This window comes from Phytophthora sojae (assembly GCF_000149755.1).
Source record: "Phytophthora sojae unplaced genomic scaffold PHYSOscaffold_2, whole genome shotgun sequence".
In the NCBI taxonomy this organism is placed as follows: Eukaryota; Oomycota; class Peronosporomycetes; order Peronosporales; family Peronosporaceae; genus Phytophthora; species Phytophthora sojae.
Window position 1 is genome coordinate 758,341 of NW_009258116.1, and position 125,177 is coordinate 883,517.

The window sequence follows — 125,177 nt, forward strand, 5'->3', positions numbered from 1 at the left end:
TCCCACGAGCTAAATGTTTCTTCGTTGATTGCTCCGGGACCGAGAATCGCTAGCATCGCCAGTAGTAGCGTTTCATTTGTGAGAAATAGCCGGTTGCCGGTGTCAGGTTCGACGAGGACATGATCATCGACCCATTCGTAGGCAAAAAATGGGTCGTGGCCGCGAGAGGTTTTGTCCATGGAGGCGGGGCTTTCGCGACTAACTAACCACGTGATGGCACCACCAAATGCGCCATAAAAGGCGGGAGAACTTGTCCATCAGAATGGAGCGGATATATCCACGATCAGTACACCAAGTTCAGGGATTGTGGCCGCCATCCAGCGAACATGGCCGCTAGCCAGCATTAGGTGGCGGAACGCTCCTTTCACGTCGCCCTTCATGATCATTATAGCGGCTCCCTTGTATCGAGCGTGGCATGCTTCAATTCGTTTCGCGATCGCAGCCACGTGTTTATACTCGACGTCAGGACAATCTTCTGTTCTTGATGCATCGTTTGTCGAGTGACCGCGGGGGAATGAGAGGTCATGAATTAGCCTTACTTCGTCTTCAGGAGAACAATCCTTGTTCGGGACTGCGCCGAGGGGGCTGATCTGAATATTTTCCCAATGCCGAAGCACTTCAGCATCGAGAACGAGGTACAGCCCCGCATCTTGGCCCTTGCGAATGGCCCTGATGACAGCGTTGAGGTGTCGAGATGCCGATCGGTGGTTTTTAATCGGCTTCGTTCGAGAGGGGTCTTGCTGCTTCCAAGTTGGTTGAATACCAGTACGGGCTATCTGCACCAAGAGGTCCTTGTGTCGGTAGCCATCTAGCAGTCGAGTGAAACGAGACGGATACATTGTCTTGTTCGGGCGAAAATCACCTCGCTCCTGGTCTCGTACCAGTTCAACAATGTCTTGGAGGCGCATCTTGTGTTCACATGCCATCGCCGTAGTAACACGCTGCAGTTCCGTGTTATGTTGCCAGTGACCGTTGCTCTGGCGGAGAGGGACGTCTCGTGGGGGATCTACGCCGAGCCGCGTGCAGAATGCGTTGAAAGCTTGCACTTGGCTAGCTGCACGTGCTGCCGCCCGCTCACTCAGTATCCGTTGGACGTGACTTGCCATCGACTTCGGCTCTTGTAAGGGGACCGTGAGGGAGTTCAGCGTTTGTCGCGGTAGCTTCGTTGCGTATAGACATAGTTCTGGGTGCCCTTCACGTTGTAGCTGGGGTGCTGGCGTAGAGGTGGGACCAGCATGCGCGCGAGCTACTGGTACCTGGCGCATTGTACCGACGCGCAGCTGAGCCGTTTTGTTGCTGGATGTGTTTTTGCGCGGGTCGAGCTTGCTAAGTATGGGCAACTCCGCACCGCTGTTCTGGTAACCACCATTTATTCTTGGGTTTTGCCGGCGCCACTGGTACGAACAAGATGCCGAGTTGATGTCCTGCTGAGCCGTGGCAGGTACACCAGGCTGTGTTGCCTGACGGGGGCCGTGAAATTGAGACTTCAGTGGCTCGAGCTGAGCCGTGCCGAGCGAACTGCTACGACCTGAAGCACGAGACCGGTGATGTCGGATGCACGGAAAATCGAACTGAGTCAAACCACGCGAGCTGCATCGATTGCAATCCTGAGACCGGGGGATTACGCGCCGCTGGGACTCGAGCTGGGATATCCGGGCCAGCGTGGCGTTGTAGGCGGGTTGTGAGCTGATGTGAGCTAGTTCCGCGTTGTGTTCGTTGGCGAGGGCAGCGGGATGCTCTGCTCCTGACAAGGTAACTGGGGGTACGTACTGAGAAGCCGAGTCTATTGAGGCGTCTAATACGTGATGGTCCACACTACTCTGTCCAAGGTCGCAAGGACCATCGCTTCCTGGACGTCTTCATGTGGAGGTATACTTGCTATTGATGCCACCGAATCTGTTGCGGATGTAGCCTTTGAGCTTCTCTGTCAGCGCTGCTGGGAAGAAGTGCACTCTGCTGGCGTAGTCGCACACATTCGGGTCGCTTGATGGGCAGCCGCGCTTCGACAGGAACTTCAAGCAGACTTCCTTCCCATCCTGACGTGGATTTGGGATGCCCTCAGGTACTTTCCTCCCTTTGTTGCTACCGTGCCGCTGGGGCGTGGTGGCCGTGGTTGCTCATCGGAGCGAGTGGTGTTGCAGGGAGCCGACCGCGTCATTGCCTCCATCTTTTCTCGCTGAGCGGTTAGCATAAGCCCGTGTAGCTCGAGGTTGTCTGGAGTAAATCGTGACGAAATCAGGTTTCTTGTTGTTGTCCCATTTACACCGTCGACCGCCACCGCATTCCTGTCCTGCTCGAGTTGTGAGTCGATCCACAGTACTAGCGTGAGAAGCATGTCCTGGGGCCACATGTTTCGACTCATGAGAGCACCGATGAAGTTGTAGAGTGTCGTGGCGAGTTGTTGGGTCACCACGTCACACATCACTGCACAGTATTGCTGAAAACCGATCGCACCTGCCAGGATGTCGTCCCACGACGAGGGGTCCGAGGCTGGTAGAAACTTGGCAAAGACGGAGAAATCACTTATGTTCACGAAGCTTTCCCGCTGACGCTTGAGCCGAACCAAATGATCCACAGGCGTAAAGTGTAGAAACGAAAGTCCACGACTTCCAAACTGGAGGTCATACGCGCGCGTTGCGACACCGGGGTAGGCCCACAACAGGAACTCGGCGTTGGCACCATTGAATCCATACAAGAGGCGGGAGACTTACCTTTGTAAGCATCCAAGGTGACGATGCCATGAACTTGGCGTTGCTCGGGCGTTGGTGCAAAGCTGAATTTACTCCGTTTGGCTGTCCCTCTGTCTTCCGCTTCTTCCGCTGGGCGTTTAGCTCCAGTGGCGGGCACTCGGCGAGACTCCATGAGGTGGGGTAGGAGGTGCGGTTTGTGCATCCGCACTAGATCCAGAATTTCAACGTCAGCTGAAGTCTCGGTATTCATTCGCTCTGCTACCACCGGTACAGCCGAGCACGGTACGTGCCCGCTTTGGCCCTGTTGCTCCGGGGCAGGCCCCGCGGGACTTGGCTGAGTATGTTGCGAGCGATTGATGGGCACCAGGCGCCCTTCATTTGCAGCGCCGTTGGTGCCGTTCGATAATAAAGCTTGCGCGAGCACGGCTTCGTCTGCAGCGGTTTCTGCATCGTCGTCCACGGCAGTCATGTCGAAGAATGCGGTGGTGTCGGGAGCTGCAGTAGCCGTTCCTTCATCGTTCCGACTTCGTGTAGACGAACCCACGCTCGTTCCAACGGGTTGGGTTGGGTTCAGGTCGCAGAAAGAGGAATCAAAGGAGGATTCCATGTCCACGGGAGAATTTTTCCCACCGTCGATGTAATATACGTAGTTGATTACATGCTGAAGCGAGACTCGGGCGCGCTTTCCTGTGCAGGGGTCGATCCAGGTGTACATTCGGTCGTATGCGGGTGACACTTCGGGTAGCAGTCCATGCATGAGTTGGGCTACTGAGATTGTCGCCGTCGTAGAAGCTGGATTTAACAGGTGATCCATGATGGCACCATGAAGTTCGTCTAGTTGGTCGTAACTCCAGCTGTCAAGCGGGAACCCATGACACCCCATGACCATTGCTACCACGGGATACACCGAGTCGCAGATATCGGCCTTGTTGGGCTCCACCGGACCTGACTTCGTGCTGATGATGAGTTCCGACTCGGAGTATCCCGTGACTTGACCGTAGCAGAAGTAGCCGTCGATCTTGGCACACACAGCTTGTCGGACCCAGGCACCCAGTTTCTCGCCTTCGGCATCCCTGCTGTCGACGTTTCTTGCCAGAGCAGTAGCTCTTGGCAGCTTCACCGTAGGTCCCCACTCGTCGCCATCCGCGTCGAGCAGCGCCGTCACCGCCGTGCCTCTGTCGTTCGAGATCTTCGCGTAGACCGGGGAGGCGATGGACCCGTTCAGGTCTTCCGGGAAGACGAGGAGGTAGGAACCGCGAGAGAGCGAGGATGCAGCCATCTTCGACGTAGATTATCTGCGGACGGTTTGTGCACTGCGAATTCGCGTTAACGGTTGCTTTCCTTGGAAGCTTGTCAGCTTCTAGCGCGTTCAAAGTTGGAAAATGACTGCATCTACACTACGCCGACGTGCCGGCCTTGAACGTGGAGGGTGAGATGGTCTATTCCGCGCGTACTCGCCTTCTTATCTCCGAAAAATAGCCTTCCCTCGAATTAACTCAGGAAACCATCCATGGACCATACCGGCTTATCGTGTGCTATAATACCTCATCTACGCGGTCTGAGGCCATGCAATTGCATCTCTTAGTCACCATAGCTACTGGGTGATACTAAGACTCCTACCACATGGCCGCGTGAGCAGCGAGTTGCCGGATTACGAGAACCGGACGACAGGAACTGCGTAGCAGGCAGCACGTCCTCGATAGCTGACTTGAAGGATGAAGCTATGAAGCGGAACTTGAACAAAGTAGGAGTGTGTCAGCAGGAACACCTGTGTGATGTATCGAGCGCTGGAGAAGTTACCCAGTGTGGATTTTACAGCGTGCTTGAGACTGACCGAGGTGAAAGTCGGTCGATACAGTCAACGCAAAGTGAGATGCATTTTTTGTTAGGCAGTACGCCCGGCCAGGGCTAGAATTCGAGACTCCAGCGTTTTTTCTACCGTGAATGTACAGGTGCGTATCGTTTGGTACAACTACAGTGTGACACCCACCGGTTGAAAATGTAGCCTCGAAGAAGTGCGGGAGCGCACGTCTACTTCAGAACGCACCTCCACACCAAAAGGCAAACCCAGAGAATCAGATCCCCTGAAAGCCAGAATATCACGAATTCAGGGTCCAGGATTTCAGTCAACTCTGGGACTTGGAACTCAGAAGACACCTTACCCCAATGCCCTTCTAGCTCGATAAAACCAACAAATACAGAGTATACAAACACTACAACTAGCCGTCATTTATTCTTTTGGACCCTTGGATGGTGGGTCACACACACACTAGGCTCACTCGAGTCTGAAATTCAGGGGCCTAGCTCCCCTGAGACTCACACAAACGCACACCACCTCCAATAAAGGAGGAAAATACAATCACTATCAGTTACCTTCCCTTCACACAAGCAGTCAATACAAAATCCTGGAGGCGACTACCTAGCACCCCAGAATACCCTCTGGAATAATATGAAATGGGCTACCACGAGCACAGCAAGTGACCCAACTAGGATATGGAATAGATGGATCACACCAGGAAGCTCAAGGCCGTCGCTGGTCACCACCTAACTGGACTTGAGTTTGATGGAGCCCACACAGACGGCTGTCCTTCGCCGTTGATGTTCCCTTAGCGTCCCGCGGTCGTAGTCTCGGGTCCTCCGGATTTCCGTCGGCAGGTTTGGCCGAAGTCACTTGGGCAGTACAGGGAAATTTGAACTCTGTTTGGTTTTTATCAGCTACTTCTCTCTCTCTCTTCTTCGGGCAAATATCTTCTGTTCACTATGCTTGGGGTCAAATGTCTTGTCTTGAGTATACCTTGGGTTCAGCGGTCCAAACTTGCGATCGGCTTGCGAATCCATTGTCGCACGGCGTCGAAAATGCCAATTGTGGGTCCTTTGACTTGGTTTAGTATGGTGCAGGACTTCCTCTCAACTCCTTGAAAGTATCCAGTCTGCGCATCCACAACAGTTCTTCAAGGTCACGCATCACTTTGATTGCAGACTGGCTTCGAACTGACTCGAGTCCCTGAAAAATAGGTGATACTCAGGGTCATCTTCTGAAATCCTGGGAATTCTGAGGAATCTTGGGGAACGGTGGGGATTCTTGGGTGTTGGCTCGGGAAACACTTAAGTTCAGTATAGAGAGTCTGGATTTGTGGTCCAAACCCAGAGAATCATCTCTGGAACTCTGGGTCACCTGCACTCAGGGAGGTGAACTCTGGGTCATCGTGCGGCACTCTGGGTAACAAGTCTGCTGCATTGCAGGCTCGCGTGTATCTCCACAAAACCACACTTTTAGCGGGTTTAGCGGCCTCCTGCGCATGATCATGGTGGTAGTGGGTTGATTCTCAGGGTAATTTGATCCTCTGGAGCACTCTGAGCCACAGTAAGATGAGGTATACTCTGGGATACATTCTCCAGAGACACTTTCCGCCAGACTTTAGGCACTTATCGTAAGGGAAAGTCCGCGGCTGGACTGAGTGTTCTCTGAAATCCTGGGCGTGCACTCCCAGGATTCACACTTCCAGCCAGTTGGGCCCATCTGCGGTCAGGCGCTGGATTCATCCCGAGAAATCACTTCTCTCCCACAGTCGCCATCCATGTCACGCGGGTACAGCCGCGCCGTATCCAAGTCATCCACCAATCAGCATCCGATACAAACTCCAAGTCACAGAGGTGACGGCACATCGTCGGTAATTTTCTGGGGACCGCCTCGTGTCACATCCGACATCGCAATCGGATGTGCATTGATGCAGCACGATCACGAGGGTCGCGATCGTGTGATCTACTACCAATCGCGTCAGATGAAGCCAGCTGAGCGCAACTACCCGGTGCATGACAAGGAACTCCTTGCCATGAAGTACGTACTCGGAAGCAAACCGTTCGTGGTCTATACGGACCACCCGTCGCTGCGGACAGCTGTGAAGTCGCCGCACATTTCGCAACGGATGGCGAGATGGCTCTCATTCTTCGCAGAGTATAAGCCGGGTTGAGTACAAACCCGGAAGACTCAATGTGGTGGCCGACGCGCTCTCGCGTCGACCTGACTACGCCATGACTGATGCCGACGTCAATGCCATTGACGCCATGCGATCGAGCACCCCAACGTCGTCGCTGTTAGACGACGTGAAGGTCCCGTACGCGCACGACTCGGACGCGGACGCGGACGCGAAGCTCTTGCTCGCCTATGGCTCAGCACCTTCTGACAAAGCTCGTCAGAAGCTGCCGAAGCATCTTCGTGCTCGTGCACACCGTTACCGGGTGCACGACGGGTTTTACTCTACAGTGCAGTTGACGACAACGCGGACCGCGTTGTCGTGCCCAATGACCATGACCTTCGACTCAGGATCATGTATGAGTATCACGATGCACCGACTGCGGGGTATCCGGACCGTGAGAAGACATATCTTCTTCTCACGCGGGACTTCTACTGGGCCCACCAGTATAAATGGGTGCGCAAGTACGTCCGTGCTTGCGAGGTTTGTCAACGAGTGAAGCCTGCGCCTTTCGCGCAGGCTCATTTGCATCACTGCCGACTCCGTCGGAGTGTTGGCAGTCCATGTCTTTGGACTTCGTGTTCGGTCTTCCCCCGAACAGCCAGGGGAACACGGGCGTTGTGGTCTTTGTTGACCGCTTTAGCAAGATGGTACATCTTGCGGCGGTACCCGCTGAAGTGACTGCGAAGCAGACGGCGCGTCTGTTCGTTGACATGGTGTTCAAACACCATGACATGCCGATCGACATTGTGTCGGATCGAGACCCGCGCTTCACTGCACACCTTTGGCAAGAAGTGTTTACCCTTCTTGGGAGTCAACTTTCGATGTCGGCTGCGGACCATCCGCAGACGGACGAGCAGGGCAGACCGAGCGCGTGAACCGCGTACTCGTAGACGTGCTTAAGAGCTACGCTCACTGGAGCGAGTGCCTGCCGATGGCAGCGTTCGCCATCAACAACTCGGTACATGTCTCGATCGAGCATACACCGTTTTGCGTGAATGCCATCAGGCACCCACGCCCCCCCGAGTCTACGCGGGATGGTGGCTCCTTCCTTAAATGGGGGGGGGGATCTCCGACTGCAACGCAGCAGCCGAAGACTGCCGCTGACACTTGCACAGTGTCAGTCGCGACCACGCGCAAGAAGAACAAGAAACACGGATCTGTGCAGGGCACAGACACCGCCAACATGGACGCAGTGGCCGGGCCTACTGCTGGCAACGAGCTGAACTTGTTCAGCTCGGACGCAATCAACTTCGTGCAGCGCAGACAAACCGTCGTTCGGTTTTTCCAAGACGCTATTGCAGCTTCTGTCGGTCGACAGAAGCTGAACGCAGACAACGTTGGCAGGGGTAACACAGATGAATTCAAGAAGGGTTCATTGGTTTTGTTAGCTACTCAAAACCTGCCTAAACATGCCGTTTACAACTTCGGGGCAAGCAAGCTCGCTCCGCGCTTCATCGGGCCGTTCACTGTGCTGCCACGGCACGGCAACGCCTACACACTGGACATACCGTCTCGTATGCGCCTCCATTCGACGTTTTACGTCAGACGGCTGAAGCCATACGGTATGGCTCCAGAGGTTAAGATAACGCAAAGTATTGTATTACTCAGTAATACAATTTCGGTATTAATACAGATTGTATTAATACTTATACTCGCTTTTTGGGCGAATGTATAAGGATAATTGAAGTAATACTACTCCTCGGAATTGGTAATACCAGTAATATTTTACGGTTATACTTCCAGAAGCCCATCCGAACCCACGCAGGCGCTATTTCAGTGCATGCTCGCGCATTTCCACTCTCTATACGCCCTCCGCGGGGCTATTCGATACCCATCGTACCACGGGACCAACGCGAGTGCCCGTGCCAACGTCTACCACGACCTTAACAGAAACTTCTATCTAAATGCAAAGGGGAATTTTGCGTTCGATCACTAAACCAAGCTACCGTCATACTTCCCAACTACCCACAAAAATATTTCCCTGGCTGTGTTATATAAGACCAGTGCCGCGGGACTACCACTTCATAGCCACATCTTTAGGTCGCGCTACCCTTGTCTTGGCTGCCTCTGTAACATAAGGACCGTCGTATGAATACTATGAAGTAGGTCTTCAATGTCATTCGGATCGTCGAGGTGATAGGAACGCTTCAGCGTTGAACTGTTCTTTGGGCTCAGTATAGACTCGCCACTGGCGAAGCCGAGCTAATGTGGGCCACATAAATTTGTGCTAGCATGAAGTATTACCCAAATTATTAATACAATATGTATTAATACTGATACTTGTTTTCTATACGAAAGTATTGTATAACCGATATTTATACCAGACCTCCAGTAGGGTCAGTAATACTAATACCAAGATTTGGTCGATTATCTTAACCTCTAGCCATACCTGCAGCACGAGCTACTTAGCTCGGCTGAACCGAAGCAGAAGACTCGGCGGAAGCCGTCATCCTCTCCAGCGCGCAGCGCTCTGGAACTACTCCACGACCAGAACTGGAGACGCGAGATCAGGGTCAACACCAAGTTGACCACACACGGGGCGTGTTTCCACCACTACCGCCGCCATTCGTGACGCACACGGCTCAACTCGATGGATAGTTGAGCGGATTGTTGGTCACAGTATCCCGAGAACGAACAGGCAACCGGTTCGTTTTCGTATCCGTTGGAGAGGATTCCCTCCCAACCAAGATACATGGGAACGTCTTGCTCGAAGGCGTCCCGGACATGGTGAGGGCGTACAAAGCCCACCATGCGCTACACGCTGAAAAGTAATACGAGCGCTGTTGTTAACAACAGCACCCGAATGCACTTCAAGGGCAGGCTGTGGGTCCCGCCCCCGTGGCAGCGACGCGCTTCGCACGTTGCCGCGCATTATACGCCGCAGCAGAGATGTCCTCCGCTGCTGCGTCAGGGGTCTTCAACTTCGACGTGCTCGTTAAGGAGCGTTCTAAACTACAAGTCTGCCAACGGCTGGTTGGCAGGATTCCGCGAACATGCAAGTCGCTCATTGGCTAAAAGATGCTGCTTTCAGCCAATTGGAATCGTAAATGTGTATGAACCACGCGTCGTGGTGGTCCCAAATGTATGCAGCCATTGGTGTACCTTACACCAAGGTCGAGAAAGTCTTTCGAACCTCTAACAGATGTCGTGTCTGTTAGAGTTACAAGTGGCTGTAGCCACTTGTGCGTGTAACGCCGTTACACCATCCCCCCGTCAAGGTTAGACGTGCCGGTCTCGGCAGGTCGACCACCATTGACCGTTTGGTCAATGCGTGACGTTTGAAGAGAGCGTGCTCGTTACAATTAGGGGAAGTCAAAGCATAAATTACAAATAACAGTTCTCATCTTTTACCAAAACCCGCTACTAGTCTTTATATTCTTTAAAGTTGTGGATCTCGAGTATACTTAACTCAAGTAAAAGAAACCTACGCTTCCTCATCCTCGTGCGCATACGTGTAAGCCGTAGTAGTGAGCCAAGGTAGGCCCATTACACGGATGGGGCGATCCCAACTGGGAGTGTTGATCCCAATTGGAGATTCCCAGACGGAGACCCGAACTGCCTGGATGTGAATGTGTGAACTACGGAAAATTGATTGTGAGTTTGTATGGAGTGGGCCTACGACGGAGAGTAAGCTGAACGAGATTGGAGTTTCTGATGACGAGTGTATGAAGTTGACTATGCTGCCCTGAAGGAGGAGCCAAAGCCATAAGAGAGGAACAAGACTGCGCCCAAGGTCGAACTGACCTGGGTAATCTGACCGAAGAAGGAAACGATGAAGACAGCAAAGACATTAACGGTGGTGGTGGAATTAGAGTGCTACGCTACGGGTATGCAACTACATCCAGGACTGCCGTGGATGCTGGATGGGGATGGCTTCACTGGAACTTGGTCGAGACCCAGTTGCTGACGCGCTCATGTTCCTTGAGCAGCAGCTTGTCGAGGATCTTGGCCGGGGCATGTGGCAGACGCTCGTCCTCCGTACAGGTTGTCCACTGAGTTCGGCCGGGGTCTTCATGTTCAGACATCGCGATCTGGTCGGCCAGAGTGTAGCGCGTGCCATCTTCTTTCTTGGTTGACTCGTCGACCAGGTACAGGTAACAGATCTTACACGGTACAACCAGAACCCAGGCTCCGGACCATGGTCTTGGGCATACCGGCCTTGATCAGACGCTTGATGCGGGCCCCGAAGGTGCGCGCAACCCCGTCGTGGAACGCTTGGCGTTTCCGGTGAAGGTCCTGAGCCCGTTCGTAGATCGTGAGGTCGTCACAGTTCTCGTCATCTTCGGGTTTAGTCTTCATCATGAACCAGTGCAGGATGTGCCAGAAGGCCGGAAGGTGGTCCTTCATGTACTAGACGTGCTGATCCAGTATGCGGATCACGGTCCAGGATAGCTGACCCCGGCGATGGAAATACAGGACCTTGACCCGGTTGTTGAACATCTCCAGCCAGGGTTCCGTCTCGACCAAGGCCGCGTACTCATCTTCGACTGCTGGCCAACGTCTAGCCAGGAACTTGGTTTCGGGCTGATGGAGTGCGTAATTCGGGAAACGGGGTGTCTGACCCTCAATACCACATTTCTTCGGATAGAACTGAGTACCAACACCACGACGGCGCCACGAAACGATATCTCGAGATGATCGCCAACTCTTCGGCAGTCAGTTTTTCGTAAGACTTCTAAACCAAGGCTGATTTGCCGCCCTCTCGCTGGGACTTCGACGTCCGACTGCGCTTCTTGGATTTCTTCCTGGAAGAAGGCGATCGGGTTTGTCCTGCAGCGGGAACTTGGACCGGGTAGACTGGGGTTCTGTGTGAGACGACTGCCGGGGAGATGGACGCTTGGACGAAGAAGCCTGTTGGGGTTCGTCCTCGGACGAGCTATTGGACGAAGATTCAACGCGGTTCCGCTTGGGCTTGCGCTTGGTCGGCTGCTCCTAATCGGTGTCGCTATCTGACGAGCTGCTTTCTTCGATGGATTCCGCCTTGCATAGCCCATCCGCGCTCTTCCCGGACGAAGATGTCTTAGCCATGTCCTCGTAGTCGGAGTCGTCAGAGTCGCTGCTCTCACTGGAGTCGTCAACTTCGACGATCTCCATCTCAGCAACAGCATCTTCGGCCTGGTTGCGCAGTGGCGGAAATTCCTCTGGATACATGCCCGGCCGAAGATGACGCTGGGGCTAGCCGACCGACCAGCTCCACGCAGCTCATAGCTTCGTTGGGCGCCTACCTCAATCTGAATTAGAAAGGCAACCCGCCCTCCGAAAATAACGATTATGGGAACGGCCTAACTTTTGAGGAAGCGAGGCTGGCGTCTGAGGAACGGCAACTCTGGGAGAAAAAGTGAGTATAGTCCTTCAGTTTATATGAAATTGCATAATGTATGGTGGCACAGATTTCCGAGGAAGACTATCTTATCTCAAGCTTGTTCTGCTACACTGGTGCTGCTTCATCAACAAACCATGCGCTAGGAGGTCAAGTGTGTACACTACGCAGCTTCTACTTGTCCGTACCTTTGTCTGACATCTACGTGTTGTACTTTGATAGTTGTACGGTAACTGGTAGTGTCTCCAGAGTAATTAGAATATACAAACCCTATTTTTGTAGTGCCAGCTACATAGCGAGCACAACCGCTAGTCGGTGTGCGCTCGGGCAGCTAAACGATGACCATACACATGCACCGTCATCGCACTTGCCTCTTGTTGCTCGTCATTCTAGCCTCTATAAAGCACGCTCTTGAAACAGAGACAGCCACAGGAGTCCCGTTGGTCCTCATAACTATCCTACCTACTACCTTGCGAGACTCCGCTCGAGGATCACTACGGAGGCCCGCATGAAGTGAATCTAGGTTTCTTAGATTACGTACAGTATGGACACCACCTTGGTATTTCCTCAGAAGCTAGGTGGTGTAGAAACTAGGCTGAGGGTATACGCAGAAGTTAGTGTTTTCCACAGAAGTTAGGCATGGGAAGGCCTTCCTCAGAAGTTAGAAAATTTTCCTAAAAAAAGAGTTGCACCCACGATTATGTAGCTTTTCGGATCACATAAAAGAGCTCACTCTGAAGCTAAACCTCAACTTTAACGTGATTCTGAAAGTCCTCTATTAGTCAGCTGTACAAGAAGTCTAACTGCAAGAAATCGGCTCGAGTAGTGTCACTTGATTCATGCATGTGCCAAAGCGCCACCTGCTGCATATAGTTTATGAGGCAATTTCAAGAGGAATCTCTTCACATCAAGCAAATTAAGTGAAAACACAATATCCTCGCATCACAAGATAGGCTTCCTTTTTGCTATACAGTGAAACAGAAAAGATAAACTGGTAAGCTACACCGTCCACCTAGGTTCACATTTTGTTTTTGCCGAAGACTTTGTTGGGTGTTCAATCCACAAAGACTTATCCGAAAGAGTATAAATTTTACGAGCCTTTTCCGTTTCGTAGAGAACCGGTTCATAGAGCTGAAAACGACTATGCAGGCTGACTGTGACTGTGAAGTGTGACTGTGAAGCAAATCGATCACAAGACAGGTTATAGGGTATGGTTCATAAGGTATGACCCATAACCTATAAATTGTTATGAGTCATAACTTTTAAGTTTTTGAATTCATAGCGATATTGACCAAACCGTCATCTATCTTATTGTTATTACGGTAGTGGTGGGTCCAGCGGCGAGCCCCAATGCGATCTGCCATGCATCGTGAAGCCTAGTATAGCCCTTGTAGTGATAGAGACCGAGGATTCCTTCGTTGTTGCAGCATACTTCTCTGGTCCACGATATTATGCGCGCATCGCTCTTTCTACCATAGCTGTGCCAATTCTACTGGTAGCTAAACAAGCAAGGTAGCAACGAAAAGCTGAGAACGAGCTGAAGCACATGATATTTTTTATTAGCAGCTTCTGCGAGGCTTTGGCTGTAAAACAATCGACTGCATGAGCTCATCTATCGATGCAATAAGTTTTTTTTTCGTAAAACATAAGCGGCAATAGCGATATTAGATCCAAGAATTGCCTCGGGTTATGCTTGATACAAGCTCTCTTATGATCTCCGATTTAGAGGCATCAGCGTTATTTTGTGAGAGTTAGAGCCTCGAATAAAAAACGAGGTTTTTCCTGCTTGCACGGCTGGGATTCGCATTCAGCAATGTAGTTTTGCCCAATCAGGACACATCTCATATTTATGCTACGTTTAGGATGGCGTTTTAAGAAAAAGTTATGCGGAGAGTTATCTATAATACATGTGAATCATTCTGAAGTCTCACCCCTATAATACAAATTAGATACAAAATTTGTTGTGTATATTTTTTTCCTACGTGAGAAGGCTAGGCTTGTGTTATTGGCTTGTGTAACACAAGAACACAAGTTGTGTTCTTTCGTCAGGGTAGGCTTTAGGCGACTCGTAACACAGCTTTCAGGTGGCGCATTAGTGTTGCGCGGGGTATGCCCGTAGCGGCTACTGGGCAACGCAGTGTTTGCCGTTCGTCATAGGGACGTCCTGGATGAGCCCAGCTACATCCTCTACTAAGAGTTTAGTCTGACCGCGGGCTCGCGCCTTTCGCGGAACCACTAGCGCGGAGAGGTCGGTGCGCTGGCTCCAGATCTCAGGGACCTCCGTCTCGAGATCTTTTAAATGCCCCCCCCCCCCCCGCCGCCGCGGTGTGCTCTCCCCTCTCTCACGGGCACGTCCTTGGCCCCTGGCGTGAGCATTGTTCGGGAATTGTTGGCTGGAATTAACAATGTCACAGAAGGATTTCGCCATTACTCGATGGTGACGGAAATTCATAATTTTAGCCAATAAAACATGTTGTGTAAAATACATAAAACCTTACGCGTATATTATCCTAGACCAGGGAAGTACCAATTATCATCACACTGTCCCCCACTGTTGCGATTGGACACTTCGCAGTCTAGTTGTGCGACTCCGTATCGAGGCACGTGCGGCTGTGGAGTTGTTGCCAAGGCGTACGGTTGTACTGTATGCTACAATGTGATTGGCTGGTTCCCCGGATTTGGTGATTCTGATTGGCTGAGAGAAGGTCATGTTGAAGTTGTCATTTGCATGGGATCTGCAACCACAATCGACATTTAGTTTTCGCAGCCTCGACAAAACATGTTGGAGTTAGAAGCTAGGACTTCGTGTACTCGTTGGTAAGACACGGTAGGACAGACTCCTAGAAGCAGTTTTGCTTAACTAATTCTAATTCACTTTCGGATTTCCTTCCTAACCAACACTCCACTACCAAGCCTTGCCCGCATGGTTATGAGTCCAAGTTACGCAGACACCGTGAAGCTCGTGGAAGACAACTCCTTCCACATGAAGTTGTCGCGCAAGGGACGGCTGGCCCACATCGTCAAGCCAGAGTTCGACCAGCTGAGTGACCGCTCCACGGTGCAATGGAAGACTGACGATCTGAAGGCCCTTGGTGTGATCGCTGGGGATGTGAGTCTCACATACCAAATCTACATCCGTGGAGCGACAACCGCTGCTGAATCGTGGCGCCTGCTTGAGGAGCAATTCAACCGGAACACTCTCAAGAATCGGCTCGTCGTGACCAAGAAATTGCACAACTTCAAGATGGAGCCCGGGACGCGGTTCGCGGCGCATGTGGACCGGTTCAAGGAGCTGGTGCTGCAGATGGAGACTATTGGTGAAGCTCTGGACGAGACTCGCCAACTCGTGCTGCTGCTGGGCAGTTTGACGGGCGAGTACCGGATGATCAGTACCGTACTCGAGAACACGCCGAACATGACGTTGGCGTACGCGATCCAAGCTCTGTCTGGTGTTGAAGTCTCGGAGGATTCAACATCGACGCGGGAGAAGGCATTCACAACGAAGAAGGAGTTCCGCAAGCGCGGGTTCTCCGGTAAGTGCATCTACTGCAAGAAGCTCGGGCACAAGGAACAAGAGAGCCACAAGATGAAGGCCGATGAGGGACGTGGCCAAGTCGCGCAGAAAGCGTCAAACTTCACGTTCACGGCTACGGGTGCAATGGCGAAGTCGGAGTAGCTTGTGGACTCCGGTGCCAGCTCGCACATGGCCAGCGTCCGGGACACGTTCGTGTCCATGAAGGAGTTGGAGACGCCGGTCCGCATCACGATCGCGGACGGCACGAAGATCGACTCAGTCGCAAAGGGCACCGTCGGATTGAAGCTGATGGACGGGACGTCCGTCACATTGTCGGATGTTCTGTACATCCCGGAAGTTGATGGGAGCCTCATCTCGGTGTCGAAGCTGGACGTCGACGCGCAATTCAGCAAGGACAAATGTGTCTTTTGCTTTGGTCGCGTGACGGTGATGGATGCCAAGCACTGTGGAAATGTATACAAGCTAAAGACAGTGGGGGACGAGGTGTGTCGTGCGGCGACGACATCTCGTAAGGAGCCATGGGCCGTCGTGCACGCCGGTCTCGGCCACGTCCCGTACAAGCGCTACGAACAGCTGTTGAGCATGGCCGATGGGGTACAATGCATCGCAGGCGACGTGGCGACGGATAATGTGTGCGCTGGATGTTGCATGGGGAAAATGCGCGCTGACGACTTCCCATGTCAGCCTGGCAACTTGGTCAAGAGTGCCGGTGTGCTGGATTTGGTGCACACGGACGTCATGGGTCCGATGCAGACCAATACACCTGGAGGCTGCACGTACGCAGTGACCTTCATCGATGACTACTCAAGACACGTGACGGTGTACTTCATGAGGGCGAAATCGGATCTTCAAGGCAGCAATGGAGAACGCAACGGGCAAGACGATCAAGCGCCTGCGTTCGGACAATGGCGGTGAGCACACAGGCAAGAAGTTCAAAGCCTACCTCGGCCGCATCGGCATCAAGCATGAGAAGATGATGCCGTACACGCCTCAGCACAATGGATTGGCTGAGCGCATGAACAGAAGTTTGGTAGAGATGGCACGCTGCATGCTCTACCATGAGGGAATCGACAAGAAGTGGTGGGCTGAATCTGGCAACACAGCTGCGTGATTCATGAACCATATCCCGAATTCGGTGACCGTGAAGACACCCCACGAGATTGTGCACCGATCCAAGCCTCAGCTCAAGAACATGAAAGTATTTGGCGCACTTGGCTACGCCCACATCGCCGACGAGAAGCGTCGGAAGCTGGATGCGAAGGCGTTCAAGTGTCGATTCCTGGGGTACGAGGATGGTGTGAAGGGATACCGCGTTCTCAACGTGGCGACGGGAAATGTGCAAATCGTACGCACTGTGAAGTTCATGAAGACGACGGAACCCGATCACCTGATGATGCGCCTGGAGATTGACGACGATGAAGATTTGACTCCAGTGACACCAAACTCGGGCGGCGTAGCTGCACTGGTGCCTGTTCGCGACGTTTCGACTGAAGTTGAAGTTGGCGGCCCGACTATGTCACCAAATGACGTGACGACAGGTGGAGCAATCGTTCCGTACACTACCCATCCGATGATTACTCGGTCGCGAGCTCGTCACATTGAAGAGACCAGCGATCCTGAGGAACCCGGAGGTCGCAAGAAGCAAGTCGTTGCGCCATCCGAGATCAGGACAAAGCGTCAGAAGATGGACCAAGGTCGCGCCAAGTCGGACGAGAACCAACTCACTATCCACGGTGGGATGCTGATGGCTGCAACGGGGGAGGTGCCAAGGTCGTATCAAGAGGCGATTACGAGTGAGGATCGTGCCCAATGGAAGGCAGCGATTGCAAGTGAGTTCAAGTCGCTGATGATGAATAAGACGTGGGAGTTGGTGCCCAAGCCCAAACACCAGCGTGCGATTGGCTGTCGCTGGGTTTTCGCGTTAAAGCGCGATGAGACGGGGAGAATCGTTCGGTAAAAGGCTCGTCTCGTGGCCAAGGGGTACTCGCAGCGTCATGGAATCGACTACGAGGAGATCTACTCGCCGGTGGTGTACCTGAACTCCATTCGTGCGAAACTCGCGAAGTGCTGCGCCGACGGAATGGAGATTGACCAGTGTGCCATCGACACTGCGTTTTTGTATGGAAAGCTCGAAGAGGAGATCTACATGGTGTCGCCTGAAGGACTTCGAGAACTCCTGGATTTGGCTGAAGCTCAAAGTGAAGATGACGTCGTCTGCCTGCTACTGCAGAGGTGCTGGCGACGACGAGTGCGTGGTGTGTCTCTACGTCGATGACATGCTGATTGCATCTCGCCAGCGGGCCATCATTGATTCGGTGAAGGCAGGCATCGCGGACAAGTTTCGCATTAAGGACCTCGGATGCGCTCGATTCATCCTTGGCATCGAGATCGACTACAATATGGAGGCCTAGACGCTGGGCATCTACCAGCGGGCGTACACCGCGTCAATCATCACGAAGTTCCGCCAGGAGAATGCGAAGGCGTGTCTGACTCCACTCGACCCAAGTGTGCAGTTGACCAAGGCGGACGAACCCCAAACCGAGGAGGACATGGCCAAGATGAAGTCGAAGCCGTATCGCTCTCTCGTGGGAAGTCTGATGTACCTGGTGTGTGGAACTCGACCGGACATTTCAGCTGCAGTGGCCAAGCTGAGTCGTTTCCTGGAGAACCCCGGTGAGAAGCACTGTGATGCTGGTATCCGTGTGGTACGGTACCTATTGAAGACCAAGAATCTCGGAATCGTCTACGATGGATTGCTTGGCACGGAGCTCGTCGCGAATTCGGACGCCGACTGGGCTGGTAACCGCGACGACAGACGCTCTGTCAGCGGAATGATGCTGACGATGTGTGGTGCTCCCGTGGTTTGGCGCTCGACTTTTCAGAAGACGGTCGCGCTGAGTTCGACTGAGGCGGAGTACATGGCTCTCAGCGAATGTGTGAAGGAGGTGGTGTGGATGCGACTTCTGCTCAAGGATTTGGGTGCGGAGCAGGATGGATCTACGGTGATCTACGAGGACAACCAAGGTGCCATGGCGTTGGCGAAGGATGTCGGCTACCAGTCTCGCATCAAGCACATCGACATCAGATACCACTTCATCCGCGAGAAGGTTGCGACTGGTGAAGTTGAACTGGAGTACGTCGACTCCAAGAACCAGCTCGCTTACTTCCTGACGAAGGGGTTATCTACGAAGACTCTTCGCTACCTGCTCCAGAGAAGTAACGTCATTGACTTACTCGGGTAGACTGCGAATTGAGTGGGGGTGTTGCGATTGGACACTTCGCAGTCTAGTTGTGCGACTCCGTATCGAGGCACGTGCGGCTGTGGAGTTGTTGCCAAGGCGTACGGTTGTACTGTATGCTACAATGTGATTGGCTGGTTCCCCGGATTTGGTGATTCTGATTGGCTGGGAGAAGGTCATGTTGAAGTTGTCATTTGCATGGGATCTGCAACCACAATCGACATTTAGTTTTCGCAGCCTCGACAAAACATGTTGGAGTTAGAAGCTAGGACTTCGTGTACTCGTTGGTAAGACACGGTAGGACAGACTCCTAGAAGCAGTTTTGCTTAACTAATTCTAATTCACTTTCGGATTTCCTTCCTAACCAACACTCCACTACCAGGCCTTGCCCGCATAATCTCAAGTCCCACTACATGCACATTACAAAGCTTCAGGTGCTCATCCCGCCGTTGGCCCATGATAAGTCCAACAAATTCAGCACGATTGTTCGCCGTTCAGCTAACGACATACCGCTGGCTCATATCTCTTCTTGCGCATTTGTGTCAGGATCAATACGCACAGCAACTGCCCCACTACCACCAGGGCCTGGGCTACCCCGTGATCCATCGTCGAAGAGAAGAAGATACCGAGAGCTTAGCATCCGCGGAACCTGCTGCTGGTACTCCGGCTGCGTCTCCATCATCTCCATAATGGTTCTTCCTATCAGACATTTGGGTTCGGCTTTAGCAGCACAACGATAGCTGTTTGTGATCGCAATGCACCCCCGCCGCAGTTGTGCGCTCAATATCTGGTGGTTACGGATTTCAGTGGCATCAACTTGAGCACCTCCAGATAAGGCGAAACACTGAGCGGCTAAGTTGATGGCAAAAACAAGCACTGCAACCATCTACGATACCCACAGCACAGGAGCTTTGATCTCCAACTCTCGGACAAGGAAAACGATTGCAGACTCCACACCCCAGCTGCAAAAGCAACAACAACACTCAAAGACGGTCGACATACAGGCACGTCTCACTACATATCAGGTTTCTATAGGTCAGTTAATTAAGCTCAAATAGACGGCCACTTAAACACACACACAAAAATAAGGCGTAACACTGGGGGCCTTAAGAAATTCACGCAAATCGCAAATTCGAAAACGCAAATCCTGTAGCAAAAATGCGCGGATGCGCTCGAAAAATCAGCGGAGACGATTTTGGAGTCTCTGCAAATTGCGAGTTGTTTTGCGAATGCTATTTGATGCACTTACCATCGTTCTTCTACGTTGTAGTGCATATCGCTCGATAGCTCGTTATCTCTACTGAGTTATCCGCGAAGTCTTGGAGTTGCAATCCTCTCTGTTGGCTATTGACCGCCGCCTAAACTTGCCTACTCCGTGGCTGCATTTTGCTGGTGATTTTGGCGCTCACAATCCCAACGCAAATCTAGGTGTAGGTGAACGCAAATTTGCTCTCAAATTGCGACGAAGTGTGATTTGCGCAGCGCCGAAGTACGCGGCCCAGTTCGTGCCGTCGAACGCGATGCGGCCGTGGTGAGCGTACCACCAGATCATGTAGACATCCGGGTCGGTGGCCGACGTCGAGTAAGGGGGCAGCGAAGCGCTGGAGGACGTCAGCTTTGTGGTCCACTTCTCGCTCGCGCCATCGTAGCGTACCATGTACATGCCGTAGCAAGGCACAGCCGGGTCGGGAGCCGTGCCACACAGGTTGCTCGGTTACCGCAGTTCAGGGTGCCTCCACCCTCAGCGTCCCTCGTGCCGACGATGACGAAGCCGTCCTTGTCGGCGTAGATGTCACCGAAGTCGTGCAGCGGCACCTTGACGGCGAGGCTGCTGCTCACCAGCTTGTCGTTGGCGTCCAGCTCGCGCACGATAACGTTGTCACCGCTCTGGAAGGCAATGCGAGAGCCGCCTGATGGAAGAGCAGCGATGGCAATGACCTTAAGGGCGGCCTCGTCCTCGTCGTTCTCGACAGTGGCGCCCACGTCGACCCCCGTGACGACAACGCGCGGCTTAGCGCACAGCTTCGAGTTGTCCTTCAGAGGGGAGGCAGGAGCAGGCGTGGTGGAGTTGCCGGCAGCGATAGCAGAGCTCGAGCTCGAGGCGACCGTGGGGGCCTGAGTGGTGGCGGTAGGCGCTTCCGTCACGTCCACCGAGGGGTCAGCCTCACCGGCAACGTCAGAGGAAGCAGCGACATCAGTCTTCTGTGGGGCTTCGTCGGTCGACGGAGTGGTCGGAGCGGGAGTCGTGAGACCCTGCTTACCCGGTGTGCTAGGGGGAATGCCCTCGTTGAAGCTGGACGGAGCCGTGTCCTGGCTAGCGGCGACATCCAGGCCGGGGGTCGGGGCAGGCGTGGCGAGGCCCTGCTTGGCGGGGGAAACTCCCGAGCCCGAGTTCATCGTCTCCTGGCTGGCACCGACGCCAGTGGTGGCGCTGGGCGATGAACCCGAGTCCGAGGGTGTGGCGGGGACAACGACACCTTGCTGGGTGTCGTCGTCACTGAAAGGAGCCCCCGAGCCAGAAGCAACGTTCGAGTCCTGCTGCACAGGGTACTTCGACGGGGCGGAGCCCTGGCTGGCACCAACGTCCGAGTTGGCCGTCGAGTCCTGGCTCACTGCTGCAGATTTACTGGATGTCCCGTACGAGCCGGCAGGGACTATGTCACAGTCAGCGCGACCGGCGGAGACGTTGCTGGCCAGCAGGGCGGTAGCAGTGACGAGCCGTGACGAGCAGAGCGTGGTACAGACGCATGGTAACTTGTGCGCTTTCTGGTGGTTGTCGTTGTTGAAGGCAAATTGGAAAATGAAGTCGTCGGGAGTCAACGCATTTTCGTCTCGTTCGAACCGCGCAGCGAAGGGATCATTTGGAGCCTCGTGCTGGTGAACTCGTGCAATGAAGGAAATTCATGAAGTCCAGCTGAACGACTTCTGATGGGCGCCGAACGTCCTGCCTGTCACTGCACCATGCGGCGCTTGTTCCTTTTCAACATCTGCTAAGCTTTTAGCTCACGGGAAGTGACAATTTGTCACTGACAAACAGACTGGAACATGACGCTCCAATGGTGCAAGATGAGAAGGAGACAACAAGGCGTTCTGCTTAGGAATAGCTGTACAGAGTACCGATAAGCTGCCATTTCCAAGTCGACATCGATGTTAGCGTCGCTAGAAAGTCTCAGGATGCATGGCCGAAGATACATACGACCCATATAGCTCTAAACCTTACGAAGCGCCACGAAGCGCTGAGATCTGTACCCAGCAAGTTGCTCACGTCATTTAAGTTGTTCGGTTGTACGTTCAATCCTCTTGAGACGGCGCGCACACACCTTGCAGAGCGTAAGGCACATTCACAAGCATCCCTCCTAGCCTTCTTTAGGAAATACAGATGCGGAGATTGTGAAGCGTAGTGGACTGTGGATGCAAGCGTGGCCTCTTCCTTGTGCGCCTTCACTGGAGGCTTCGGGACGGGGAGGGGGGGCGAGAGCTGAGAACCCCCAAGCTGCATCCCTGTCAGACGTGTCAATGAACGAGTCCATAGGCGCGTTTACTATAGGCTACAGTGGGGCCGTCGTAAGTCGGCGTGTCAGGATTTGATATTGGGCCGACCAATTTTTGCAGATTAGGTAGTGGATTTGATTTGGAGTTTTAATAGTGACCGACCAATTTTTGATTTGTAGGAATGTATCCGACCAAATTGCAAATCACAGAACTCAAGTTTCTCGACGACGCCGCAAGGACCCTCGCTCCTCCCTCCAGGCTGGGGCGTAACTAGGCCCTAACGTTTGCCTCCATGCCCCCCTTAGAAAAAGGCTCTGGTTATGTCCCTGCCTCCAGCCTTACGCGCACTGTAGATCTCGTGCCCAAGCGGGCCCACCGGCGTTTAACCGGACGTCGCAGACTACATGTACGCATGCAGCTTCTCTAGAGACTGACACGCTCCATTAATTAACGGCGGAGGGCGTCACATGTAGCCAAGTTGTTGGCGGCCATGCTGAGGCGGTGAACTGGGCATTCGGTGGTGGACAGCCCAGTTACCTAAAAGTAAGCTGCTCGTGCTGGGTGTCCTCATACCGGTAATGCTGTCGACACAAGGCAAGAGGCATACCGGTCAAGCTTGAAGTCGCCGCAGTTGTTTTGTGGTGGCTTCACTCTTCGCGCTTGGCTTGCAGCGACTCCTACTTGGTTCGTGCGTATTTTCGCTTGCATGAGGAAGGATCGTGGGCTGGAGCTGTGGATGTCAAGCACCGGGAAATGCCTTGTGTACCGGTTGCGCGTGTATCGATTTGACTGTTGTCTGGTGGGGAACACGTCGGGCTGTCGCAGAATGGGCATGTGGACTGACACGGTGGTCGAGGAGGAAATGGCAGAGCGTATCAGCAACAAGGACATCACTGTGGGCACAAGCTGATTGATGTTCATGAGTCTTCGGGAGCGCCGCCAATAGATGCACATGGACAAGGAGAACGTGTGGACACATCCGCCGATGACTCGGAGGATCCGACGGCGACGGGAGAGCCGGCGGCAGCCGGGCTCTGGATATACCAATGGCTGGTCAGGGAGACCCAAGTATACTGAGATCAAGTCAATCGGAACCCGGGAGTAATCCGTCTGATGAGAGGCACCAACGAGCACAAGGAGAACAAGAAGGAAAGCAGGAGGGGAAGACTAGATAGTAGTTTGAGAGACGATAACATTTAATCTCACTTCGGAATTTGCCCCCTCAACCACAAGCTAAAACCCAACAGGTTAACAGCCGCAACAAGCTCAAGCCCTCCCCGACGACCGACATGACGACGTCCAGCAAGAAGGCCGAAGTCATCCTGGGAAGCGACAATTACTTCCACTGGGAGTTCGCGTTGCGTATGACGCTCGCGAGGAAGGGGCTGCTGGCGCACGTCCAAGTGGTGAAGGACCCGACGGAGATGACGGAGGCCTGGATGCTCAACGACATGAAGGCGCTCGGTCTGATCGCTCAAGGCGTGCTGTGGAACACCACATGAAGATTCGGTCGGCGACGTCGGCTATCCAAGCCTGGAATATTCTACGCGAGTTCTACAACCGGACGACGATGCATAATCGGGTCACGATGACTCGTCGGCTCCATGAGTTCAAGATGGAGGACGATGCGACGATGGCGAAGCACCTGGACAAGTTCGACGAGCTCATCGTGGGCCTTCAGACGCTTGGAGGGCCGCTCGATGACTCCCGACAACTCGTCATCCTGCTGAGCAGCTTGCCGGCGGAGTACGAGTTGATCGCATCCATCGTCGAGAACTCAAAGGACGTGACCCTCATCGAGGTGAAGGAGAAGCTGCTCAAGGAGTACGAGCGGCAGGAGAAGAAGGAGACCACGGAGCGCGCGTTGAAGACTACCTCGTTCGGAGGTAGGGGCCAGAACGGGAAGTTCGGCAAGGGCGGCAAGGGCGGCAAGGCATTCGGCCGCAAGCGCAACGGCGGACGAAAGGTCCGTGGCTTCAAGGGCAAGTGCTTCAACTGTGACCAATTGGGCCACATGAAGCGGGACTGCCCGGAAAAAGCAAATGGAGACACCGCCGAAGACTCGGTGTTCGCTGTGGCGGAGAATCCATCAGCGGGTTGGCTGATCGATAGTGGGGCGACGGCTCACATGACGCCTCACCGCGATGACTTGTTCGAGTACAACGAGTCGTCGGCGGACATGTATGTGACAATCGCGGACGGGAAGAAGATCCGCGTGGCTGGGAAAGGGTCGGTGCGCCTAACGGGCATCGACGGCAAGCGCATCAAGATGGTGGAGGTGCTCCACATCCCCGGACTCGACCGGCGACTACTCTCGGTTGGGAGGTTGGCTGAACGCGGCATCAGTGTCGAGTTCCAGCGGAAGTCGTGCGTCATCTGGGACAAGACGAAGGCGATCGCTTCGGGGAAGAAGGTCGGCAAGGCGTACTTGCTGGACTGCCAGCAGGACATGGCGTACTACACCGAGTACTCGGGAGTCGACGGAAAGTGGGAGCCATGGCACGCTCGTATGGGACACTTGAACGGAGACGCTATGGCGAAGACCCGCGAGGCGACGGACGGGATCCCGACGACTCAACAGCAGACGAAGACCCTGTGCGGAGGATGCATGAAGGGCAAGCAGACGGTCGCACATTTCCCGTCGCGGTCGACGTCGGCGACGACTCGACCGCTGGAACTGGTTCATACGGACGTAATGTGTCCTATGAAGACGAAGTCCAAGGGCGGAGCGAGGTATGTGCTCACCTTTGTCGACGACTACTCGCGACACGTCGTGGCGTACTTCTTGACCAAGAAGAGCGAGGTCGTGACCAAGTTCAAGTCGTTCATGAAGCTGTACGAGAACCAGTGGGGGCAGCGCATTAAATGCCTGCGCTCGGACAACGGCACTCAGTTCGTGAACACGCCGATGACTGAGATCTGCCGGGTGAATGGGATTATGCATCAGAAGACGGTCCCGTATAGCCCCCAGCAGAATGGCGTGGCGGAGCGGATGAACCGCACGATCATGGAGAAGGCTCGAAGCATGCTACACTATAAGGGCGTGGCTTCGATATGGTGGGCAGAGGCGGTCAGCACTGCTGTCTACCTGATCAACCGGTCGACGAACAGCATGCACCCGACCAAGACTCCGTACGAGTTGACGTTCAAGTCGAAGCCTCGGCTGGACCATCTTCGAGTCTTCGGGTCGATTGGTTACGCCCATGTCGACAAGTCGCGACGCACCAAGTTGGAGCCGAAGAGCTTCAAATGTATGTTTCTTGGGTACGCCGACGACTCAAAAAGCTACCGAGTGTACGACTTGGAGTCGAACAAAGTGAAGGTGTCCAGGTCGGTGAAGCTGGACGAGCGCGAGGTGAACGACATCTACGACACGTCGCCCAGCGAGAACTCGCCGATCATTCAGTCGACGGAAGATGTCGACGATGAAGTGGCGCTGCACGAGGAGATTTAACGACGTGCCGCCGACGAGCCGATGGAATCGGTGGAAGAGACCGTCGAGGACGCAGAAATGCATGAGGCGGAAACGCCGGAGCCATCCATGCAGGAGCTGGCAACGTACCGACGACTCGCGAGACCGGTATTTAATAATGACATGGTCTTCCATCCGGAGCCGGAACGGACCCGGCGTGCCCGAGAACTGGTACTACTACTTGGAGATAGTTCCGCAGACGGTGAGGTGTCGAAAGAAGATGGCCCCGATGACTCGGACAACGATGATCACTTCTGGCCACCGTCTCCGAAGCGACCCAGGGTGGACGAAGACAGCCTATTGGCTGAGGCGGTGCTGGCCTACGCCGCAGACGTCGGCGATGCCAATGACGCACCCACCACGTATCAGCAGGCCATGCAGAGCGACGAGTCGTCGGAGTGGGTGAAGGCAATGAATGCGGAGCTCAAGGCACACGCGGACAACGGATCATGGACGCTGGTCCGTCGGACACCGAGTGCTCGACCGATCGGTTGTCGCTGGGTGTTCGCAAAGAAACGCGACGAGCACGGCCGAGTCATCAGGTATAAGGCCCGCCTGATGGCGAAAGGGTTTAAGCCGAAGTATGGTGTGGACTTCTTTGAGACGTACTCGCCCGTGGCCAACATGAACTCGATCCGAGTGGTGTTGTCGGTTGTGGTGGCCGAGGCGTACATAACCGAGCAGCTGGATGCGGACACCGCCTTTCTCAACAGCGGGCTGGTGGAGCGCGTCTACATGGAGGTGCCCTACGGAACCATCAACGCGAAGAACATGATGTGTCGGCTGCAGAAGGCGATCTATGGTCTGAAGCAGGCGGCGAATGCCTGGCATAAGACCATCCACCGAGTCTTGGTGGGCATCGGATTTCGGAGCTGCGGTGGCGACCAGTGCGTATACGTCAAGGGCGAGAAGGGCAGGTTCGTATATGTCTGCCTGTACGTGGGCGACATGATCATCGCGGCCAAGACGAGCAACGAGATCCAGGAAGTCAAGGTGGCGCTCAAGAATGCGTTTAAGATGAAGGAGTTGGGCGAAGCCAAGTTTATACTTGGTATGGAGATCGACCATGACTCATCGGCGAAGACTCTCATGATCAAGCAGACTCGATACATTGATGATGTGGTGAAGCGGTTCAACCAGCAGGACGCCAAGGTTGTGGTGAACCCGTGCGAGTCGGGCATGAAGTTGTCGAAGACTCAGTCGCCGACGACTCAGAAGGAACGCGAGGAAATGCAGGCGAAGCCCTACCGAGCACTCATTGGCTGTTTGTTGTACATTACAACGTGCACCAGACCTGATGTGGCGTACATCGTGACCCAGTTGTCGCGCTTCCTCGAGAACCCTGGGCAGCAGCACTGGAAGGCTGCCATCCGCGTGCTTAGGTACCTGAAGAGCACCCGAGACATCGGCATCGCCTACAATGGGAACGCGAAGAAGGTCGAGGTGACGGCGTACACCGACGCCGACTGGGGCAGCAATCTCGACGACCGACGCTCGGTGTCAGGCATCATGGTGATGATTAGCGGGGAGCCGGTGGTCTTCAAGTCGAAGTACCAGCGCACGGTGGCGCTCAGCTCGGCAGAGGCCGAGTACATGGCGCTGAGCCTGTGCACGCAGGAGGTGCTGTGGACCCGCGCCATGCTCAAGGACATGGGTCACGAGCAAGTGGGAGCTACCCAAGTATGGGAGGACAACCAGGGCGCAATCGCCCTCGCAAGCAACGCTGGGTACAACGCGAGGACCAAGCACGTGGACATCAAGCATCACTTCATCCGCGAGAATGTGTCCCGAGGACTCATCGTCGTCAACTACGTGCCGACGGAGGACCAGCTCGCGGACATGCTTACCAAGGCGTTGGGGACGAAGATGCTCAAGTACCTGATCAGCGCAAGCGGAATCGTCGGGACGGTCGTGCAGCATTAGCGGCGAGTGGGAGTGTTCATGAGTCTTCGGGAGCGCCGCCAATAGATGCACATGGACGAGGAGAACGTGTGGACACATCCGCCGATGACTCGGAGGATCCGACGGCGACGGGAGAGCCGGCGGCAGTCGGGCTCTGGATATACCAATGGCTGGTCAGGGAGACCCAAGTATACTGAGATCAAGTCAATCGGAACCCGGGAGTAATCCGTCTGATGAGAGGCACCAACGAGCACAAGGAGAACAAGAAGGAAAGCAGGAGGGGAAGACTAGATAGTAGTTTGAGAGACGATAACATTTAATCTCACTTCGGAATTTGCCCCCTCAACCACAAGCTAAAAACCAACAATTGACGAACGCGCAAACGGATGTGCTGTCAAGCTTCGTCGGCGTCCAGGTGTCTGATGTTTCCGGCCTTGAGCGACGTCCAAGACGGCAGCAACGACCCGGGTTGTGGCTGCGAAGACATGTTGGGACCGGTGAGTAACCAGGAAAGCAGCGAAGCGTATCAGCCCCCTTGCAAGACTAATGCTTCAAGTCTGCGAACAGAGCTGGCAGTCTTGGAGCAAAGTTCTACAATCCAAATCAGCAAGGGTGGATGCATCGATCATACTCACACCAACAGATAGTTGAGGTTTATACCGAGTTTTTGGTGTGTTTCGTTGAAACTAATTGGCTTAAACGTGGGAGCTCATTCTAGATTCCCGCAGGTGGGCCCTCAGTACGCCTCTGGATGGCGAGAAGCATGTTCAACAGTCTCCTAGAACGGAAACGCTTTCCACTTAGAAGATAACACCTCGTGCTCGTTGAATTGCATTTTTAAGCGCGAGAAATGCCTGTGAAATTGTTGTGTGGCCCATTGGCAGGTTGGCACATCACATACCTACCATTTGGTGCAGAAATCCCGACATTGCGGTCTCAATGTCGAAGTGTGCGGACAACCGAACTCGCGTTTCATCCATTCAGAACATATATCCCCAACTGAAAAGCGTAGTTGGCCTCACCAACGTACTGAAACATTTCAATTTTCCACACCGTCCAATGTTCATATAATGTTGCTCGAACGATGTTAGCTACAGTTGTAAATCTTGCTTATGTAAGCAGGAACAGGATGGTGGCTTGTAGGTATTCTGTTCCATTCCCGTTCGTCATAGATATTGGTAGGAGCGATTCAAATCACGTTTAACTTGCTCACATACATTTGTCTAAGTTTCCTATCGTGTTTCCCCTTTTTTTTTCAGCGTCGCGCGGGGGTGCAAATTGCACCGTGCAATAGTAATCTATTTGAGTTTATGCCAAGTAGACAACTGGAATACTGTACAGCAATTCAGCGCACGTTTGGCCGATATGTTTGTCATGTAGGGATGCGATACAATATCTCAGTATAAAGCGGGGTTTACGGAGTTTCTATCATCACCCTCGGAAATACACTCTACAGCTTCGTTGACAAGTCCCCCCTGCAGAAGTTGGCAGCCACCCGATCGACCGTCCTTAGCGAAACGCGTTGCAGGAGAACAACGTTATGGTGACTGTCAGCTGTCCTCCGTTGTGTTGACTTTGTTACACTACAAGTCTGTCGCTGTCGACTTTATCGCAAAATTCCAGATGAAAAGGGTCGTAGCAAAAGAGCATACTTTCTTCAAGTGACATGATCTATCTGTGCGCGACGCTCCGACTTTTTGTGCGTCTCCATCAACAATCTGTTTTGCTCCGCGGCTCAGGGTGGACGAACGGAGACCCTAAGACGTGGTGACGGACGGGACCCCATGAGGACCTCCGTGCACGTCTCGAGCTGCCGCTTCCTGCGTCTCGGCTGTCGGAACGACGAGCACGAGCTCTTCGCGCCGTCCTACGCCAGGTGCGTCCTCCATCTTGGCCGGTCGGACGTCAGCACACAAAGCCGGTCGGCCTCCTTTCTGTGACGTCCGCGTGTAGCTAACTCGAACGCTCTGTCGCGCGCGCACGTATCGTGTCAATATGCATCGCCATGATATGACCCGGTAGGAGCAACAAAAAGCGCAGCTCGAAGGTACAGCAAGACCCATGCCATGGATGATAGGAACCAGTCGAGATATTTTTCCGTCTCATGTATTTGTACTGTATTATACTATACCTACCGTGTGAATCTAACGTGGCGCTTTGATGCATGCCTTCGTGGTTGTCCTTCACTACTGTACTATCAAAGCTGCTGCGCTGCTTCCCGCATTGCTGTCCAGACCACGTCACGCGCAGCTACTGCGGGTGCTCACTGCATTTGCTCGTCACGTTCGCGTCCGCCGATGAAACAGCCGCAGCCGAGCGGAACGAGGATTTGATTGTGTGCGCACGGTTTGAGACCGCCGTCACGGTGGCTGTGTCGGGCGCGGGGGAGGTTGTCACGGCGTTGCCCACCGACTCCATCGTGGCGCTGCCTGGGAGTGCCATACAGCAATCCGAGTCTGAGAACGACTGGCTGCGCGCTGAGAAAGCCAACGACGTGTACCAGCAGCAACTGCCAGTGGTGCGTACCAACTGCAGTACATGTATTTGGCATGAGAGCTCGTACTATCATTGCTGTCACCGACGGCGCTGGGTCGTATTGTTTCGCCTGCTGATCTGTTTGGTTGCCTGTCGCGCAGAATACCATTTTGTATGTGCTCAACAACCACCGCAATCCGCAGTGGTACTACGGGTACGAGAGCGGGTCTACGAAGGCCCAGCGCGAGATGAAACACGTGCTGGCTGCGTACGTGTTCCTACTTCACCCACCGCCTGAGCGTAGTCGGCCTCAGAAAGACAGTCGAGGTGCAAGTGCGGCTTTACCAGTCGCGCGCCTAGCCACTGTGGTTTCTCGTCTGGCGTCGCCAGCGTTCACGATGATCTCGTACCGCCGGCAGAATACTGCGCACCGAACTGCACGCGTCCAAGCATCCGAAAAGGAAAGCACGGCTGGGAGCCTGCTTTCGGACGATGGAGAAGGCGTCGCAGAGATCGACGCAATGGCGATATCTGAAGCTGCCAAAGTGTCGTGGGAATCAGTAGGATCTCCTGCCACGCTGGCTGTAGACTCCGGCGCACTTCAAACTGCCACAGTCAAGCGCATCCAGTTGGCAGCTCTCCAGGACGATGAAGCAACTTCAACCTCGGTTCAAACTGGCGAGGCAGAGGAAGGCGCTGATGCGCAGCAAGATGAGGAATGGGGATCAAGTCGTTATTCGCCACAAGTGCCGCCGCTGGGTCTAAAGTCGAGCCTCACTTGTCCTGTTTGTCGTGAGCCACTCTCCCTTCGGTCTCATACTCTACAACGCGGTACTATCGAAATGCTGCAGCCGTTGCTCCTGCTTCATCTCCTCCTGCGCTCTGTACCGTTGAGAACATTCACTTTCTACTTCAGTCAGATGGATTTCCGCATCCAGCGCCGATGGCTGGCGAAGATCCCGCCCGTGAATCGGACTGAGCAACTCGGCGCAACTGCTGACACCACCGCGCACACGTTGGTGGCGGAGATCGCCTCGGTCTTCGCCCTGTCGACCTTTGTGCGTGGATGTTCAGTGGCCGAGAGCGTGGCGGCAAATAATCCGCTGCGTGAGCAAGTCGTCCTGCGGTCTTGCGCCGACTTGGTTCTGGACGCGTTCTCGTCACTGCGGGTGCAGCAAATACTGTCGGCGGCCACTCAAGCGGACAGCGAGGCCGCTACGAGCACCCCATTGCCCGAGTCGTGCGCACGATTTGACCGGTTGGTCGGCGATATATTTGAAGAATTCACGCAGCTACTAGCAGCCAGAAGCAGCAACAACTCGTACTTCGGCGAGCAATCACACTCTGGTCACGTTTCACTTTCAGCGCTTGTGGACGACATTCTGTCCCTGGTGTACGCGGAGCCGAAGTACTCTTTTCTTCGCAGCACTGCGTCTGCGCTGTTGCTTCGGAAGGACGAGTCGTTGGAAAGAGCTTCGCACGAGTTGTTTCGGGCGTTCTTACAGCAGCTAGAACAAGGCCGTGGTAAGTTATGGTCGCACGACCAGTTCAAGGAGGTCCCGGAGAGTACCGCCAGCGCAAACGCCCCCGCCTTAGCATTGAGCTCCACCACAGAGGTCCAGATGATACCACCGCAGGCAGCTCACTTGATCGATCCCAGATACCAACATGAAGTGGCTGCCCCAATCCCAGTGAAACAATCGACCAACGAGTGGGGGAGGCGCTGGTTTCTCGCCCCATCATCGATCTCCATCGTCCCTCTGGACATCACACCGGGCGACGAAAGCAACAACGCCGATCTCCTCGCTTCGTTGCCCAACGCCAGCACTTCTTCCGACTTCTCTGTGCTGACGGTGATCGCACTCGTCCGGACGCTGGCAAGTGTGGATGTGGCGCTGGAAGGAACGCGTCTCAGTATTGGGTCCGCCTCGTGCGATAGTGTCCAAGAACCTGAGACGATACCAAACACCGTGCTGGAGTTGGACGGCCAGGTACACGAGTTCGAGACGTTCCCCAACGGCTGGTGCGTCGCGGCTGGCTCCGTCGTGTTAGGCGACGCCTGCAGCTTCAGTCTGTACGAAGGCCGCGTCGCAGACGATGGCGCATCTCTGGAGCTGTTGCTGTTTTCCCTCCCGACGTCCTCGATACAGTGCTGGCTCTCGAGTCGCAGCGACGAGATTCCAGAGGGGATGGCTCGTCGAGTACGAGCGCGACTGGTTCTGGGTAGAGGGCGGAGGGAGGAGGAGAGATGCGTGTCTGTATTTGCAGAGGTTTGCAGTGCTGCGCCTTCTCACTGGCAGTTGCAGGCTCCCCAGCAGCCATCACCGGGGTCGCGGACGAGCGTGGACGCGGAGGATTACCTGGACGAAATGTCGGCATTGGGTTGGTCTCCGACCGTTGAGGTGCACGCGACGTATGTGGGCGTGGCGGCCCTACCATAGCAGCGGTCGACGGTACCGGTTGGTTGATGTAGGTAGAGCGGTGGGCGTGCATTTGGAAGGTGGCGATGCTGGTCTTGCCTTCGTTGAGCAGCATGTTGTCTCGCTTCACGTCGTCCGCCGGGCATTATGAAGACGACGACACAGCGTCTTCCGTTTCGTTTTTAGTGGCTGATCAAATTTTGATTGTAGAAAAGTGTCCGACCAAATCGTAAGTTGCAATTCGCAAATCGCAGCTATCAAATTGGATTTGCTAGTGGTGGACAATACGTGTCCAAGACGACGCTCTGCCACTTGCCTGGACTTGCCTAAACAGTGTTGGCTACATGTTTTGCAGTGTCTAAGCTGCGCACTACGTGGCCGCACGAGCTAGTCTTGCATCCGACACAAAAACTTCATGGTTGGTGTCGAAGGGTAGGATCCGGTAGGACGACGAGGTCATCCTACAACCACGCATCCAGCTCAGTGACAAATGGCCACCGCGGGCTTATGCCTCTGTTGGTTCTGAAGTGGCGGCAACTCGAGACGCTGTAGCACACTCCGTTCAGTCGAGTCCGTTCATGCAAGTGGCAGAGCGTCGTCTTGGACACGTATTGTCCACCACTAGCAAATCCAATTTGATAGCTGCGATTTGCGAATTGCAACTTACGATTTGGTCGGACACTTTTCTACAATCAAAATTTGATCAGCCACTAAAAACGAAACGGAAGACGCTGTGTCGTCGTCTTCATAATGCCCGGCGGACGACGTGAAGCGAGACAACATGCTGCTCAACGAAGGCAAGACCAGCATCGCCACCTTCCAAATGCACGCCCACCGCTCTACCTACATCAACCAACCGGTACCGTCGACCGCTGCTATGGTAGGGCCGCCACGCCCACATACGTCGCGTGCACCTCAACGGTCGGAGACCAACCCAATGCCGACATTTCGTCCAGGTAATCCTCCGCGTCCACGCTCGTCCGCGACCCCGGTGATGGCTGCTGGGGAGCCTGCAACTGCCAGTGAGAAGGCGCAGCACTGCAAACCTCTGCAAATACAGACACGCATCTCTCCTCCTCCCTCCGCCCTCTACCCAGAACCAGTCGCGCTCGTACTCGACGAGCCATCCCCTCTGGAATCTCGTCGCTGCGACTCGAGAGCCAGCACTGTATCGAGGACGTCGGGAGGGAAAACAGCAACAGCTCCAGAGATGCGCCATCGTCTGCGACGCGGCCTTCGTACAGACTGAAGCTGCAGGCGTCGCCTAACACGACGGAGCCAGCCGCGACGCACCAGCCGTTGGGGAACGTCTCGAACTCGTGTACCTGGCCGTCCAACTCCAGCACGGTGTTTGGTATCGTCTCAGGTTCTTGGACACTATCGCACGAGGCGGACCCAATACTGAGACGCGTTCCTTCCAGCGCCACATCCACACTTGCCAGCGTCCGGACGAGTGCGATCACCGTCAGCACAGAGAAGTCGGAAGAAGTGCTGGCGTTGGGCAACGAAGCGAGGAGATCGGCGTTGTTGCTTTCGTCGCCCGGTGTGATGTCCAGAGGGACGATGGAGATCGATGATGGGGCGAGAAACCAGCGCCTCCCCCACTCGTTGGTCGATTGTTTCACTGGGATTGGGGCAGCCACTTCATGTTGGTATCTGGGATCGATCAAGTGAGCTGCCTGCGGTGGTATCATCTGGACCTCTGTGGTGGAGCTCAATGCTAAGGCGGGGGCGTTTGCGCTGGCGGTACTCTCCGGGACCTCCTTGAACTGGTCGTGCGACCATAACTTACCACGGCCTTGTTCTAGCTGCTGTAAGAACGCCCGAAACAACTCGTGCGAAGCTCTTTCCAACGACTCGTCCTTCCGAAGCAACAGCGCAGACGCAGTGCTGCGAAGAAAAGAGTACTTCGGCTCCGCGTACACCAGGGACAGAATGTCGTCCACAAGCGCTGAAAGTGAAACGTGACCAGAGTGTGATTGCTCGCCGAAGTACGAGTTGTTGCTGCTTCTGGCTGCTAGTAGCTGCGTGAATTCTTCAAATATATCGCCGACCAACCGGTCAAATCGTGCGCACGACTCGGGCAATGGGGTGCTCGTAGCGGCCTCGCTGTCCGCTTGAGTGGCCGCCGACAGTATTTGCTGCACCCGCAGTGACGAGAACGCGTCCAGAACCAAGTCGGCGCAAGACCGCAGGACGACTTGCTCACGCAGCGGATTATTTGCCGCCACGCTCTCGGCCACTGAACATCCACGCACAAAGGTCGACAGGGCGAAGACCGAGGCGATCTCCGCCACCAACGTGTGCGCGGTGGTGTCAGCAGTTGCGCCGAGTTGCTCAGTCCGATTCACGGGCGGGATCTTCGCCAGCCATCGGCGCTGGATGCGGAAATCCATCTGACTGAAGTAGAAAGTGAATGTTCTCAACGGTACAGAGCGCAGGAGGAGATGAAGCAGGAGCAACGGCTGCAGCATTTCGATAGTACCGCGTTGTAGAGTATGAGACCGAAGGGAGAGTGGCTCACGACAAACAGGACAAGTGAGGCTCGACTTTAGACCCAGCGGCGGCACTTGTGGCGAATAACGACTTGATCCCCATTCCTCATCTTGCTGCGCATCAGCGCCTTCCTCTGCCTCGCCAGTTTGAACCGAGGTTGAAGTTGCTTCATCGTCCTGGAGAGCTGCCAACTGGATGCGCTTGACTGTGGCAGTTTGAAGTGCGCCGGAGTCTACAGCCAGCGTGGCAGGAGATCCTACTGATTCCCACGACACTTTGGCAGCTTCAGATATCGCCATTGCGTCGATCTCTGCGACGCCTTCTCCATCGTCCGAAAGCAGGCTCCCAGCCGTGCTTTCCTTTTCGGATGCTTGGACGCGTGCAGTTCGGTGCGCAGTATTCTGCCGGCGGTACGAGATCATCGTGAACGCTGGCGACGCCAGACGAGAAACCACAGTGGCTAGGCGCGCGACTGGTAAAGCCGCACTTGCACCTCGACTGTCTTTCTGAGGCCGACTACGCTCAGGCGGTGGGTGAAGTAGGAACACGTACGCAGCCAGCACGTGTTTCATCTCGCGCTGGGCCTTCGTAGACCCGCTCTCGTACCCGTAGTACCACTGCGGATTGCGGTGGTTGTTGAGCACATACAAAATGGTATTCTGCGCGACAGGCAACCAAACAGATCAGCAGGCGAAACAATACGACCCAGCGCCGTCGGTGACAGCAATGATAGTACGAGCTCTCATGCCAAATACATGTACTGCAGTTGGTACGCACCACTGGCAGTTGCTGCTGGTACACGTCGTTGGCTTTCTCAGCGCGCAGCCAGTCGTTCTCAGACTCGGATTGCTGTATGGCACTCCCAGGCAGCGCCACGATGGAGTCGGTGGGCAACGCCGTGACAACCTCCCCCGCGCCCGACACAGCCACCGTGACGGCGGTCTCAAACCGTGCGCACACAATCAAATCCTCGTTCCGCTCGGCTGCGGCTGTTTCATCGGCGGACGCGAACGTGACGAGCAAATGCAGTGAGCACCCGCAGTAGCTGCGCGTGACGTGGTCTGGACAGCAATGCGGGAAGCAGCGCAGCAGCTTTGATAGTACAGTAGTGAAGGACAACCACGAAGGCATGCATCAAAGCGCCACGTTAGATTCACACGGTAGGTATAGTATAATACAGTACAAATACATGAGACGGAAAAATATCTCGACTGGTTCCTATCATCCATGGCATGGGTCTTGCTGTACCTTCGAGCTGCGCTTTTTGTTGCTCCTACCGGGTCATATCATGGCGATGCATATTGACACGATACGTGCGCGCGCGACAGAGCGTTCGAGTTAGCTACACGCGGACGTCACAGAAAGGAGGCCGACCGGCTTTGTGTGCTGACGTCCGACCGGCCAAGATGGAGGACGCACCTGGCGTAGGACGGCGCGAAGAGCTCGTGCTCGTCGTTCCGACAGCCGAGACGCAGGAAGCGGCAGCTCGAGACGTGCACGGAGGTCCTCATGGGGTCCCGTCCGTCACCACGTCTTAGGGTCTCCGTTCGTCCACCCTGAGCCGCGGAGCAAAACAGATTGTTGATGGAGACGCACAAAAAGTCGGAGCGTCGCGCACAGATAGATCATGTCACTTGAAGAAAGTATGCTCTTTTGCTACGACCCTTTTCATCTGGAATTTTGCGATAAAGTCGACAGCGACAGACTTGTAGTGTAACAAAGTCAACACAACGGAGGACAGCTGACAGTCACCATAACGTTGTTCTCCTGCAACGCGTTTCGCTAAGGACGGTCGATCGGGTGGCTGCCAACTTCTGCAGGGGGGACTTGTCAACGAAGCTGTAGAGTGTATTTCCGAGGGTGATGATAGAAACTCCGTAAACCCCGCTTTATACTGAGATATTGTATCGCATCCCTACATGACAAACATATCGGCCAAACGTGCGCTGAATTGCTGTACAGTATTCCAGTTGTCTACTTGGCATAAACTCAAATAGATTACTATTGCACGGTGCAATTTGCACCCCCGCGCGACGCTGAAAAAAAAAGGGGAAACACGATAGGAAACTTAGACAAATGTATGTGAGCAAGTTAAACGTGATTTGAATCGCTCCTACCAATATCTATGACGAACGGGAATGGAACAGAATACCTACAAGCCACCATCCTGTTCCTGCTTACATAAGCAAGATTTACAACTGTAGCTAACATCGTTCGAGCAACATTATATGAACATTGGACGGTGTGGAAAATTGAAATGTTTCAGTACGTTGGTGAGGCCAACTACGCTTTTCAGTTGGGGATATATGTTCTGAATGGATGAAACGCGAGTTCGGTTGTCCGCACACTTCGACATTGAGACCGCAATGTCGGGATTTCTGCACCAAATGGTAGGTATGTGATGTGCCAACCTGCCAATGGGCCACACAACAATTTCACAGGCATTTCTCGCGCTTAAAAATGCAATTCAACGAGCACGAGGTGTTATCTTCTAAGTGGAAAGCGTTTCCGTTCTAGGAGACTGTTGAACATGCTTCTCGCCATCCAGAGGCGTACTGAGGGCCCACCTGCGGGAATCTAGAATGAGCTCCCACGTTTAAGCCAATTAGTTTCAACGAAACACACCAAAAACTCGGTATAAACCTCAACTATCTGTTGGTGTGAGTATGATCGATGCATCCACCCTTGCTGATTTGGATTGTAGAACTTTGCTCCAAGACTGCCAGCTCTGTTCGCAGACTTGAAGCATTAGTCTTGCAAGGGGCTGATACGCTTCGCTGCTTTCCTGGTTACTCACCGGTCCCAACATGTCTTCGCAGCCACAACCCGGGTCGTTGCTGCCGTCTTGGACGTCGCTCAAGGCCGGAAACATCAGACACCTGGACGCCGCCGAAGCTTAACAGCACCTCCGTTTGCGCGTTCGTCAATCAGCTTGTGCCCACAGTGATGTCCTTGTTGCTGATACGCTCTGCCATTTCCTCCTCGACCACCGTGTCAGTCCACATGCCCATTCTGCGACAGCCCGACGTGTTCCCCACCAGACAACAGTCAAATCGATACACGCGCAACCGGTACACAAGGCATTTCCCGGTGCTTGACATCCACAGCTCCAGCCCACGATCCTTCCTCATGCAAGCGAAAATACGCACGAACCAAGTAGGAGTCGCTGCAAGCCAAGCGCGAAGAGTGAAGCCACCACAAAACAACTGCGGCGACTTCAAGCTCGACCGGTATGCCTCTTGCCTTGTGTCGACAGCATTACCGGTATGAGGACACCCAGCACGAGCAGCTTACTTTTAGGTAACTGGGCTGTCCACCACCGAATGCCCAGTTCACCGCCTCAGCATGGCCGCCAACAACTTGGCTACATGTGACGCCCTCCGCCGTTAATTAATGGAGCGTGTCAGTCTCTAGAGAAGCTGCATGCGTACATGTAGTCTGCGACGTCCGGTTAAACGCCGGTGGGCCCGCTTGGGCACGAGATCTACAGTGCGCGTAAGGCTGGAGGCAGGGACATAACCAGAGCCTTTTTCTAAGGGGGGCATGGAGGCAAACGTTAGGGCCTAGTTACGCCCCAGCCTGGAGGGAGGAGCGAGGGTCCTTGCGGCGTCGTCGAGAAACTTGAGTTCTGTGATTTGCAATTTGGTCGGATACATTCCTACAAATCAAAAATTGGTCGGTCACTATTAAAACTCCAAATCAAATCCACTACCTAATCTGCAAAAATTGGTCGGCCCAATATCAAATCCTGACACGCCGACCTACGACGGCTCCACTGTAGCCTATAGTAAACGCGCCTATGGACTCGTTCATTGACACGCGTGATTCAAGGGCGTGGCCCCTGTGGGGCCACTCCCATGAATATCGCGCGTGCCGCAGTTCACTTTCTGAAGCTGGTGCATGGGTCTGTTGACGTGCATTTCCTGCCTCAGTCTGTCTTGCTGAAAGTTGCCGTTGAACCTGCTCGGTCGACATCCTCTGGCTGATGTAGCACGAAGGTTGCGCCAGGTTACGCTTACGCGTCCAATTAATCCGTTGGGAGCTGTCCACCCCCTCATTCTTCGGGTGTTCACAGTATAAATCGTAATTTGAGTATGGGGGATACCATGGATTGGTGTCGGATTTCTGCGTCGTTGTCTGTACCGGTAATGTGTTCGAACGACGTTGTCTGGATAAACACGACTGGAGTGATTCCCGCAGCCATTTCCTAGATCATATCCTAAGGGCCTAGTTCTAACCGCGTGCCATTCGTGCCATGCCATGTCCATTTTCATTGGCCAAGAGCTCCTAAGGTTTAGGTCACTGGTGCCATGAAAGTGCCGTGCATGGCACGCTTTGGTGCCATGGCAATTGGTCGTGCCCTGTGTCATAATGGAGAAATTGTTTGCGACGTGCATCAAAACTTCGCTATGCTGGCATATACTGGTTCATACATCCATTAGAAACCCATATAACTCGCTTTCGGTCGACTGGGTGCTAAATTGTGCGTGTATATCACCAATTCATCTTGCCAAGGCCAGTGATTCCTAATAATATACGGTGGTTTCAATAATTGCCATAACTCCCCTCATAATAATTGGGGACGAAGTCCCCCCTAGTCTCTTATATACACTCCTCTTTACTTTTTACATTATTTCTGCGAATGGGTTAGGGTCACAATTTAGAATCGCTCACACGGGGACCAAAAAATGAAAAAATACCTCGGTTAAACAACATTTGGATGCTTATCGGAAGGTGGTATCGGCACGGATTTTTCTGAGCTGAACCGACGTCACTATCTTTAGATGCCATAAAACCAGAGGGTCGAAGTTATGAAACAGCAAATTCGACTGTTAGTATGGAGGACATCAGAAATAGACTTAAACGTGACATTTTACCCTTATTTGGACCCGCTTAGGACCCTTTATTAAGCCTATTTGCCTTTCAAACCTTATGCTGTCGTAAGAAGGATCGCTCTGCGGCCGTTGGTAAGAAGTCTGCGGCCCTTCGGGATCGCTTGACCAGCGCACAGCAGAGAGCCCAAGCATCAACAAGCAGAGCCTCAAGGAAGCGCCAACGCTACGCCAAGTAGCAAGCAGCTTTGCATGCTGAGGACCGGGTACTGTCAAGCAGCAACTTCTCTAAATTACATTGAAGGCTATGCGCGGATGACGAGCTGGACGATGAGCTGGGGCGTACGAGCCGGAGTCCGTGTCGGTGCTTCTTGGTAGCAACAATGGCTCTCTTCTGGCCCGTTCGAGCTCGCCTGCTACTTCGCTATAAAGAAATCAGACAGCTCCAAGTCCTTCCTGCACGCAAAAGGCACCGATTATTTGCTCCTTTCTAGTCTGCGTTAATTCACGCATTCATTGCGTTGCTCATGAAAAGATGTTCGACTAAGCAAATGCATTAGTCCACTCAATTACAGTTCTGTTGGGCCGATCTCGGGCGTCACAGCTCTGCTTTGATACCCTACATGCATGTGTGATGGTACGATATCGGGCTCAACTGCATTATTTTGAGCTAGTTTTCGTTCATTATATATGTTTCCTTATTGCGCTCAACGTGCATGAGGTTATCTACCTACGCGTGCAGACTAACAACTTTGAACAGCCGTGCATGTCATAGTCGCGGCAGCAACATTGGCCATTGCGGCTGGGTGTAGATGACATCTGGAGGAAGAATTTCAACATGGATCGCGAAAGATTACTGGAATAAGTCGCTCGTATTTTCACTCTGAAAATGAACACACCACGAAATTGAAACATCGAAAGTTAACCCCTTATTCCCTTTTCGTTGTGCCAGTGTGCACATTCTGCTATTACACTTACCTAAGTAAGTAAAATACAAGTGTTCTGGCATTCGAACCACAGGTCAGGTGTACAGACAACGACGGAAAAACCCAGGATCACTGAATGCCATAGCCCATAGTAAAATGCAATGAAATCCCCGTCCGTTTCCACTGTAAAAACACTTTTGACCGACATAAAATACACAACAATGTTCATAAAACACACAACAATCCATATAAAGTACACGAAAACATGTGCTATACAAAGACCAAGTCTACTGGTCAAATCTGATTCGCTGACACGACGCTGTTGTACACTGCACGACTTTGCCCTCCGGATTTTAGTGTCGCCCGGATTTATCCGTCGTTGTCTGTATCAGTCTACCGTTAATAACAACGTATGAATGGTACTTATGTTGTTTGCAAAATAGCCAGCAAATCGGGGAGCGTGAAAGGGGAAATAAAGCGCTAGAATTTGCAAGCGGATTTGTACTTGTTCATGAGTCTTCGGGAGCGCCGCCAATAGATGCACATGGACGAGGAGAACGTGTGGACACATCCGCCGATGACTCGGAGGATCCGACGGCGACGGGAGAGCCGGCGGCAGTCGGGCTCTGGATATACCAATGGCTGGTCAGGGAGACTCAAGTATACTGAGATCAAGTCAATCGGAACCCGCGAGTAATCCGTCTGATGAGAGGCACCAACGAGCACAAGGAGAACAAGAAGGAAAGCAGGAGGGGAAGACTAGATAGTAGTTTGAGAGACGATAACATTTAATCTCACTTCGGAATTTGCCCCCTCAACCACAAGCTAAAAACCAACAGGTTAACAGCCGCAACAAGCTCAAGCCCTCCCCGACGACCGACATGACGACGTCCAGCAAGAAGGCCGAAGTCATCCTGGGAAGCGACAATTACTTCCACTGGGAGTTCACGATGCGTATGACGCTCGCGAGGAAGGGGCTGCTGGCGCACGTCCAAGTGGTGAAGGACCCTACGGAGATGACGGAGGCCTGGATGCTCAACGACATGAAGGCGCTCGGTCTGATCGCTCAAGGCGTGGCTGTGGAACACCACACGAAGATTCGGTCGGCGACGTCGGCTATCCAAGCCTGGAATATTCTACGCGAGTTCTACAACCGGACCACGATGCATAATCGGGTCACGATGACTCGTCGGCTCCATGAGTTCAAGATGGAGGACGGTGCGACGATGGCGAAGCACCTGGACAAGTTCGACGAGCTCATCGTGGGCCTCCAGACGCTTGGAGAGCCGCTCGATGACTCCCGACAACTCGTCATCCTGCTGAGCAGCTTGCCGGTGGAGTACGAGTTGATCGCATCCATCGTCGAGAACTCGAAGGACGTGACCCTCATCGAGGTGAAGGAGAAGCTGCTCAAGGAGTACGAGCGGCAGGAGAAGAAGGAGACCTCGGAGCGCGCGTTGAAGGCTACCTCGTTCGGAGGTAGGGGCCAGAACGGGAAGTTCGGCAAGGGCGGCAAGGGCGGCAAGGCATTCGGCCGCAAGCGCAACGGCGGACGAAAGGTCCGTGGCTTCAAGGGCAAGTGCTTCAACTGTGACCAATTGGGCCACATGAAGCGGGACTGCCCGGAAAAAGCAAATGGAGACACCGCCGAAGACTCGGTGTTCGCTGTGGCGGAGAATCCATCAGCGGGTTGGCTGATCGATAGTGGGGCGACGGCTCACATGACGCCTCACCGCGATGACTTGTTCGAGTACGACGAGTCGTCGGCGGACATGTATGCGACAATCGCGGACGGGAAGAAGATCCGCGTGGCTGGGAAAGGGTCGGTGCGCCTAACGGGCATCGACGGCAAGCGCATCAAGATGGTGGAGGTGCTCCACATCCCCGGACTCGACCGGCGACTACTCTCGGTTGGGAGGTTGGCTGAACGCGGCATCAGTGTCGAGTTCCAGCGGAAGTCGTGCGTCATCTGGGACAAGACGAAGGCGATCGCTTCGGGGAAGAAGGTCGGCAAGGCGTACTTGCTGGACTGCCAGCAGGACATGGCGTACTACACCGAGTACTCGGGAGTCGACGGAAAGTGGGAGCCATGGCACGCTCGTATGGGACACTTGAACGGAGACGCTATGGCGAAGACCCGCGAGGCGACGGACGGGATCCCGACGACTCAACAGCAGACGAAGACCCTGTGCGGAGGATGCATGAAGGGCAAGCAGACGGTCGCACATTTCCCGTCGCGGTCGACGTCGGCGACGACTCGACCGCTGGAACTGGTTCATACGGACGTAATGTGTCCTATGAAGACGAAGCCCAAGGGCGGAGCGAGGTATGTGCTCACCTTTGTCGACGACTACTCGCGACACGTCGTGGCGTACTTCTTGACCAAGAAGAGCGAGGTCGTGACCAAGTTCAAGTCGTTCATGAAGCTGTACGAGAACCAGTGGGGGCAGCGCATTAAATGCCTGCGCTCGAAAAATAGCACTGAGTTCGTGAACACGCCGATGACTGAGATCTGCCGGGTGAACGGGATTATGCATCAGAAGACGGTCCCGTATAGCCCCCAGCAGAATGGCGTGGCGGAGCGGATGAACCGCACGATCATGGAGAAGGCTCGAAGCATACTACACTACAAAGGCGTGGCTTCGATATGGTGGGCAGAGGCGGTCAGCACTGGTGTCTACCTGATCAACCGGTCGACGGACAGCATGCACCTGGCCAAGACTCCGTACGAGTTGACGTTCAGAGGAAATGCAGGCGAAGCCCTACCGAGCCCTCATTGGCTGTTTGTTGTACATTACAACGTGCACCAGACCTGATGTGGCGTACATCGTGACCCAGTTGTCGCGCTTCCTCGAGAACCCCGGGCAGCAGCACTGGAAGGCTGCCATCCGCGTGCTTAGGTACCTGAAGAGCACCCGAGACATCGGCATCGCCTACAATGGGAACGCGAAGAAGGTCGAGGTGACGGCGTACACCGACGCCGACTAGGGCAGCAATCTCGACGACCGACGCTCGGTGTCGGGCATCTTGGTGATGATTAGCGGGGCGCAGGTGGTCTTCAAGTCGAAGTACCAACGCACGGTGGCGCTCAGCTCGGCGGAGGCCGAGTACATGGCGCTGAGCCTGTGCACGCAGGAGGTGCTGTGGACCCGCGCCATGCTCAAGGACATGGGTCACAAGCAAGTTGGAGCTACCCAAGTTCTTCGGAAGATTGAGCGTGTACGCAAGGCCTTTCTTGGCCACAAACTTGAAAGGTCCGATGAAGCGCGGGCGCAACTTCATCTTGAAGACGGCTGACACTGCATGTGTAGGTAGGTTCTTAACGTTAAGCAGCACCAGGTCCCCGACCTCATAACTTTCAACATTGCCTCTGCCTCTGGCATCTGCATGTTCCTTTTGCTTGTCTTGGCTTTCAGCCATTGCGTCACGCGCATGTCGTAAGACACTCAGACGCGTCGTAAGAAAGCGTCAACCTGTTTACGAACAGTAGCCGGGCTGACATCGGCTAGCCGATCAGCTAAGTCGGCTTCTCCTCCCCCACCAAGCCCGAGCCCACCACGTGGTGGCGTCAGCGGGACGCGGGGATGAGACAAGCTGTTCACGTAGAACGGCGCGTAGCCTGTCGAGGCGTGCACGGCGTTGTTCAACGCAAACTCAACGAGTGGCAGCATGGCGCTCCAGCGCTTCGGCGTCTCAGCGCAAATGCTGCGGAGCACGTCCTCGACGACGTGATTCACGCGCTCTGTCTGACCATCGGTCTGCGGATGGTCCGCCGTGGACATGTCCAGCTTGGCGCCAAGCACCGCAAAGACCGCGCTCCAGAAGTTACCCGTGAAGCGGGGGTCTCGGTCCGAGACAATCGACTCAGGGAGTCCGTGTTGTCGAAACACTCGGTCCAAGAACAGCGTTGCTGTACCTTTACCATCGATGGTGTCCGGCACAGCCGCAATGTGAGCCATCTTGCTCAGTCGGTCCACGAAGACCACGACTCCAGTGTTGCCCGCCGCGTCCGCCGGCAGGCCAAACACAACGTCCATACTCATGGATTGATAGCAGCTCGAAGGGACAGGCAAACTCGCCAACGGCGCTGCAGCATGAGGTGAAGACTTCACGCGCTGACACGTCTCGCACGTGCGCACATAAGTGCTCGTCCACTTGTACAGCTTCGGCCACCAGTATTGGGTGCTCACCGGGCTGTAGGTCTTCTCACGGCCAAGATGGCCGGCCAGCGGCGTGTCGTGTGCCTCATAGAGGATGCGGTACTTCAGATCCTCATCATGAGGGATGACCACGCGGGGCGTATCCTCGGGGCCAGTGTTGTAGAACAACAGGCCACGATCGAGGGAATAGCGGTGTAGCCGCGCGCGCAGCCGCGCTGACAATTCCATGTCCGAGTCTTGAAGCTCCTTGCTTCCCAGAGCCTTCAGCAACGCGACACAGGTGTCGTCCTTGGCATAAGCCGTTCGGATCAAATCTGGTAATGACGAAGTCACGGTCGTTACATGAGCCAACTCAGAATCCGGCCTGCGCGACAGCGCGTCCGCAAGGACATTCTGCCTGCCAGGCTTGTACTTCACCTCGAAGTTGTACTCCACGAAGAAGGACAGCCAACGGGCCATCCTTTGCGAGAGGTGAGGCGACTGAGTCGCAGTGCATAACGACGCATAATCCGTGTAAATCACGAACGGCTGAGAGCCCAACAGGTGCACCCTGAACTTGACGAGCGCATACTTCATCGCAAGTAGCTCTTTGTCATGGACAGGATAGTTCTTCTCCGCAGCCTTCAGCTGGCGAGATTCGAACGCCACCACGCGCTCGCGCCCCTCGGCGTCTGCTTGCAGCGGTGCACAGCCGATGGCAAAGTCCGAGGCGTCACAGACGACACTAAACGGACGAGCGGGGTCTGGCAAAGCCAGAATAGGCGCGTGAAGGAGACTGTCCTTAATGGCCGCGAACGCATCTTGATGCTCGGTGTCCCAACACCACTCCGCATCCTTCTTCAGGAGATTGGAGAGTGGCTGAGCCATCTCAGCGTAGTTCTTGCTGTCCTTGTGCAAGTAATTGGCCATGCCAAGCCACTTGCGAAGATCCTTCTGGTTCTTGGGAACCGGCCAGTCAACAATGGTCTTGACCTTGACCGGGTCGGCCCTCAGGCCACGCTTTCCAATGAAGCACCCTAAGAAGGGGAACTCTTCCGCTCCGAAGATGCATTTGTCAATGTTGGCATACAACTTGTTTTCATGCATGCATTCGAGCACAGCACGCAGGTGCTCCACATGGTTCTCCATATCAGTCTTTCCGTGCTCAGCACGACTGTGGACAAAGATGTCATCGAAGTACGTTTGTGCGTACGCCCGATGGGGCCTGAGGAGCTGCGTCACAAGACGATTAAACGTCGCTGGCGCGTTCGAAAGCCCTTGGGGCATCACCAACCACTCCCAGAGCATGCCCCTCGGAGTACTCACCGCAGTGAGAGGAATGTTTCTCGTCCTCATGAGCAATTGGTAATATCCATCGACCAAGTCGAGCGCACTGTACATCGTACATCCTGTCATGTTGTTCTGAAGAACATCCTTCCGAGGAATCGGCGTCTACGCCGGAATGGTAGTGGCGTTCAGCTTGCTGAAAGCATGCACGATACGCCACTTGACATTCGGCTTTCTGACACAGAACGTCGGCGTAGAGTGTGGAGATTTACTCTCACGCACCATGCCCGCCTCGTGCTTCGCACGGAAGAACGCGTCAATGACGTCACACTGCTCCTTCGGCAAGGGCCACTGCCTCGTCGCGCAGTACTTCGTTCCCGGAACGAGATCGATTTCGTGTCAAACACCTCGATCCGGAGGTAGCCCCGAGGGCGGCTCCTTCGAGACCACGTCCTGGTAATCCCTTACCACTTGATACAAGGGATCCGACGGGTCCTTCAGGATCGCCGATCCGCTCCGCGCATTCAGCGCCTTCTTGGTGTCTACCAGGACAGCTTCATCCAGAAGCGAGGACGAGTTCAACTCTTCTTCGGGTCATATGACCACTACCTCAGCCAAGTCTCCAGCCTTCAAGGCTTCGCCGAACTCGGCCAAGGACATCTCACCCAGCTCCAGGAGAGCAGACAGTGAGGGCAAGTCGTCGAGGTTGATACCTCCGTCGACGTCGCCCGTCACTCCATTCACGAGTGTATAGAGCTGCTCGCTCTCGCGTGGAGCCTCACCGCTCGACACGCCCTTCTCGACTCGTGAGATCGCAGACGCCTTGCGTCTCGCAGCCAGCGCTTTGTGGCGCTGCCTCCCCTTCATGGACACCGTCCGCCCTGAAGAGCTCCGTGATTTCGCGTGCGTCTTGACGCCAGGTGTCACCACCTCGTTCAGCTCCAGGGGAGCTCCAGTGTCTTTACCGACACTCAGCGAAGAGCTGCACGATCCGCAGCCTCCACTCAGTGGATTACGTGCCACTCCACGATCTTCATCCGGGCAAAGCCCATGGCTCCTCGGCATCGTGCCGACCGTGCCGTCGCTGGCACGCAGCAGGGCGTCGCCCTCAGACGCACACCCGCTCAGCGGAATTCGTGCCGCTCCACCTGCCGTCCGCGAGCCACGCTCGGAACGCTCGTTCTCGACACACTCAGTGTCCACCAACTCGGAAACTCCGATGTCCAGCACATTGACCGACTCGGTCCAGTGCTCGCGCCAGAAGCGCTCCTGCTTCCTAGCAGAGGTGGGTTCATGACTCGCCAATGCTCCGCCAGGAGAGAAGTGCGTAGCACCAAGCGTCTTCGACCTCCAATCGATCCAAGGCTCGTGGCGTTCCTGCCACGCCATACCAAGGATGAGATCATATCTCGAATCGAGGTCTAAGACCAGACAGCGTTCCACGCTATCAAAATCGAAAAACTTCACGCCCAGGTCCACAGGGACCTTAGGCACCGTGACACGAGTGCCCGTCGCGAGACGAACAGTGACGATGTCACTCCCGCGCGCTACCAGCGCCTCAGCATAAAGCTGACTTCCGTCCATCGTAGAACGCCGGGCGTAGTTACCCGACGCTCCCGAATCGATCAAAATCGTCCATGGCTTCGTGAAGCCCTTCACCCAAGCTTGGACAACTAGCAAGCCCGGCTTGCATACACGTTCCGTGTTAGAGAGTACGGCTCTCTTCGGGGCTAAGTCCTGTCGACCTCCACCTCGCGGAGGCTCAATAGAACTTAGTTCTTCCCCAGTAGGCCGCCCCGCACCTACTGGGACTTCTCGTTTCCCCGAGACAAACCAGAGCCCTGGCTCGAACTCGAAGAGCGGCGTGACGAAGCCTGGCGCTGATGGCGCAGCGGACACCCAGCACGAAGGTGGCGGGTGTCACCACAGATGAAGCATCTGCGGATATCGCGACGCTGCTCAACAGCACGAAGCTCGGCTTCTTCGTCTTCAGCATAGCTGAGGTCCATGGGTTCCGGACCACTCGACGCGCTAGCATAAGACGCATTCCACCCAAGTCTCGACGACTTAAAGTTGTGCTCCGCATTCAATGCGACGCTCACAGCCTCTTCAAAAGAGCTCGGGTGGGTTCGGAACACCTCCGTTCTGGCAACGCCAGTGCGGAGGCCCTCCATGAACACCGTAACGGTGACTGCTTCCGGCAGGGGGTCCGCAGACATACCAGCAATGAGAGTTCTCAACTCTTGGACATAGTCCATCAACTCCTTCTTGCTCTGCCTGGTCGCCAGGAAGCGTGAGCGCACGCGATACACATCGTTAGGCGGAGCAAACACTCGCGATAATTGCTGTTTCAGTTGGTCCCACGTCGGGAAGGCCACGTCAACCGACGTTCCGGACGTTAGTGCCCACTCTCTCGCTCGCCCACCGAGCTTCGAGATAGCTAGTGCCACGCGCTGCGGCTCCGTCCGGAGTAGAGCTGAGCTCATAGCCATCTCAACCTCACGGGTCCAAAGCATCAAGCTTCCACCCTCTTTGCCTTCGAAGGTCTTCACGCTCAACATGAGCGGCTTCGGTCTTGTGCCCGCTTCGGACGACGAAGGGGGCGCTTGGGGCGCCGCGGCAGTTGAGATCCTCTGCTGGAGGTGCTCTAGCCGAGCATTCTCGTAGCTTGAAAACGCCTCGAGACGCGCGTTCACCGCGTCGGGGCCTTGCTGCGCAAGTTGCGTCACGCCCTCCGGGCCCAGCAAGGACATAAGCTTTTTAAGCGCATCCTGCTGGTTCGGGGGCAAGTGAGCGAACTGCTCCATTCTCCACAGAGGTCAGTCTATACAGACTCAGGTGTCGGATTGACTACAAGTGCTACCAAGTGCAGCGGGGCTGCCGTAGCTTTGCGTCAGAGGAAGCTTAACAGACTCGCAGAGTCTCAGCTTAAGATCGCCCGTTCTAATACCAGAACGTACGAGTCCGTACACCCTACGGACTCCAAGAGTCAACCCTAGACTCTTCAGTGTAAATCTCAAACTGAATGTATTTCCCTTTATTGCGGCAAAGCCGCCTACGGTGTAAATGTATCCGGTTCACTATCTAGCATAGTGAGCCCTAGTCATAATCAGTGGCTCTGAAGCCATGTACTGATTATCCTATTGATGTAGGTTAGACAGTGTGTAGCCACTTCTTAACCCTTCGGGTAACTCTCGTGTAACCCCGTTACAGATGGCCTATTAAGTGTACTTTCATAAATTTTCAATATAGGATGGATACTTCAACGCGTGCGCTACACTCACGGCTTCATGCGACACCGAATAATCCTGTGCCGGCTGCGTAGCAGCATACCTTACGGTACACATGCTATCTCAGTAAAATACGAAATAAGAAGTCGCTGAGGCCGATTCCAAAATACTTGACATTTGTATTCAACCCATATGGTAAACCGACCCGAATCGGCAAAATTAGCCAGAATTTACAATATAAAAGCTGTCACTAGACCGGCATCACCACGCTGCTACTCGGGGAAATCTGACGATCGATTTTGCTTACAGTAAAGTTACATGCACCTGGTTTTGCCCTTATCGCAAATGTATCTTCGTCCCGACATAAATATCTGTTTTAAGTTGGCCCAACTCACGGGTGCAGCCTATGTTGCTGGAGTTGCAGTCCAGCCCACCCAATCGATAATATAATAACCACAGAGGAAGAAAAACAAATTTGAATAACAGGATGGAGTTTGATCGATGTGCTGGCTATGGGAAACCTAAATCGAACCTTACTGCTGAGGCACCCGGTAGTTGCGGGCAAAACGTCATCGCCAACTGGTTCAGGGAAGCCCAGGCGGCGTAAAACGGTCTTGATATCGTCGCTTTCGAGATTAAACTCGGGTGATCGGTGAAAGAGGTGCTGGCAATGTTGTCGAAGCGAACAGCTCAAGCGGGAGATGTGTGGGCTAACCACACGTACACCATGGAAGTATATATCATTGCGGAGACGTCAACAGCTATACCACAGAGACTATAATACATGTAGGCCTCAACAAGCTGTTGCTAGGCTCTGTTGACCTCCTATGCAACGCACAGACTTTCGCGGTCTCAGCTGAGTTCTCTACCTCACGTCTGTGATGTAGTCGGGCCAAATATTTGTGCATCCAACCCTTTCCCCCAAATTGTGATACACAAAACTATTTACACAAGTTGATGCCGGGGCTTGCCGACGCCCTAGAAAACCACGTCGGATTGGAACCAATTCTTTTATCTGCGGTAGCTTACTCAGTACGCTGTTTCCTGCTTGCCGTACCATGGTATATCAGGTGTACTTAAGTTCAGTAGGGGTATTAATATATACGCTTTTTAAAACGTGCGTATTATTAACAAAATGCCAAACCGAGTCTCACGATTCTACCGGCTAGCAGCTTGCTGACTCAGCACAGATACTGAAGAGTACTATGCAAACTCAAATCCCACGGATTGACGTGCTGTACATGTATTAATAAACCCGCGCAAAACAAATTTAGTCCGGATTTTTTGCTGGGCTCTTTTATCCGCCTTTGCGTAACGGATAGACACAGGTCTGGCAGAAAAAGACCCCCGACGCCAACGCTGAGACGCTTCATAGTGTAACTGTCCCTCCCTCGGAGCTTTGGATCGATCGATCGATCGACCGATGGCGGCAAGCTTCCACGTCGCGTGCTGCTCCTTCCTGCGTTTGAGTTGCCGCAGCGACCACGAGCTGTTCTCGTCTTCCTACGTCAGGTACGGCGCTCCCCCACTCGCAGTGTGTGCAATGCTGCCGCCCGCCTGGAGTGAGCATGGCGCTCTCGATCTTTTGGTCTCTGATATCTTGTGTCGCTGTTCTATTTTGGTCTTCACTTTGACTGCAGGAGCAACAAGAAGCGCAGTTCCAAGGTTGGTATATTGGTGCCACCTAAATCTGATAACGCTGTCGGCTACAGGAGCATTTGGGCTCTTTTTGCGAGTGCACAGAACTGATATGTGAGTGATTGCCTTGCTTCCTAGTTGCTGCGCTGCTTCCCTCATTGCTGCCCGGACCACGCACCCAGAAGCTACTGTGGATGTTCACTGCACGTTTTGGTCACTTTTGAGTCTGTGGAGGATGCTGTCACCGCGGACCAGAATGAAGACCTCGTCGTGTGTGCTCGGTTCGAGTCCACGGCCAATGGAGCCACTTCGCGTGCTGGTGATGTCGTGAGTGCATTGCAACCGGATGACATTGTGGCGCTGCCCAGTAGCGCTCTATTACCGTCAGGGGATACAGAGAGTGACTGGGTTCGAGCTGAAAAGGCGGGCGACAGCTACCAGCAAAAATTTCCAGAGGTGAGGACTATATGAGCAGGCAGACAGAACTTTGTCACCACAGCACTAACTGGTTTCCTATGATTCGTGCTGCAGAATGCCATTCTCTACGTGCTGAACAACCACCGCAATCCACAATGGTATTACGGCTATGACAGCGGCTCCACCAAGACGCAGCGCGAGATGAAGCACGTGCTGGCTGTGTACGCACTCGTGCTGCACCCGCTTTCAGATCGCCGTAGCACTCGTGGGGCTTCGTTGCCCATAGCTCGGCTTGGAACGGTAATCGCTCGTCACCCGTCGCCGTCGTTTACGATGGTTTCTTACCGTCGCCAGAGCAACGTTTGTCGTCGAAAGCGGGAGAATGCACAAGACCTAGGCGCGACACAAGCCTTGGATGAGAACGCAGAAGGACCTACAGGTGGCGCTGCTACAGACGAAAGAGAGCCGTCTGCGTCGCAGTCAGAGGATATCGATAGAGCTGGGTTCGCGACGGCGCAAGCTCTTAGGAGCATGGTTCCCGAACGGGCTACTAGTCATCTACAAGTTGACGCCGAATGTGACGGAGCAGTGACGTTCCAGGCCGATTCCAGAGCTTTTGATGAGTTGGGCGCCGCTGATGATGATGAAGCTGGGAATCCTTTTTCGTCTATTCCACCGTTGGGTCAAGAATCGCCTTGCTGCCACTTTTGTTTGGGCCCTCTGTTGGAACCCCCGCATGCCCGCCAAGATACGATGGAACGTCTACAACTGATGCTGCTTGTGCTGCTCTTTATGAGAAGTACGCCACTGGGCGATTTCTCGTTTCACTTCAGTAAGATGGATTCGCAAATTCGTCGTAATTGGTTATCCAATCTTTCACAGTTTGAGCAGTTACGCCAGGGCGAGGAATCCTCGGCGCACGAGTTGCTGACTCACATCAGGTCATCATTTTCGTTGGCGTATTTCGTATCCAAGCGATCGCATTCCGACGTTGGACATTCTGGACGCGAGCAAGCGGTGTTACGGTCGTGTGCCAATCTACTGTTCGACGCGTTCTCCTCTACCCGAGTGCAGCAGATTCTAGAGTCGGCAAGCGTGACTCAAGTCGATGAGAGGGGACAGGAGCGCACAGTTCCCGGGTCATGTGAGCATTTCGGCCATTTAATCGCGGATCTGTTTGATGAACTCACGAGTCTTCTGGATAATCGCTCTGACCCTCGAGCTGCTGCGCTCTCGCGTGATGATATAAATTATGGGCACTCCACCATTCCGCACATTGTGGATGATATCCTATCACTGGTATACGCAGCCCCCAAGTATCGGTCACTACGTACCACAACGTCAGCCCTGCTGCTTCGTAAAAATGACGCCTTGGAGACTGCAGCCCGCAGGTTGTTCCGAGCGTGTGAGCTTCAGCAGGCGTGGAATTCATCCATCCAACGTCTTGATCGGTGCTCCGACTCAACTCCAGCAGACCACGCGCGGGACCAGCCAGATGTCCAGCAGGAAAAAGCTGTCCATAACTTGCCAACCCCTTCGAATGATAAGTGGACCGGTCGGTGGTTCTTGGAGCCGACATCGATCTCGATTACGCCTGTTTCTTCGCAGATGGGCGCCGACTATGGTAGTGCGATGACTCTAGCTACCGGTCCCTCCCTGTTGTCGGTCTTGGGACTGATTCGCATCTTTGCCAGCATTGACCTGGCTCTCGAGAATCTACAGCTTTCCGTGGGGTCATCGATAAGGGGCACAGGTCGGAAGCGGGCGGTGTTCGTATTGGATGGGCAAGCGCACCCGATAAAAACCTTGCCGAATGATGTGGTGGTGGCGGCAGGAGTGGCGCTGTTTGGCGATTGCTGGGGACTCAACGAATACCAGGGCCGCGTATCGGACGATAGAATATCTATAGATCTGCTTCTGTTGGTCAAGACTTCGAGTCGGCACTCGGACAGAATTGGTGCTTCGTCGTTTGACCAACGAGTGTATTTGCATGTGGCGCTTGAAGATGAGCGCGACGGCGAAAAGGGTTTCTCCGTTTCTGCCGAAATAACGACTGAGTGGGGCACACCTTCTCGCCAGCACTCCAGACTGTCAAACGTACATGGCTTATCGTGCTCATCAACGCTCAAAGCGCACTCGGTATTTGTGGGGACGGCATAATTTATCTATGTGGTGATGAGATGATCCCATGGAGATTGCTGGTGCTGAGTCGGACTATAATACGCAGTGCTGCTCTAGTTTCGCATCCTTACAGCCCAGAGTTACCGCATTTTTGTTCATTTGAGACTCAACTCGAGCGTGAGCCAATCTGCTATGCGCGATTTCCCGGCAGATGATCCGACTCGACCAGCTGAAGATCTTTGGAGTTTTTTCTTCGTGGACCGTTTAATCACGAGAAAGCGCCGAACAGCTTACGCGCAATTTTGGACCTAGCCAAGATCTCTGCGGGGGGGGGGGGGCAACATGCATCGTGGGTATGCGTTCGGGATACTACGGGCTGCATGGAGTAGATGCATTTGGCGCACAGCTTTTGACTGCGTGTGGGGCTAGAGCGTGGCAGGCTGGTGAGTAGAACACTTTCTACTGATATGAACTGCAGCTCTACAAGGTGACAAGCTCGCGCAAGATAAGTACTTACCAATACCTTGGTAAGTAAGGGCTGCTTCAAATCGAAGCAGACAAGCTGAATCCTTCGAGGATCCACACATACACAGACTACAGTTTACTTGTATTTGCGCTAGTTCAGGGAAACACACTCCGGCCAACGGTGTCTTGTGGAGCATATCATCAGCCCACTCACGCTCTATCCACGCCCCGTCAAAACAAAATTGATCCCGTTTCCTCAAATTTTGTGCTGTAAAGTAGGCGACACCAATGTTGAATCTGCACGCTACTCGCTATCCAGATCAACAATGCTGCGCGGAGCCACTCCAGCGTCGACCCCTGGCGTTCTGCACTCGGGCATCGGCGTAGTATTAGCTTGGTGCTAGGTGTTGTCTGATCTGTGAAAAATAGTCTAGAAAATAGAATGCACCTGATCTGTGAAAATTAGTCCAGACTGATTATCAATTTGCGGACTAAAATGTCAGCTTATGAGCAAAACACACGATAATACATGGTCGGCCGAGCTAACCATCTCGCTGCTTCGTCGGACTAAACGCCACGCTGACACAGCCTCAACGGCGACGCTCCCCGTTGAATTGTGGCGGGACCAGGGCGGGTGAAGTGGCTGAGGAGAGAAAAGCGACGAGCCGCCGGGTAGAGAGCGACGACAACGGCTTAGCTCGCGCGCTCCTCGGACACCAGGTCGTCTACGCTCCAGTTAGTCCCGCGTCGTTACCGACGAGTCCGGTGACAGGGCTGAAGAGGAGGACACAAGTAGTCAAAAAGTGGTCAGCGCATGTATTTGTGACGTCCTCTGGCGGCGCTTCTTGTTTGCTTCTCATGGCCTGACCTGTTGTACACTTTGGCAGCCTTGTATTAGATCGAGGAAGTGTAGCTATTTGGTCTGTAGCGCTAGCGTGACACCCTGGATCCAGGTTTCCTCTTGTGAGCCAGTCGCAGAGAGAACAATAGTTGGCAGCAACTTTTATCGGCCTTGAACCTGGCTCGTACCATAACCGGTAGCAGAGCTTCGCGTACTTTGACCCAGCTTGTGCGAGGCAACCGTAGAATTATCATAGACGAGATACTCGCTGCGAGAAACACGCACACCAGAGTTTTTGACACAATGGCGCTCGACTGGAACAGGTACCCTTTGTCTGTAGGTTCCATTTTGAAACTTTTGGAGCGTCACTAGCACCAAAGTTCCACTGGATTGCCCCACCACATCAACAAATTCAGCATCGCTTTACTTATTTGCAATCCAGCAATTGTAGTAGGTGATTCTACAGGCACTGCATCCATTTTGATAAAGGACAAATTCGCCAAAAATGCTTGCTAACAGACCACCGGTGTAAAGTGAAAACTTATAACGAACGTCAAACGTCTGCAAGTTAGATACTACTTTGTGTTTCACAAGTTATGTCGAATAGAGAAACGCTGCATTGCTTTTCGAGTATCGGTGCAAGTTTGTTGTTCCACTCGTGGCGAATAGCTCAATTTCTTTTTTACTGATAAACGCCGACAGGGCCAAAAAGACATTTCTAGTAGCGAAGCGTCAACTGAAAAAGCGTGATTCAACAGAATGTTGACGTGCCAATTAAGTATCGAGTACGTCCAGACGATCGAAAATCGGGGTACAAACTTCCTTGAACCCGTGAAGTTTTTCGAAACAATACATGTTCGCCGTAATAGTATCAATCCCACTATGTTTACAGGCTTTCGACTTGATTCACACGTAATATATAATACGCAGACGCGATATATTTTTCGCTAAATGGCTAGCTAGTCCACCTTCATTGACTCAAAATATACTCGATCTCTACAGCTCGACCGGTACTTCTCTGGCCCACCTAAGAATCGACAGTTCTATGTTTCAGCTCTAAAAAATCAAAAAACATCTGTCGGAGACAGAAAATAGCTCAAAAGAAAGCTGAGATTTGGTGGTTTCGGGTTATACTATTGGCTGCTCAAAAACAGCAGGAATATGGGAAACAGAACAAATTTTGAAAGCCCAATTTTGGGTAGCATTATGTTTTTTTTGCGAAGTGGCTACAATTTTTGGCGATATTACACCAAAATGGTATCATGGGAAAGCTTGGTTAGCTGTCGATACAGTGCTGTGCATTTCGCTGTCGTAGGACGCGTGCGAAAGTCGTGGCATTAGTCTAGATTTTGAGGTTTTTCTAAGCAATTTTGTGAGCTTGCTCTCTAATCAACCTAAAACCCGATCATATGGTTGAAATCATATATTTAGCCAATCAGGTGGGATCACAAGAAATGAGGTTAAATTGAATTGTCGATTCTTAAGTGCAGAGAAGTAGAGCGTTGGCATATTCGCGCCTGGAGCAGATGAAGAGATATACTCACAAACATACTTGTTATCGTACGCACTAATATGCTCGCTTGCACGCCGAAAGTAGACAAGGTTTGTCTAGTTAGTTTTACTTAATCGGCACACACCGGATCGGCTTTACCATAATACATGTACTGTAATACTCTTTCTGGTGGAGATTTGAGCTCAGCGCATTACGCACTGACGTAAAACAATAGTCCAAATAGAGTACATGTATATGCACAATTTGAGTATCCATGGACTAAACTTTTTTGCGTAGCCACGTTGCTGAGAAGACAACAATTTACGGTTTACGGGCAGTCTCGTTGCCAAGACCCATACACCAATGTCCGTTTCGGTTTCTGAATTCAACGTTCGCCTGCATCTTCGACCTTTGCCCAAACGCTCAAGCAAGAGTGCCACCGACTCCATCTACGCCATCGGGTGGAGGAAATATCCTCGGAGATCGGCTTGTAAACAGCGCAACTTTGGTTTGTGTTCTTCATCGCTAGGTGTTCAGTTAGTTCCACGTATATTGGAACTATTTAGACCACGAAATGGACCCATCGTCTGATCTTGAAAGACTGCGGAGTTGTGTGGAAGCCTACCACGTGCCATTTGTGTACTCAGAGTTAGTTAGTTTTTGGTGAGGTACATTACAGTCGTTTAGTCTGCTAACAACTCAGCCAATGTCCGTCCATTGTGTACTCACCCCAGCTCAAAATAAGATACATTTGCACCTTCAAACATCGCACTTGGGGGCTGCAGTCAGTTCATTCAAAGCGGGAATGGAACTCCAGCCGAGGGGTGCGGCGTGGAGTGGCCCCGCCGTCCCGACAGCTTTGACATTGACTGCATCTGCAGCCACCATTCTCGTAGCCAGATTTGAAATGGTCAGGCCATCCATTCGCGTGTATTGCTCGTAGCAGTCCGAGCTCCAGCGACCGAAGTGCTTGATCACGAGACGATCGACTCCTGCCCCAAGCATTGCGGTTGCTCCGCCGCGGCGTATCGAATGCGTTCCATATGCACACGGATCTAGGCCTGCTCTCGAGGCTGCTTGCTTGATGGCGAGAGTCATGGCTGCTGCTGTCAGAGGCGTCCCGAGGCTCGTCGTACACAGCGGTTCACCATCTTGAGCTTGTCGGATCTTGGCGAGGCGAACGAGAGTCCAGCAGGCTCGAACTGGGCACAGCCAGCGGACACCCGACTTTCCGAGGGTGCGCGTTGCGCCGACTCCCCTCCGATCAGCTTTTCCTCCGCGAAAATGGATCGCGACCAGCGCCGCCTCTGCACGCGTGGTCGCTAGTTGTCCTGTGGCCGTCCTGAAGCTGACGTCACGGCATTGAATGGCGTAGTTCTTGATACGGGTAGGTATTCCGAGCGCCTTAGCATAAAGAAGATGCCCATGACCGCAGCCCCCCTCAGGACGCGGTCATGGGTGGAGTCGAACTTGAGCTGGGAGCGCATGCATCGGAGCAAGTCGACGGTGAACGGGTCTTTGCGCTGGGGCGGTGGCGACAGCCTTGACATCCCGCGCATGGCCAGTTGGTGACCTTCGTGGAGGCCGACCGGGAACCCACAGAACCGTCGATGAATCCAGCTGAGATGGCCAATCTTGGACAAAATGGTGCTGGCTGAGTTTCCTCGCGCTGGAGGAGCGGGTCGCCAGCAGAAGACCGCAAACCGGATAAGCTGAGCCGAGTCCTGTTGTCGATCGCCTGTGAGCCACGGGAGGAGGCCTTGGGTGCTACACCAGGAGTACCATTGCCGCCAGGTCGCCATGTATGTACGGTAGCTTGAGTCGGCCAGTGCTCGGGATTGAAGTTCGCTGAGAATGATTGATATATCTTCCGGAATCGTGGCGGAACGGGTGTCTGCGTCCAAGAACCAGTAGCGTTAGTCCAAAGGCGAGCAAGTCGATCAGTGTGTTGTCGGGAACCGGCATCTGCTAAGGTGTTGCATTTGCCCGGCAGATGACCCGCCGATACCCGGAAACGTTGAGCGGACTCGCACAGGCCGATCGCGCGAAGTAGTTCTTGGGCAAACAAATTGTCGCTGTGCAGGCGGTTAGTCCACGTGACCGCGCTGGAGTTGTCGGACCAAGCCCTGATGTGTATCATCGTCGACGAGCGGGGTTCAGAGTCCATAGCACCGCAGCTAGTGCGACGCAGAGCAGCTCCCGTACATTGATGTTGAAGAGATGATCACCTTTCGTCCCACGAATCATTGAGCGTTCTTGGTCGTCGAATGTGAGCTGGATAGAGCGCTGCTGGGCTGAATCCGCGACCGCTAGCCCGTAGTCACTGGCATCCATGTACCAGTGGACGTCGATTGGGGGGTCCTCACCAAACATTGACGAAGGTAGACCAGACCATAGGCCATGAATCAAGATGTACTGGAACCATCGGAGATCTAGGCGAATGGAATCGCCGATAGGAACTCGACCCCGGGACGGAGCGCGCTTGCTGGCGGTGTGTACACGCTGGTAGAACGGTTTTGCCGACCGGAGGATGCACATTACGTGGCGGAGACTCCCTAGGAGGCAGTTTAGCTCGTGGCGCGAAGCCGACGATGCGCGCTGGAGGTTTGTCACGCGCGCAGCAGCTTTGCCCAGCTTGTCACGTGGCATTGCCACAGTCCTTGCGTCGCTGTTGAACTCGAGTCCGAGCACTTCGATGTTGGTGCTCCACGCGGAGAACTTCGCCTCGTTAATGGCACGAGGGCCAAGCACCGCCATCATAGCGAGTCGGAGACACGCTTCCGCCGCTTGTAGCCGTCCAGCAGTGTCCGGTTCGACCGGGATATTGTCGTCCACCCACTCGTAGGGGAAGAAGGCTTCTCGATCCGTTGAAGTCGTGTCGCCGAGTATTGTCGCTGGGCTCTCCCGACCGACATGCCAGGAGATGGCACTACCGAAGACGCCGTAATAGGCAGGGGAACCCGTCCAGCCGAAAGGCGCGGACATATCGACGATGAGTGCCCGGCACTGAGGGATCCGTGCGCCCATCCAGCGGACGTGTCGACTGGCCAGCATCAGGTGGCGGAAGGCACCCTTTACGTCACCTTTCAAAATCCAGATCGTGCGCCCGGGAAATCTTGCAGCGCACGCCTCGATGCGCCGTACAATGGCGACGACATGACGGTAGTCGATCGGGGGGAACTCGGATTTTGCAGATGCCTCGTTCGTTGATCGACCGCGGGGAAACGACAAGTCGTGGATGAGCCGGACTTCAATGCTGGGGTCGATGTCCTTCTTGGCGACTGTGCCCAAGGGGCTCACGTGCGTGTTTTTCCAGCGTCGCAGGATGGTGTCGTCGAGCACGAGATACTGGCCGGCATCTTGTCCGCGGCGGATACTGCGCAGCACTGCGTGCAAGTGCCGGTTGGCTGACTGGTGATTGTCGGGGACAGCTTGGCGTTGGGACCTCTGCACTTGCCACCGCGGGGAGACGCCTACGGCAGCAATTTGGCAGATAAGATCGCAGTGCTGATATCCGGCCAGGAGCCGCCGAAGTCGATCTGGGCATAGTGCTTTGTTTGGCCGTGGGTCTTCCGTTGTTTGTCCTCGCACCAGCTCCACAATTTTGACCAGGCTGTGACCGTGCTGTAGAGCAAGCCGAGAGAGTGCGTGCTGCATCGTGGCGTCTAGCGCGTGATTATCCGGCTTGACTGGCGGGTTCTTGATCGTAATTCCGTGTCGCTGTAGGTGCAAACTGAGCCTGCGGGCCCGATCGCGTTCGTGTTTCTGCAGGTCGCGCTCCAGCACAGCTTGTACCCACGAGGGGGAAACGGAGTGTATCGTGGCCACCGCCTCTGGTGGGGTTGAGGCTTGGCAAGCACTGCACTCTCGTGCGAGGCTCGTCCGGCGTGGCATCCTGCACGACTTCCAGTTACTCTGGTCTATGGTGATCCGCATTGTGCGCGTAGGGGTGACGATCAGAGACTAAGGCTCTGACCGTACCGAGCGGACGTGTAGCGATCGCGCGGGCTGTGGCCGCGTGTCAGGCGACAGCTCTAGCGAGGACTGGGGCCTCGCAGTGGGAGCGGCCGTTACGTAGATGAGATCGGGTCCTGACGGAAACGGAGAGCGGCTTGTGGGAAGGGCTCCGCGGGGAACAGAATGAATGGCGGAGTTTTCTACCAGGTTGCGCTTGTACGAACGAGCAAAAGGGTTAGCTGTATTGCGTGGCTGGGTTGACTCCTTGATCACGTCTACAATCTGCACAGTACGCTCGTCTTCTGAACCGGTGCCCACCATAACGTCCGCGCGCCGAGCGTGTTGCGAGTGTCGAACCTTCTGTCCAGGCCGTGTTTGACCGACACGACCCGGACTTCTTCACTTGTCGCTCAGCATTTTGCAGACACCGCCGAGGCGAGACGTGATGTAGTTACGAAGCTTGGGTAAAATGGAGGCTGGTACAAAGTGGAGGCGGTTCTTGAACGTGCAGTGGTCCGGGTCGTGCGGGTTGCAGCCGCGTTGAGATATATAGTGGAGACAAACCTCCTTACCGTCTCTGACTGGGATGCTTGCCACTACATCCGCGGGGATTCTGCGCTCTGCTGCCAACGTGCGACGGCGCCCTGTCACTGGAGGCGAGTCTGATGGACCCATGGGGCTTCTGCTGGGCGCCGCAGGACCGCGTCTTCCTTGCATGGTGCGGTCCCCAAGAACCGCAAAGAGGAGAGTGTGGACTTCCGGGTTTGCCGTGGAGAACCACAAGGCTGCTTCCGATCTGTATGCCGTTCCGTCGTGAAGATCTTGCAGAACCGCACTGCGATACTTCTCCAGCGTCGCATCGATCCACAACACCAGGATAGGTAACTCATCGTCGCGGATCTGCTTCCAGCCTTCCATTGCGAGGACAAACTGGTCCAGCGCCTCCGCTACGCGTACGGTCGTAGTGTCACATAGATCTCTGCAGTACTCCACGAAGCTGTGTGTCGATGAGCTGAGGTCAGCCCAGGTGCTGGGCGTCTCCGGCTTTGGCGCCGATACTTGGTAGTCCGACATATTGACGATACCCGGGGCCAGCGAACGTAGCTTGTCCAAGAAACCAACGCGCTTGAAATGCATGATTGACAGTTCGTGTTTGCCGAACGCGAGGTCGTACGCTCGGGTGGGCAACAAACGGGGCAACCGACAACACATAGTCAACAAAGGCATCATTGGACTTACCTTTGTGTTGATCACTAGTGATGGCCATGTGAGCTCGTTCTTGTTCCGTCGTAGGTGAGAAGCCACAGCGGGCCTTCTTCGATGCATGACTTGGTTCGGACTCGATCGGTCGCTTTCGCGCAGGAGCTGGCGGCGCCTTGGAGAGGTACGGTGCGAGAAGGTCCGGTCGGTGCTTCTGGAGTAGCTCGATCACCTCGAGTTCGAGGTTTGTAGACGAATGACCGGTTGCGTCGTCCGTTTTGGACCTGGCGGACGCGTTGGTCTGCCGCCAGAGCTCCGTGTTTTGCAGTTGGTTTTCGCTGCGCTCCTCTGTCGGTGGCACGGCAGCGGGGATGTCGCCATGGCCGCCGCCGACGTGTCCAACGTCGTCTTCTTCTCCCCATGGCTCGAAGAAGCTGTCCGCTCCTTCCGATGCCGGCCCGTCCATGACTGGGGAACTTGGTTCGTCGTAAAATGATTGGCCTAGTCGATCGCGCATAGTGTCCGGGACCTCACGTTTACCGTCCACATAGTACACATACCGGAGCACGTGGTCTAGGGACGTAGTATGAGAAGCACCAGAGTCCGCGGCCAGCCACTCCACGTGCAGGTCCGTTCGTTCCTTGAGTTCTGGTACAATTGCTGTTAGCCCGCTGCTTGGGAGTGGTTTGTTCGCCTCGCCCTCCAAGATGGCGTCCAGGAGTCGGTCGTGAGCGGTCTCCAGGGCTTCAAACGCCCACGTTCGGATCGCCCAGCGCTGGGAACCCATGATCAGGGCGATGACCGGATACACCTCGCCGGCGACTTGCTGCACTGGCCACTCCTTCACACCGAGGTACGTGGAGACGCAGAGACGCTCCCCCTTGACCTGTACAACTTGGCCGTAGTAATGAAAATCTCCGGTTTGCACGCAGACTGCCTTCCGCAGCCAGACTCCCGGTTGTTGACCTTCCGCTTCCGAACTGGGTACTCGACGCCTCCCAGCCAACGACTTGGCGAGCGTGTAAGTTCCAGGTAGGGTCGTCGTGACAGACTTCACGCGGGCCGATGAGCGAGTCATCGACATGACCACGCCGTAGAAGGCTCCGCCGACAGCCTGCTTGACGTCCTCCGGGAGGACCAGCAGGTAGTCTCCGGTGGCAAGCGGCGTCGGTGGCATCGTAGTTAAGACTTGGCTTAGGCTTTCTCGAAGCAAATTCTAAACTGACCTACCAGGCTACCACGCTATCCTTGTTGCGCTCACAGCCAACAGTGTGTGTAGGCTGCTCTATGTCGGCAAGCGCTTCTTCTCTTGTTGCAAAGCGAGATTTTTCTCAACTGCAAATCATCCAGTACTGTACAGCATCGTTTCCCGTCAAGGATCTTCAGCTGGTCGAGGACGGCTCATCTGACGGCAAATCGCGCGTGGATGAGTACAGTATGCAGATCGGTTCTCCATAAAGCGATACTAGTATACTGGAACCTCTTGCCCAAGAAGATACACTGCGCTGAAGAAACAGACACCACTTTAGGCAGGATTTAAGTTCAACAACTGTGACCGCAGGTGACTTCAAGTCAGTGGACTTGAGGGGACAACGGCAGGCTTCAGACGACAATACACCTGGCAGCGCAACAGTTATCGAATCGTCCAACGATCTCGCCCCATCCCCGCACAAACGCTCATGCAGTCCCCACAAAAACTGCAAGTACCTCCAGCGTTGGCGACCACGATAGGTTTACCTCAAGATCGCTCTGCACGTTGGGCGGCCAAGAATGTTGAGGAGAAGGTGCTTCCCAGACTGTTGTCACGTGCGCAAATACCGAGAAACTTTCTTTGCCATCTCGCTCACCCTCAAGCGCCACATGCAAGTGTACTCGTTGCGCTGACCACACCCTATCACTTTTACCCCAGTCTTGACTTGAGGTCTGGAGAGGTAAAATTGTCAGAAGAAGCTCCATCGATGATCGATCATCCGATACGCGGCCCTGGTATTCGTTGAGTCCCCAGCAATCACCAAACAGCGCCACTCCTGCCGCCGCCACCACATCATTCGGCAAGGTTTTTATCGGGTGCGCTTGCCCATCCAATACGAACACCGCCCGCTTCCGACCTGTGCCCCTTATCGATGACCCCACGGAAAGCTGTAGATTCTCGAGAGCCAGGTCAATGCTGGCAAAGATGCGAATCAGTCCCAAGACCGACAACAGGGAGGGACCGGTAGCTAGAGTCATCGCACTACCATAGTCGGCGCCCATCTGCGAAGAAACAGGCGTAATCGAGATCGATGTCGGCTCCAAGAACCACCGACCGGTCCACTTATCATTCGAAGGGGTTGGCAAGTTATGGACAGCTTTTTCCTGCTGGACATCTGGCTGGTCCCGCGCGTGGTCTGCTGGAGTTGAGTCGGAGCACCGATCAAGACGTTGGATGGATGAATTCCACGCCTGCTGAAGCTCACACGCTCGGAACAACCTGCGGGCTGCAGTCTCCAAGGCGTCATTTTTACGAAGCAGCAGGGCTGACGTTGTGGTACGTAGTGACCGATACTTGGGGGCTGCGTATACCAGTGATAGGATATCATCCACAATGTGCGGAATGGTGGAGTGCCCATAATTTATATCATCACGCGAGAGCGCAGCAGCTCGAGGGTCAGAGCGATTATCCAGAAGACTCGTGAGTTCATCAAACAGATCCGCGATTAAATGGCCGAAATGCTCACATGACCCGGGAACTGTGCGCTCCTGTCCCCTCTCATCGACTTGAGTCACGCTTGCCGACTCTAGAATCTGCTGCACTCGGGTAGAGGAGAACGCGTCGAACAGTAGATTGGCACACGACCGTAACACCGCTTGCTCGCGTCCAGAATGTCCAACGTCGGAATGCGATCGCTTGGATACGAAATACGCCAACGAAAATGATGACCTGATGTGAGTCAGCAACTCGTGCGCCGAGGATTCCTCGCCCTGGCGTAACTGCTCAAACTGTGAAAGATTGGATAACCAATTACGACGAATTTGCGAATCCATCTTACTGAAGTGAAACGAGAAATCGCCCAGTGGCGTACTTCTCATAAAGAGCAGCACAAGCAGCATCAGTTGTAGACGTTCCATCGTATCTTGGCGGGCATGCGGGGGTTCCAACAGAGGGCCCAAACAAAAGTGGCAGCAAGGCGATTCTTGACCCAACGGTGGAATAGACGAAAAAGGGTTCCCAGCTTCATCATCATCAGCGGCGCCCAACTCATCAAAAGCTCTGGAATCGGCCTGGAACGTCACTGCTCCGTCACATTCGGCGTCAACTTGTAGATGACTAGTAGCCCGTTCGGGAACCATGCTCCTAAGAGCTTGCGCCGTCGCGAACCCAGCTCTATCGATATCCTCTGACTGCGACGCAGACGGCTCTCTTTCGTCTGTAGCAGCGCCACCTGTAGGTCCTTCTGCGTTCTCATCCAAGGCTTGTGTCGCGCCTAGGTCTTGTGCATTCTCCCGCTTTCGACGACAAACGTTGCTCTGGCGACGGTAAGAAACCATCGTAAACGACGGCGACGGGTGACGAGCGATTACCGTTCCAAGCCGAGCTATGGGCAACGAAGCCCCACGAGTGCTACGGCGATCTGAAAGCGGGTGCAGCACGAGTGCGTACACAGCCAGCACGTGCTTCATCTCGCGCTGCGTCTTGGTGGAGCCGCTGTCATAGCCGTAATACCATTGTGGATTGCGGTGGTTGTTCAGCACGTAGAGAATGGCATTCTGCAGCACGAATCATAGGAAACCAGTTAGTGCTGTGGTGACAAAGTTCTGTCTGCCTGCTCATATAGTCCTCACCTCTGGAAATTTTTGCTGGTAGCTGTCGCCCGCCTTTTCAGCTCGAACCCAGTCACTCTCTGTATCCCCTGACGGTAATAGAGCGCTACTGGGCAGCGCCACAATGTCATCCGGTTGCAATGCACTCACGACATCACCAGCACGCGAAGTGGCTCCATTGGCCGTGGACTCGAACCGAGCACACACGACGAGGTCTTCATTCTGGTCCGCGGTGACAGCATCCTCCACAGACTCAAAAGTGACCAAAACGTGCAGTGAACATCCACAGTAGCTTCTGGGTGCGTGGTCCGGGCAGCAATGAGGGAAGCAGCGCAGCAACTAGGAAGCAAGGCAATCACTCACATATCAGTTCTGTGCACTCGCAAAAAGAGCCCAAATGCTCCTGTAGCCGACAGCGTTATCAGATTTAGGTGGCACCAATATACCAACCTTGGAACTGCGCTTCTTGTTGCTCCTGCAGTCAAAGTGAAGACCAAAATAGAACAGCGACACAAGATATCAGAGACCAAAAGATCGAGAGCGCCATGCTCACTCCAGGCGGGCGGCAGCATTGCACACACTGCGAGTGGGGGAGCGCCGTACCTGACGTAGGAAGACGAGAACAGCTCGTGGTCGCTGCGGCAACTCAAACGCAGGAAGGAGCAGCACGCGACGTGGAAGCTTGCCGCCATCGGTCGATCGATCGATCGATCCAAAGCTCCGAGGGAGGGACAGTTACACTATGAAGCGTCTCAGCGTTGGCGTCGGGGGTCTTTTTCTGCCAGACCTGTGTCTATCCGTTACGCAAAGGCGGATAAAAGAGCCCAGCAAAAAATCCGGACTAAATTTGTTTTGCGCGGGTTTATTAATACATGTACAGCACGTCAACCCTGGGAATCGAGTCTGCATGGTACATATGCACTACAGTCAGCAGGCTGCTGAGGAAGTTCGTGGAATACTGTAGATTCGCCGCGACTCAATCGCGAGGCTCGCTCATGGACTGTGTTAACGAGCAACATTTTACAACCCATCTCTCTACTAAATTTAAGTATGTCCGGTACACCATGGCACAGGCAGACAGGAACAAATGTGCTAGGTAAGATACCGCAGATAAAGCAATTGATTTGAACTTGGCATCGGACACATCGAAGGACTAGAAGTGGGGAGTACTAGCTGGTATAATTTTGTGTTTGACACAATTTGGTCCAAACAATGTGATACACAAATATTTGGCCCGCCTACATCACAGATGTGAAAGCAGCTGTGCGGGACCTGTGAAATGCACAATGCACAGTGTGCATACAACTAAACACCTAGTTGTGAGCTTGTCTATTGTGTACTATAGACTTGGTTGCTTCCATCATATCCTGGCCTGAGAGCAAGTACATCTGTGTCCAGTAATGTGCCTAAACAAAGAAGACCCGAGTGGTATTCTGTTTCTAAAATAAATAAGACATCAAAGGATTTGTATGAGCAATTCATAATACACAACCAGTACACGCCCGAGATAAAGTTTAAGGCGTCATAAGGTTTACCAACTCTTTATCGAGGGCACATCACTGTACCACAAGTGACAGACAAGACAGCATTTTGAGGCTCTGAATGGTCCGCCGGACCCGTGTAATAACGTTAGGCTGCAATAAATAAGTGACGTGGCTGCTTGGGTATCCACCTGTGGCAGTGTGGGTGAGCAAGTTGTCTGCCTCGATTCAGGGGGAAGTAGCCTGCAAATAAGGTTCTACTCAGAGTTCCTTCTGGAAGACTGGGCCATCTCCACAAGCGACAGAGAAGAAATGGTACGCTGCCACGGGTGTTGATTGGCTGTGTGCGGGACTACTGTAAGGTGCCGGAGGGTCTCGACATGGTCTGTGTAGAGCGCGCAAAGGGACCCCTCGCTTATACAGCTGATCTGTGAAAAATGGTCCTGGGAAAATAGCATGCATCATCATCTGTGAAGAATAGTCCCGGTAGATTTGGGCGGACTAAAATATCACAAATGTCACTAAAACAATCCACAAATCGGCCGAACCAACCATCTTCGGCGCTACGCTTTCTTCGACCGGGGGCCTGATGATGGTCGTGTTCGTGGGCTTAGAGTGCTGGCAACACGTAGTGTACGAGTTTCTCAGATGCCAGCTACAAGCTCCGATGTGCACGAAGTCCAGCCTCACTGACATCGCCAGTGAAGAACGACGTCAGCAAGAGACTACTGTAGTACTGTATCGATGATCCGTGGCTCTAATAAAGCCGCCGTTGACTCTAAATGTCAAGGCCCCTAGTTCGCCCAGCGACGTCGTAGACTGAGCTAAAGGCTGGTAAATGACCAGTGAAACGGGCCACACAGAGCTTATACAAGTGTGGATCGCGGCCATCCGATCGCCTGCGCAGCGTCGCTCCATCAAATCATGAGTTTTCCACTCACTTACCCCGAGAAAACTCTAAAACACCCCGGAATGATCAGGACCCGGTTGGTTTCTATGGCGAGGAGTGCTGGCAAGTGGTTAAATTGCGACCGAGCCACAAAAGATCAGCTAAATACCGGGCACAATCGCTCACAGCAAGATTCCAGACACCTTTGACACATATAGATCAACCAAAGCCGGTGTTTTCTCAAAAAAAGGTGTTTGTGAATCGATTGCACGACTTCGTGGGAGGGTGGCAAACATGTAAACGAGCTATGTAGCGAGTGTGAAAACGATACGATCGTGTGAAAAAAAAAATTGTTTTGAATAAAGCTTGATGTTGCGCACGGAGCTATTCGGCAACTGTGTTTGTTTCTTTTTACCAGGAGTCAGGCCCTGCTGAGTTTTTTTCTGTTGTTGCTTGGTGCTATCGATGATAATCAATTCTCACGAACTACCTTGTTATGCTAGTGCATTTGAGCTGGGATGTTATACTTTAGGGCCATGGACGCTTTCTTATTGGCGTATCAATTGTTTTCCACACCTATCTCGATAACTCATGCGACTTTTCGAGTTGGAAGAGCTCAAACTTCGATGCAGCGTTCTTTTTTTTGCAGAGTACTTATCGCCACCCACCACCATTATATGGTCGAGGATTGCCGCAAACTAAAGGGTGAAATTAACCACTTTTTAAAGTTTGTTGAGGATATAGAATAGAAGAGCGGAAATATGTTCGGGTCTAATATGCGATTCTCCAACGTTAACTGCTAATGGTCGCTTCAATGTTAGTTTTAGTGGTGCTGCTCCACTTCGAATCTGAAGAGTCACGCAATGCTGTGGTAAAGGCACCAAAGACCTCTCCACCTTCGATAGTCGCACACTGAGCTTTACAATTAACCCTCTGAAGTCTCTCCGTCAACTTCGAACGTTTGGTGCTTATCGAATGTGCCGATACACAATAAATACGACGATTATGAAGCTAATGGATTTACGTACTTTATCCTATTACAAGAATTCATACTCGGTCGTGAATAGTAATAGTATTACCAAATCGATAAACTGAATTCTTGTTTAACAGTGAAGGTGGAAGTTAGATACAATGTGATGCCTGATTGTTCTTGATATCAATTAAACAATACTACACTATTCGTATGTGAGTTTTTTTTTTCGCTTTTCAACAACAGTTTGTTGACGTTGCTGATATTGCCGCTCCAGATTAGTGTTATAGGTTCACCATATCCTCGACCTCACCAGGTTTACACGTATATCGGTAGCGAAGAGGCTCATCGCTACCGATATATACAGTTTTCGGAAGAGCCATCGTCGTGACCCACTACAGATTTGTTAGCTTCGCACCTCGGGCAGATGAAGACATATCCGCCAGCGTTTTCCAGTGGAAAGCTCAGCCGCTGAAATGTTCCCTTGGAGTTCGATGATAAGCTGGTTTGTCGCGCTGGGTTACATGATGGCCGGTTTTCACGATGTATTCGCCGCTAGCGACGAGATACCGTTGGAATGTGTGCGGGATACGCGGAAACCGCCATCCAGCACTAGGTGCATTCCATCTGGCAGCGCTGTTGACGTGTTATCCGTGAGTCAAGTGGTATAGTGCCAATTGAAAGAAAACAGGGTGCACTGTATTTGCTCCCGCCTTCTTCAGCTGAACTAGATACTTGAATGTCGATAGTTGCGAGCTGCTGAATGCACAATAGCCAAATCAACACCCCTCCACTCTGCACATTGTCGTACGGAATTATACGCGTTGCGTCGTCATTCATAACCCACTGACCATTCCAACAGCCGCATACTTGAGGGGACTGTGTAGAGTCTGGATTGTTAATCCAACATTTTTCCCCGTGAGTGACATGCACCTCCCGAAGTTGTGCTGTGAAGCAGGGGCATTTTTGAGGGCGCTTTTCGCAACGGTCAGAATGAAGCACGCTCGTAGATAGCAGGCAGTGGTTCGTTCGGAAGATCAGAGCCTCGAGGTAGAGAGTATTCGGGCCCATGGCATTACCACTGTATCGTAAAGCCTCTCCGCAAGATTGAAAAATCGTTCTTGCAATTGTACTTTGGTCGGAATCTGGACGAAGGCGGCGTCAAGGTCCCGTTGTAGTGGCCGCCGTAGTGAACGTTGAGCGTATCAGTTGGCATATTGACAAAGATGTTAGCACATTCAACAGTAGTTCGATAGCTTCCTGCACGACGCTGTGATCTTCAGGTAAGAACCATTCGGCCGATGAGGTACGAGACGCAACAGCCAGGTGTTGTGACAGTAAACCATGGCGTCCTTCGAGCTGCTGATGCAGAAGCACCTTGATGTTCGGAACACAAGCGGTTGCCTCGTTGACCCAAAACATATCCGACAGCACTGAATGGAGCTAACGCCAGAAAACGCAGAGGAATCGCCAGATGCAGCATTTTGTCACTGAAGGTGACCTCAGAGATATGGCGATTGAGCTGCCAGGCTGCGTCATGGATACGCTGTTGTTTCTTGCAGATCTCAGCATTGTGTTCTTGAAACATGTCATCAACTCACCTCTCGTCCTGAAAAACTGGTTTCCTCGGCGGCTCAGTGCACGTCGAGTGAATCGTGTTGAGCCTGAGGTCCGTACTTTGGTAGAACCTAAAATACTGGAGACGAGTGACGGAAAATGACTGTCGATAAGGCTCCCGTTCCCCTTCCAATCTGTGCTTGGCTGATACCGAACCGCATCAATGGCCCACTTTGACTACTGGCGCCGATTGTCGTTGAAGACGACAACTGCATTCTACGCAGACATGATTACGTGAATTCGTTAGCCATGTTACATGTAGGCCCAAACTCACAGGGCAGGTTCACCTGTGGAAGCTCGCGTTGGTTGTCTTCATTGTCCTGTTTGCCAATGAGTCAGCTGTCAGCCAACAGGGAACCCAATGGATCTGCAGTAGGCAACACCACCGTGTCGCCTACAGTGAGCGACAACATACTTGGATCCGACTGTGATCTGACTGAACATCTGAAACCTTCGACTCAAAACTGCAGCACACAACCAACTGATCGCTCTGTCGAAGCGCAGCAGCCGAAAACCTCTCAAGAAGTCCCAGCGGAGAGCCGCGATTGGAACTGATGAACTGGTGGGTTGGGCAACAGTGAGGGAAGCAACGCAGCGACTAAATTGCACGGGACATATCCAAAATGAGGAAGTGACAGACAATGGTACACCGCGCGCTGTAATCGGCTAGCAGACAGTAATAACGTGGCTAGTGTCAGTAGACATGCCTCGACTCCTCCCTGTTCCAGGCTGATGTACAGTACAGTTCTTCAGTAGCTCGGTCCAGGAGCAAACATAACCTGGTATTTCACATCGTCCTCCTCCTTCTGCCTGGGGTATTCCTGCGACGCGCGAGTCTTCTCGGAAATCAAGACAGAAAAAGCGGCTCGAAACCACGCGCAGCGACGGCGAATTCGGATACTTAATGGCTGTGTGCGGGACTAACGAGTCGCCGCCCAACATCGTCGCTAGTGTGGAGGTGTCGAAGGTGAGCATCAGGGAAGCTGCAAGTTGTCAATGGCCTGGAAAATTAAATACTGCACATCTGCGTAACACAGTCAGCCTTCATGACGGACTAAAAGGAGACTTGCCGGGAGCATCGATCAGCATCTTGACTTGACCTCAACGACGTCGCGGGTCGGTTAGGCTCGAAAAAGTTTTCATCGGCTGGCTGGCTGCTGTATGCCTGCCTGGAGCTGGCAGAAGGGAAGGGCTTTCAATAGGCACAGTGGCCTGCAAAGCGTACGGTGTTAAGACAACGATACCCCACAGATAGCAATACAAACCTTGCCTGGCGAGCTCCTCAGACTCCAGTTCATCTCAGGCTCCACAATTGACGATGGTCCAGCCTGGTGGTCCACCAGTGGTGGAATGGGCGACGACTCCGTTGGACCAGAAGAGGTGAATCCTTTTTCTTCTTCGACAGCCCTTCGAGCTCCTTATATCGCTGCTTCGCCTGCAATGGAGAATGTGTGTTACCAGTGTGCGGACTAAAATTAGACGCCGCTTTTCGCGATACTGCTCGCTACACAGATTAACGATGCTGCGCGGAGCCAGCCCAGTGTCGGAACTACGCTCTGCACACTCGGACATCCGCGTGGTCTCCTGTCGTTTCTTGCGTCTCGGTTCGTCCGCACCACATAAAAGTTTGCACTTTCTCATACAAACTCCAAGACTAATTCATGACGCATCCTGACGTGTAATGTACGCGGAGGAGGCAAGGTACACTACAGTATATGCACAAAGGTGCTTGGCTACACAATTCTACCGTAGATTCTGTGCTGAAATCTCGTCTGCCTGTCTTATTATAGCTGCTGCGCTGCTTTCCGCACTGCTGTCCGGACCATGTGACGAGGTTCACGTATGGATCTTCACTGCATCTCCTCGTGATCTTTTCCGGTGACGCCACCGCTTTACGTCAAAGTGGCGAGCTTCTTGTGTGTAGCAGATTTGAGCCCGTAGTAGTGGATCCGACCTGAGAAACCAGAAGTCCACCTTCAAGGTGGGTGACAAATTGACGCTCCCAGCTGCCGCCCAGCAGTCCACAACGTCGAAATATCGAGTGGCAATTGGTTTATCGCTAAGCCGGAGAGTAACGCCCAGCAGGAAAAGTAAAGTGGTGGCGCTATACCTGATCGCTGCGTGACTGAAGTTCTGGAGTTAATTTTGCGGTGGCTATGGCGGAACTCTAGAATACCATTCTGTTCGTCTTCAACAAGAGCTCGCATCCTAAATGGTTTTACGAGGCAAAGGGTGCTATGGGAGCCCACGAGCACCAATTAATTGCATACGTGCTTCAAACACAGGCCCACGGCGTTGCTGAAGAGCTTCAGTGGCGTCGGCGTGGGAAGGTGCCGGACTTGTGCACAACTGTCATTTGCCGCCACCCGTCTCCAAGGTTCGCGATTAAAGCACGCCAACGATCTCATCGCCAAGGCTCGGCGAAATCGCTAGCACGGCGTGATCGTGCGCTAGTTGCAACGGGTGCCGATCGTCAAGTTGCTCAAACAAAGACTGGAGATATTCCCCAGAGTCCTTTGAGTTCAACCGGTTTGTCTTCTGAAGTACCAGTGACGATTGTTAAGCAGAGCGGGGCAGTCGATACTGCGTTGGATTCGCCCACGACCGTGCAGACTTTGTTTCCCTGGAGGCGCGATCGTGGCAGGCAGGAGCCCGCCCTCGATGATAAAGTGCTTCATTTGGCGATTGTGCTGCTCGTTTTGGACTTTGTACCAGTAAGTTCCTTGGACTTTGTGTCAAAGATTTGGGTGACTGCTCAAGCTCATCGAAGACCCTGCTGTCGGTACTGTCAAACGTCCAGCACCAGATTGCCGCCGGGTTTTGTTTGGGCGACTCGCCATGCATGAGATTTGAGAGCGAAGATCAACGCGTGGTGCGACAAAGCGTCACCTTGCTGCTAGATGCAATTGCGTCTCCAGAGGTACAGCACTTATTTGTCTCCACATTATCGGTCGATGGTGTTACTGACCAAGCAGACGTCAAGATATCCACGAAGGAACAAACCCGAGAAAAGTTCACTCAGTTCATGGAATGTCTATTCAGCAACGTGACACGGCTACTTCAAATGCAAACCCCTCGAGGCCCCAGCCCAGCCACACTACCGGTGACCTCCTCAGAATCGTGTACAGGTGCGAAGGGTTTTGTCTACGAAAGCCGTCTCTTTCGAAGCTTCTTGGCAACCATTCGGGACTTATAATGCCTCACGTCTATCAGGCATTCTCCGCCCAGCTTCGAGAGGCATATACTACATACTTCAAAGGGGTGAGGAGAGAACAGCGAGCGCAGCACGAAGTGGGTTCAAATTGGCGGCCTATCGAGAGGTGCTTTGGTCAAGGTCACGCCTGGAAGTGCCAGTGGATTCTGAATACTGAGGGGGTGCGTGCCATCTTGCACGGGCGTGATGCGATAGGAGGGCTGTTGTCGTGGGTGTTCTGGATCCAAGTTTTATCGGCCATCGACATTCGTGTATCTACCACGTTTGATCCAGGTAGCGGACGCCACTGCGAAAGCTGTTCGATTGGAATGTTATCATTTAGTCAAGCTACAACGTCTCCAGAGACATTGGCCATGAATCTAATAGCCTCCGTGTATTTCGTGTGTTGCCTAGTGGGATATCATCGCTCGCAGCGAGTATTGGCGGCGGATGGGATATTGGAGATTACGTTGGAGGCTTCGTGTCAAGCGACAAAAATCAACTGGAGCTGCAGGTTTTTGCTTGTAAGCACGCCACCGGACACGATGTCCAAAGCGTTGAGCTCGACAATACCCAGGCTTCGCGTGCGAACGTGCGTAGGCTACGGTTGAGTCTCAGAACGCATGGCCAGGATCACAGTCTGGAAGTGCACGGGGAAATAGATGAAGCATCACTTTCGTGCATTTCACTAGTCTTGGGGCACGAAGCTTGATGTATTGACACTGCCTCCTGCCCGGGTGTGGCGAGGAGGGTTAAGCTAACTATAGAAGCTACGAAACTTGTTGTGCCGGAGGTAAAAGGCAGAATGAGCTGATTGAGCCCGTATCGTCCGGCTTCGGGAGCGCTGCGTCTTGCAGCCAACCGATGGAATGGTTGGCTCTCAGATCCGACTCAACGAGAGTGCTACGCCGAACCCTGAACCCGACAGCGTGAAAAGTTACTTTCACCAGGCGGTGCCCAGCAAAAGTACACATTTCACTAGTCTTGGGGCACGAAGCTTGATGTATTGACACTGCCTCCTGCCCGGGTGTGGCGAGGAGGCTACCCCTGGTGATAGTGGCTGTGAGAGCAAGCGTTGGCCGTCGAGTTCACCATTTGGCTCGCCATCGTCATGGTTACTCGGTCATGGATGCGAGTGTACCTCTCGTAGGCCGAAGAGCGCCAGCGACCGAATAACTTGATCGTCATACTGTCGATGCCCGCCGCGAAAAGCGCCGTCGCACCGCCAATCCTTAGTGAATGAGTCGAGTACCGGTGTGGGTCTTGACCGGTGATGCTGGCAGCTTCCTTGATCCGTTGGTTAACGTCGCGAACTTGCAGATACTTGTCCGTTTGCACCTTGCAGAGCAGTTCGTCGGGGTTATGACTCACTGAGTGGTGATGTTTCACGAGGTACCATACAGCACGTACGGGACAGCACCACGAGACTGTCGATGTAGCTAGTGACCGCGATACACCCACTCCAGCTTGGTCATTTTTGCCGCCCCGAAAGTTGATCTGGACTCGATGAACATTTTGCTTGCGCTCGCAGCGTCGTCCTTGGCGGTCGTAGAAACACACGTCGGACCGTCGGATTGCGAATTGGTATTGATGTGCGCCGTCACGAAGATATTCACTGCGCCTCAAGAGAAAGAAGAAGCCCATGACCGTAGCCTCCCATAAGACACGGTCATGGGCTGAGTTGAAGTTGAGTTGCTGATGGATGACTCGAAGCATGGGGAACGTGAATGGTTGCTTGGGCTGCGGGGATGGTTGGAGCCGTTGGATGCCCTTGATTGCCATGTCGTGGTGAGGGAGGAGACCGATGTTAAATCCGAGTTCCCATCGATGATACCACGCGATTGCACAGATCTTGGACTGGATGGTCTGTAGGGAGTTGCCTCTGGAGACGGATGCCCCATTCCCGTACCGATAGCAGAACACTGCGAAGAGAACAAGCTGTCGTGATGCGACTGTGGGGTCGTTCGGCAGCCACGGACTACCCTCCATGTCTGCACACCACCGCGACCACTGCTTCCAGGATGACTGGTATCTCTTGACGGACGACTTGGCCAGTGAGCTGGACTGCAATTCTCGGAGAAGTCCTTGTAGATTCGCCTCCAATGCGCGGGCACTTGAACCTGGCGCCACGAAGAAGAAAATGCAGACCATGTACATGCGTAAGGTGATGACCACGCTCGTGAGCCAGCGTCTGCCATGCGGTTGATTGCTCCCGGGAGGTGCCTGGCCGAGAGTCGAAATCTGAAGACGGCCTCAGCAAGCCCTATTGCACGGTTGATCTCTTGGGCGAATACATTGTTGGAGTGTAGACGATGGGTCCATGAGACAGCGGATAAATTGTCGCTCCAGCAGACAACATGAGGGTAATTGAAGTTTTGATGCAGGTGGGGTCCCCAACACCAAGCTGCGAGTGCCATGCAGAAGTGCTCGCGAACGTTGATGCTGAACCCCGTCGCTTCTGCATCCGCGATGAGCTGTAGTTCTTCCTCGTCGAACTGGAGCTGAATGAACTCGTCTCTGGCGGGATGAAGTACTGCCAAGCCGGTGTTCGAGGCGTCCATGTAGAAGTTGACCGTCGGTTTAGGGAGATCTCCGAAGAAACGCAGCGGCAATTTGTCGAGATGTCCATGCGAGAGAATGTAGTGGAACCACTGTAGGTCGCGCCGTGAGGCTGCGCTCAGCCGCACCGATTGAAACGGGCGAAGCCGATTGCACACGGACCGAAGCTGCTGAAAGAAGGGCTTGGCCGACCGAAGACACGCGGTAATGTGGCGGAGGCTTCCGAGGAGCTGCTGGTGCTCTTGTTTGTTGACCTTGGTCGAAGACAGCAATACGGAAACACGATCGAGGCCCTTCTGGATCTTGTCGGGTGGCATCGTTACTGTGAGATCGACAGTATTCCAGATGAGCCCGAGTGCTTGCTGCTCGGTGGACCACGATGAGAACTTCCGAGTCGTTGATGCTGTCGGGTCCAAGAACGGCCATCATGCTCAGGCGTAGTGTTGCCTCAGCGAGCTCGAGACGGGAATCACGGTCGGGCTCGACGAGGATGTGATCATCCACCCACTCGTACCCGAAGAAGGCTTCGTTATCAGAGCTTTCAGACACTGATGCAGGAGAGTTGGCGCTCACCAACCAGGAAATGGCGCGCCCGAAAGCACTGTAAAAGGCTGGGGAACCGGACCACCCGAACGGGGCCGCGAGATTGATCACGAGGGCGTCTTCGTCTGGGAAGGTAGCACCCATCCAGCCGACGTGCTCGGCGTGAAGCATGAGATGGCAGTAAGCTCGTTTGACGTCTCCCTTAAGAATTTTTATCGCGATACCTGGCTGAGTTCTGGCCAGTTCTTCGATTCTTCGAGCAATGGCGACCACACTGACGTAATTGATGTCGGGTAGGCAGGTAGTATCGAAGTACGCATTCGTGGACGCTGTGTTCGGATGGCTGAGATCGTGAATTGGGCGGACTTCGACCAAAGGCTCCACTCCCTTCTTTCTCTACCGCACCGAATGGGCTGCATGGATGTTCTTCCACTGTTCGAGTATCGATAAGCTGACCACCAAATACGTTCCATCGGCTTGGCCTTGGCGAATGCTCCGTAGGAGTGCTTTCTTGAACAGTCGAGCCGAGTTATGGTTCTTGGGCGGCGTTCGGGCTTGTGGCAGCTCAACCTTCCAGGTGGGGACGATGCCACTGCGTGCGATCGCGACGAGCTCGGTGGTGTATTGATAGCCTTGTAGAACAAACTGCAATCGTTCGGGGTCGAGGCCCTTGTTTGGGCGAGGATCATCGCCCATCTCTCCTCGCCGCTGACGCACAGTGTCGGCCAGAGATAAATGGAGCCGCTTGCAGTGGTTGGTCACCGCCTGCTGTTCGCTGAGCCCGTTCTCCGTGCAGAGTTGCCTTGCACCAGTAGGTTCTGTCCCAATAGAGCGATGCCACGAAATTGCGTGTAGTAGCTGGTAACGTCGAAGGCGTGACGACAGGCAGGCTCGTACGCGGGCAGCCAAAACAAGCGACATTCCGACTGGTGCGATGTTACGATAGACTTGTACGACACCGGCGTCTACGGCGTTTGACTCGATCGTTGACTCTGGTGGCGCGTTGGGGGTGCTCTCTGGGCTCGCTGACTGCCCAAGCAGCTGGAGCCAGGGGCTGCTACGGCGCCTTCAAAGATGCGCGAACCGCTCGCTGAGGCCGCCCATCCGCTGGAGAATATGACCTTTTACTCGAACGTCCAAAGTGTCTGGGGCCGCGTGAGCGCGAGCGCCGTAGACGCAGCGATTCGACGAGCCTGAGGGACAACCCATTGCTGACAGGTAGCGAAGACAGACAGGAAGTCCATTGTGGGTCGGAATTAGGTCGAAGATGGCCGGCGGAATGCGAGATTGTCGTTGGTTGCCTCGATCACGCTGTGTAGTCGTCATTGGAGGCCGCTCACGCGAGCTGTGACGCTGCGAATCCTGAGTAGAGCGACGAGATAGTGCATGCATGAGGTTCTGCAGTTCGCCATCGTTGAGAGAGCCGGGTGATGGTTTGCACGCTTGACGCGTGGACATCTCCGTTGCTTGAGTGAACGAGAGATCGGAACTGCTCTAATACGGAGTTCACCCAAAACACGAGATGAGAGAGGTCTGGTGTCGTCCAGGTGCGCCAACCGTCGAGCTGTTGGGCAAAATCGAGCAGTGCTTCGAGAACATCGCGCACTGGCTGCGCAAAGAACTCCTGCCCATAACGGCAAAGCATCCTAGCCGCGTCCACCAGGTCACCCATTGACGATGGCACGGGTGGTCTGGGAGCTGTTACAGCGGCCGAAAAGTTTTGCATGTTTGCGCCTCCTGCGTTGAGCCATGTCATTCGTTGCTGAACTCCAAAGAGTGCGAAATGAAGAATGGACAGGCCGAACATGCCGAAGTGAAAGTCGTACAACCTGATGATCACTCCCGGGTGGGGCTGGAACCGCACAGCAACCGCATACACAACCGTCTCAACGAAGATAGAGGGAGCCTTACCTCTGTGTTCTGGAGCAGTGATACGTTCGTGCACAGTGACCTGCACCGCCGTCGGGGAGAACGCGTACTTGGACCGTTTGGCTGGCTCGGCAACGGAGACCGGGGGCCCTGAGCGTGCTGATATTGCGGTCGAAATCACTTGGACAAAGCGGGCGAGGAGCTCGGGCTGGTTTAGGAGCTGTTCCATGATGCGCGCATCTAGTGACGCTGAGGGACGGCTGGATAGATTCGGCTCGCAGCCGGCTGCCGCAGCGAGCGGAATAGAGACCTCCGAGACTGGTGCAAATGTGGCCGAATTGACTGGGGCAGATGCAGCAGCCAAAGCAGCGTGGCTGTGGCGCGCGCTGGCCTGGCCTAGTTGGTCTGGACTGGAAGGTTCCTCATCAGCAAACAACGAAATAATGCTATTGGCTTGTTCCATAGATGTCGTGCTGCGCGGGGTCGCGGTCACGTGAGGATGTGGGGGCAGGTGCTTGGTCACGGGTTGAAGGAGCCCGACAAAACGACGGGCCAACAGTCAGCCGTAGAGCGGTTGGGGCAGGCTGGTTGCCGTCTACGACGAACGCGTAGTCGACCACGTGCTGAAGTTGAAACGTGCATGGGTCGCCAGTACGCGGGTCGATCCAATGTCGCGTCGACTGCCCAGCAGGCATATCAGACGGTTGAACCAAGCCATCCAAAATGGTCGGGATGGCATTGGATGCCGGCGCGCCGGCGCTTCCGTCCAATATCCGGGCGAGTATCGTAGTTTGCATGTCCGTTAAGCCATCGCGCGTCATGGAGGCGTGTAATGGAACACGAAGGAGCAGTAGCGCCACCACGGGTGCGACGGGGGTAAGCCGTGCTGGTTCAACGAGAACCACCCGGTCTTCCAGTTGAAGCCGAGCAAGACGGCCGTCCATGCCGACAACTTGGCCATGCCAGAAGCGAGCTGCTGACTCGGTCCATGCAGCCTGGCGGAGCAGCTGACGCTGTCGAGTTCGGGTTGCTTCGACTTTCGAGACCGTGAGCGTGCGAGCCACCTCGGTATCGATGCTGCAGATGATTGGGTCATCGAGACCGAGGGATCGAATGGTCGCTGTCTCCGACGTGAGCGCAGTCACCGTCGCGTAGAACGGGTACTCCGCGATGCCGTCAACATGCTCGGGCAGCAGGAAGAGCTAGCCTTGGAGTTGGAGCGTAGCGCGGCGGACCATGGGTGCTGATGGCGAATGAACTAACTGTAGAAGCTACGAAACTTGTTGTGCCGGAGGTAAAAGGCAGAATGAGCTGATTGAGCCCGTGTCGTCCGGCTTCGGGAGCGCTGCGTCTTGCAGCCAACCGACGGAATGGTTGGCTCTCATATCCGACTCAACGAGAGTGCTACGCCGAACCCTGAACCCGACAGCGTGAAAAGTTACTTTCACCAGGCGGTGCCCAGCAAAAGTACACAGTTCAAGCGGTCTCCAGAAGATGTCGAGCTCTTCTCGAGCAGCAAGACTGACAGCTGTGTACTGGGCGCCAGCGATGGAGCTGCACGCATTTTACCAACCTGTCGTGCAAGTTTAAGTGAGTTTGACAAGTGCACATGCACCTCGGTACGCCAGATAGTTTCCAATTCGGACGAGACAGGCTTGAATGGAAAGGAAGACACACCTTTTGTCCCAACTTGTGTCTTCCAAATAATGCAATACTTTTCTTGGAGTATTTTTCGTCGCAACGCAAAAGCCGCAGTGTCGGCTAGCATAGATCCCCGCGAACTCGACACTCGAGCTGTAGCCACCTCCATCCCGTGAATACAGCGTTCGCTCGTCTTAAAACCAGTTCGTCAGCTTCTGAGTGAGTGGCGTTTTAGTCCGCCCTATAAAGCATTTTTTGTGGAATGCTTTTCACATATTTAACTGTACATTCTTTTTTCGGACTATTTTTCAGTTGAGGCAAGACATAAAAGCGGGGAACTCCCTTGCTGCTCCTTCGCGGCTGATCGACACCTCCAGCCTTGTCGTAATGTTTGGCAGTGGCGCAGATGCAGCGGTACAACAGCCGACGTTGACGTGGCCGCGTGTCGTCTCCTGCCGCTACTTCTGCTTCCACTGCGGAGGCGACACTTGCTCGATCTTCCAGCAGGAATACTACAGGTACGGTAGGAGGACTTGGAGACTCTATGCAGGACGTATTCTACCTGGATCGAGATTGACAACGATCTATTGTGCACAGAAGCCTGGAACTGGGAGGAGTCCAGGTACGGTCTCTCACTATGCGACGAGTGGAAATACATGGCAGCCACGTAATCATGGTCTACGAGCTTATTACAAGCGATCGATGGACCATTCTGGGAGTCAACTGCTGCCTTGTCTGTCACTTCTCATTTTGTGTATATGTGTTGTTAAATTTAGTCACTTCAGGGCTTCCCCCACTGCTGCCCGGAGCGCTATTCCGTCGGTTCCAATTGCAGCTCTTCGCTGCATCTTCTCGTGACCTTTTCGGGCGACGCTACCGCGCTTCGACAGAGCGATGAGCTGGCTGTTTGCTGTAGGTTTGAGCCCGTGGCTTCGGAGTCCGGCCCGTATGGGTCATCGCTCACAGTAGGGGAGATGGTGCTGATGCCTACTGCTGATCCATCGAGTCCATTGCCGTCTGCAAATTGGTTCGTCGGCAAACAGGAGAGCGAGAACAACCAACGCAAATTTCCAAAGGTTAGTTTATGTTCTTTTTGTCAGCATGAAACACGGTATGACGATTTTGCATCTGATGTCGGTGTAGAGCGCGATCGTCTACGTCTTCAACGACTACCACCATCAGCAGGGGAAGTGGAGGCTTATGGAGGACGAATCCGCTCTTGGTCCACGTGTAATGAGGGATCAACTTGTGGTTTATGTGCTCCAACCTCGGTCTCGCAGCTACGTTGGACAATTTCAAGGCGAACGACTCATCTATCGCGCACCAGGAGTCCTCTCGACTGTCATATATCGCTCTCCATCCCCACCGTTCAAGATCTTACCTTGCAGCTCTCTGCGTAATCAGGTGCAACATAGCGCTATGGACTCGTCTTGCCAGTCTAAACGTCGACGTTCGTCTCAAGGCATTGAACATTTTCGTTTGGAAACTACAGGAGTTCCATCCGGCTGGTCAACAGCCTCGTTGAGTCCGGCAAATGAGCCTGGAAGTCCAAGAGAGTATGCCTGGCAACTGAACCGCCACGTTTCGGAGCTCTCCTTCAGTGACAAAATGTTGCATCTGGCGATTCCTCTGCTCTTCCTGGAGTTTACGCCATTGTGCGCTGTCGGAAGTTGTTTTGATCACCACGATGATGGTTTATCTTCACAGCGGGAAGGTGGCTCTGCATCGGCAGCTCGAATGACGTTATGGTCCAACGTTCAGCACGTCGTATCTGAAGCGTTTAACTCATCGGATGAATGGTTCTTGCCTGAAGATCGCAGCGTAGTGCAGGAAAGTATCCACCTACTGCTGGATGTGCTGACGTCTTCATCGATTCGCCAACTGATAAGCTCAACATTCACTACCACCCCAGAACTCGATTCGGCTGTGGCCGGGCTCGTCGAGATTCCGACCAAGCAGCAATTCCAAGAACGTTTCTACGATTTTGTTGGAAATCTGTACGAGGCCATGGTGATGTTGCGCAGTCATGAAAACGAAGACTTATCTCTCCGCATTGCTGAGCTCTCAAGCAAATTGCTAAGAGTGATCTACGAGCGCGCTCCATTTCGACCATTGCAGAAGCTGATCTCAGAGATGCTACTGAATCGATCGCTGGTACCAGTGACTCTCGCGCTCCAAACCTTCACAGCCCAACTCCGGGAAATGTATGTCACGTACTGGAAAAAGCTGACGGACCAACGATCCAGAGTCTACGCATTTCCCGTAAGTCTGAGCGGACTTGTAAACCAGGAGGGTATCTCTTACTTGCATAGCTGGAATGGTCGGTGGGTGATGGATGCCGAAACAACTCGTGTAGTTCCGTACGACAATGCAGCGAGCGGAGGGGTCTTGATTTGGATGTTGTGCATCCAGCAGCTCGCAACCGTCGACATTCAAATATCTAGTCCACTTCACGATGGTGGCGGATACAAAGAGTCCTGCTTTCTTGCAATTGACACCGCACCACTTGAGTCAACGGATATCTCGACAACGACGCCGCCAGATGGAATGCACCTAGTGCTGGATGGTCGCTTCCGTGTGTTCCGCACACTTCCCAACGGTATCTCGTCGCTTGCGGCGAGTCTTGCTGGTCGGTGGGACATTGGGGACTATGTTGGTTCCTTCTTGTCGGACGCACACGATGGTTTCGAGCTGCAGTTCTTCGCGCTTGGCCACGGATCCGTTGGAAGTGGATCTCAAAACACTGGAAAATCGACGGCACACGCTCCACCACAGTGCATCAGCGTGTACAGACTCGAGTTAACGCTAGTGATTGGGGACGAACGCCTCCCAGGACAAACCCAGCGCAAACTCAAGGTCCAAGGAAATATCTCAGTCGCAGCGCTTTCCACTGATCGAAGGACGCTGGCGGATATGTCTTCTTCGGCTCGGGGTGCCAAGTTGACGGCACTGTACTGGGTCCCAGTGATGGCGCTTCACAGCCGCTATACATGTAAACCTGCTGAGATCGAGTACATCGTGAGCCTATAAACCCTACGGGGTGGCTGTCCCGGCAAACCTCCAGTCGAGCAGCAGAAAAATTATGTTTGCATCCAAGCACAGCCAGATGTCGCTTACGTGTATCTCGTAGCTAGTGAAATGACGAAAAAGTAGATTTACAGCCGCTCTGGCTCGTGTCCAATTCTGTCAAACGCCGAAATATGCTGAACTTGGTTCACCAGGAAATTCTATTACGCTAGAAAACATCGAGGAGAAAAAGATGTGCTCGCTCTCCAAAGTATACGTAAACTCAAATGCTTCATAATCGGTTAACGTGCGATCACAAAGTTTACAGGGAGCACCGGATCGTCGTTGGAGCAGTACGATCTGGAATTGGCGAGTGCACATTTGGTACATTACTACTGCGCTAGCCGATTGTTACGCTTTAGCAACAACAAAAATTTTTTTTGGGGGGGGGGCACCGTCGTGCCGGCAAATACGGGGAAAAGGCTCTTTGCTCACGCCTTAAATGATCTCCACACTCTTCGCTTAGAACGAAAATGCTATAATAGTCAATGCTCCAACGAGCGTACCTGCTGAGTTTCTCGGATTACGTGCGAGCAGTATTTCGACTTCTATATCCTCGATGCGCGTTGATTGTGGATTTTTGTCTTTCAATTGCGGGCAAGATATCGTCGACAAGATTTCATACATAGGTGGCGGTTGTTTCGTACTTCTTCCGCTACTTCAAAGTAAGTATAAATGCTGCTTCCAAGTTAGTGCTTTTCTAACCGGAAATCCTCGTGTATTAACCAAGTTCTAGGTACAAAAATTTACGCTATATGTACTTCAAAATATGTCCTAAAGCCAGGTAAAAAAAAATCTTGGGAATAACTCGTTCACAGGTGCTTTATAAAAAAAATCAGCTTCAATGTATTACATCGTACTGCAGCACGAAAATTGCACTTCGTAATATTGTGATCGCGCGCTTCCTTATTCGTTACCGTAGCTCGTATTGTAGTACAACGACAAAAGTGATAGTGTCGTGGATACAGTATCCGCCAACGTCCCATTCCGTGGACTTTTACACCAGGTTGGTGTTCATAAGAAACCTGGAAACACTCGGTTGGATCGTAAACGCAATTATCTAAGCCGAGCAGGCATCCGTAAGTCTAGCATCTGACCCTGGCAACAAAATCTGGGTAAGAATTCCGATCTCTAGCCGCTAAATGCGAAACTTGTACTTCAAAGTATTTGAAAACTTTTGTCGCACTTCACCAAGCTAGTTTTTAGACGAGGGCAATCGCTTCTTAGTCCGTTTGGATTAGTTACGCTCTTCGGCAACTATCGTTGTCATCCGTTAGCAGGCAAATGTGCAGAAGATAACGCCGGCCTTGATTAAATCTCCAAGTCAGCTGCTTGAAAACCTTTTTGACCGGAATTACTTTCTGCTAAACTCTCCTCGCGGAGGAAACTGATTCGTGTGGCTCCGTCGCAGCTCAACTAACTCCCGGCTGTGGGTGAAGAAGAATCCTCGCCATAGAATCCAACAACTCGTGTGCTGCTTGGGGTCGTTCCGTCGTGTTCAAGAGGTAGCGTGGACACAAAGGGTGCGGCACCCAACGCCCACCAACGGCTCCATCATGTACGTTGCGGCAGGCAGGCAGCCGTGTGATGCGTTCAGTTATCATTCTACCAGTATCCAGCTCTGTGGTCGATGTTGGTGGACCAAATAGACGACTTGGACGAACCGTTGGACCAAAGGCGGCCTTCCGCGGATCGAGAACTGTTTCGCTGCTGGTTCCTGGTGAGCGCTCGTTGTACTGCTACGTCGCAGGCGCGATGCAAACGGAAGAAGGATGCGCTGTCCTCTAGCCTTCCTCTGCTTCACTGCGGTGTCAGTCAGAGCCGTCATCAACGTGTCATGGCTGAAAACCTGCACAATGTAGCCGTAGATAAACCCGTCCCCTAGGAAGCTCCACGCTGCATTCACAGACGTCGTCCGGCTTACTTGCGAGGAGAGCGAACTGAGCCCAGCGGGCTTATACTCATAGGCTGCGCACGCAGCGGAGATGGTTGGTCCGGCCGATTGTGTATCAATTTTGTGTCCATTTAGTTCGGTCTAATTCTACAGGACTATTTTCTGGTATTTAGTCCGATCTAATCCTCACAGTTATGATACTTCTCATTTCTGGACTTTTTTTTTCTCACAAATAACCGTGCATTAATTAGATCGGCCCCGGCTGGGATGTTGAGCGGTAGCGCCAGCCAACACTCATGGCCGCGCATGGTCTCATGTAGCTTCTTCTTTTACGCCTGCGGAGACAGCCCGCGCTCGCTCTTTCAGGGGGAGTACCCCAGGCAGGCGCCCACTCAACTCTATGTGCAAAGTGTATGGATATCTCCGTGACTCGAGGTTGACGACCACCGACCGAATACGCAGAAGCATGGAACAACAGGGAAACAGGTATGCACTACGACGTGGAAATCGATGCGAACCACGTTAGCATCTGTCTACGATTACGATCGATTGGTAGACTATTCAGGGACCCCCTCGTTCTCATTTTGTGTAAACACGCGCTGTTGAAGTTAGACGCTTTGGTGCTTCTCTCACTGCTGTCCGGACCGCTCTTCAATCGATTTCACTTGCGGCTCGTCGAAGAATATTATTTGCTACATTTAAAAAAAAAGGTGACGCAGCATCGACAGCTCGAATGAGGTGATGGTCCACTGTTCGGCACCAGGTCTCTGCTACGTCATCACCGAGAGGTTCCTGCAGGAAGATCACAAGCTACTGCTGGGCGCGCTGACACATCTCCGTCGATCTGCCAGCTGATGAACTCAAGTTTCAGCATCGCCATTATAACCGCGTCTGTCAGACTCGACACTGCATCCGTCGTCGAGATTCCGACCAAACTGCAATTCCAAGAACCCATTTACGACTTTGTGGAAAAAATGTACGGCACAATCCTCGTGCTATTGCACACACAAGAGCACGAAGACTTGTCTCTTCGTATCTCTGGTCTCGCGAACCAACTACTGTGATCTACGAGCGCTCTCCATTCTGATAGTTGCGAAGTCATCAAGGAAATACTCCTAAAGTCCTAAACCGATCGCTGGTGGCTGTGACTCGGGCGCTCCAGATCTTCATGGCACAGCTGCGCCACCGGAAAAAAACTGGTTGAGGCGCGACACAGTATCCACAGTCTCCCATAGAGTATAAGCCAAAAAGATATTCGCTTGCGCTGCTGGAATGGTCGGTGGGCGGGGTGGTTCCTTATGCCGTTGTGGTAAATGGTGGCGTGTTAGTTTGGTTTTGTTCACCCAGCAGATCCCTACCATCGACATTCAAGTATCTAACACGTCCGAGACAGGTGGCAGCAATTTCAAAGCGACCTCCTTCCTCTCGATTGGAACCACACTACTCAATTTAACCGAGTCGCCTCCAGAGGGCATGACCAAGTGCTGAATGGCTGTTTCTGCGTGTTTCGCGCATTCCTCAACGGTACGACGTCGCCAGCCTCTAGTCTTGCTGATCGATGGGATATTGGAGACTACATTGGTTCTTTTGTGTCGGGCGCACAGAATACAATAAAGCTACAGTTCTCCGCGCTTAATCACAGCTCGCGCGATGGTGTTGATTCGTTTGATGATGCTGTTAATCTGAAGACTCAGACTCCGTCAAAGCAGATGAGCGTTTACAGACTCGAATTAACGCTATCGATTTCTGAAGAGCAATCACGAGCAGCGCATTCGTGGCTTCCTTTAACAGTGAACGCGTAGTAACTTTGCAGCTTGATGGAGTTTCAGTTGATCCGAGTTGTCAATACTATTACGGTGGGGACGTGGAGTTTTGTTGAGGAAGAAGTAGCCAACTTCAGAGGCTCAAGGATTTCTTTCAGTGTTTCGACGTCGTACTCTTCGCATTCCATCAGCCCGACCTAGTACAAGAACGGGTTCCTTGCTTAGGCGATCTACCCAACAGCCAGTTAATGTCGATGATCAATGTCTTCCTGGTCTCGGCGAATCATTTTAGTCTAAGTATATTCTATGAGCTGCTGGTCGTCATGAGCCTCACCAATAATCGAGCGCTGAGTAAACGACGTGATCGACAAACCGCTGCAGCAAAACAAAACAGAGCAGAACAGAATCGTGTAATCTTTTTACACGATTTCGTTTTGTTGACGATGTAATAAACTACAATGATTCTACCGGATCAAGCAATGTAAGCTTGGTATTAACGATGTAGCAGTGTTATCGTTCGAACAGTGACTTGTTGTTGTTCTATCTTAAGTGTAGATGTAGTCGATGATTCTCTCGCAGTCATGAGTTACAACAGCTGACAATAATGGTTGACGTTGTAAAATCTGCAAACGTTTTACAGACAGATTGTTTCCGAGGCGCTAAAAAAATCTGTGAATGGTTTTGTTGCTGAGAAGCAACTCTATTGTTGCCCTGATGCTGTTTATTTTGTTTAGCAGATAGGTAGATGGTGGGTAACGTGTAATTAGTTCAGCTTTTTTTTTCTTATTATTTCTACGGATTGCAGGCATATTAAGGCCTTAAATTTATGCAAAGGTGTCTGTGATTTTGAATTTTCCGCATCGACATCAGTTTCTGATGAAGAGAGCTAAGGCACTTGTGTTTCTAACTCGATGTCAGTGCAAGCGCGCGATGTGATAGCAAAGGGTACGTTTTATAAATGTTATTGACTTCTAGGCTGAACATGGGGGTAATTGTTCGTATCATTTACATTGGATTTTTCAGCTATACACAATTCTGAAAGGAAAAAGGTTAATTCTTGGCGCATTTGGATGAGTAGATGCATCTCAATCAAAGCAGGGAAGGGCTCTCCCCAAATTTTGGCACGACGGAATTATGAAGAAATGTAATCAAAGCAGAGCGTTGTGAGCACATTCAATTCTGTATTGCTTGTCGGATCCCGACTACCAAGTACCAAGAACAGACAAAAGCAAAAGGAAAGAATGTTAGTGCCGCAGCAGCAGCAAAGCAAGTAGTAAACGGCAACAACACTACCGACCGTATTAATGCATTCACCACCCGGCTGCTTGGATGGCTTACTTCGAAATGTATTGGACTGAATGGCAATCTCAGGTGGAAGTTCCGTCACAAGGCAACACCTTCCCGATGAAGATAATACGGCATTCATCACCGTTCAACGTGTATGGCTGCTTGGTGCGAATATTGGTGATCATTAGCTACGAACTAAACCAATACAATATATTAAGTATTTGCTATCGTAGACATTTCGCCAACGCGCCCTGCACAAGCTCCAACAAAGGCAGGAACGGCGGTAAGCAGTCCGTTAGCTCAGTACCTCGCGATACGGCGTCGTCCTCCTAACACAACAGCAGTCACAGCAACTCCGGAGTCAAGCAATCAGGTGTCTTGATCTCTTTTTCCTTCGCATCTTCGTAGCTGCTCAACCTAGTGAGGTGGAGATGCAGACGTGGTTCCGATCCTGTAGCACGTCGCAGATCACGTCCGTGAGCCCAAGCTCGCGCTTGCCGTCCTTGGTGGTCTTCGTGGGGATGCCCAGCTCCATCCACCCCTGCGCCTCGCCCTCCTCGTCATAGCGAGCGATGGCCACGTGACCCAGCCACACCACTTGCTGCGTGCCGAAACCGCAGTGCACCGGGATGATCTTGTCCCGCACATGCGCCATAATGGTGATGGTGTCCTCTGCGCCTTCATTCGGCGTCACCTCTGCATCGTCGTCTTCCTCCTCCTCCTCCAATAACCCAGGCTTCTCCTCCTTTTCCTCCTTCTCCTGCTCGAGCTCTTCGTCGACAGGCAGCAACGAGCTCATGGCGATCTTCCACTGTAGCCATGTCTACACACTTCTACGTGGTGTACACAACGTACCAATCAACTGGTACAGCTATTAGAATTCGACGTGACTGCTGCCACATGCGCCACCACTCGTGTCACCGATCCGCCATAATCGGCCATCCATGGCGCGTCCCACGTGCTCCTCGGCGAGCTTCCTGCGGCGCTGGCGGCGGCTGCTGGGCGCCGAGCCGGCGCTCACGGGCGTGGTGGACTGCCTCACGCCGCGCGAGGCCGTGTGCGTGCTGGTCTTCGCGCTGGACGCGCAGTACGAGCCGCTGGCGCGCTTCCTGTACGCGCACGCGCACCTGCTGTCCTTGGGGGACGCGTCGCGGCGCTTCACGAGCGTCCTGCACTGCGCGGCGGCGCACGGCTGCGCGGAGGTGGTGCAGTGGCTGCTGCGCTTCCGACTGAGCCACCGCGCGCTGCTGGGCGCCGAGAAACAAGCGCGCAGCGGCGTCTGGAAGCCGCAGAAGCCCTCGACCCGAGGCAAAGCGCTGGCCTGGAGCGCGCGCAACAGCGCGTACGAGTTCCCGGCCGAGGTCATGTACGAGGCCGCCAGACAGGGCGACCAGGAGGTCGTGCAGTGGCTGAGCTGCTGCTGCCAGTACGAGAGGCACAAGGCCATGGAGTACGCGGGCTCGGCCGGCAGACTGGAAGTCGTCATGTGGCTCCACGAGCTGGCCAGCAAGCAGCAGGAACAGGAGGACGCGGAGCAGGACGCAGAGCAGGACGTGGTGGTGTACATGGTGCAGCCGCTGGAGACCAAGCTGCAGGTGCTCAACTGGGTGGCGGTGTTCCCCAAGCGCAAGTGCTTCCGAGAGGTCTTCGCCTCGAGAGCAGGCCTGCTGGCTGACATCTACGACCAGAGAGACCCGCTGCTGCCTTGGGACGACGCAAAAGCTCTTGGAACTTCTTTAGGCAGGAGACGGTACCGTGCTCTGGACACTGCAGCAGCTCAGGGAGATCTGGCCATGGTCAAGAGGCTGCATGAGGATGGGAGATGGCCATGCACCAGTCTTGCGATGGATACAGCAGCAGCTAATGGCCACTTGGACGTGGTGCAGTTCCTCCATGAGAACCGACGCGAGGGAGGGACGGCCGTCGGTATGTGCAGTGCGGCGGGGAACGGACACTTGGATGTGGTGCAATGGCTACACAAGAACCGGAGCAGTGATGGATGCCGCTCGCTGGTGCTGGACCTGGCCGCGACTAATGGACACGTGGAGGTGCTGCGCTGGCTGGCGCCTCGGTTCCCGCGGTTTTCGTGCTCAGCCGCGTTCTTGCCGAGCGTCGCAGCTCACGGCCACATCAAGACACTGCAATATCTGCATAAGGAGATGAGGATGCCGCTGGACCTGCGCACGCTCGAGGCTGCGATTGGATCAGGCCACTTGGAGCTTGTCAACTACGTTACAGAGCGGATTCCACAGGACAAGCTACACACACTGTCGCCTACAGCGGCTGAGAAGGCCGCTGCAAGCGGCAACCTTGAACTCCTGGCTTTTGTTGTCGAGCGGCTCGGTCTGTGGTCACCACAGATTTTGATTGCTGCGGCACCTACGGGCAATGTGGAGATGGCAAAGTGGATCGCAAAGCGGACGGACAGTGTTCCTGAACAAACGCAAGAGGTTGTGCTGGTGCGCGAGCGACGGGATCGAGCCGGTACCTCCAACGCCATCGACAGTATGCTTCAGCCTGCCTCATCCATCAAGCGACGATCGTCTTATGACAATCTAAAGTCTATTGCACGTCCGTTAGACATCGTGGACGGTGGCACGCTGTATCGCTGTGCGTCACTCCGCCACTTCAGTATGATTGAGTGGCTGCTGCAGCATGGGCTGGCATCACCGGGGTTTTCCCTGTCGATGAAAGAACGAGAGCTTGTGTTGCGCTCTGTTGTCGGCCGGGGGATGACTGACGAGGACTCGCTGGATGTGATTGCGCTAACTGGGAGCAGTGACACTGCTAGTACTACGACGGAGCCACCTACCGCTGCTGTTACTGCAGCCGCAACTGCGGTTATTGGCACTGCGAACGGCAGTGATATCGCACCCGGCGCCAACGCAGGCGTTGCCCGCATTGCTGGAGTTCGATCGAACCCGGAAGACAAGCGGCCAGGATTCGATCATTTTGCGTGGGCACTGCCGGCCAAGACGAGTCCCTATTGGCAGGCGAAATTTGTTCGACTTGCCGTGCAGTACTGCCCCGAGTCGTCGTTAAAGCTCGAGTGGATGCCGCTCTGGGCAGCGCAGCGCGGAGAGCTCTTTGTGCTGAAGCAGCTTTATTCTGTCAAGCACCCGCAGTTGTTCACGCAGCAGACGTTCTCCGCGATCATGCGCTACACGAAAGCTGGAGACGCCCTGCAGTGGTTTCAAACACATAGTGCGACGCTCATGGGGGACTCGTCAGTTGTGGAGTGGGGCGTCAAGTACCACCAGTTCGCGTACCTCACGTACGTATTCCTCAAGTTCCAGCCTGCGCGAGCCGAGGACCGCTTCCGTCAGCACGGAGTCGAGTATGCTCTGCACGTAGCGTGCGCTATGGGGCATCTCGACGTCGTAACGTGGATCTGCGGCAACTGCGAGATTTTCCTGAACGTTCCGGCGTCTGAGCTGCACGCCAAGCTGGGCCGACTCACGATCTGGAACGACGCGCTAATCGCGGCGGCGCGTTGTGGACAGATCGGGATCTTGGTTTGGCTGCACGAGAAGTTCACCTTCTTCCGCAAGGTGCCGGACAGTCCGCGCAAGACGACGCTCGTGGCGGCCATGGCCGACGCTGCTGCTGGGTACGGCCAGCTTCGAGTGCTACGTTGGCTTCAAGCTACGGTCGCGCCCCAACTGGTGCACTCGAACGCGGAGCCGAAGCCTGACACCAGCGCTGCAGTTGCGGAGACCAGCTTCGTGTCGACAGAAGGGCTGCTGCAAGCCATGCAGAACCGCCACGTCGACGTGGTTCAGTGGGTTTGTGCCGTGGACATGGGGCTTGTCATCCGGCAGACTGCAAAACGGCGTCTCGACCTCGTGACCTTCCTCCGCGAGGAGGCGGACGGATTCACTCCGTCCAGACTGGGCTTCGTCTTTCCTCCGCTGTGAAGCGGAAATCGAGGGGGAGATTTTTTTTGACAGGTTGGTTCTGCTGAAGTGCAGACTCCTTTGGTGAGGCGTTATACATCTTCGAATACATTTGTGCCATTATATTATCCTACGTAGCTCGTGTTAAAGCCGACGTTGAAGCATTGCACTGGTACTCATCTTGACTCACTCTAGGTTGAAGATGAGCCTATCCACAAGGAGTAGAGACGGAGGTTGTACTCAAGCTGCAGTTAGTTGTAAGTTCCGACGAATTCTCTAACGTCGGCCAACTTCTTCTCTTCTTGCGCGAGCGAGAGAGAGAGAGAGAGAACAGTGAAAGTGCTTCCTTCAAGGCCACGCGTCTACGTTCAGTGCGTTGCCGAGCCCAAAATCAAAGGATAACGTGTAGCAGTGGGGAATCTTGAAATCCGAGCAGGCAGCGTTGCGAGCGCTTATGCGAAGGGCCGAGCTGATGCCCGAAGCCCAGAAGAAATCCCGTCGCCATCAATTCGTGCGTCGCTCTATCTCAGATAGACTATCTGGACCGACAATGCAGCTCGGAGAGACCACTCAGCAAGCAAGCAAGTGAATACCCGGCCACCTGTAAGGATTGACGGCAGCGCCAGCGACGGGGAGTTGAGTCAGACTTGTCGTGCTTGCAGCGCCTGCTGCTGGGGGCCGAGACCGCCTCTGTGATTCATGTAGCGGAGACTTTGGCCCAGCTGAAGGCTTTCTCTTTGAAGCAAAGTTGATCGGAGGGACCTGTACTGTACCATTTAGCGGAGGGAGAGCTGAGCACTCACGCTGCACCGAGGAGCCACCGCGTCGAGGGCTGCAGGTGCCAGACGGAGGAAAAGCCCGACCCAACGCCAACAGCATCAAGTTGGCCCTCGCGGCTTCGCTTGTGTTCCTCACAATCTCACGCACCCACAGCACGTGGTGGACACCAGAGACGCCCTACCTACACAACAGCAGGCCACCCTCGCGTTACATTCCACTCCATTTCGCCACTCACTCACTTTCGCTTTGGAGCGGCCACCACCAACACCAACTCGACCATCGCCTCCTTCAGATCCAGATAGACACGCGCACTAAGCCCCTCGACCACCTAAAGAGGACCTCACTCGATATGCCGTTCCGCACCACACGTCGCAGCCCCACGCTGACCGAGGCGAGCTACGTCTCGAATGCCGACACGACCGCGTCGTCACCGCAAGACTCGACCCGCAAGGTACTGGTGGACGACGAAGAGCTCCTCTTCCGCGTGCGCAATGCTGCACTCGCTGTGCCGCTCAAGCAGGCACTAACCGATCCATTGGACTCGTGGGACTCCATCAAGAGCACGCCGTGCATTCGCCTGGGTCCGTTGCGGTCGGGCGACAACACGTTCGAGCTCTCGTCACGCGCTACGGGCCCCAATGGCGACGGGTACGAGGTGCTGACTGTGGGCAGCATCGCCTGCAGCCCTGCAGAGCTCGTGTCGGTGCTGTGTCCGCGTGACGAGAGCGACTACAACGCGGCTATGAAGGGCATCTACGGCAGCCAGTTCATCTACGGCTCGGTGGTGCAGATTCTGGACGGGAAGCAGTCCCAGGGCACCATGCCCGACGGCCACCAGCTTGCGGTGAGGACCGGGTGCTTCGCGCGCTCGAGGATGCTCGCGCGCAATGAGCAGTGGTGCTTCCTCGAGTACTTCCAGCCCACGAGCGACGCTGGGACGAGCTCGGTTGACACCTCTCAAGGGTTTTCCGTGTCCTTACTGTCACTCTCCGAGAAGGAGCTCGCTGCGGGAAAAGCTACCGGCAGTCGAGTGGATCAGTTGGACGGTGTCACGGCGTTGCTGGTTGTGGACACTGAGCCGAATGTTTCTGGGGACGAAGGGGCTACCAAGCTGCGCGTGATGTTTCACGCTCTTTACAATGGCAAGGAAGAGCCTGCGCCAGGACAAGCGTCGGACAAGATGGCTCGGATTCGACTCCAAGGCCTGGCCGCGGGGATCACGCGCCTCCCGGCAGTGGTGCGGCGTCGCCGGCTGGGCACTCAAGTGTTCGCGCACCAAACGGCCACGGCTGAGCTGCAGAACAGTGAGGCGCAGAACACGCGCTGCATCTCGTGCACCAAGGGGCTGCGTCTCAGCGCTCTGATGCGCGTTGCTCGCCGCTGCCAGCTCTGCGCGTACAACGTGTGCACGTCGTGCTGGTCGCGTGAGAACGTCGAGACGTACAACGGCCATCTCTCAGCCGTGGGCGTCTGCAAGCGCTGCCTCGAGTGGGTCGACCGCTGCGACTACACGCACGTTCAAATTGGCGACCGAGGCCCCGTGGAGATCATCGACGACCCCGTGTCTAGCGACTGCTCTGCGCCCACATCGACTTTGGGTCAGCTGAGTCTGCGCGAAAACCTCGCAGTCAAGTCCACCAAGAACGCGGCAGTCAGCGTGATCAAGATGCTCCTGGACCCGTCGAAGGCCGAAACGGAGACTACCTACAGCAGCAGCAGCAGCGACGCAGAGAGCACCGACAGCGAAGATGATGAGGTCGAGGAGAAGTACATGTCGGCGGTGGGCGAATACTTCCAGCGACGCGCGCGTGAGGCGCCAGCAGCGAAGGACTGCGTGCTTTCCAACGCCCAGCAACGCACGTATCCGTTGCATCCGATGGACCATTCCTCTCCGTCTGCCCCGATTCCTGACTACGAGGCTGAACGACTGGACTGCATCGCCAAATTCGGTCTTATGGAGCTGAACGAGCCCATGCCGGAGCTGGACATCATTTGCTTCTTCCTGGGCAAGGAGCTCGGCTTCTTCTGTACGATGATCACGATCGTCGGGGAGACGCACCAGTTGATCTTGAGCTGCACGATCCCGGACTTCGTGCAGGCTCTCCTGCCGCGCGAGCACACTTTCTGCCAGCACCTGCTCATGGGCAACGCGCCGTTCATCATCAAGAACCCGCAAGCAGACGTCCGCTTCTACAATTTGAACCCCGTCACCCGCCAAGGCGTCAAGTACTACTGCGGCATCCCGATCACGGGTCCGGATGGAGTCATGGTGGGCTCCATTTGCTGCGTGCACAGCGCTGCGATGGACATCACGCGCTCGCAGTACGGCACGCTCGTGCGGTTCGGCGAGATCGCGTCCAAAATCATCCGAGTGAAGGCTGAGGCGAAGCTCCGTGGGGACTGAAGAGGCCTTGTAGTATGTAGGAAAAAGCACTGCATTATTTATTCATATTCGACAAATTCAATGTCATAGCGAGAAAACATCTTGGTCTTCGAGTGAACCATGCCTTGTTTGTGTCCAGTGTTGAAGTGGTGGATGTATTACAACACAACAAATAAAAAAACTTCGACCGCACATATCCTCCTGAAAAGGCTGATCAAGAAGACGGAAGGAGCTTCATGAATGTGAATATCATGCCCTTGTTCCTGAGATTCTCCTGCAAGACGAGCGGCACCCGAACCGGACGGGACGTTGTTAATTTTTTTAGCCCAAGGCGCGAATTTCTAGTTCTATTTACCGTGTTCACTGACATGAGGCTGGAGGCGGCTTGCCCGAGCGTCTGCCCTTGTCGTCCCGCGCGGGTACAAGCCAGATCGCCAGGGGATTCTATCTGACCCCGAGGCGTGTGCAACTTGCGTGTGCATGAGATCACTGGCATTCTCCAGTCCGATGACAGGTAGTGGTGACCGAGTAGTCCGTTTGCTGAGTCGAGAGGTGCGACGCAGACGTTCGTGGCGAGCCGACCACCACAAACGAGTCGCCACGTAGCGCACTTGCAGAGGCTTCCGCGCGTTCTCGGCGTCTGAGCCTTCTGCAGTACGTCCGGTGGCACGATCAAGTCCTTCTCTTCGTCTGGACCTGAGGGCGGAGTTGGCTCCGCGTGTGTGGCATTGCTGGATGCAGCGGCAGAGTTCCTCGGACAGAGGTCCAGTCGAAGAACCAGCGCAGTTCGACGGGATTCGCTGCATACACACGCATGTCGGAGACACAGCACTCTCTGACCCACGCTTCTTCGAGTGAGGCGGTCGCAACTAACGAAATGACGAAGAAGTATCCGATAGTGCAACTTCACCTTCCTTGGTCTCCACACGGCAGATAGGGGGCACTAACGCTCAAACTGCACCAAAAGCCAGCCGAAATACGGCACGGGTATCTCCGAGATTACTGAGAGCTCCGCGTTACGCTCCGCGCCCCAAGTGTTGCGTCCCAAGCAACAGCGCGCCGACCTCGCCGAGAGTATCCAACGCCGCTCCGTATTGTCGTTGCACACTGTTTACAATCGTCGACATCAAACGTGGGGCTGTCATTAGTCTTCGGTTGCGACGCCTTATGTTAGTACCGTACTAATAGAGAGTCTGGAGCTGCAATTGAAGGCTTCTTGCCTCGCCCAGCGGTTGCATCATCACAGCCTTGAGCGCCTCGTGCTCTTAGTATGCTACGGACTCAGTCTGCCAGACGAGCTCCATACAGCCCCAGCTTGGTGAAAACTACGACTACATGTCTTTTCTCTGCAATTATAGGTGGGACCTCGTGTGTCCAGAAGGACACTGAACCGTTACGAGGGGAACTGCCTATACTATTTCCTGTAGTTGAAGCCCCTAGAGCCATGAACGCTCGGGCGTGCGTGCTGCCCCCGACGCTTTCTGAGCTGCTCGCCGGGCCTCCGTCGAATTCCCTGCGTTACGCTCCATGCGCGCGACCCAGAGCAATCAAGGACGCGCTCATGAGGCTGCCTTTCCGCGGCAAAAACACGCACAAAGTCACACAACTCAATTCGTCTCGCCCAAGCCACACTCGCCTCGACCCCCATCTCCTCGTCCTCTCGCGCTCGACTTCCGCCGCATCGCAATGCTGATCCATTTCCCGTTTGTCTCCAGCCGGAAGCAGGCCGAGCCTGCGTCCAGCCGTCGAAATGCCAGTTTCCGTGACCATGACCGCGAAGTCCTGGGGGACACCGGGGATTCATGCTGGAACGCTAACGCAACGCAGACGTCGACGTCGACTCGACGCCGCCGCCCGCACTTGTCGAGCTCTATGCGCACGATCCCTGCGGACCGAACATCGCCTGCGTCGTCGTCGTGGGCGGGGTTCGACTCTAACGGGCTCAAAACGTTTCGCTTTTCCAGGAAGGTCTGCGTGTCCGACGCCGAATTGGTGCAGCGGGCTCGCAACTCCAGCCGCTCCAGTCGCCAGAGTAGACTGCTGCGCGTCCCGTCCGTGATGTGGGAGTGCAAGGAGATCTCCGGATTCGCTATGCTCTCGCGCCGGACGGGAGCTAATGGAGAGGGCTTTGAGGTGCTCACGACGGGCGAAGTGGCCTGTGAGCCGGAGGACGTCGAGCCCATTCTGTGTCCTCGGACCGAGAGTGACTACAACGCCGTGGCTCGGGAGTTCTTCGGAGACCAATTCATATACGGTTCCATTGTGCACGAGGTCCAGCCTCGAGGCTTCGGTGATGACTCCGATAGTGAAGAAGAAGGGGAGGAGGCCAAGCCGGACTTTCGTCTGCATTGCGATGACCACGTGGCAGTGCGAACTGCTTCCTTTACCAGGTCCCGCCACTTCGCCAAGAACGAAGAATGGTGCTTCCTCGAGCACTTCCGCGCTCGCTCCTTGGCAATCGCGAAGCCGTTTGAGACTAATGGATCGTCGCAGTCCTCCACTCCCTCGATCAACATCGACGACCCCACGGGTTTCACCATTGACTTGAGCTCAATGCCCCCAAGTGAGCTGAGCGCTGGTAAAATGAGCAGTGACCGAGTCACGCAGCTACACGGGATCGCTGCGACGTACACGGTAGAGCCCTTACCACCGACTGTGGCGTGTCCTGGTACTCGAGTCCGCGTGAGCTTCCACGCGACCTTTACCGCTCCCAAAAACACCCCGGAAGGGTACGCCGACGCGCAAACCGTGCGCGTGCGACTGACAGCCATGGCGAGAAGTCTTCACCGACTGCCGGAGCTAGTCGAACAGCGACAGCGCCACACAAGTCAGTACAGTCTGCGAGTTGAGTATAGCAGACTCTCCGATCCGGAGTTCCGCTCGGCGCACGAGACTAAAAACTCGCGGTGCGTGGCGTGCACGAAGCGCCTTCGCATGAAGTTGCTGGACGCCCCCACACGGCGATCGAAGCGCTGCCAGATCTGCATGTATCGCGCGTGCGCTTCTTGCTGGGCGAAACAGAGCGTCGAGACCTTCAGCGGCCACGCGACTTCCATGGTTGTGTGTCGTCGCTGTCACGAAAACTTCGGAAGCAGCGACTACTCGCACATTCAGCTGACGTGCTAAGGCGCCGTCGAATGAAGACGGCCGAGAGTGAAGGCACGGTAATTGTGTAGGTGTAGATATTCTAACGTTAATTATGATAACTCGAATAGTCGTCCGAACGATAGGCGGCCAAGCAGAACATACGGAAAACGGCTTGTGTAGATTTTTACTTTGTAAGCCCGTGAATTCTTAGTGTCGCTGGGAAACGAGGAGTCTAATTCAATGATGTTATATTATAATAACAACGATGGTTTGGCATCGTGATTCTGCGATAAACTCGTTTATCTCGGCGGAAGAAGCAGAATGCAGTCGCTGCTTTTGACAAACGAAGTGCGGGACTGGAAGTAATGCAGTGCATATGGATCTTTTGCTACCGTGGCCTCAGGGTGTTGCAGTATTGTACACTATCAGAAATCTCCGTTGCCCCTAACATTTCTCGTACTGGTAAAACTAAGAACCAAACACAAAAGAGTAGACTACTACTTCTGATGGTTTCCAAAGATCTTCTCGTGGGGGAATCACCGTAGTGTATTGCCGCTCGTGCCTGGGAGTGGCGTGGAGGGTTGTTGTGGCTCGAGATTACTGGTTCTCGAGCCGTGTGTGTAAAAACTCGTCGATCTGGAAAAACAGATTCCCCGACGGCTACGCCGCCGGGTAATCAACCATATCGAGTGAGTAGATTCATTTATTTAGATTTTCTAAAATACACAGCTTCCAAAAACCGACATTCTAAACGTTTTAGAAGGTCTATTTTTATGCTGTGCATTTTTAGACTAAAATGCTGATTGTACCGAAATATCGATACATGTGTCGTTTCGGGAGACATGGCTACAGTGGAAGATCGCCATGAGCTCGTTGCTGCCTGTCGACGAAGAGCTCGAGCAGGAGAAGGAGGAAAAGGAGGAGAAGCCTGGGTTATTGGAGGAGGAGGAGGAAGACGACGATGCAGAGGTGACGCCGAATGAAGGCGCAGAGGACACCATCACCATTATGGCGCATGTGCGGGACAAGATCATCCCGGTGCACTGCGGTTTCGGCACGCAGCAAGTGGTGTGGCTGGGTCACGTGGCCATCGCTCGCTATGACGAGGAGGGCCAGGCGCAGGGGTGGATGAAGCTGGGCATCCCCACGAAGATCATCAAAGACGGCAAGCGCGAGCTTGGGCTCACGGACGTGATCTGCGACGTGTTACAGGACAGAAACCACGTCTACATCTCCACTTCACTAGGGTGAGCAGCTACGCGAAATGCTGAAAGGGTAACAAAGCTGTTCATGCAAAAGGTTAGGATGCACAGTTTGTTGGTTAATCAGACCTGTGCCGGCAAGCACCATGGGCAACTCGGGTTCAGGTCCTCAAATTTTGTTTTCGTCACACTGTCCAAGCTTTGGCGACGGCATGTTGATGGAGTCGCTAGCGTCAAGCTGCCGACGAGGTATGTAGTCTGCTACTTCGTTTGTGTGCCGGTTTGGGCCCACGCGGCGACGGGCTCACCACCGACACGGAGCAAACTTGTGATGACCGCGAGCGCTGTCGTGCAATCGGGTGCAAACTGTGCCGCCGTTCGTAGGGCGGTGCCGCTCGCAGTGTCGTCGTGGGTCTCCCCTCTCCTCGGTGCTGCAGCCCGCAGTCTTCAGCTCAACGCCGCGGCGCACAAGCCCGGAAGGCGGAGCGGCGCAGGACCATGCAGCCAGAACCGACACCGTCCGGCGACGTCTGGCGCGTGAGTTCAGCGGCGAGATTACTGCGGTCGGGGCGCGCTGGTGTGTGCCGCGCTGAATCAAGGCGGTGCAATGCTGGCGGCGCTTCCACGGGGCCCACGCGTACGCGCGTGAGTGCGCGTGAGTATGGGTGCGCTTGGGCTAGTTGTGGCGTCGCATCGGCGGCGGAAAGTGATGCAGACGAGTGAACCCGCGCCGCGCTTTGACGGGGCGAGCACGCGCGTGATAGATATCAGCGCCACTGAGGCGTGCGCGCGTGAAAGGCGTGAGGAGGGAGCTCTGAAGAGCTGAAGAGCTGAAGAGCTGAAGAGCTGAAGACTTGGTTGGTTGGTATCTGCTCTCCCCGAGGACGTCCACGGACGGTGAAGGCGGAGTGCGTCACGCTCGAAACCGCGGCGCTCGAGGCCCCGCAGAGATAATATCGTCACGACGCGACTCGGGTGAGAAGCGTGGGCCTCAAGTCGCTGTTGCATCGGAAGTCTCCGTTGCTGGCATGGAATGGTATGGTACGGGTTCAGCAGCAGCAGCTTCGGCGCTGCGTTTTGCCAGTTGAAGCAGTCAGAGGGAGTCAGTGGCCGGCGTGGACAGCGCGGCATGTGCAGCGCGCCGAGGTGTGCAGCGTGTGCAGCGCGGGGAACGAACCGTGGAAGAACGCGCGCTAAAGAGTCACGGGCGTCGTAACGGCAATCGTTCTTTTGGAAAGCACAGCGCCGGCGAAGGGCGGCAACGAACGCCATTTCGTGCGCCCGGCCGGACGCGTAGCCTCCTCGGTGCGCGGCGCTCGAGAAACAATCGCAAAGAGGAGAAGCACCAAAAGCTTACTGCTGCTGCCAGCGCCCTCACCCGTGGCTTTGGCTCCGCGCCACTGACTGGTACGGCCCCGCAGATATCTATCTACAAGTAGCTCACTTGCGCAGTGGTGCTGACGTTGCAGTGGCTGCTCTTCTTTTAATGCAGGGTACCTCACATCGATAGAACCCCCCGTTGTCGTCTCGTCCCATTGCGTCTTGTGATAGTCCCCCGTTGTGCGCGCAACCAACCTCCACACCATACTTCTGTCCGGAGCTGCTGCTGGAGTCTTAACAGTACTCGTTCGTGCTCTCAGCTCGCAAAGTTTCTAACTCCGCGACCCCACCGCCAGCTTGAGGATGTCGGAGGGTGAGCTGTCAGGCTCGGAGGGGGCGGCGTGCCCCGTAGGCAGCATGATGCTCCCTATCTTGACGTCGGTGGCTTCGTTGCTCGGGTGCTTTTACGTTGTCGGCACCTACTGGAGAGTGCTGGCGCTGCGACAACACCCGGCGGGCATCATGTTCGGCATGAGTCTCTACGGAGCCATCTACCAGTTCTTATTCTTGTTGGACCAGGCGTCGACCTCAGTGAAGTGCTCGGATATGGGCATCCTTGTGGACTTCTTTCTCACGGGCCAGGAGACGTACATGCTGATCTTCGCCATCGACTTGCTGCTGGCACTCAAGAATCCCTTCTCGGCCTCTAAGGGGCAAATGACAAAGTACCACATTTGCGGTGGACTCTGGAGCATCGTGTGCGCTGTAATATCGCACTTTGACACTCGCTACGCGCTCTTCGGCTTCTGCTGGTTGAGTTCGAGCGGCGACATTCTCAGTCGGCCGCGCAGTGAAGTGGATAACGACGACGAAGCGTCCAACGGAACTCTCACAGCGGGGGTCTTTTTCGCTTTGTACATTGTGGTGGTGTACTGCACGTCGCTGATTGCTATCGTGCGGACCTGGAACACGTTCATGAAGGGGCTTCCCGACACGTTCCGAACTCGACAGCGCATTCAGCGCCACCTCAAATACTACGTCGGCTGCTACTTCGGCTATTGGACGTTGGTGCTGGCGTGTTACGCGCTCTTCAGCTTGCTACCACACTCGAATACCAGTGAGGACGGCAAGAAAAACCTTCGCTGCCACGTCTGGCACATCTTGACGTGCTTGTTGCTAGCCAAAGGAATGGTGCACGCGCTGATCTGGACGCGGACGTCGAATATTCTAAAGATCATCGAGCAGCTCCGCGAGCACGGAGCGATTGATCTCCCTGCTCACGAGGACAGCATTAACTGGGCGCTTCGACTCGAGATTTTGACTAACACCACCAAGGGCATATGCCAGAGCGTCGATAGAGCCGAGCGACAAGCACGAGCGTCTGCTGAAGCTTCCAGTAGATCGATATCGGCGTCCGGGGCGTCCGGATCATCGCTGGAAGAGGGCATTGCCATCGAAAACTCAGCGGCCCAAGACGACTATTGCGACCGAAAGGAGAGCTACACACAGATTGAAGAACTGATACTTGAGAACCGCAACGACCAGCGGCCACGCAGCGAAGGGGTTGTCTTCAAGGACTTTGCCCCGCATGTGTTCCGCCGACTTCGCGAAGTGGCCAAGGTCTCGAGCACTAGCTACCGCTACTCGTTGCAGCAGACGACGAAGGAGCGCGTGAGCGAAGGCAAGAGTGGGGCGTTCTTCTACTTCACAGAAGACCGCAAGTACGTCGTGAAGACGCTCACCAACGAAGAGCTCCGATTTCTTCTGAGCATCCTGCCCAAGTACTACAAGTTCATGAAGAACCACCCAGACACGTTCATGACGCGCTTTTTCGGTTGCCACGGCCTCACCATGTACGGCAAGACCGTGTTTTTCGTCGTCATGCAGAGCGTCTTCGCCACGTCGCTCCAGATCCACGAGCGTTTTGACTTGAAAGGGTCGTGGGTCGGTCGGCTTGAAGGCCGCAAGCCTACAGGTACGATTGCGACCTGCAAGTATTGCAGTGCCGAGTACATTGTTGGGGGCATCCACGACCAGCGCTGCGATGTACGTCGCGGCGAAGGAAATCTACGACACCAGTACGACCAAGTGGGCAAGGACCTCAACTGGAACCGTCACATGGCGCTGCCGTACTCGACGGCGCGCGCGGTTGCCATCCAGCTGACGATTGACTCGGACTTTCTGTGCAGTATCAACTGCATCGACTACAGTCTCCTGGTGGGGATTCACCACCGCAGCTTCAACGTCTCGCACTACTCTTCGGCCGACAGCTTCGAAGCACCAGCCTTCGTTCACCACGACAGTTGTTGCAGCGTCAGCAGCCAGTTCCGCAGCACGAACCGTAGCGGACGAAGCAGTAGCAACGGAAGCAGCAGCGACTCGTACAGCTTCAGTACTAACTCAAGCTTCGTCCGCAACCGCAGTAGCAGTGGCGGCAACCAGCCCAGCCGTAGTGGTGCCTGCTATTGCTCAAACACCAGCCGAAAACCTGTTCACCCTTTCACGCGCGGTGGCATGAGCGTCGACGAGGTGCACGGCCCAGGTCTGTACTACCTCGGACTCATCGACATCCTACAGCAATGGAACTTCCGCAAGCGTGTCGAGCACTTCGTCCGTGTTTATCTGTTGTTTCAAGACCGACACGGCGTCTCGGTAGTAAACCCGCGTCAGTACGCCGAGCGGTTCCAGCAGCGCGTCATCAAGGAGCTCATCTACGACGCTGCAGCTATGCCAACGCGCGACCACGTCGAAGATATCTCCCTCACCCAATTGAGACTTCAGAACCAGCGCAACGCCCAACTGCTGGAGTCCAGTCGAACGCTGAGCACCATGCTCGCTTCCGTTGACGGGGGTTCGACCTTCGCCAGTCCTCCCCCTTCCATACCGGTTGAGCACTTCTCCAACATTGCCTTGTCGCCGAACGTAGGAATTCCGACACGCTCTCCGTGCACGCCGCCGATCGCCAGCATAGTCCCGTCGAAGGATGGGAAGGCCGTCCGCTCTGCCTCTGCGGCTTCAATGCCCCGGCATCGAGCGTCGTGCTCCTGGGACAGCAGCAGCCACAGCTCCGGCGTTGGAAGGCTATCAGGCGGCTTCGTCATGGAGATCCCGTGCTCAACTCTGCCGGTGGTCTACCCCACGGCACTCGACGCACCGCACCTCCGTCGGTCTCTAGCGCCGCTGACACCGTCCCCGCGCACGTCGTCAGTGTTTCGGAGAGACTCGGAGTACTCCAAGTCGAGCAACCAGCGGTCGAACTCGTCTGCTCACGCGAGTAGCAGCTCCGAGGCGGCCAGCAGGCAATGCAGCAGCGGGGGAAGTAGCAATAGCAGCACTGCCAACGTAGTGCACCTTGAGGAGGGCGTGCTGAGAGACCCGTCCAGCCCCCACGACTACCGCATCGTGTGTACACCAACCTTTCCCGACAAGAGCGCAAACGCCACCATGTCAGCCTAGAAGTCAATTATGAATACCCAATGTACGTTTGTGTAGTCTGTATCGAGCGTTGTAGTGCTTGTCGTGCTTGAAGGGTGTCTAGCCCTCCCCTCCTGGTAGAGCAGACTCCCTCCCCGCTGGGCTTAGCGTCGCCGCCGGCGGCTGCGAAGGCAAGAGCATGACGCATTCCCGTCAGCGGCTCCAAGTGACCGCGGGCTCGTATACAAGGCCTCGTCACTCCACCTCGTTCTCTTCCAGGCGTTGACAGGCGTTGTGGGGAGAAGTGCACCACCATACGCCGGGCATGCCCCGGAACGCAAGGTACCAAGTTGAAGTGCGTCTGATTAGGAAAGTCAAGGTTGCGCGAATGTGGCGCAAATGTGGTCACGTCAATTTGGCCCGACGGGTGCCGGTTTGTATCTTCAACATGCTCGCGCGATGAATGCTCATGCGCTCGCTGCAGCACGGCAGCCTTTTCCGCCGTGCATTGCGCATTTGGTGCTTGGAGGATGACGCAGCGACGCGGCGGGGGAAGCGGCCAAATCGGCGTGTGGCAAAAGTTGCAAATCATCAACTTAATCATCAACTTGATCCCTATCTGTACCACCGCAATACTCCCTCAGTCTGTGTTCATTTGAATCTGGTCGATATGGCAGGTTAATTACATATTGCAGGGATTTTACTCATTTAAGATCAAACCCTAAAATCGGATACGACGGGTGTATGCGTTTACACGACTTCCACAAACTGAACCAAATCGCCGCGGGTCACTCCGCCTTCAAGAACAGAATCTTACACCAAAGAAGTGCAACAGCCAAACCCCCAGACCGACCGATCCTCACTTCCGCATTTGCCTCGTCGAGCGCAGACCAACACTCTCCACTCCACTCCACTCCACTCTCCACGCCTCCCCAGCCATGGCCGCCCTGAAGATCGTCGTCTCCGGCGCCGCCGGCCAGATCGCCTACTCGCTGCTGCCTCTCAGTGCGTCCCTTCACCTTTACCCCCCGTGCTGCCGCTCCACTGTGGTCTTAACTAACACCCTCTGCCTATTGCTGCTTGTTGCCGCCGCCGCCAGTCTGCATCGGCCACGTGTTCGGCCCGACGCAGCGCGTGGAGCTGCGGCTGCTGGACATCCCGCCCGCCCAGGAGGCGCTGGAGGGCGTCAAGATGGAGCTGCAGGACTGCGCCTTCAACCTCGTGGACGCCATCGTGCCCACGTCCAACCTGGAGACGGCCTTCAAGGACGCGGACGTGGCCATCCTCGTGGGCGGCTTCCCGCGCAAGCAGGGCATGCAGCGCAAGGACCTGATCGAGAAGAACGTGACGATCTTCAAGGCCCAGGGCGCCGCCATCGACAAGTACGCGTCGCGCGACGTCAAGGTGCTCGTGGTGGCCAACCCGGCCAACACCAACTGCCTCATCGCCATGGAGAACGCGCCCAGCATCCCGCGCAAGAACTTCTCGGCGCTCACGCGCCTGGACCACGAGCGCCTGCGCTCGTTCCTCGTGGAGAAGGTCAACGAGACCCGGAGCGCCAAGGTCACGTCCAAGGACGTCAGCAAGGTCGTGATCTGGGGCAACCACTCGAGCACGCAGGTGCCCGACGTCACGTACGCCGAGGTCCAGGGCCAGCCGCTCGACAAGGTCGTCTCGGACAAGGACTGGGTCGAGAGCAAGCTCGTCAAGGACGTGCAGGAGCGCGGCGCGGCAATCATCAAGGCGCGCAAGCTCTCGAGCGCCATGTCGGCCGCCGCGGCCATCGGCGCGCATCTGCGCGACTGGTTCAACGGCTCCAAGGACGGCGAGTACGTGTCCATGGCCATCTGCTCGGACGGCAACAAGTACGGCGTGCCCGAGGGGCTCATCTACTCGTTCCCGGTCAAGTGCACGGGCAACGGCGCCTACGAGGTGGTCAACGGCCTGCCCACCTCGTCCCGCATCGACGCCATGATGAAGGCCACGGCGACGGAGCTCACGGAGGAGAAGGCCGACGCCGTCGAGATCCTCGCGCGCCAATGAAGCGAGGCGGGCAGCAAACTCTAGCGCGACCTGCTTGCTGTGTCTGGACGTGTTTGTGCTGCTTGGGTCGCGCCCATCGCCTGCTTGAAATCAATCAATTTATCTTGTTCTACGTTAGCGGTGCAGCTGTGATTTGCAGCTGCGAGTCTTGAAGATGGAGGTCACCTCCAAGGTGGAGGTGCCTATTCTGGGTCTTGCCGTGCCACTTGCTAACCGTTTTGTGCTTGACGGTTGTTGCTGATGGTGCAGCTTGTGCAAGCGCATTGAAAAATCTGGCTGCTTGGTGAAAGGACAATGGCAACGGTGCTGCAGCGTATCAAGGACAAGCGGTTGAGCTCCGCTCAGGAGTGCGAGAGCCGCGTGGTCTTCGAGCTGGCAACGGAAGGATCCGAAGTCATGACCGTCAAGCAGCTCAAGTTGTGTCTGCGAGCCCTGGGCTTCAACGCTGCAAAGGGTGAAGCTCAAGCGCTCGTGTACGAGTTCGACTACACGGACACGAACACCATCGACCTCGCGGACTTCCAAAAGATCTTCTTGTCCAAGGTGGGTGGATGGGTGGAGCTCTCCGATTGCACGTATGTATGTGACAGGATAATAGATCAGCTCAACGCATGCGGCGTGCAGGTGCTGGAGAGCAGCGAGCGGGAGCAGTTCGACCAGGCGTTCGGGTACACGTGTTCATGCTCATGCTCATGATTACACTTGCAACTCGTTTGTTGCGCGAAAGTCCATTGACATGTTGATCACTGCGGCCGCTCTTTGTCTGGTTTTGCTCTTGTAGGGTCATCTCGTCGGATAATGGTGACAAGGTTTCCATCCACGAGCTCTCGTCCGCCTTGCACGCAACCAAGTCGATTGTGTCTACGGCTGCAGACAACGACGGCGAGCTTACTTGCGATAGAGCATTTGATGCTGCTGCGTTTCGGCATCAACTCGGTTTGCAGTACTACGACGAAGAAGGCTTCGAAGCCGTACAAGAGTTTCTTGACAGCAGTGCAGACCTGCGTGTTTCCAAGGCAGCACTGGCCGCTTTTCTCCGGGTGTAGCGGTTTGCAAACCAATAGACGCTGCATCATCAAGACGATCTGTGCTTCCCTGTTGAGATGTGAGCCCATGGGTGCGGTTGGCATCAAACTCTACATGCACATGGACTCCTCAATCAACGTAAAACGTTGTACATATTGCTGCTCCATTGACCTACTAGGATACGACTGCATGTAGATCACGGTGCTGCTGTAGAAGCTGGCGACCCTTAAGCTGGATTAACCTGGACGCCGTGTCCGCAAGCCTCGTCAAGGTGGTGTACTGCGAATGTGTGAGCTCAGACCGAGCGCTTGGGTCGACGCAGCACAGCGTTCCAATCGCCATTTCACCCTCGGTGGTCTCGTTCTCATCGGTTATCGCCACATTCAGCGGGAAGCCCATGTAGCAACGCGTCGACAGCGCCTTAATGGCTCCAAGCTCGTGGAAACGCACGTCCGCCTCTGGATGCGAGATGATGAAAGGCTTGGGAGTCATGATGGTGTGCTGGCAGACAGTGTGCTCTCGTGGCATGGTGGCGTGGCAGAAGGCCGGGTTCGAGGACGACAAGATGTGGAGATGTTCCGAGCCCATGATGGACACGAACGCGTTGGCGCAGCCCGAAGCGCGCACAGCAAGTTGGCACAACAAGTCGAGGTCCTGGACGTTGCAGACGTCATCGTACGACACGTCTGGAGCTGGGTCTAGCGGTGCCAGTTGAGTGCCGAGCAGCAGCAACCCCTTCTTGGTGATCAGTCGAAGGCGTGCATCTTCATGGCTCGGGTACAATGTGGGCGGAACCATGGCCACTGGATCGTCCGGAAGATCGATGGCATACCCTCGTCGCTCTGAGTTAGCGAAGACGCACGACTCCAGCTCTGGGTATTGGTCTGCATCGCCCAAGTACTTGCCGAGCTCCACCACGGCGACGTTATTGCTTATGTCTTCGTCGCTGAGTTCTTCCTCGTAGTCGCTGTCGTCGTCGTACACTTCGTCGCTCTCGCTACCCGTGGATTCACTTTGGAGTAATGTCCGGACTAGCGAGACAATTGCAGCACGATCAGAGCCACCGGCCGGAGCGTTGGCCAACGACGCAGCCAAGAAGTCTGTCAACAGCGAGGCTGTGGCGTTTTCCGGTTCGTCGGCGACAACCTTCACGGGCCCGCGTGTGTCTTCCTGCCCAGGAGCAAACGCTTCTGAATAATCGCAAGCTTTCACTGCGGCGTGGCATCGAGTGCAAACTACGATGGCGACTACACGTCCGACGGTGCTCTCCATGTACTCGGCGTTCCAGCAGTCGATGCACACGAGATATCCACACAGATAGCACCGTCTAGTGTCCATCTTCATCGATCGGAAGCTCCTCTTGGCGATGGCTGAGGCGGCCATTGAAAGCGACATATTGACGGGGGCCAAGCTGTGAGTGCAGCATGGGCAGCGCGTGTTGGCTACTTGCACATTTTCCAAGTCGGCGGGCACTTGTAGCCCAAACCGACGTCGTCGGATGAGATCGGGAAGCTTTGTCATGCCGTGAGCTAGCGACAGCAGTCGTCGAAGCTGAGCCTTGCCGTCTGCGGCCTCATAAAGAGCTGCAGCGCTCGAGGTGGAAGACACCTCGCTCAATCCCGAGCTCCGACTATCGCTGCTCGCCATGGAGAGCTCGACGTTGTTCGAGCTCGAGGACGACGTCACGCTTAATGCAGAGCTTCGTCGGCTGTTGCCAAGGTACAAACTCCTGTCGCTACCGTTGACAGAGCCCTCGACGATGAGAAGCTCCTCGAACCACGCGTTGTACACGACTCGCAGGCCCTTACTCTCTGGTAGCCGATTGACCAAGCACGCGGCGTTGAGTCCATACAGCTGATCCACTCGAGCGTTGACCGCAACAACGCGGCCATGAGTAGGCTCGTAAGGTGGCAAGGCGCACTGCGTTACGGTGAACCCGTCTCGTTCAATACTCCGCTGGAAGAGGTCGGTGAAGCACCACTGCTCGTTGCGCCCGAAGGCTGTCGTGCGCTTGAAACTGCTGGTCTTGACGCTGAGCTGCTCGCTCGTGTCAGCGTTCGAGTCGTCGTCTTGGTTCTGATGCTCCTCCAGCGATGGCACCTCGCGATCGAGGGAGCCGAAAATGAAGTTCTTGGCGTAAAGCCCCTCCATGGTGTTGGAATGTTCCATCTCGGAGTTAGATCGGAGAACACTCGCCACTTCCTCGAGGCTTGCATCGAGGCACCCTGCACACATGACCTCGAGGCCCGGTAGTTTGTTCTCTTTGATCTCTGCAGACGACGGGCGCTTGAACACAACAAAGTTGTCTTTCCCTTCCACGCGCTGCCACGGTCCGCTACTCTCTGGTCCAGCGGCGAGCGACTCAAAATCCACACTGTTGTGCGCTGCTCGAGCTCGATCGAGCATCTCTGTGTCGGAAGGAGGCTTGTACTTGTACACGTTGACGTCGGAAATCGATTCACAGTCGACATCGCCGCTGGATAGGAGGCGGCTGGGTCGAACGTGTTCCTGCTGAAGTCGGAGGGAGTATTGGGAACCGCTCCATCCACGCTGGCGTCGCTTGTTCGCGTCGTCAAACATACTGCGGATCTTGGCGAAACTCATGGGCGAGGCAAAGTCGATACAGCCGCAGTGGGTGATGAGAACGGAGTGCGTCGACGGAGATGTTAGTCGTTCGTTGCAGTTTTGGCTCTGAAGGCTGAAAGGGGGGGGGGGAGAGTGCCCTCGCGCATGGGGGCTAGTGCCCAGTATTGTCGGGGAAGTTTCATTAGGAGCTATACAGGGCTGTTCCGCCGGTCTCTGTCTCCGTTCGTTCACCGGCCTTGAAGCTGTTGATGTTGCTTTCAGTGGTTAGTTTAGACCGTCTGCTCGTCGACCCCAACTGGGGTGAGGCGAGCTCGGCAGCCATGATTCCGTCCGGAGATCGAGGATGAGAGTCCACACAACTTGGTGCACGGGGCTCAACACTCCAGTGGAACTAAAGTTCGAAGTTGACCACGACAGCGACAGCCATCGGCCACAAACCAAAGCAACAACATCTTTTTGATCTTTATCGCGAACAAGCCACTCCGCTTTGACATCTCAATTCCAGGGGTACGACGCGCCGATGGTTTCTGGCCCTGAACTCAGAGATGAATGTCTAGTAAAATGCAACGGATAGTATTGCTACATGGTGCGAGCAGAGTTCAGTCCGAGGTTCCGGTTCATGGCTGTTGTTGCAACTGCAATTGCCGACTCTTTTGCAGCAAAAAGTGTTTGGCGGTGCTGGCGAGGCGCTTCATGGTCCCGTACTGCGTGCGCGTGATCTCCGCGCGCGGCTTGGAGTCGATGCAGCAGAGCATTCCCACGGTCAGGTCCTCACCGCTGTTAGCAAGCGGCACTTTGAGTGGGAAGCCGACGTAGAACCGAATGGGGACGTGCGAGGTGGCTCCGAGCTTGTGGAAGCGGATGTCGGCCTCGTGGTGCGCCGCCATGAACGGATGCGGAGACATGAGCGCGTGCTGGCACGTCGTCTGCTCCCGAGGCACGGCGGCGCCGCAGAAGTCTGGGTGCGTTCCAGCCAGAACGTGCTCGTGCTTTGAGCACATGACCGTCACGAAGGAATAGGCGCAGCCCAGCGCCTTGACGGCGAGGTGGCACAGTAGCTGCAGGTCGTGGGTGTCCGGCTTCGGTACGGAGACGTCCGTCGTCGCTGGGGGTTTCTCGGGTGCGAGCAGGTCGGCGAGTTGAAGCAGCCCGGAGGATTTCCCAGCCGCGAGGCGATCCGCCTCATTGCTGGGTATCGGAGAGCGGGGAACGTCGACTGTCGGGTCATCGGGAAGGTCCAGAGGATAGTTACGTTGGTCTCCGTTCCCGAGCTTGCAGGCGTCCAAGGCCGGTAATTTATTCTCGTCGCCTAGAAGCTCGCCTAGTACCTTAAACCGGGTGGCCAAGCGTTCAGCTTCCTCGTTGTTGTCGTCCTCTTCGTCGTCGTCTCCATCGTATTCCTCCGAGTCAAAGTCCGAGTCCGACGAGTCTTCCGAATCTTCTTGGCTTTGTCGGAGCAGCGTCCGAATCACAGCCATGGCGGCCGCATGCTCGGGGCTTCCTGCTGTCGCGTTGAGTAGCGAAGCCGATAAGAAATCGATCAGCAGCGATATCGTGGGCTTATTATCGTTCGAGTCTTCGACCACACGAGGTGGACCGCGGTGTTTAGCTCGTTGCTCTGCTGTGCCGGCAAACACTTCCGAGTATTCGCACGCTTGGACGTTAGCGCGACATCGGGTACAAACAACAATGGCAGCGACTCGACCTGTCATACTTTCCATGTGCTCGGCGCTCCAGCAGTCAACACACACTAGATACCCGCAGAGGAAGCACCGTCTTGTGTCCTGCTTGAGAGATCCCAAACTCCGATTCGCAATAGCTGACGCAGCCATTGAGAGCGACAACTTGACGGGAGCAAGGCTGTGCGTGCAACATGGACAGCGTGTGTTCTGGACGTGAACAGCGCTAAGATCCGCGGGTACTTGCACGCCAAAGCGCCGACGTCGAACGAGGTCGGGGAGTTTTGTGACGCCGTGAGCTAGCGCTAGCAGGCGACGCATTTGGGCCTTGTGCTTGGTACTGTCGCCGAAGTCGAATGAATCGGAACGTGTGCTGGAGTTGGAGGCATCGGAGCTCGTGCTTGCTGTGCTCTCATCGCTCTTGCGTCTGGAAAACTTCCTGTGGCTGGTGGGGGCAGGAATGTTCTTCTGGTCAAACCACGCGTGGAACACCACGCGGAGTCCCTTGCTGTCGGGCAGTTTATCTACTAGATAGGACGCGTTCAACCCGTGCAGTTGATCCACCTTCGCGTTGGCCACTACGATGCGACCGGGTGTCGTCTCCGTCGCAGGCAGCGCACGCTTGGAGATCATAAACCCGTCGCGGTCCTTCTTGCGCTGGAAGTAGTCGAAGTAGCACCACTGCTCGTTGCGCGCCAGCATGGCCGTGCGCGAGAAGCTCTTGGTCTTCACCGCGAGCTGCTCGTCGCTGTCGATATCGTCATCGTCATCGTCATCGTTCTGGTTCTCGCTTTCGGAGCATTGAACGTCACGCTCGAAGGAGCCGAAGATGAAGCCTTTGTTGTACAATCCGTTCATGGCGGCGTTGTGCTCAGCTTCCGAGCTGGACCGAAGAATGCTGGCGACCTCCTCCACGCTAGCTTCAAGTTCGCCGGCGCACATGACTTCCACCCCGTTCTCAGTGCACTTGCTGCTCGTAGCGGACTTGCCCCGGAAAACCACAAACTGGTCAGCGCTTTCCACTCGTTGCCACGGTCCGCCCCATTCGGGTCCCGACGCCAGAGACCCGAAGTTGACCTTCATGTGGGCTTCTCGCGCTCGCTCCAGCATCTCGGCATCAGATAGAGGCCTGACTGTATCTGGCTTGGAATTGTTGCTGTCGCTGGAGAGCGTCGAATCGGTACTTTGCTTGCGGGACAGCGTCGAATCCGTGCTCTGCTTGCGGGATTGCGACTGGGATTGCTGCGACCCTTTTCGATCTCGCTGGTACTCGTCCAGTTTGCTGCGAATCTTGGTGAGCCCCATTGGATGAAGACTTGGAGGTGGATGTCAGTCGTTGGCTGTGCTTTAGTTAATGCGGATTGCTGACTATCTTCCAAGATGATGGAAGCGACATTGAAGCAGGGATGCGCGACGGTGGGGGCTGCGAAGTTTCTTCAACGGCATAGCGGCTAAGGAGCTGTTAGACGGAGATCCAAGGTGTGGATCCAAGGTGGGGATATACCCGAAGGTGTTGCTTTCTTTGCCATTTTTGGAAGAGTGCATTTGCTGCCGTTAACTGGCCCAAAACGGTTGAAGCCACCGAGTTGACCTTGCACATCGCAGGCCACCCAAAGGTGTTTATCTAGCGCGTGGCCACTCAACTTTGTCATCTGCGGACATGGCGGCATGCCGACAACCGAGCCACGCAGTACCATATGCACAGATCCGAGGTCAATTGGAAATTGGCAATTTCTCAACGGCAGCACTCTTGAGTTGAACATTAGTAAGGGGGTACACCTTGTTCCGATCGATCTCAAAACTACCTATGGCAAGTGCTGGTATTATAGCAAGCGTCAATTGCCGTATCTTCGGGCTGGTGTCCCGTGCACGGGGTCAGCAATGACAATGGGCAACTTCATGTGTGCAGGGATTGCCAGTAATTTGTTTTGAACTGCTATTCCACTGATGCCACTATTAAAATGATGCTCTAAATACTACAGTAGCTATTATTTTGGGACGAGGAGCCAACTAATACTGCTGCAGTAATTAGTAACTCAGATCGGCCACATTTACTAATGCTGACTACTGCCTCCCACTAGAAGAAATTTAGAGGCGTGTGGCAATCTTTCCGCTTCCAGGGATGTTTGGCCGCATGCCCACTCTCGTCGATTTAGTGCAGAGGGAAATATTTTGACGTCCAGGCCACTGTCGTACACAAAATTGTAACACGAGCAAAACATTTGGCGGCCAGACCGGCTTTGCTCGTGTCGGTCCCGCCTACAGCTAGCCTCGATCCACTGAATGGCTCAAGAACGCTATCTATCTGGTTAAGGGCATGTTGGCGGCGCGTACTCATTATCGCCTCGAATGAATGATCCCCGTCTTATACGTTTTGTACGGGGAGCGGTAAATGCAAAATATGAATCGTTTAAACGGATCTAAAGTGACTTCAGGTGTTGGTTTTTACTTAGAGCTGGAGCATCCCGATATACAAGCTGTACGAGTACACGATCCAATCGTCGGCTCTAGTAACGGGGACCAACAAGCTTGAGCTGTGGATTGCCACTGGCAATTTGGCAGCGGTTCGACCGACCCCACGATCCCCGCGTCAGCTCTGACAACAAGATTGAACTGATGCTCGTAAAAGGAAAATTTATGCACGAAGAATCCGACTGTGTGAAGCGTTCAGTGACAGAGATATAGGCTTTTTGAAGGTCGACCATTGAAATTACTATGAAGTAATTTATAATAATGTATTAATACTAATATAGTAGTCGAGATATCGGGCTCGATGATACTAGTACTTTAGTATCCTGTTATCTTCCACTAGTATATTACTATGGTATATTGTATTGTGAACGCTTTTCGCGAGCCGTCTTACCACCTTGGTGGGTCAACTTCCGCATGCGTCGGGTTATCTCCCATCTCTCTAATTCTCTCTCTGCTCTCGACCAGAGTCCGTCAATCGGCACGTACGCAAGTAGGGCCTCCGTCAGGTGCTTCCAGCTTTTTCGATCCTGCGCGCAAAGGCGAAGGAGGTAAAGATCGGGAGAACGACGAAGACTGTGCCCGGATGAAAGAGTCTGGAGGTCGGCGTCGAGGACCATCGGAAGCGTGAGCCGTTGTCTGCCGCTCCATTTGCTCGACTCGCTCGGCCTGTCTTTGACAGCCGAAGCCAGATCTTCCACATCCGGTGGAGCGCTGCGGTGGCTAGGTTTTTACGGCGCGATAGATCTTCGGTGTCGCCGAGGAGAGAGCCGTGTGGTATTGGAAAGTGGCAGTTTCCAACGCTGTTGACCCCGCCAGCCCGACAATCAAGTTCAATCAAGGGGCGATCAAGGCGAGGTCAAGCGAGAGACGGAGATGGCTGCTTCTGATTGGATGATGACATTATCCTCGGTAGAGTGACCGGCAGTGGCCGAAGCCTCGTCGGGTCCTAATAGAACCCCGAACGAGGCTTCATGGTACCCACTTTTAGGTACAGATGCATTTTGTTACGTACTTCGGCCGCACTTATTAGTGTAGCCGCGATCGTCATTTGATGTGTCCAGAATCGCCTTATTGCGATCGTTCACACTAGATATTTGTATAGGGACATAGGACTCATCATAGGATGGCCAGAACGAGGCCCCCAGGGCCTCAGAAAACTCAGTAATAAAAAGACAGTCTTCCCCCAAAGCCAACAAGGGTCAAGTCCGACTTCGGTAAGTGTAGCTAGCTTATTGTAGTGCCTGGGCACGCTCGGCTGCGTGTGGATGCCTGTCGGGGAGCTTATCGTGCATTGACCGAGAGTTTCCTTGGCAGCGCCAAGAGTTGGTGTGGCCGGAGAGGCAGGAACGGTATTAGAGTATCGTTCAGTATATATTTGTGGGAGTAGAGTGTCCCTGAGTGTATTAGTCTACCTACCGAGGTTTTACCTTGGTCCCCCTGTATAAGGCCTAACACGCCGGTACCCTTCCTTTCTGAGGGACTGCAGTGGGGTTGCGCGAAAGCGGTACATAGTATCCTAGCCTTAGCTCGTGGCTAGTGGTACAGGTTTTTGGGTTGACCGAAGATAACCTAAGGTGCACAGAGGCGCTTGCAACCGACCCGGTGTAAGGGATCGTTCCTGGTCTTCAGGTTTTGATCCAATAAGCGCTTACCTTTGCGGGTTAGCGTGTTGTTGGTGTCTCTAATACCTTTTGGTAGAAGAGAGTTTAAGTGGTATTACCACACCACAACTGGTGCCGCGACCCGGGATTGGTGTGACCTTCTGTGTGTCTTGGTTGTTGTAGGTCTTTACCCCCAACGAGCGAAGAGAAGAAGAAGAAGAAGAAGAAGAGAGAAGATGGCGAAGGGAGTCAAGTCAGCGGGACCAGCAACGCCGGCCAAGTCGAGTGGAACGCGCAACGAGACTTCGGTGTGCTCCGGAAGCTCATTCTCGACCCCAACGACGGATCGGATGGAGTCGATTGACGAGCGTTCGGTGAGCTACGAAACGGCGATTGATTCCTCGGACGCCAACGAAGATGACGAAGATGATGACTGGGATGTCCGGACTGCGATGTCCGAGACTTCGGAAGCTGAGGTTGTGTCGGCAGGTCGCAGTGGAGGATCAAGGTCGATTACCCGCGACCTCTCCGACACGTTCAAGGACATGCCGGGCCCCGAGCCCGCCTACGACGCGGATGGCGGCGCCACCGAGGACTTCAAACCCTCGGTGACGGTAGGAGGGGCAACCTCCAAGCCGGTTGGTACTCGTTCTCCCCTCAACGGGGATACTCCGGCGGCCAACAAGATCCTAGGCCGGTGCCTAGACCTGATGAAGACCAAGAGCGAATGGATGCAGTTGTTCTCCCCGAAGCAAGTCCGCCAGGCCATCTGGATGGACCTCGGAGGAGCGTTGGCTACGCCGATCAACTCAACGAGCACTCGGCACGTTGCGCAGAATACTGTGGACCTCCTGCGAGCTATGGGGTGCGAACCCCAGATCCTCCCCACGGAGGCTGCGCTCGCGAGTTGGACGCCGACCGCCGCGGCCACGGCGTTAACCAAGTGGAGGAAGAAGCTACGTAATGCATTTGGAGTGGCGGACGTCAGTTCGCGAGGCCCAACGATGCTTCGTTCGACCTCGGAGGCAGTAGACCCGTCGAAGGTCCCGCTACCAGCGACCCCTCGGAAGGGAGCCACTGATGACGGTGTCTTTGCAACCAAGGGCGAAGCCTCGCCGTACATGCAAGACTCGCACATGGTAACTCCACGATCCACGGGCCGTAGTGAACGTCTGGCTAGGGAGAACGAGGCTTCATTCGCCACGCCTGGCACGCGCGGAGCGACCGGTCGTCGGTCCGGCCGACGTTACGACCTCCAAGATGATTCGTCGGACAGCGACGACGACCACGGGCCCGGCTACTACGAAGGGGACCTACCGAGCGAATGGGCACGTCAGGTGTGCGAGCTAAGCGCGACCGACAACCAGAGCTCAACCCCAAAGCTCGAGATCGCCACGCATTTGCCTCTCGCCAACATCAAGCCGTTCTACGGAACGCGCGACAAGAGCGAGCACTCCATGCAGTGGCTCCGAACGTTCATCTATGAGATGAAGGGACGCATGCACCACCCAACGAGTGGTGTATGCCGTTCGAACTTAAGCTCAGGGATGGAGCCCTGCACTGGTGTCGCCAGCTCCCACGCAAGACGAAACGCTCGTGGAAGTTGCTGAGCGAGGCGTTCATCAAGTACTATTGCTCGAAGTTTTCCCAGTCTGCGAAGGCTCGGTACTACTCGGCCAAGCGAGAAGACAAGGAACACGTTTGTGACTACCTCAACCGGCTCAACGGCTACGCTCGCAACGCCGGTGTGCAATTTGAGAACGGTGGTCGTGACGCGAAGGACCACGTGGAACACTTCTTGGTCACGTGTGACGACCGAAATTTAGAAGACCGTCTGTGCCACGTCCGGGTCAAGAGCATCCATGACCTCGAAGACATGATCAACGACATCCTGCGTCACCGTGACCGCAAATCGAACCTAGAATCGTCGTTCCGCCGCTCTCGGAGTCAAGACGATGGACGTCGACGCGATGCGAGGTCGAACGAGGATTCTCGTGGTGGCTACCGCCGCGAACGACGCTACCACGACGAAGACCGTCGCGAACGACGTCGCCGTGACAACGACCGCCGCAACGACCGCAGTGAAGACGACCGTCGCCGTGACCGACGCGATGGATCGCCGTACCAGTCCCGAGTCACTTTGGTTGACGCGCTGGCCGATGTGATGGCAGAATGGAACGTCAGGGACTCGGTGGGTGCGCGTAACGAGGCTTCATACGCCCCCCGACGCGATGCTGGGGCGAACGAGGATTGCTTTGAGGACGGACGCCAGCACTCGGACGACCAACAATCGGACGAGGATTCGGATGACGATTACGACTCAAACGAGTCTACCGGACATGTCGCTGCCGCTAACGATGCTGAGCGCAGGGCCGCAGCCGAAGGAACGTTCGCTCGGTCTGATAACCGACGCTTCAGGAACGGAGGAGGCCCGTCCAACCGTGAACGAGATGGTCGACGCTAGTATGGGCCGTGTGCCGCGTGCGGAAGCCCGTCCCACTCGGTGCACTTCTGGAACCGGCGCTGCAAACTGTGCAAACAGGTGCACGACGCTGGGAAGTGTGAAGCACTCCACGAGCTCACCAAGCTCCTGAAGTCCAAGGTCGACAAGAAGGATCTGTCGCCAGAGCTGCAAAGCCTGATGTATGGAAGCCATTTAAACTAGGCAGCCCGCCAACTGAAACTGGGTTGGTCCCAATCGGGCTGCCACAGTTAGCTGAGCCTGCTGTTGATGCGGACAATCTGTTCGCGTTCACGGGCGAAAGCAAACGGCCTGACGACCTGAAGAACAATGAACGTGTGAAACCGACGAAAAATGGAGAGAACCGGGACGCAAGTCTCGTTGTGATTGGTATTGATGAAGATGATGATGATGAACGTGATGGACACCCGACCGAGGCTTTGATCACAAGTCTAGCCCAGATCAGGGGACCACCTCGGAACCTCGTTCGGGCGGTGAAATTACTGCCCGGTGAGAGACTGGGGTGGTGGTCGTCCCAACGATACGACAAGAGGAAGCGAATGAGGGCTTTGGTCAATGGCGCAGTGGACGACGCGCGAACGAGGATACTCCTTGACACTGGAGCGAATGTTACCGTGATTTCTGCCAGCTTCGCCAAGCGGCAACGTGTGCGAGAAGTCCGGGACCACGGACGAAGTCTCGAAGTCCGCGGCATCAACCCAGGGGTGATGGAGACCCGGCGACGGGCGCTCGTCAAGATCACCCTCGGGTGGGAGCAGGCCTACGAATTTGAAATGTGGATAATGGATCACAGTACCGGGGTGGATGTGGTCCTTGGGATGGACTTCATGATCCCGGGTGGAATCCGGCTGGATGTATTTCATGGCACCGCACGCCTTCCGGACGAGGTCATGGTACCACTGCTAAAGTCGCAGAGTGGTGAAGATGACGAACCTTACGGCACGCAGCCTTCGTGTGGGCCGATCGAGGATTTATACGTACCCGGTCGCGAGTGGCGAGAGTTTCGACTACCGCGCCAGCGGCTACCTCGTTCGGAGTACGATGTGTGGGTACGACGCACGGGCAAGCTCGTGCCGACCGTAACGAGGTTTCGACGGGGGCAGCCGACGTGGGTACGGCTCACCAATATTACGACCACAGCGGCACAGTGCGCCAAGCATGACTTCGTGGTGCTGTGGGTACCGCATGGTGAACTACCGCGAGAGACCGGCTACGCGAGGTTGGACTCTAACAAGTACAAAGAGTGGCAGGTGTTGGCCTATTCAACGAGTCGTGATGAGACTCTGCAAGGACGAGAACTTCGTCTCTACGAGCAATGGTTGGCTGAACAGCCGCCTGCGGTCGAGCGCCGAACTTACCCGATGCCGCGAAAGATCCTGCCGAGGCCACCGGATGCACCGCCATGGCCAGAAGGTCGTCAACAAGCTCCGTTGGATGATGAGTACTCGCCACCCGATGTACATGGCTACGACGACGACCCCAGGGTCAGTGAAGGCTCGGTCGACGTCGCTCGAGCTGATACAACCGATGTGGATCGTGCTGGTGGGTCGAACGATGGTTCGGACGACGAAGCCAGCGCGTCGGATGACTCGGACGTACCCGGAGATTCGCCGCCTAGCCGAGCGGGTAGCCTGCCCGTGAATCCGAACAGTGGTACTGACTCCACCGGCCAGGGAGCGACATACGCCTCGGTTGAGGCATCGGAAGCCAGTGATGAGCTGAGTGATGGTGACAGCGTAACGAACGACGGTTCGGAGAATGACCGCGACGTGGTAGCAGTGGCCGAGATAACTACATGGGATGTCCTGCCAACAGGCACCGCTGCGTCCAGCCTGGAGCCAGAGGAAACGTCGGCTGCGGTGTGTAGTAGCGAAGTCGACTGGGGTGAGCACGACCCAGGGCCTAACGACGTTCTTACTGAAGCCGGAACCTCCACCGCTGACGCCGACACTGAATTCCATGATTCGGATCTAAGTGCGATCGATGGCAGCTACTGGAGGCGACCTGTATCTCGGTCATGCATGCCATGGTTGCAGAAGGGTCTAGCGAAGGTGATGACATCGTGAACGACGTTTCGGAGCACGTCGCGAACGAGATTGAGCTTACCGACTACGCGCAAGAGCTGGCGTTCTTGCCGGACCTAACCGAAGCGTCGGAGACGACGCTGGACTACTCGGGGCAAAACGTCCAGAGTGACGAACTCAGCGAGAAGCAGCAGCCGGCCCTGGTCGATGTGCTGAAGAGCCACGAGAAGATCATGATTGCGAGCGGCAACGCCCTGCCGCCTCCAGCCTACGAGATCGTGTGTGACATCAATGTACAGGGGCACGCGCCAATCAAGCAGAAGGCCCGGCGGACCCCGCTTCGCTTCCTCGGTAAGCTGTACGAATTGCTGAAGGGTCTGCTGAAGGCCGGGCTTATCTCCTTCTCGGACAGCTCATGGGCGTCGCCAATCGTCATCGTCCTGAAGAAGAATGGGGTGGATATCCGCCTGTGTATCGGCTACAAACTCGTTAATGCGATCACCGAGATTATGGAGTACGCCATGCCCCTGGTGGATGACTTACTGACGGACATGGAGGCGTACTTGTGGTTCTGCTCGTTTGACGCCGCTAGCGGCTTCTGGGCCATTATGATGACCGAACGAGCTCGGAAGATCTCTGCTTTCGTCTGCGCACTGGGGCACTTCGAATGGTTGCGTATGCCTTTCGGCCTGAAGAACGCACCGATGATCTATCAACGCATGATTGACAACGCGCTTTGGGGCTTCGTCCAACCGAAGGGAGGATGGTTTAAATTCTCGGAGCACATGCGTCTAGCTGAAGAACCTGACAAGGAAGCTCATGCTGGGGTGAACGAGGCTTCGACTGGCACGGCAAAGCCATTCCGGACCAAGTTCGAGGCCGACCGAGATAACTCGCTTGGTAAGGGAGCTGTAGCCGAACTGGTCAACAGCCCTATCGCCGACATGTTCGCCAACGGGGAGCCCGATGACTCCTCGTTGACACCAGTATTCAGTCGCCGGTCATTCCTGGATGATATCTGTTTCGGTGCCGAGACTTTCGAGTCGTGCTTGGCGACGCTAGACCGATTGCTGGCACGGTTTGAAGAGTGCCGTATTAGTATCAGCTTTACGAAGAGCATCTTTGTGCAGTCCAAAGTAGACTTCCTGTCCCACGAAGTCTCGGCAGAAGGTATCCGACCGGACGCTAAGAAGCTGGCTGGAGTGACCGAGCTTCCGTTCCCGTCAACAAGGAAAGGAATGCAGTCCTTCCTTGGGGCACTCAACTATTACAGTCGCTTCATCCAAGACTTCGCGGTCTATGGAGCAGCGCTGTACCAGCTTAAGGACGAGGACTTCCAGCCCGGGGGTGACCTCGCCGCGGCCAAGCACAGCTTCGCGATGCTCCAACAGAAGGTTTCGGCAGCACCGATACTTCGACACTTCGACCGGAAGAAGGAAGTGCATGTCATGTTGTTCGCCAACAAGTGGGCTCTAAGTTCCACGTTGATGCAAGAGCACGAGGGCAAACTACACCCCGTTCGCTTCTGCGGCCGTGTTTTGAAGGATGCTGAGATGAATTATCACCCGGCCGAGAAAGAGGTCCTCGCGCTTCTGCTGATACTGAAGGTGTGTTATACTCAACTCGTTGGACAGCGAATCCGGGTCTACACTCGGTTTTCGACACTCGACTGGGTCCACAAGTCCAAGACATTGTTCGGTCGGGCTACCCAGTTCACCGTCTTGCTGTCGCCGTGGCACCTGTTGGTCGAACGAGTCAAAGAAACCGACTGTTCGTTTGCTCAGCTACTTCAAGCCGGCTTGACGAACTTCGTTGACTTGGATAAGTCACTGGCGTTGGTCACACCCCGGACACGAGGATCACCAACTCCTCGTTTGGACCCGCATCTGCTCTACACACGCCTACCGCGGTCCTACCGAGGTTTCATTATGTCGTTTGACGGGTCTGCGAAGACCGAGAAGAACGGTGGATACGGCAGTTGCTCGTGGATACTATGGGAGCTACCAGAGTGGACAGTAGTGCTTGCTGCGAGCGCTTACCTCGAGAACACCACGGTCAACCTCGCTGAGTACACCGGGATGAACAACGGCGTCTCTGCTGCATTACAGCATGGAGTCGACGATCTAGTTGTCGTTGGCGACTCGAGGCTCGCGATCCAGCAAGCCCTAGGGGTGATAGCCTGTCGGAAGGAGTCATTGCTGCAACAACTCAGCCACCACCAAGAACTCACGGCCAAGCTTCGGTCGGTGAAGTACCTGCATGTGGTGAGAGAGTTTAACGCTGCGGCCGACTCTCTGGCAAGCGAGACTCTCGAGTGCAAGGAGTCTACGGTGGTATCGTCGGACGACCGAGTATTAGAGCTGATGAAGCTAAACCGTATCGCTGAAGTCTTCTACGAGGCTGCTGACGGTTGCGTCGTCGAGGACATACCCTCGGCCAACACAGTATGGGCCGTGGTAGCTTCTGCCAAACCTCGCACGAGATGCATGGAAAATGGCGGACCAATTTGTGTTGAGCGAGGACGATGTGCTATATTACACAAGAACGAGCCGTCGTTCAAGTGACGGCGAGCAAGCCGAGTTGAAGATGAGACTCGTGGTGCCCACAACGATGATCCAAGAGGTCCTGCAAAGCTGTCACGACTCACTTGAAGGCGGTCATCAAGGTATTACCCGTACGCTACATCGAGCGGCGAGAGACTATTACTGGATCGGCCAGTATGCCGATGTGGAGAAACACGTTAAGTCGTGCCCTGACTGCAGTTCAAGTAAGAGCCGACCTCAGTTCCGCGGGTACTCGCCAGGGAACATCCTAGCCGAGAGACCCTTCCAACTAGTCTCTATGGACTTCGTGATACCGCTACCGAAGAGTCGCCGTGGCAACACGGCTCTCCTGCTATTCCAATGCTTGTTCACGGGATTCGTGATGGGCAAAGCCATGTCTAACACTACCGCCTTACTCGTTGCGCAAGCTTTCGAGGAGTGTGTCTACCGACGTTTTGGAGCACCGTCCTTGATCCGTCATGACCGAGATCCTCGATTTATGAGCGAGGTCTTCCAAGCCTTTGCGGAAATGATGCAGTCTCGGTCGAGAGCGACCCTGAGCTACCGCCCGCAGGCCAACCGCCAGCAGGAGAGATCGGTGAAGACGATCATGCAGTCAGTCCGCGTATACGCTGAAGACCCACTACAGCAGGATTGGGATGAGATCGCAGAAAGACTGATCTTCGCCATCAATAGCTCCCGTGATACGACGAGGAAGGAAACTCCGTTTTACCTCGTTCATGGGTGGGATGCACAGTCGACGCTCAAGGCAATGTCCTCGTCACTCAAACGAGGCTTCGGTAGCCAAACTGACGCGGTAGCATGGCGCCGAGAGGTCAACCGACAGCAGGAAATCGCCCTGAGGATGGCCCAAGAGTACCAAGCCGCGGAAAAGGCTCGGAGAGCTGAAGAGCACAATGCGTCGCTTGGCATGAAGGAGAAGGAGGCGTCAACGAGAATAGAACCTCGGTCGACCGGGCACCGAGTTCCCCTGACCATAGTAGAGCTGCAGTGACGAGAACGAGGTTTTCTTTGCAGCCCGGGAGCAGCGTGTGGCTGTACATGGAGCGGGTTCGACCAGGACTGACCAAGAAACTAGCCCATCGGTGGCACGGACCGTTCCGCGTGAAGAAGAAGGTCGACGAATTTGCGTATGAGTTGGAATTACCCGACCGAAGTGGAGTGGATACCGGTTCTACCCGGTGGTGCATGTTTCACGACTCAAGTCAGTGGACGAGTTCAAAGGCCGACCGAGGGTTCGTTTGGCTCGTGAGGTCGCCGAAGACACTGGTCTTGACTTCGACGAGGAATTACTGCCTAAAGACAGTTTTGAGCCGGACCGCCTGTACGGCGAGTATGAAGTCGAGGCTATCCTCGATGACCGGACACCGTTGTCAACGAGCACTCACCGGGCCGTCCGAGAGTTCAAGGTGAAGTGGGTCGGCTATGACGAGCCGACATGGGAACCAGCGTCCATTCTCTCGCCTCCTGTACGATTACCTACGCCGGAAGCGAAGCGACCGACGTTTGCAAATGGTCCAGGTGGCCGACGAGGAGTAATTCTGCGCCCCAACGAGGATTGAACGGCTCGCGGGGGCAATCCAGCCCGCGATGTCAGACGAACGAGGCTACTGGAGATGATTATTGAACTGCCTGCGAGGGCTATCCAGCTCGCAGTGACAGACGAAGAAAGTTACTGAAATCTGCATGTTACATGTTAAGTGAACGAGTCACGAGGGAATGGAGATATCGGAATGGAGCCAGGGACAACGGAAGACGCAAGTAGCCTCGGTCAAACCCTCAACAGACGAAACAAGCGATGATGAAGCAAATGGGAGGGCGACCGAGGCTTCGGACGCAGTGATTGCCATGGAAGTAGCACGAACAAGTGCGCTCGACTTCGTGGTATGAAGTTGATGATGAAATGGGTATGCAAGCTGTCGACACCGGATACCCGCAGCAGACCGGGTGTACAGTTGTCAAAATTGGGCTGTCATGCGAAAACATACCCGCAACGGAGCTAGCGTAAGTACGCCCGGTCTCCCGCGAATCAAGTCCGGTCTTCAACGATCTTCTTGCAGGGAGACAAGAAGAAGCCCGGCTGCCGCAGCTACGAACCAAGCCTCGTTTGAGGCAGCCACAGCGGTCGAGGGCAGAGAAGAAGCTCTGGGAACCGCGACCGAGTATTGAATGCGATGTGCGTTGACGCGAGAAAAGATTCCGAAATGGAACGACCAACATGACGTTATTTTGGATTGGGATAGCACATGCAGCGTCGCCTAAAGCGCCACGGACCTCGGTCGACATTGGAAAAGAACGTGAACGAAACGGTGAAGCTGGAGCGGGGCCTAACGAGTCTAAATCTCCATCACAGCCTGAGCCAACACGCCCAGACTTGACCCGGCGGCGGACGAAGCTTCACCCGACTCCTTCGTCTCCTCATCGGGGCTTGGAGAGCAAGAACGACGAGCGTTTGCGAACTCGGCCACCCATGGAGCGACCA

General features: G+C 54.5%; 29 protein-coding genes across 29 annotated transcripts; 13 read left to right on the forward strand and 16 right to left on the reverse strand.

Moving 5' to 3' along the window:
• Positions 1 to 257: 257 nt before the first annotated feature.
• On the reverse strand, positions 258 to 1,106 carry PHYSODRAFT_479296 (hypothetical protein; the record flags this gene model as incomplete). Its single annotated transcript, XM_009520001.1, has 1 exon — positions 258 to 1,106. The coding sequence occupies one exon, from the start codon at positions 1,104 to 1,106 to the stop codon at positions 258 to 260; it is 849 nt and encodes a 282-aa protein (XP_009518296.1).
• Positions 1,107 to 3,344: 2,238 nt separating this feature from the next.
• On the reverse strand, positions 3,345 to 3,969 carry PHYSODRAFT_253976 (hypothetical protein; the record flags this gene model as incomplete). The annotated part of the gene is made up of 2 exons (XM_009520002.1): positions 3,345 to 3,377; positions 3,586 to 3,969. 2 exons carry the CDS (start codon positions 3,967 to 3,969, stop codon positions 3,345 to 3,347), a joined length of 417 nt encoding a protein of 138 aa, XP_009518297.1.
• A 6,573-nt stretch (positions 3,970 to 10,542) lies between these two features.
• PHYSODRAFT_324276 (hypothetical protein) lies at positions 10,543 to 11,873 on the reverse strand (the record flags this gene model as incomplete). Its single annotated transcript, XM_009520003.1, has 6 exons — positions 10,543 to 10,770; positions 10,805 to 11,017; positions 11,087 to 11,191; positions 11,386 to 11,437; positions 11,622 to 11,782; positions 11,856 to 11,873. The coding sequence occupies 6 exons, from the start codon at positions 11,871 to 11,873 to the stop codon at positions 10,543 to 10,545; spliced, it is 777 nt and encodes a 258-aa protein (XP_009518298.1).
• An 8,293-nt stretch (positions 11,874 to 20,166) lies between these two features.
• PHYSODRAFT_249206 (hypothetical protein) lies at positions 20,167 to 21,510 on the reverse strand (the record flags this gene model as incomplete). The annotated part of the gene is made up of 3 exons (XM_009520004.1): positions 20,167 to 20,362; positions 20,416 to 21,415; positions 21,447 to 21,510. 3 exons carry the CDS (start codon positions 21,508 to 21,510, stop codon positions 20,167 to 20,169), a joined length of 1,260 nt encoding a protein of 419 aa, XP_009518299.1.
• A 7,892-nt stretch (positions 21,511 to 29,402) lies between these two features.
• Positions 29,403 to 32,543, forward strand: PHYSODRAFT_249205 (hypothetical protein; the record flags this gene model as incomplete). The annotated part of the gene is made up of 7 exons (XM_009520005.1): positions 29,403 to 29,503; positions 29,650 to 29,674; positions 29,831 to 30,145; positions 30,306 to 30,370; positions 31,019 to 31,626; positions 31,795 to 32,303; positions 32,403 to 32,543. Coding segments are annotated over 7 exons (1,764 nt in total), but the record flags the coding sequence as incomplete, so codon positions are not given.
• Positions 32,544 to 33,397: 854 nt separating this feature from the next.
• PHYSODRAFT_344365 (hypothetical protein) lies at positions 33,398 to 36,538 on the reverse strand (the record flags this gene model as incomplete). The annotated part of the gene is made up of 5 exons (XM_009520006.1): positions 36,438 to 36,538; positions 36,267 to 36,291; positions 35,796 to 36,110; positions 35,073 to 35,677; positions 33,398 to 34,922 (listed from the first exon to the last, which is right to left on the reverse strand). The coding sequence occupies exons 1-5, from the start codon at positions 36,527 to 36,529 to the stop codon at positions 33,398 to 33,400; spliced, it is 2,562 nt and encodes an 853-aa protein (XP_009518301.1). The 5' UTR covers positions 36,530 to 36,538.
• Positions 36,539 to 43,971: 7,433 nt separating this feature from the next.
• PHYSODRAFT_364726 (hypothetical protein) lies at positions 43,972 to 44,196 on the reverse strand (the record flags this gene model as incomplete). The annotated part of the gene is made up of 2 exons (XM_009520007.1): positions 43,972 to 44,075; positions 44,133 to 44,196. Coding segments are annotated over 2 exons (168 nt in total), but the record flags the coding sequence as incomplete, so codon positions are not given.
• Positions 44,197 to 51,217: 7,021 nt separating this feature from the next.
• On the forward strand, positions 51,218 to 51,724 carry PHYSODRAFT_412332 (hypothetical protein; the record flags this gene model as incomplete). The annotated part of the gene is made up of 2 exons (XM_009520008.1): positions 51,218 to 51,526; positions 51,602 to 51,724. Coding segments are annotated over 2 exons (432 nt in total), but the record flags the coding sequence as incomplete, so codon positions are not given.
• A 96-nt stretch (positions 51,725 to 51,820) lies between these two features.
• PHYSODRAFT_295586 (hypothetical protein) lies at positions 51,821 to 53,647 on the forward strand (the record flags this gene model as incomplete). Its single annotated transcript, XM_009520009.1, has 1 exon — positions 51,821 to 53,647. One exon carries the CDS (start codon positions 51,821 to 51,823, stop codon positions 53,645 to 53,647), a length of 1,827 nt encoding a protein of 608 aa, XP_009518304.1.
• A 3,641-nt stretch (positions 53,648 to 57,288) lies between these two features.
• PHYSODRAFT_409569 (hypothetical protein) lies at positions 57,289 to 57,504 on the reverse strand (the record flags this gene model as incomplete). The annotated part of the gene is made up of 1 exon (XM_009520010.1): positions 57,289 to 57,504. A coding segment is annotated over one exon (216 nt), but the record flags the coding sequence as incomplete, so codon positions are not given.
• An 11-nt stretch (positions 57,505 to 57,515) lies between these two features.
• Positions 57,516 to 60,300, reverse strand: PHYSODRAFT_324285 (hypothetical protein; the record flags this gene model as incomplete). Its single annotated transcript, XM_009520011.1, has 3 exons — positions 57,516 to 57,713; positions 57,792 to 58,144; positions 58,554 to 60,300. The coding sequence occupies 3 exons, from the start codon at positions 60,298 to 60,300 to the stop codon at positions 57,516 to 57,518; spliced, it is 2,298 nt and encodes a 765-aa protein (XP_009518306.1).
• Positions 60,301 to 60,762: 462 nt separating this feature from the next.
• PHYSODRAFT_344366 (hypothetical protein) lies at positions 60,763 to 62,764 on the reverse strand (the record flags this gene model as incomplete). The annotated part of the gene is made up of 2 exons (XM_009520012.1): positions 61,603 to 62,764; positions 60,763 to 61,538 (listed from the first exon to the last, which is right to left on the reverse strand). The coding sequence occupies exons 1-2, from the start codon at positions 62,738 to 62,740 to the stop codon at positions 60,763 to 60,765; spliced, it is 1,914 nt and encodes a 637-aa protein (XP_009518307.1). The 5' UTR covers positions 62,741 to 62,764.
• Positions 62,765 to 63,240: 476 nt separating this feature from the next.
• Positions 63,241 to 65,091, reverse strand: PHYSODRAFT_295588 (hypothetical protein; the record flags this gene model as incomplete). The annotated part of the gene is made up of 1 exon (XM_009520013.1): positions 63,241 to 65,091. One exon carries the CDS (start codon positions 65,089 to 65,091, stop codon positions 63,241 to 63,243), a length of 1,851 nt encoding a protein of 616 aa, XP_009518308.1.
• Positions 65,092 to 65,187: 96 nt separating this feature from the next.
• PHYSODRAFT_408822 (hypothetical protein) lies at positions 65,188 to 65,694 on the reverse strand (the record flags this gene model as incomplete). Its single annotated transcript, XM_009520014.1, has 2 exons — positions 65,188 to 65,310; positions 65,386 to 65,694. Coding segments are annotated over 2 exons (432 nt in total), but the record flags the coding sequence as incomplete, so codon positions are not given.
• A 5,531-nt stretch (positions 65,695 to 71,225) lies between these two features.
• PHYSODRAFT_295589 (hypothetical protein) lies at positions 71,226 to 74,226 on the forward strand (the record flags this gene model as incomplete). Its single annotated transcript, XM_009520015.1, has 8 exons — positions 71,226 to 71,288; positions 71,573 to 71,770; positions 71,834 to 71,925; positions 72,266 to 72,392; positions 72,493 to 73,035; positions 73,122 to 73,449; positions 73,581 to 73,696; positions 73,858 to 74,226. 8 exons carry the CDS (start codon positions 71,226 to 71,228, stop codon positions 74,224 to 74,226), a joined length of 1,836 nt encoding a protein of 611 aa, XP_009518310.1.
• A 689-nt stretch (positions 74,227 to 74,915) lies between these two features.
• On the reverse strand, positions 74,916 to 75,398 carry PHYSODRAFT_380907 (hypothetical protein; the record flags this gene model as incomplete). The annotated part of the gene is made up of 1 exon (XM_009520016.1): positions 74,916 to 75,398. A coding segment is annotated over one exon (483 nt), but the record flags the coding sequence as incomplete, so codon positions are not given.
• A 2,289-nt stretch (positions 75,399 to 77,687) lies between these two features.
• PHYSODRAFT_406571 (hypothetical protein) lies at positions 77,688 to 78,480 on the reverse strand (the record flags this gene model as incomplete). The annotated part of the gene is made up of 2 exons (XM_009520017.1): positions 77,688 to 78,014; positions 78,073 to 78,480. Coding segments are annotated over 2 exons (735 nt in total), but the record flags the coding sequence as incomplete, so codon positions are not given.
• A 2,033-nt stretch (positions 78,481 to 80,513) lies between these two features.
• PHYSODRAFT_295591 (hypothetical protein) lies at positions 80,514 to 83,156 on the forward strand (the record flags this gene model as incomplete). Its single annotated transcript, XM_009520018.1, has 4 exons — positions 80,514 to 80,644; positions 80,724 to 80,748; positions 80,903 to 81,202; positions 81,270 to 83,156. The coding sequence occupies 4 exons, from the start codon at positions 80,514 to 80,516 to the stop codon at positions 83,154 to 83,156; spliced, it is 2,343 nt and encodes a 780-aa protein (XP_009518313.1).
• Positions 83,157 to 88,326: 5,170 nt separating this feature from the next.
• Positions 88,327 to 88,917, reverse strand: PHYSODRAFT_540569 (hypothetical protein). The gene has a single exon (XM_009520019.1). It carries the CDS (start codon positions 88,789 to 88,791, stop codon positions 88,549 to 88,551), a length of 243 nt encoding a protein of 80 aa, XP_009518314.1. The 5' UTR covers positions 88,792 to 88,917; the 3' UTR covers positions 88,327 to 88,548.
• Positions 88,918 to 89,080: 163 nt separating this feature from the next.
• Positions 89,081 to 92,053, forward strand: PHYSODRAFT_555752 (hypothetical protein; the record flags this gene model as incomplete). Its single annotated transcript, XM_009520020.1, has 1 exon — positions 89,081 to 92,053. One exon carries the CDS (start codon positions 89,081 to 89,083, stop codon positions 92,051 to 92,053), a length of 2,973 nt encoding a protein of 990 aa, XP_009518315.1.
• Positions 92,054 to 93,161: 1,108 nt separating this feature from the next.
• Positions 93,162 to 95,216, forward strand: PHYSODRAFT_479846 (hypothetical protein; the record flags this gene model as incomplete). Its single annotated transcript, XM_009520021.1, has 1 exon — positions 93,162 to 95,216. One exon carries the CDS (start codon positions 93,162 to 93,164, stop codon positions 95,214 to 95,216), a length of 2,055 nt encoding a protein of 684 aa, XP_009518316.1.
• A 1,851-nt stretch (positions 95,217 to 97,067) lies between these two features.
• PHYSODRAFT_487392 (hypothetical protein) lies at positions 97,068 to 98,321 on the forward strand (the record flags this gene model as incomplete). The annotated part of the gene is made up of 2 exons (XM_009520022.1): positions 97,068 to 98,039; positions 98,088 to 98,321. 2 exons carry the CDS (start codon positions 97,068 to 97,070, stop codon positions 98,319 to 98,321), a joined length of 1,206 nt encoding a protein of 401 aa, XP_009518317.1.
• Positions 98,322 to 99,146: 825 nt separating this feature from the next.
• Positions 99,147 to 99,533, forward strand: PHYSODRAFT_295596 (hypothetical protein; the record flags this gene model as incomplete). The annotated part of the gene is made up of 1 exon (XM_009520023.1): positions 99,147 to 99,533. The coding sequence occupies one exon, from the start codon at positions 99,147 to 99,149 to the stop codon at positions 99,531 to 99,533; it is 387 nt and encodes a 128-aa protein (XP_009518318.1).
• Positions 99,534 to 101,167: 1,634 nt separating this feature from the next.
• Positions 101,168 to 104,260, forward strand: PHYSODRAFT_295598 (phosphatidylinositol-4-phosphate 5 kinase-like protein; the record flags this gene model as incomplete). Its single annotated transcript, XM_009520024.1, has 1 exon — positions 101,168 to 104,260. One exon carries the CDS (start codon positions 101,168 to 101,170, stop codon positions 104,258 to 104,260), a length of 3,093 nt encoding a protein of 1,030 aa, XP_009518319.1.
• Positions 104,261 to 105,101: 841 nt separating this feature from the next.
• On the forward strand, positions 105,102 to 106,377 carry PHYSODRAFT_358973 (hypothetical protein). The gene is made up of 2 exons (XM_009520025.1): positions 105,102 to 105,223; positions 105,318 to 106,377. The coding sequence occupies exons 1-2, from the start codon at positions 105,157 to 105,159 to the stop codon at positions 106,259 to 106,261; spliced, it is 1,011 nt and encodes a 336-aa protein (XP_009518320.1). The 5' UTR covers positions 105,102 to 105,156; the 3' UTR covers positions 106,262 to 106,377.
• Positions 106,378 to 106,555: 178 nt separating this feature from the next.
• Positions 106,556 to 106,957, forward strand: PHYSODRAFT_251189 (hypothetical protein; the record flags this gene model as incomplete). Its single annotated transcript, XM_009520026.1, has 1 exon — positions 106,556 to 106,957. One exon carries the CDS (start codon positions 106,556 to 106,558, stop codon positions 106,955 to 106,957), a length of 402 nt encoding a protein of 133 aa, XP_009518321.1.
• A 504-nt stretch (positions 106,958 to 107,461) lies between these two features.
• Positions 107,462 to 109,693, reverse strand: PHYSODRAFT_481595 (hypothetical protein; the record flags this gene model as incomplete). The annotated part of the gene is made up of 1 exon (XM_009520027.1): positions 107,462 to 109,693. The coding sequence occupies one exon, from the start codon at positions 109,691 to 109,693 to the stop codon at positions 107,462 to 107,464; it is 2,232 nt and encodes a 743-aa protein (XP_009518322.1).
• Positions 109,694 to 110,511: 818 nt separating this feature from the next.
• On the reverse strand, positions 110,512 to 112,857 carry PHYSODRAFT_384902 (hypothetical protein; the record flags this gene model as incomplete). The annotated part of the gene is made up of 1 exon (XM_009520028.1): positions 110,512 to 112,857. A coding segment is annotated over one exon (2,346 nt), but the record flags the coding sequence as incomplete, so codon positions are not given.
• Positions 112,858 to 115,861: 3,004 nt separating this feature from the next.
• Positions 115,862 to 117,235, forward strand: PHYSODRAFT_485335 (hypothetical protein; the record flags this gene model as incomplete). Its single annotated transcript, XM_009520029.1, has 1 exon — positions 115,862 to 117,235. One exon carries the CDS (start codon positions 115,862 to 115,864, stop codon positions 117,233 to 117,235), a length of 1,374 nt encoding a protein of 457 aa, XP_009518324.1.
• Positions 117,236 to 125,177: the final 7,942 nt, after the last annotated feature.

What these genes read in the sequence shown, in the direction of transcription:
- PHYSODRAFT_540569 (XM_009520019.1), bottom strand. Translation starts at nt 88,791, where the DNA reads ATGGCGCATGTGCGGGACAAGATCATCCCGGTGCACTGCGGTTTCGGC.
- PHYSODRAFT_358973 (XM_009520025.1), top strand. Translation starts at nt 105,157, where the DNA reads ATGGCCGCCCTGAAGATCGTCGTCTCCGGCGCCGCCGGCCAGATCGCC. An exon ending in CTACTCGCTGCTGCCTCTCA is followed by an intron (nt 105,224 to 105,317) that starts GTGCGTCCCTTC and finishes CGCCGCCGCCAG; the next exon opens with TCTGCATCGGCCACGTGTTC.